At 33.7% G+C, this 105557-nt stretch overlaps 8 protein-coding genes, 1 long non-coding RNA gene and 1 pseudogene across 22 annotated transcripts in view; 4 read left to right on the top strand and 6 right to left on the bottom strand.

Annotated features, from left to right (window-relative positions):
* Positions 1-4516: 4516 nt before the first annotated feature.
* LOC115981832 lies at positions 4517-5115 on the bottom strand. The gene is made up of 3 exons (XR_004089463.1): positions 5053-5115; positions 4830-4944; positions 4517-4715 (listed from the first exon to the last, which is right to left on the bottom strand). It is a non-coding gene; the product is annotated as an uncharacterized LOC115981832 (long non-coding RNA).
* A 20678-nt stretch (positions 5116-25793) lies between these two features.
* Positions 25794-32164, top strand: LOC115981825 (disease resistance protein RGA2-like). 7 transcript variants are annotated; one of them, XM_031104208.1, is made up of 4 exons: positions 25794-26077; positions 27143-27216; positions 27392-30402; positions 32039-32164. In XM_031104208.1, exons 3-4 carry the CDS (start codon positions 27523-27525, stop codon positions 32051-32053), a joined length of 2895 nt encoding a protein of 964 aa, XP_030960068.1. In that variant the 5' UTR covers positions 25794-26077; positions 27143-27216; positions 27392-27522; the 3' UTR covers positions 32054-32164. The 7 variants fall into 7 exon arrangements, with proteins under 7 accessions (XP_030960068.1, XP_030960066.1, XP_030960065.1 ...); XM_031104202.1 differs by adding an exon at positions 26167-27031 and having other exon boundaries at positions 25797-26077; positions 27143-30402; XM_031104204.1 differs by having other exon boundaries at positions 25797-27031.
* A 2215-nt stretch (positions 32165-34379) lies between these two features.
* Positions 34380-39127, top strand: LOC115981829 (sugar transporter ERD6-like 17). 2 transcript variants are annotated; one of them, XM_031104213.1, is made up of 16 exons: positions 34380-34408; positions 34488-34547; positions 35300-35359; positions 36093-36223; positions 36351-36426; positions 36511-36575; positions 36813-36905; positions 37014-37100; positions 37180-37264; positions 37358-37401; positions 37484-37546; positions 37626-37685; positions 37768-37821; positions 38415-38474; positions 38583-38697; positions 38920-39127. In XM_031104213.1, exons 5-15 carry the CDS (start codon positions 36378-36380, stop codon positions 38628-38630), a joined length of 708 nt encoding a protein of 235 aa, XP_030960073.1. In that variant the 5' UTR covers positions 34380-34408; positions 34488-34547; positions 35300-35359; positions 36093-36223; positions 36351-36377; the 3' UTR covers positions 38631-38697; positions 38920-39127. The 2 variants fall into 2 exon arrangements, with proteins under 2 accessions (XP_030960073.1, XP_030960072.1); XM_031104212.1 differs by having other exon boundaries at positions 38854-39127.
* A 1728-nt stretch (positions 39128-40855) lies between these two features.
* LOC115981831 lies at positions 40856-49513 on the bottom strand (annotated as a pseudogene).
* Positions 49514-51471: 1958 nt separating this feature from the next.
* Positions 51472-60556, top strand: LOC115981828 (serine/threonine-protein phosphatase 7 long form homolog). The gene is made up of 5 exons (XM_031104211.1): positions 51472-51911; positions 57352-58329; positions 58808-58898; positions 59012-59404; positions 59617-60556. The coding sequence occupies exons 2-4, from the start codon at positions 57623-57625 to the stop codon at positions 59165-59167; spliced, it is 954 nt and encodes a 317-aa protein (XP_030960071.1). The 5' UTR covers positions 51472-51911; positions 57352-57622; the 3' UTR covers positions 59168-59404; positions 59617-60556.
* A 2291-nt stretch (positions 60557-62847) lies between these two features.
* Positions 62848-63747, top strand: LOC115981830 (26S proteasome regulatory subunit 7-like). The gene is made up of 4 exons (XM_031104214.1): positions 62848-63040; positions 63206-63280; positions 63410-63461; positions 63610-63747. The coding sequence occupies exons 1-4, from the start codon at positions 62909-62911 to the stop codon at positions 63648-63650; spliced, it is 300 nt and encodes a 99-aa protein (XP_030960074.1). The 5' UTR covers positions 62848-62908; the 3' UTR covers positions 63651-63747.
* A 24-nt stretch (positions 63748-63771) lies between these two features.
* On the bottom strand, positions 63772-69772 carry LOC115981827 (sugar transporter ERD6-like 5). The gene is made up of 18 exons (XM_031104210.1): positions 69463-69772; positions 68756-68818; positions 68028-68117; positions 67865-67924; positions 67040-67105; positions 66894-66959; positions 66741-66816; positions 66594-66658; positions 65960-66052; positions 65749-65829; positions 65584-65668; positions 65449-65492; positions 65304-65366; positions 65165-65224; positions 65016-65069; positions 64395-64454; positions 64174-64288; positions 63772-63996 (listed from the first exon to the last, which is right to left on the bottom strand). The coding sequence occupies exons 1-18, from the start codon at positions 69742-69744 to the stop codon at positions 63917-63919; spliced, it is 1503 nt and encodes a 500-aa protein (XP_030960070.1). The 5' UTR covers positions 69745-69772; the 3' UTR covers positions 63772-63916.
* Positions 69773-75915: 6143 nt separating this feature from the next.
* Positions 75916-84108, bottom strand: LOC115981823 (sugar transporter ERD6-like 5). 4 transcript variants are annotated; one of them, XM_031104198.1, is made up of 18 exons: positions 83828-84104; positions 81956-82018; positions 79663-79752; positions 79484-79543; positions 78960-79025; positions 78797-78862; positions 78645-78720; positions 78493-78557; positions 78178-78270; positions 77959-78039; positions 77770-77854; positions 77629-77672; positions 77484-77546; positions 77345-77404; positions 77188-77241; positions 76688-76747; positions 76456-76570; positions 75916-76372 (listed from the first exon to the last, which is right to left on the bottom strand). In XM_031104198.1, exons 1-18 carry the CDS (start codon positions 83975-83977, stop codon positions 76248-76250), a joined length of 1416 nt encoding a protein of 471 aa, XP_030960058.1. In that variant the 5' UTR covers positions 83978-84104; the 3' UTR covers positions 75916-76247. The 4 variants fall into 4 exon arrangements, with proteins under 4 accessions (XP_030960058.1, XP_030960059.1, XP_030960061.1 ...); XM_031104199.1 differs by lacking the exon at positions 81956-82018 and having other exon boundaries at positions 83828-84105; XM_031104201.1 differs by lacking the exon at positions 83828-84104 and having other exon boundaries at positions 79665-79752.
* A 1226-nt stretch (positions 84109-85334) lies between these two features.
* LOC115981822 (sugar transporter ERD6-like 5) lies at positions 85335-94106 on the bottom strand. Of its 4 annotated transcripts, none has more exons than XM_031104193.1 (18): positions 93932-94106; positions 93240-93302; positions 90800-90889; positions 90596-90655; positions 88685-88750; positions 88530-88595; positions 88376-88451; positions 88229-88293; positions 87896-87988; positions 87679-87759; positions 87486-87573; positions 87343-87386; positions 87200-87262; positions 87059-87118; positions 86902-86955; positions 86393-86452; positions 86156-86270; positions 85335-86069 (listed from the first exon to the last, which is right to left on the bottom strand). In XM_031104193.1, the coding sequence occupies exons 1-18, from the start codon at positions 94079-94081 to the stop codon at positions 85945-85947; spliced, it is 1419 nt and encodes a 472-aa protein (XP_030960053.1). In that variant the 5' UTR covers positions 94082-94106; the 3' UTR covers positions 85335-85944. The 4 variants fall into 4 exon arrangements, with proteins under 4 accessions (XP_030960053.1, XP_030960054.1, XP_030960057.1 ...); XM_031104194.1 differs by having other exon boundaries at positions 87486-87570; XM_031104197.1 differs by having other exon boundaries at positions 93240-93370; positions 93932-94018.
* A 7425-nt stretch (positions 94107-101531) lies between these two features.
* Positions 101532-105557, bottom strand: part of LOC115980131 — a 20587-nt gene continuing 16561 nt past the window's right edge. The window contains exons 22-37 of the mRNA XM_031102414.1: positions 104866-104955; positions 104697-104756; positions 104320-104385; positions 104171-104236; positions 104020-104095; positions 103882-103946; positions 103589-103681; positions 103372-103452; positions 103194-103278; positions 103061-103104; positions 102920-102982; positions 102782-102841; positions 102652-102705; positions 102336-102395; positions 102118-102232; positions 101532-102033 (exon numbers count right to left, since the gene is read on the bottom strand). Of these exons, the coding sequence (XP_030958274.1) occupies positions 101909-102033; positions 102118-102232; positions 102336-102395; positions 102652-102705; positions 102782-102841; positions 102920-102982; positions 103061-103104; positions 103194-103278; positions 103372-103452; positions 103589-103681; positions 103882-103946; positions 104020-104095; positions 104171-104236; positions 104320-104385; positions 104697-104756; positions 104866-104955 (1203 nt within the window). The 3' untranslated portion in view covers positions 101532-101908. The remainder of the gene's footprint in view (positions 102034-102117; positions 102233-102335; positions 102396-102651; positions 102706-102781; positions 102842-102919; positions 102983-103060; positions 103105-103193; positions 103279-103371; positions 103453-103588; positions 103682-103881; positions 103947-104019; positions 104096-104170; positions 104237-104319; positions 104386-104696; positions 104757-104865; positions 104956-105557) is intronic.

Below are 105557 nucleotides of genomic sequence, written 5' to 3'. Positions count from 1 at the left end.
TTTAAATGTAATATGAGTATTATAATATTTGAAGCATTCCAAGCACTCTTCTCTATGATGAAGGAATATTAAGAATGTGGAAATTTCGACTTGAATTCCACTTCACCTAACTAGAATGGGATAGAGAGATATCAAATAGGCATCATCATAACGTTGAATATGCAATAAAAGCATTTTGTTTCCTTAGAGTATGTTTGGTTGGAGATGAAATAGGGATGATGAAAAATAATTGAAAGAAAATAAGTTTTGATATTGTTTGGTAAGGAGAGAAATAATGGGAATTTTTTAGTGGAGCCTAGGTATTTTTTTTCCTGGCTCACCAAAAACACATTTCTCCAAATCAGAGAGAAAAAAGGAATATTGAAAACTCCAGCTCCAAAGCAACTATGTCACCAAATTTTAATGCTTCCTACGAGTCTCACCTACTCCACGTAACACGTCTAGATTACTGAATTTTTGCGGTTCAGTTTTGCCTAGTTTTCTATTCATTTAAAAATAAATTTAAAAAAAAAAAAGAAAAAAAGAACAACATGTCCAGACGAATGCAAAATGGTCTTTGAACCAGATTCTGTTTTGTTGCCAAGTTTTTTTTTTCCCCACCCAGCAGCATGTCCAGATTATATATATATATATTTATATAAATATATATAAGATTATATTATCTATAATAATAAAGAAAAATAATATAATTTTATATGTATGATGAGTTCATTTTTATATTATTTAATAAGTACATTTTAAATAAACAAAAGAGTTTTCAATCTCTTTTACTTTTTCACCCCTCCAACCAACATACAAGAGGGAAAATTAAATCTTTTCTATCCTCTTACTTTTTCATTCTTCTAACAATTTTCTATCCTCCTACTTTTTTACCTTCCAACTACATAAAATTATAAGCATACCTAGAATAATGCTCTCATCAATAAAAGTAAAGTAATTGAACAATTTGATTACTATTCATAGATATAAATATGTTATTGAAGTAGTAGTTTAGAATAAGAATGGGCGGAATAAAAAATCGAAGAAGACTCAATTATCAGCAAAACCCTTGTTGAGATTTCTATTAATTAATATGACAATTCCACACGAGTTAATATAAATGATAAAATGTCGATAAAATAATACCATCCGGATCGTGAAAATGAATGCATGAAATGAGTTGGAATAGTCTACACGTTAAAATTTCTTCGGTTAGATTTGGGTCATTCCTTGAGAGCAGGGACGGCGCCACGGGTGAACGAGGGGGGCAACCCCTAATTTTTTTTTTTTAATATTATTATATGTATGTACTAATTTTAGCAATTTTATTTTATAAAATTACATTTTACTCCCATTAAACAATAAAATTGATTCTTTTAAGAGTAATGTTATACTCACAAATTTTTTTCAAACTGTTTTGCTAGCAAATTTTTATTGGTTCGCATATAAGTCTACTACTTACATCATTTTTTTACCTACTAATAACCACTTAATACCTCAATGATTTATAAAAAAGTTTGTAATTCTAGCATTTTCCTCATTTTAGTGATTATAAAAAAAATTATAAATCTAAAATCTAAAACAAAATATACAAGTAAAAAAAAAAAAAAAAATTAGCTCAACAACAAAAATTACCAATAAAAAAACTAAAAAAAATTAAGCTCAATCAACCAATTTTATCAAAAATAAACAACCATACCCTTTAAAAATTCTAAAAAAATAATTTTTTTCCCCCCCCCCCCCCCCAACACAAAAAAAAAAAAACCTTAGCGGTTAAGTAGTAGTAGAATCTAAGGTTGAAACTGCCCTATATAGCCAACAATAAAACCACCTCTTAACTCAAAGTTTTGGCTCTGTCCCTACTTGAGAGAGACAAATTATTCATTTTTTTTTCATGATAAGATAATGTAATAAGTTAAAGAAATAGAACAATAAATACTGTAAAAAATAAAGTTAGTAAGATATGATGACAAAGAGTATATATCGGTTGAGTTTATGTTTGTCTTAATCGTTTGTTTCGACTTTAGCAATAAAATAACTAGTTCAGAAACATCCAAGGGGAAGTGGTTACTGATTGTGATCGTATAAAATGATGCACTTGTAAATTCAGCAAAAAAAATAAAATAAAAAGTGATGCACTTATGTTATTGCCGGATTATATAATTGGAAGTAATAATATTGAGTTTGTAAGTATTATATAATGACCTAATAGATCCAATTGTATTGGAAAACTCATATACATAGACATAACCATAGCTCATAGTCTCTTTATATAATTATATTCACTATTTAGGGTATACATTGTAAGACAATATGGCATATGGTAAAGATGTAGCCATTAGATTCCATGGACATAGATTATTAAGCTGAATCGCATAATTCTCCATATTCCCTCTCTTTCTCCTTTGCTTCCCGCTTTCTTTACAATACTTTTCTCCTTAATTTCAACATAGTATCAGAGCCACTTTCATGTGTGGTCTTCACTTAGCTTCCCAAATCCAATCACTCTTTTTGCTAGTGGCCTTAACTTGCTGCTTCCATGCTTAGTTTGAATAATCACTCCACATTTTCATGAGAACGGTGAAATTGGGATAGTTTTGAAAAATTAATAAACTTGAACTTAATGTAGTAGACTCTTGAATAAAATTCAAAATTGGTCTAATTTCTCATAGAATTTAAGGGGTGTTCAATGTTCATTTCATTCCATAATCCATGAAATTTAAGTCATGCATCATTTGTGTGTGAGAATGTCATGCATGTTCAAGGTTTTGTGTTCATTGACATGGCATGTAGTTTATTTGCTCTTATGATTGATGAGTCAGTTGATCTTCCCTGCCTCTTATGCAAAACCATTATTTCTGTCTATTTCTCTAATTATAAGAATTTTTTTTTTAAATTAAAATTCACTTAATTTTATCCCATCCTTTCACATTTCTTCTTTCTCTAAGCTAAATCTTCCTCCCCTTAAGTGCTGGAGATCAACGTTGATCTTCACCAGCCGCATGACCACAGATCTTTAATGGCACTTTCAGTGGTGTTTTGGGCCCACAAGGCTTACTGGCTGTGATTTGTTATAATCTGAGTGAACGGTTGTTGGATGGGCTTCATGATGTTATACCCGTGGGTAAACTAAACCCACCATGCCGCCCTGAGGATGAAAAGGGTGAAAATAGAAATAATAATAAAAATGTTAAATGATTTTTATTTTGTTTAGATTTATAATTTATTAAGAACTTATTTATCAACTTACATAATCCAATATCAAGTATATAATATATATAAATATAATTATATATCTAAAAACATATAATTTTATATATATTTTAATTGAGTCTCATATTTATAAACTTGTTTATGAATACATTCTTATATTTGAACTCAACTTGTTTAATATTTGAGTTTAAACTTGGACTCAAACTTGATTCATTTGTCAAATAAATGAATAAATAAGCTTGTTCTCAAACTGAGACCAACCTATTCATAAACAACTTGGTTCACTTACATTTCTAGATAAAATGAACAATTTTTTCCATTTTCGTAATGCTAGAAACTTTCGATTTCAAATTAAAAGAATAAAGGGTAGGTTTGATTTTGATACAAAAATTAAATACAAAAAGAACCAAAAAGTTGAACTATAGATTGTTAAATCAGACAGTGTCTCAATAATCAAAATGTTATGTGATGAATCTGCAATAATGTTATCAATAGCTACGGATTACGAAGTTGTAGTGATGAAAAATTCTGCCTCTGTAACTCTCATTTCAATTTAGAAGGTCATAATTTTTATAGTTTTGCATTCGATTATCTATGATTTAGTTTCTTTACATACCTTTTTTGAGATTTATAAGTTGGAAAATTGGAGATGATAGTTACAAATAGGAGAGAAAAAATTAGGTGAATAGACCATCTATATAATAACATGTAAAAACTTAAACGTAATATTCATTATTACTACGTTTTTATTAAGCCACATTAGCATGACATTTCTGTTTATTTTAGTCCACCTTGGCCTATTCAGTCCATTTTGATCCATTCAGTCCACTTTGATCCATTTAGTCCACTTTGGTTTATTTAGTCTATATTGGTCCACTTCGGTACATTCGGTCTATTCGGTCCACTTTGCTTCATTCTTTCTAATTCGGTCTAATCTGGTCTACTTCGGTCCACTTTGGTTCACTTCTGCCTAATTCAGTCCGTTCAGTCTATTTTCGTCCATTTCTGTCCACTTAGACTATTTTGGTCGACTTCGGTCCAGTAGGTCCATTTTGTCCAATTTGGTCCATTCAGTCTATTTTCATACATGTCGGTTTAGTCTATTATGGTCCACTTCTGTCCATTCGGTTCATTCAATCCAATTCGGTCTATTTTGATCCACTTAACAAGAGACATCATTGGAATATATCAACACAACTTGTTTATTTTATTAAGGTTGCAAATAAATTTCATAAATATTAAATGATAGAAAATGGACTAATATCTTCCCAAATCTTTCAAAACAATTTTTTTTTCTCACTTCCATTAGGAAAAAATACTCCAATTATGATACACTTCAACTGACTTGTTTACTACTTATTATAAGAATCATTTACTAGCATTACTTGGACCTTATCTTATTGTAGAAGAATGGGTAATTGATGCTTCTATTTCTTCCAGAGCTCACCCCTTTGTCTTTGGCACCAATTTTGCGACGAATAGAACAGTCAAACCACAAATGCTTGAGTATAAGAAAAATGTTCCTGATGTGTAGCATGGCCAAATTAATCATGAATAATTACAAAAGAGAGAACAGGTAACAGATTATCAAAATTGATAGTGGCTGTAGATATCCATTCCATCAAAAGTGTAATTACCTGCTTCACTCCATTTCATCATATAATTGAAAGTGTATGTAATAATCCAAGTACAGGACCATTTCACTGTAGTCACCAGGCTGCCACCCGCACCCTTGATGTTTATAGGGAATATCTGAAATTGATAATTCGTCGTTGAATTAAAGCTATAAAGCTGCTTGTAATGTAAAAGTACTCCTGTTAGATATTTGTAAATGGATTCAAAGTTCAATAAGTTTCATACCTCTGCCATTATAACCCATGGTAATCCTGCCACGCCAATTGATGAAGCCACAGTATTTGCCTGCGTGCATGGATTATTTGCCAGTCAATTTCATATATTGCAACTTGATCTACCACTTCGTCAACTTAATTCCAGATATGAATAATAAAAAAAATTAAAAAAAAGAACAATAAACATCAGTTCGTTGCCTTTAAGGATCAGAAAGGAAAAAATCATAAAAAGTGCGTAGTTTGCCATGTCAGTAATTGCGGCAATAGTTGATAAGAAGGCTTTTGAGTCCTAAAGATTACGGATCCATCAAAGTAATTTATGAACTTAAGCCCTTTAAATGTCCCGTTTTCTAACTTGTAATTGAAGTATAAATTAGATAATGTGATATATTTAACACAAATCTTTATTTTAGTTCTTGAGGGTGGAAAACGATTTCTTTTGGTAATTTGTACAACAAATATGCCATTTAGCACCAAAACTTAAAGATCTTAAGTATCAAATGTCCTTCAAAAACCCTGTAGACACCTAAATCTTAAGTGGTTACTGAAGCATAAATGAGATTGAAATTAACTTAGAAATATTGTATTGCCAAGATCCCAATTAGTGCCAAAATGGGAGTAAACCCCATCAACTGGTAAGTCTCCTGCTTATAACAAAAGATTTAAAAAAATGATCTTTCATATATGAAGAAAATAAAAATACAGACAAGAAAGCTCTGAATTTGTTTTTAAAAGAAACCTGAACGTAGAATGACAAGCCTACAAGGAAGCAACTCAAGCACAATCCAGCAGCAGAGACCTGAAAGAATTGGTAGAATAGAATTACTGCTATCAACTTATTAATGTACAGCATATACTTAAAGTTGAATCTTTGTCATCCTCACCATAAGAAGTGGCCGTCTTCCTGACTTATCTGTCAAGATAACACTCAGAAAAGTAGCTGGAATCTGCAAAAGAATGCTTATATGTTTGGGATATGTATAAAGTGAAATACTATAATCATTCACAGTTATAATAAGCCATGTACCTTCAACATAGCCATTGAAAATTGACCCAATTTTACTTGAAAAACCTACCATAACCCAGATTTCAGTATCTTACATACATATAAAGGTACATGAAAAAATTATTAAAGCCATTAATTTACCAGTTGCTACAAATATAGAGCTCGCATAATAACCAACCACGCTGCTCCCTGAAAATTGTTGCAGTATGATCAACCCAAGTCCAACCTAAACCAATTTATATAGAATATATAAAACAATTGGATAGGCCACAGAAAGCAAAAGAGGCACAATGAGTTAGGCTTACAATGAGTGGATGATGAATCTGAAACAAGTCCGAAATTCTTGTTTCTGATTGCTGTTGAAAGTTTTCTGTATGATTCTGTGAAAAGGCAGGATCACAGGTCATTATTTTGAAGTTGTGCTAAGAAAGTTAATAAATTATAAAATAAAATAAAAAATCCTCTAGTTAAGATTATAAAAGAAACTTATTGTGTTAATTAAACATCAAAAATTTTAAAAAATATATTTTTTCTCTAGTTCAGAACTTCAGATTACAAAATAGATGCATTATAATAAATGTGTGAAATCAGAAAGTTACTCTAATATCTGCTGCTTCTTGAGAGATATCAGCATTCTTTCCCCTAAGATGCTGTAGACTAGCTTCAAGCTCTCTTTCTTTACCAATTTTGGCCTGCATACAACTTGTACTCATCACTTTACATTAGACTGTATTGGATTACAAGTTGACCCCAATTCAATAAACCAATTATCCAAGTTGATTAATTAATTCAATTACATGCAAAGTCTGGTTAAAGGCATAATCACATCATCAATCTAGAGTTCAATGCAACAGAAAATAATTTGACATGACGATATGGTCATGATGGGGTAAACCTTCATAGGCAAAACCCCAATAGGTGTTTACTTAGGTCACCACTCTTGAAGAATCCACTAATCAAATTGCCGTTACAACTATAGAGATCTTACCTGATCCAAATACCTAATTAAAGTAGAACCCACTGATACTTGCTTAGTTCCAACCCATTTGGAATTTAATCTTAATGAACTTCATCTGTTAGCACAGTTATATCGATGTAGCTAACTGTTGCACACATCTCCATTTACGGGACTGACTCCCTATAGAAATCCTTGATTGATGCAATTGATTGGTGTAAATTTTTTCACAACAACATTCTCCAATATAAATTGGTAGCAGCTCAGTACAAAACCCTAGGTGCACAAAGTCGCAGCAGCTTCTCAATTTGCATGTCTCCTCTCTGTGTATGATGACAGCTATATCTTTGGGAACCCTAGTGCATCGATCCCAAGATGAGCCAAGTCATCATGGGCTGGAATAGACGTATCAGTTCTGAAATCCCTTAGTTTGATCGGGCGAGAGGTGTACAGCTAGGTATAGAGCTTCATTAAGTCTCGATTAGTTGACAAGTATCAAGAGGTAGTGTGTGTTTGGTACTGTGATTTTACTAGAAACTGCGTTCTTTCAAACACCATATATCACGTTTTGAAATGGAAGTATCAACCAACTTTTTGAAAAACGCCACTTAAAACACAAATTCGTAATACTTTTTAAGGTTTGAATACCTAAAACACCCTCAAGCATTTGCTAAATGACAAAATCATCAGCCAACAAATAAACTCAATTCCCTAACTTTCCAGCGACAGCGCTGCTTAAGGCCTCAGGCGGAATTTGTAGCAGCAGTGGAGAATGTTGTCATCACAAGAACGAGCTCAGCTGTATCACTATTGTAAATGGAAACAAAAAGGCACTACTTGTAGTAACAACTTGCATGTCCACTTGCTCCCTGTCCATGTTTATACAAGAAGAAGTTTGCATGCCCATGTGAGTGAAATCTCTGTTTCTCTTTCTCTATTATCTCTGCTATCTCTTTTTCACTTTATTTGAGGTTGATATAGCATTGGGAAGGGAAAGTAATTGGGGGTTATTTTAATTTGGTTTTTGCTTTTAATAATACTAGTCGCAGACCCGCGCGTTGTGCGTGATAATTTTTTAGATAAAATACAATTTTAGTCCCTAGACTTTATAAAGAGCTTTTTTTTATATATAAAAAAAAAAAGTTTTATCATATTTTTTATAATCTTGTCTATAACTTTTTTTTTTTTTTACCACTATCATATATTTATTGGTTGATAATTTGCATAACATAGACATTAAATAAGAGGTAAAACTATTCATTAAATTTTTTTAAGTCATGGTGTATGAAGATTATGGTTATATATATATATAATTTCTCTAGTTAGAGTTTGATTAGTTTTAAATTTAAATGTTGTATTATTATATTTAATTGTTGATTATTGATTTAATTAAGTGAACGTAATGGTTGATTTTATTGCACTATAAAATTTTCAATGTCCTCTGTATAACCATCTCTATTTTATTTCTTACTCCTCTTGACCACCTTTTTTTTTCCAAATAACAGTTATTAATTGACGTTTGATTTCATTTCCTTTTTTCTTCCTTCGTTTATTCTTTATTACTTTGTATGTTCCCTTGCTAGTTGTAAATTTTATGGTTATCAATAAGAAATAGATATCATGGATGACTTAAATAGTTATAGATGTAGTTATGTTAGTGGTATGTTAAAAGTTTTTTTTTTTTTTTTTTTTTTCCTTCTGAATTTTCAAGGAAATATGAAAGGCATTTCTCTAGTTTGGTCTCAATCAATTAAGATATTCATAATATATTAACGGATATCTTAATATATTACCTGGAGGAATTCGGTCTTCAAATACATTTGTGGTGACATCACCATTTTCATTTAAAGTAGTGCATATATAAATATTAGAATTTTTGTTCGCAGTCTCACTATTATAATCATGTCGTCTCTGTCTAGTGCTCCTCGCAAATGGATCATCCTCCATATCTCTTGAATGGCCTAAAGAGTAATCAAATATAAGTAAATCCATAATTTATACACACACACATATGTTAAATTGAAGACTTTAATAATATATATAAAAAAAAAATGTAACTTTATGAAAAACCTACCAACAATACGATGTGAAGGTGACACAATCGTAAATGAAGCAGATCCTCTTTCTACAGAAACCTCTCCTCTCAAAACATCAACATTGTTGAAGTTAGCATTTACTAAATGACTTCTATTAGCTGGCCAATAACTCATATTCATTTGTCTATCCAACACAGTACCCCTATTCAACTGTAAGTCAGTAGAAATATGTTGAGTTGCAAGAGCATGAATATTGGTTGGATAATTGCGATATCTCCTGGATGCAAGAATCATTCTTCTTCTCAATTGTGCATAATAAGAAGACTCCATAGTACCTACAAACCATCAGTTACTAATTGTCATTATAGTAAAAAATAATTTCAAATAATTGGTGGATAATATGAACAACCTACACAATTACAATATGAGGACAATTTTAGAAAAACATTTCATTTTAGTTACAATTGACATTTAGACATACTTGAAGAAAACTTCCAGCTTTTGAACTTGCAATTTGATAGATAATCCGCAATAATTTGGTAGACAATATGAACAGCCTACACAACCAAAAAATAATATAAAAATGATTTTAGCATACCGAAATAGAATATAAAAATATTTTACCATAGCCTTTTCATTATATTTATAATTGAGAGTTGGACATTCTTGATGAAACAATCCAACTTTTGAACTTGCAATTTAATAAAAAATCTATAATCAATTGGTAGAAAATATGAACAACTTACACAACCAAAAGATAATATAAAAAATATTTTATCCTTCTTTTTTGGGGTGCATTCATTTTGTTGTCATCTATTTATAGTGTCTTCCTAGTTGGTAAATAAGTTCACACATGTAACATGAAGAGCATTTTTCTAATACTATTTGGAGATTCTTGCCTTTATGCAATTGCATTCAAAATGAAAATATAAATAAAATATTAAGCATTGTGGTTGCAAAACATAAATGAAAATTATGTGATATTTTTGCACTAGTCATGTTTTTCAATAGAAAATATCTAATCTCTGAACATATTACAATCTCATCTGAAGGTTATCTCAAAATTTGAACATCATGTGGTTCTAAAAAATTTGGAATTTTTACTGAATTATTTTACAATCTCATCTGACGGTTATCTCAAAATTTGAATATCATGTGGTTTTAAAGTTTTTGGAAAATTTTTTATTTATAAAATTCCCCCATTTTCCCAACTTGTCTAGGTTTATATCTTTTGTACCGTGGGAATGTAATCCAGTAAAATTTCATGTTGAAAGATAGACACCCTAGCTGCTGATGTGACTCCATAGTGCCTACCAACCATCATTTACTAACCGTCATTATAGTCAAACATCATTTCAAATAACTGGTGGATAACATGAACACCCTACCAATAATATGAGGACTATTTTAGCGAAGCATTTCATTTTAGAGAGACCTGAAGAAATATTCCAGCTCGTGTGGACTTGCAATTTAATAGCTAATCGATTATAATTTGGTAGAAATCAAAAGATAATACAAAAATTATTTTAGCACACCAAAAGATAATATAATCTCAATTTTATAATAGTCTTTTCATTAATTGAGAGTTGGACATACTTTACAAAACAATCCAGCTGTTGAACTTGCAATTTAATAGATAATTCATAATCAACTGGTAGAAAATATGAGCCACCTACACTACCAAAAAAATATATAAAAAATATTTAGCATAGCCTTTTTATTTTATTTAGAATTAAAAGTTACAAATACTTGAAGAAACAATCTAGCTTAAAAACATGTACAGGTAACTTGTGAGTAACTGGTGGTTAAAATAGTAATCAAAACGATGACAGGTGTCCACATCATTGAACACCAAGACGTTTTATGTGATATTTTTGCACCAGTCATGTTTTTCAATAGAAAATATCTAATCTTTGAACATATTACAATCTCATTTGACAATTATCTCAAAACCTGAACATCATATGGTTCTAAAGAATTTGGAATTTTTATTGAATTATTTTACAATGTCATATGACGATTATCTCAAAATTTGGAAATCATGTGGTTCTAAAGTATTTGGAAAATTTTTTATTTATAAAATTCCCCCATTTTTCCAACTTGTCTGGGTTCTATATTTTTTTGTATTGTGGGAATGTAATTCAGTAAAATTTCATATTGAAAGATAAACACCCTAGCTGCTAACGTGACTCCATAGTACCTACCAACCATCATTTACTAACTGTCATTATAGTAAAACATCATTTCAAATAACTGGTGGATAACATGAACACCCTACCGATAATATGAGGACTATTTTAACAAAGCATTTCATTTTGGACAAACCCGAAGAAATATTCCAACTTGTGTGAACTTGCAATTTAATAGATAATCCATTATAATATGGTAGAAACCAAAAGATAATATAAAAAAGATTTTAGCACACCAAAAGATAACATATTCTCAATTTTATAATAGCCTTTTCATTAATTGAGATTTGGACATACTTACAAAACAATCCAGCTGTTGAACTTGCAATTTAATAGATAATCTATAATCAACTGGTAGAAAATATGAACAACCTACACAACCAAAAGAAAATATAAAAAATATTTTAGAATAGCCTTTTCATTTTATAGTTGTTGAACTTGCAATTTAATAAATATTCCATAATCAACTGGTAGAAAATATGAACAACCTATACAACCAAAAGAAAATATAAAAAATATGTTAGCATAGCCTTTTCATTTTGTAGTTGTTGAACTCGCAATTTAATAGATATTCCATAATCAACAGGTAGAAAATATGAACAATTTACACAACCAAATAAAAGATGTTCCAAAATATTTTAGCATAGCCTTTTCATTTTAATTATAATTAAAAGTTACAAATACTTGAAAAAAAAATCCAACTTAAAAACATGTAAATTAATAGGTAACTTGTGAGCAACTGGTGGTTAAAATAGTAATCAAAACGATGGCAGGTCTCCACATCATTCAACACCAAGACCTTTTATGTGATATTTTTGCACCAGTCATGTTTTTCAATAGAAAATATCTTATCTCTAAACATATTACAATCTCATCTGACGGTTATCTCAAAATTTGAACATTATGTGGTTCTAAAGAATTTGGAATTTTTACTGAATTATTTTATAATCTCATCTAACGGTTATCTCAAAATTTGAATATCATGTGGTTCTAAAGTATTTGGAAAATTTTTTATTTATAAAATTCCCCCAATATAATCCATTATAATTTGGTAGAAACCAAAAGATAATATAAAAATTATTTTAGCACACCAAAAGATAATATAATCTCAATTCTATAATAGCCTTTTCATTAATTGAGAGTTGGACATACTTTACGAAACAATCCAGCTGTTGAACTTGCAATTTAATAGATAATCCGTAATCTATTAGTAGAAAATATGAACAACTTACACGACCAAAAGAAAATATAAAAAATATTTCAGCATAGCTTTTTCATTTTATTTATAATAAAAAGTTACAAATAATTGGAGAAACAATCTAGCTTTTGAACTGAACAGTCTACACAACCAAAAGATAATATAAATTATTCAAGCATACCAAAAGATAATATAAAAATATTTTAGCATAGCCTTTTCATTTTTTTTATAATTGAGTGTTGGACATACTTGAAGAAACATTCCAGCTTTATTTATAATGGAATTTCCGAGCAAAGCAACTCATTCAACAATGTCCTTTTTTTTTTGGTTATTTTCTTTGGTTACACAAACTATTCGGGCAACAATGGAATTTCCCAGCATAGAAACTCATTAAACAATACACTGTAGAAAAGTAGAAGTCATATGTTCTGACAATGTGCAATTGTATCAAGCTTTGACTGCACACATATTTGTTTTTTATCTAGATAAACTGCTACCTCTGCCTCCATAGTGGTAATAGCTCTAAATCTATCTGTGACACTTGTGGACCAAGGAGGCACATGGTTGATGTACTTCGGTTATTTATTGTGCGTTACAAAAGAGAATCTGCAAAATCATATCCCAAAAGGCATATGGGATACTATGGAAGGTGATGATGTGGCTCTTGCATCACAGCTTGTGGCTAGAGACAATGGTTCGGATGAAAGTTTATAGGTATAAATGTTGTATTGGGAAATTTTCTTCAGCTGCTACAATATTACTTGATTTTGCACTACATGATTGTCACACTATTTTTGGCTTATCCCTATCTAGAACTTCCCCACACGTTAACCAAACCAAATTGAACCAAATCAACAAATTAAGCTACAACCCAACTCAAGTTAATAAAACCAACATCAAGTTACTTAAAGCGGCTATACAATTAACTCATAACAATAAACCATAATTAGTTCCAAAAAAGCTAGCTACCAAAGAAGGAAAATAGTGTGCAACATATTTTTACATGTACAAATTTACTTTAATGTCTTTGTAAATACATTATCATAAAAGTAAATATCTTTTGAGACATGGTCTAGGCATTACAATCCAGTCAAACATACTAAGCACCCAGCAAATATGGGAATCGATGGAACCACATCAATTAATTTTCTAATGCCCGCTACCACCAAGCTCTCTAAACAACTTGGATATCAAACAAACCTTGTCACCTTCTGGAAAACTTCAATTAGTACCACCACACTGAAAACTTAGTTTTCATAATCAATGAAGTTGCTCATCAAATGAGACAAATTGTGAGGGTAAGGGTAATTTAGAACTTACAAACCAATGTTAAGTAGCCTAGTTGTTTTCCTTGCAATTTCTAAAATAATTTGAATTATTTTTAACTAAGCGTCCTCTCCCTCCAATCACTTTTCAAGCATGTTGTTCTGTCCTTCAGAGTTGGGTTTCCAAGACGTTTATGACTGGATGGTAGGAAGCCTAGTCATTGCTTTTGAAGCACTTATTGCTTATTGTTTTCTTATCTCCAAGCCTAATGGTGCATTGAATTGTGAAATTCCAAAAGAACTTTAAAATATGAGCACCAGATGATGCAAAGAAGATTTTTTTTTTTTTTTTTGAAAAGATGCAATGGATCACTTAAAACTTGATATGCTTCCCCTAATACCTGCAAACATCATAAATAATGAATGAACTTGGACTTTTAAAAATAATCTCTTTTTGTGGTTTTAATATTGTGTACAATGTTATGAGAATGGGGAAAAAAAATGAAGTAATAGATGACAGTGTAGGACATTTTGCATCAAGCATATGAACTTTTAATTCTACTTTAAATAACATCTAAATTTGTAAGCAACTTTTGGAGTTCCATTGAAGCAAATTTATTATAAATTATCTATGAAGACAGTTGGTTGGCCAGTTGAATAAAAATCTAACAAAAGCATTGTTATGCTAAGTAAATGTTCAATTCCCCACTTCATTCTATAATAATATTAAATCAATCACAAGAACCAATCAATATAGGGGAAAATATAAGATCAATTAAGTAGAGGATAGAGTGGGAACCTGTAGGTAGATCACTTTCGGAAATATAAAACCACAAAGAAAATTCAAACAACAATGAGTAGCCCCTTTCTCATTAAAAAATAGTAATAGGCAATATACCAGTCAACATGAACTCAGCAATATACCAATGCTGAGTTATTGTTATCTATCAAATCATAAAAGAAAAAAAAAATTGAGAGGATCAAATCATAAAAGAAAAAAAAAAAACATTTGAGAGCAAATTAACATGGTCAAAATTACACAGGTTGTGAACATATTTATCACCTCCATATTTGTTCCTTCTTTTAATCAGTCGTGGATATAAGCAATCCGATTTCTTTTCTCCACCTTGCTTTCCTCTTCCAGCTTCCATTTTTTTACCAAAAACAGATGCACTTCATCTACCATGTACAATACCCAACATTAAGTAGAAAATTTTCACAAGATAAGGCCCAATAAAAAAACTCAAAATGAACAAACCCAAAAGAGGTAGAGCTCCAATTAAGAAACCCACTAATAAAAAATTTAACACCCTAAGAAAAACGATTTAGAAAGTAAAAAGGAAAAAAAAAATCAAGCAAAAGAACAAAGCACAAAAGAAACTGGGATTTAGAGATACCTCAACTCAATCATCCAGGTTCTGTCAATATTTATATACTGTGAGGAGAGTAAGACAGGAAGGAAGGGAGATAGAGAGGCTGCCGTTAGAAGGGAGAAAGGCTGGCGTGACATAAGTGTGAAACCATAGAACAGAAGGTGGGGAAGGGGAAGGAACAAAATATGAAACAATGAAACTGAAACAAAACGTGGGAGAGAGGAATGAAAGTTGTAACTGTGAAAACAGAGTTTCAGAAAGGGTTTTAGTTGAAATGGTGGAATTAAATTTATAAGAAGTGGGCTTTATGTGGAGAGAGGGCTGGAAAATATTTTATATTTATTAGTATTTTAAAATTGTCAAAAACTATTTTAAGATCTATATAAAAGATGATGGAAATGACATGACTGTTGATGTGACTCAACGTGAGTGTAGCAACATTAAATACTACGCTTCAGCTTTTAGTATTAATTAACTTGCAAGGTACTCGACCAGAAGAAAATTTTCTAAAATATCCAATAATTCTCCACTTTTATCTCACACCAAAAATCCACATATTCATATATATATATATATATATATATATATTCTTTACTTTCTGCCACAAATAGTTTCCTAGGGTTATAGACTATAGAATACCTATAGGGTCAAAAGTCAATTTATAAAAAAAAAACACCATGTGAACACAATTTATAATAACAATATTCACTAATCCCCACTAGCCTTTCTTAAAAAAAAAGGTAAATCTATATTTATATCTATATTGCGTATTTTAACTCCTAAAATTTGTTTATAGTTATTACTATTTTATTTTTATTGTATTACTGATTTCAAGTAAAGAATGATCACAAATATATCTGATTACTAAATATATGATGTATTTTATTTAATTGTTTTTAGCTATACTGATTCAAAGTAAAGAATAAAGAATTTTCACAAATACATATGAGCATTGAATATAAGATTTATTTTATTTAATTGAAATTTTTTAGCTATATTGAATTAAAGTAAAGAATATAGAAATATCACAAATAGATTTGAGTATTGAGTATATGATTATATATATATATGTATGTATTTGAATAAGATATATTTTGTCAAAAACTATGATTTCATATATATGATTATGGATAATTTGACTATGAATTGATTCTGATACCCAAACTAATGGGGGTTATTCATTGGTACTCTGGTACCCAAATCAATGTGGGTTATTCATTGGTACTCTAATACCTAGTCAATGAGGGTTATTCATTGGTACTTTGATGCCCAGTCACAGGGATATAGCGTGACCATAGTCATAAGATTGTTAAGAATATGAATTACGTTTGAATATCTGACTATTTTAAGTCCTTAAAACTACGTATGTGATTTTGGAAATGTTTGAGTATTTGGACAATTTTGAGTTACTAAAACTGTTTATGTGTATTTGGAACCTATTGTAAGTTATAGCTTTTGATATATAGAAAACTGACTATTTTCTAAGTCATCTATGATATATTTGTAAGATTAACGTATGTGACCTATGTGCAACTTATTATTTTAAAACTATGAAACTTCTTCAGTTATTTTGAAAACAAATAGTATAAACATCTTATACTTTACAGATCTATTGCTTAATAGAACTTATTAAGACTTTGGTTACTTATTGAGTTGTCAACTCACCCCCTTTTCCCCCTCTAGTTTCAGATTATGAAGAATATCAAGTTTTGAGAGTTTTGACGTTGTGTTGTGAGTGGAAAAAGAAGTTTAGTGATTTTGGGATTGGATGGTTTTCTAATAGTTTTATATTTATTGGCCAATTGGCATTATGTACATGAGGTTTGGATTTTGTTCCTATTAAATTATTGGAGATCTATTCATAAAGAAATTGTTAAGATACTTTGGATTTATTTGATTTTAATTTTTGAGGATAAATTTTAGTTGTTAAGAAAGTCTTGCACACTTGTAGGGTGCTTACTTTATAAGCGTGCGGCGATTGTCACGTGCCTATCTTTATAGTTGGGTTCGGGGCGTGACACTTTTTTTATTATTTTATTAGTTTATCTAACTTGTCTCTCTCTTTCCTCAACACATATATCTCTCTCTCTCTCCCTTGTTTGCTTTTCTTCTCTTCTCCTCTCTCTCTCTCTCTCTCTCTTAGCCACCCCCCGCCGATCTCACCTTGTTGCCCATAAACCCATGCCGCCAAGACTGCCTCATTGTCGACCTCTCCTTGCCGTCCACCACACACCTCCAATATTTTCCTCCATTCCACTACTAACCTCCCACCTTCGGATCTCTCTAAATTGGCCACTTTTTATTGCAATAGTTGTGGTGGTTTTTTGGTTGTTGCCTTGGGTTCTTTTTTTTTTTTTTTTGGTGGTTACTATGGGTTGTTTTTCATGGGTTGTGATGGGTAGATGTTGGTGGGTTATAGCAAAGGGTGTGGGTTGATTTTCATGGGTTGTGATGGGATGATGTTGGTGGGTTATGATGGTAGGTGTGGGCTAATTTTGTTGGTTAGGTTGATTTTGGGTTTTAGTTATTGTGGTTAGTGGTAGTGGTTTGGTTGGTTGATTTTGGATTTTGGTTATGGTTGACAGTGGTGGTGGTGGAGGATTGTGGTGGTTGTAGGGGTGGACTGTGGGTAGGGGTGGTGTTGGTGGTGTGCTATGAGCAGTGGTGGTGGTGGGCTGTATTGTATATATTATTGTTTGGAGTTTTTTTTTTTTTTTTTTTTTTTTAAATGTTATTTTAATATGTAGTATATATTATTTTAATGTGTTGTATCTATACTACTATTTAAGGGGTTTCCTCTATTTGGATTCCTCATTTTTTATGTCTAAAATACCTTCATCATACCCACTTACAAGTTTTTAACTACCGGAGATAAATATGTAAATTAAAACTCTTACCCACTTACAAGTTTTTAACTACCGGAGATAAATATGTAAATTAAAACTCTTACACTTTAAGACTCACAAACTCACGTACGTTTTGCAGTTTCTATCTCACTTTTCTATCTCTCATTCTTCTTCAGATTGAAGACATTTAATTTAGCTCTACATCCTCCTTTCTTTTTCTTTAGATTAAAGACATTTACTGTCAAAGGCTCCAACAAATTTTCAGGTTCAATCTTTTGCAAGTTCTTCTTTGTTTTGTTTTCTTTTGTTTATGATTGACTATCTTTGAGTTCTACTTTTTTTTTTTTTCTTTTCTTTTTTATATGTATCACGTTAACTCTCTTTTTTTTTTCTTTTTTTTTTAAATGTAATTTTGAAATGAATGGTTCCTTCATATACTCTACCACTGTACTTCTTAATAAATTGTAATTTCATGTTGTAGGTATTGTGATCCTCCTTTCTTTTTCTTTAGATTAAAGACATTTACTGTCAAAGGCTCCAACAAATTTTCAGGTTCAATCTTTTGCAAGTTCTTCTTTGTTTTCTTTTCTTTTGTTTATGATTGACTATCTTTGAGTTCTATTTTTTTTTCTTTTTTATGTGTATCACGTTAACTCTTTTTTTTTTTTTTAAATGTAATTTTGAAATGAATGGTTCCTTCATATACTCTACCACTGTACTTCTTAATGAATTGTAATTTCATGTTGTAGGTATTGTGATCCAAAAACAGGACTGCTTTATGCTACAAAAGAAACATTCAAAATCATTTGTGAAAAGTTAAACAGTATGGTTTCCCTTACCTCCTTTAGTAGTCTTTGTTTACGTTTTATTTAAATATTTTGAATTGAAATAAAAATAGTTACCATAATCTCAATAGCTGGTTTCAAATTTCAACATTCAGACTTCAAAGTACCCAATGTTCTGGGTTACTTTTTTTTTTTTTTTTTTTTTAACTCTCTCCTTTCTTTTTTATGTTTCACAAATTTCTATTCCTTCTTCGTATTTTTTTTTTCTTTTTAAGAATTTTTTTTACCATCATTGTATATGTTTTTGGCATTAAATTTTTTTAGTTCTTTTTACCATCACTGTATATGTTTTTGGCATTAAATTTTTTTATTTAGGTATGTAGCAACCTTGAATTCTACTTTTTTTTCTTTTTCTTTTTTTCTTTTTTTATGTATCACGTTAACTCCATTTTTTTTTAAGATCTCCATTACTTAATTTTAGGATCTTTCCAAGAGCATTTCCTTTGACAAAAATCATATTAATTTACTACTCTATAAAAAATGTTACGTACCTTATAAAATATTATAAAATACAATATAAGTATTGATAATGATAGTCTGAAAATTTAAAACTCATTGGATACTCACTAATGTAAAAAATTAGTAGAAGCATCCAAATCTCAATCCAAAAATGCAAGCCATGTATCAATATGTCCCACGTAATAAAAGGTGTGGGGCCAAAGAGCTCACAACCTGACCCACTTCCCATTAGGGCCCAGGGCCCGTGCCGAGGATAGGCGTTGCCGAGGACAAGCAGTGAAAGGCCAAATGGCCCATACACACAGCCGAGGATGTCCCTGTCCTCAGCTTCCCAAGACTTCAAAAGAAAGATCAGCCTATTGTCAAAGGCAACCTCCCGAGCGCCCTCAGAAGAGAAGGCGAGCAGAATGGGACTCATACGGGAATAGAGTGTGTAAAAGGCTCACGGAGAAGACGTCACCTCCGCATTAAATACGCCCGCAAACGTACTGACCATATTAATGGGAAAAGACTCTTGAACAGTGTAGCTTCGATCAGCGTAACTAACAAAAAGTAGGGTGAAGCGGCTAATGAGACAGGTACTCGAGTAGGTACCTGCCTGATCAACGGGTGCAAGGTCAGGATCAACTAGAAAAGCCTACATAACATAAAAGCTGATGCGCCAAAAAAGAGAGGGGGACAACCAGTCCTCCCAACCATGGTGTCCTAGAAACAAGGAGAAGAACAAGAGCATAAAGCTCCCCAGACTCCTTGGACGGAAGTCACTAATCGGAGCCAACGCAAACCACCGTCCGGTGACCAAGGCCTAGCCTTTCAAACCCACACTCTACAAATGATATTGTTTGGGCCCTCTTTACGTACGAACCCAATATTATCTTGGGATCGTCACAAATCGAGCCCCTATAATTGGCGCCGTCTATGGGAAAGACTTGTGCGTTGGCCCAGGCGAAGGAACGAGAAGTTCTCTCATCATTTCTAACAGACCGTTGTTGTGTCTTAACACAAAGTTCCACTAGGGGCTGCGCGTTGAAACATTAGCAACGCGGTTGGTTCTAGGGGCTTTCCATGGCAGATCAACGTCTCAGATCATGGTTTAGGGGCTAATCCCTCCCTTACTTAATAAAATCTAAGTTTTGGACAGAACCAAGGTATTGCATGGTCCTCGGACTCAAACCTATGGAGAAACCAACTACTTATTAAAATCTAAGTTTTGAACAGAACCAAGGTATTGCATGGTCCTCGGACTCAAACCTATGGGGAAACCAACTACTTAATAAAATCTAAGTTTTGGATAGAACCAAGGTATTGCATGGTCCTCGGACTCAAACCTATGGGGGAAACCAACTACTTAATAAATCTAAGTTTTGGACAGAACCAAGGTATTACATAGTCCTCGGACTCAAACCTATGGGGAAACCAACTACTTAATAAAGCTAAGTTTTGGACAAGACCAAGGTATTGTATGGTCCTCGGACTCAAACCTATGGGGAAACCAACTACTTAATAAAGCTAAGTTTTGGACAGAACCAAGGTATTGCATAGTCCTCGGACTTAAACCTATGGGGAAACCAACTACTTAATAAAATCTAAGTTTTGGACAGAACCAAGGTATTGCATGGTCCTCGGACTCAAACCTATAGGGAAACCAACTACTTAATAAAATCTAAGTTTTGGACAGAACCAAGGTATTGCATGGTCCTCGGACTCAAATTTATGGGGAAACCAACTACTCAAATGAGGTTCGGATACCAAGTTGGTCCCAGTGACGCACGGGACATCCCGGGCGATGCCTATATCTCCACAGAAGGAGGTTCAGACATGAGTTCAATGCCTAATGGGTGCAGGTGAGCTAGCACTCCGAAACATGGTTCCAAATATATCGTATGCATAACAATTTATACTTATTGAAATAGCTAGTTCAAAAATCATCAGATTCATAACAATAGTAAGTATCGACGAGGCAAATGGCATATAATCAAAAGGAAAGAGTAACAAAGGTATTTCATATGCGTGTCCAACAGGTTCAACTACAAACAAATTATAAAGTTTTTTAAACAAAAGAGAAACTATGCGATCATTAAACTAAAAATAGATGTGGAGGCTGGCTGAGGCTTCTACTCCTTCAATTCTGTGTCGGCCACTTCTGGGGAAGGTAGAACAGAACTATCTTCAATGCCCTGGAGGACAGTCCCCTCTGGAGGGGGCTGAGCGGGATCGGTGTCGAGGCTCTTAGAGACCTCAGCAAGGGGAATCGTCTGCAGGGGCTGGGCAAGGATGGCTGGCTCTTTGGTACCAGGAATCTGAGCACTAACAATTGGCTCGACACCTTCCTCGGGAATCTTGGAATTTAGGCCTCCAGGTGCTTTCGTCGCATCAAGAGGCTCTCCTCCATTGATCGACTCACTGGAGGGGACGACGATTTGAGCATCCTCTAATTGAGTAGCACTGGCTTCCTCTGGGTCGCGCACGGCCTCGGAGCTGGATGGGGTAGTCTTACGGATGGCTGGAGGGTAAAATATGCTCTCTGCCTTCCACAAGTCAGACGAAGCATCCACCCCAGCCCTTTTTAGGGCCTCTTCCCAAACTTGGGAGCAATATAGTCTGCATACCCTGGGAATTTGAGCCTTGAGGGAGGCCTGGGTGTCAGCCATACCTGCCTTGTAACCCACATCCTCGGCAGTGTTTTTGGCAGCTTCTGCCTCGTCTCTGGCAAACTCCGCCTCTTGCTTGGCCCTTACGGCTTTGTCTTGGGCATGCTCAGCCACGCCCTTAGCGTGCTCTGCCATGGATAGTTTTCTCTTCAAATCATTGATCTGACCCTTGGCTATCTGTAACTGATCCTTGGCTTCGAGTGCACATCTTGTCTGTTCCTTGGCCTGTCTCTGAGCGCCATCTAAACCCGCCAAGGCACTGTCCCTCTCTCGGATAGCCACCTTTAAGTCCTCCTTAGCCTTTGCAAGGTCGTCCTCAGAAGCCTTGAAGGTCCTCGCGGCGTCTATGCGTTTGGAGCGCTCATTCTCGGCGGCCTTACTCTGCTTGTTAACTTCCTCCTCCATCCTATATATGGCCTGAAGAGCCTGTAAAGTGAAATAAATACATTGTGAATGACAAACCGGCAATAAAAGTTAATAAAGTTTTAGGTTTCAAGAGTCTTACCATTCCCAAGTATCTCTTCGTACTAAGGAAAACCTCCTTCATCCTCATTTTCTTCAACTCATCCACGTTGGTGGGAAGCAGCATAGTTCTCCCTAATGCGTCGGCCACATAACCGCCTTCGCCATCTCTGAGGTCCCTCATGGACGCGGTTTCTAGCAGTAGCCCCCCGTGGAGCATTGGGGTGGGGAGCCAGGCGCTTGGCAAAGATTGGGCTTCAATCCCTTTCCCTTTGCTTTGGGTAGATTGGGCCTCGCTTTCTTTGCCCTTGCTCTGGTGCCCAATCTTTAATTGTTTCACACGCAAGGCCTCATCCCTCTCTTGAGAAGATTGGGATCTTCCCCCTTCCATAGGTTCCTTACCCTTGGGACTTATATTTCTCTTTGAATTTGTGGGTTCCGGCCGAGGAGGCAGAGCTGATTGAGGAGGAGCAGGAAGTTTGGTGCGGGGAGAGTGTGGCTGCGACTTGGTGGAGGATGACCTAGTCTGGATGGTCTGGGGCTGAGGTGGTGGAGACGGAGCGTTGGATTCTAGTGTTCCCTGCGCACCCTTCCCCGGTTGACCCTCAAGGAGCTCGAGTAAGCTGGTCGGGGGCTTCCTCTTAAGTCCCATCTCGGTTCGAGAAGATGTGCCCACTGATGACAATTTTGCCTCGGACAAGGCCGGGTCCCCTAGATCACCAGAAGGATCCTCAGACAGATCGGCTTGTTCAAAAACCCGAAATCCTTCCTCAGACGAATCGAACTCACCCTCACCTTCTAACGCTGGAGGAGAAGGAGAAAGATCTACCAATGGGATGCCTTCTGGGACAGGAGAACCCTCGGAGATCAAAAACCCTTGTTCAATTATAGTAATTTTCGGAAGCCGAGGATGGTTTGCGCTGATCACGTGCTTCGGGTCGGCAAATGACTTCTGAATGGGAGTGTACCTTAAGATTTCGTGGGCAGCTCTAACTTAACCGTCCTCCTCATTTACAAAATCTGCCGTATTGAGAACGATCTCTAAGTTGGCTCGGTTAACCAGATGAAAATGTTGATGAAAGGCGTTTGGATCTGCAAACAAAAATATATATATATATATATATATTTATATATATACATGGTTAGTAATTGAGTCACATCAAATCGAGATGGCGCAGGGATGGGCACCCTCCTACTCACTATCTCGCACCTGGCTCTCCTTCCACCACTGGGCATGGAACGCCATCATGCCATTTCCCAGATACGATAAGAAAGTCCTTGTTCAACCCCTTGTTAGAGTCGGGGAGGTACTGGATCAGCCGAACCCTTTCATCTCTTGTCTTCATGTAGTAGGTTTTGCCCCTCAATTTTTGGAGGTTGTAGCACTAGTTCACGTCATGATGGGTTAGTCTTAACCCCATTTTTTCGTTTAAGGTATCCACACAACCCAGAATCCTAAACATATTGGTGGCGCATTGAGTGGGAGCCAATCAGAAATGCCTAAGGTAATCCCTCATTATTGGTCCCATGGGGATTCTCATACCCCCTTCTACGAAGGTGAGAACAGGCATTACTACATCGCCGGTCCCTCTCAAAGCATGCCATTCCCCCATCTTACAGTGCTTCAAACTAACGCTAGGGGGATCCTATAATCGGCGATGAACTTTTCCATCGCCTCTTCAGTTTCAACCAACTTTCTCAATTTTCTCAATTTAACTATCTTTAAGAGCTACTAAACAATTCAGTGGATGGTGGGAGAAGGATAGGAACCAAAGAAAAATAAACCCAGAAAAGAAAAAGCACGAGTTAGTGAAGATAGAGAACTTATAGAAAAGAGGAAAGGTGCCTCAGATAGGCTTTTTGTGCTGGAGATAGACTCGGATTTGGATGAAAGTGGGGATGAACCCAAGAAATGTGCGCTAGAACTCTTAAGTGCGAAAGTGAAGAAACAAACCGGTTCTAAAAATCATTTATACCTCCTATCGAAAGTAACTGCCCAAATTTTCCCACCCATAAAGGCAAAAGGGTCTCCACTGTTCGATTATCATCGCACCGTTGAACGTGGGGAACACAGAGCCGCCTGCATTTAATGAAGACACGTTTCGCCTTCCAACGGCTCCCAGAACGTGTCTCGGGCAGGTGAAGATGTCTCGGGAGCCGATAGGTGATAAGGATTGACAAGCCTTGGCAGAGGCCTGATGTCATCTAAACCCTCCTATCCGTCCGAGGAGCCAGATAGCAGGATTTTGAGGGGCTATTGTGAAGCCAGAGAGCTCACAACCCGGCCCACTTCCCATTAGGACCTAGGGCCCGTGCCGAGGATAGGCATTGCCGAGGACAAGCAATGAAAGGCCAAATGGCCCATACACACAGCCGAGGATGTCCCTGTCCTCGGTTTCCCAAGACTTCAAAAGAAAGATCAGCCTATCGTCAAAGGAAACCTCTCGAGCGCCCTCAGAAGAGAAGGCGAGTAGAATGGGACTCATACGGGAATAGAGTGTGTAAAAGGCTCACAGAGAAGACGTCACCTCCGCATTAAATACGCCTGCAAACGTACTGAACGTATTAATGGGAAAAGACTCTTGAACAGTGTAGCTTCGATCAGCGTAACTAACAAAAAATAGGGTGAAGTGGCTAATGGGACAGGTACTCGAGTAGGTACCTGCCTGATCAACGGGTGGAATGTCAGGATCGACTAGAAAGACCTATATAACATAAAAGCTAATGCGCCAAAAAAAAGAGGGGGACAACCAGTCCTCCCAGCCATGGTGTCCTAAAAACAAGGAGAAGAACAAGAGCACAAAACTCCCTAGACTCCTTGGACGGGAGTCACTAACTGGAGCCAACCCAAACCACCGTTTGGTGACCAAGGCCTAGCATTTCAAACCTACGCTTTACAAATGATATTGTTTGGACCCTCTTTACGTACGAGCCCAATATTATTTTGGGATCGTCACGAATGGAGCCCCTACAAAGGGTATTTTTTTATGGATAATTAAGGGCACTATAGTAAAGAAGAGATTAAAAATTTTTAACGTAAAACAACAATATTTTCTTTTCAAATAATTTTCCAATCACAATAATTTTTCATCACAAAAAAATCTGGGGGTGTGATTGAAAAATTATTTCTCCACACATGACACTCATCACATCCTTAGGTTTTTTTTGTGATTGGAAAATGTAGTAATTCCAAATTATAATAAATGCTCTAAATTAACTTTTACCAAAAAAATAGAAGAGCCTCACGTGCTCAGAGGCTAGTAAAATAATAAAATATCTTATATTGGTGAATTGTAAAATGGTATGTTATTTTTTATTTTTTTTTTTTTTGTGGGAAAAAAAAGTAGTTTTTTGATATATCAAAATAGTTTTTTTTTTTTTTTTTAACTCTTAATATTAGTTTAATAACCCATTTTAAAAAACTTTTTGATAATTTTTGCACTTTTTATAAAAAAAATTTCTAAAATAAAAGATCAACATGTAATTATTTTCGGGGTTCCAGTGTGGCTTCGTCAGGCTCCCATCATGGAGGACATAGAAAAGGAAAAAGAATAAGAATCATAGTACAAAATAAAAATTCTGTGATAAGACCTTTGGGAATTTAGTAATAGCAACGAACATATGGGGAAGTTTCGAGACAAAGAAAGTAGAACGCAGAAATTGAGTTGGGTTCCGCTCCACGGCGATGACCGCCAATCAGTACTTAAACCTCCAGTTCGTTCCAGCTTCCGTCAACCATGGTGTTCCAGTGTAAAACCCACTTTTTATATTAAACCTCCTGAAGACATTTTTTTTTGCTAATCCTAACCTCTCTGCACTCTGTTCTTCTTTTCCCTCAGGCCTCTCTCTCCAACCTGACCCAGTCTCCTCTCTCTGACTCACCCTTTTCATTTATCTCTTTCTTCTCTCTGGCAACGGCAGTGGTGCATGGCTTTGGTGGTCTGGGTTGGTTGTGGATCGTGGTTATGGTGGTTGTTTGTGGTGGTTGTTGGTTGCCGGTGATGGGTTCTGGTTTGTTGTGGGTATTTTGGTGGTGGTGGATTCCGATCTGTGGTGCGTTTTGAGTTTCTTTATTTGGGTTTTGTGGTCGGTGGTTGTTTAAGGTGGTGGTGGTGGTGGGTCTGATTTGGGGTGGATTTGAAATGGAGGTGGTTATGGGTTTTGATCCAGGGTGGATTTGCAGTGAGGTGGTTGTGGGTTACGAAGTGGTGATTGGAATTTTTGGGTTTGAGTTTTATTGATGTGGGTTTGGTTGGGTTTTATTGCCGGTGGTGGTCACTGGGTTTTGTGGCCAGAGGTGGTTGCTGGGTTTAGTGGCCGGTGATGGTGGTGGTGGGTTCCAATATGGAATGAATTTGCAATGGGGGTGGTTTTGGGTTTTGATGTCGTGGTGAGTTTTCTATGTGTTGGAGGATTTGGATATTGTTGGAGCAGATTTGACTGGGTTTTGGTATGGGTAGTAAAATTGTGTTGTGGCTTTTGTTGTAGTTAATCTGAATGGTTGTGGCTAATTTGAGGAGTGGTTATGGCTGATCTGAGGAGAGAGAGTGAGGGAAGAGTAACAGGGAGGGACAGAGAAAAGAGAGAGAAACTAACGGAGGTTAACGTTGTTTAGTGTTTAGGGACAAAATAGTCTTTACGGACCAAATTTGTCAATTTTGGAGTGTCTTGGACCTGATTGGAATTAACCCAAACCTCAGGCTGGTTTGTGAAATTTACCCTATAGATATTTATTTAACAAACCTTAACTTTTGTTTCTTAACCACAGTTGAATGGCTATCTGGTTAAGTTATTGGCTTTTAAATGATGTGGCAGATTGGATCCAAATCTCCTTTCCACTCATTGGTTTGGCGGGCTTCAATTATTGGATTTGGATCCACCTTGCACTGGTGCAATTACTCTACTTCTTCTCACATAAATCATTCTTAATTTTTAACTTTAATTTTTTAACTTTGTCATTCTTAATTTTTCAACTTTCATTTTCAACCATTTAGTGTTATGGTATCACGTGCAATACCTACTTGCTATTTCACCTTATCTCAATTGGTTTTGACTTTTGCACAGCTAATCAGGAGGAAAAAAAAGGTTCATTGACGCTGCCTGCGAGTTTGTTATTTGCTTTGTGAATCACTTTTTAATAATCTATCTCCTCTTCCTGTTTCTTGTATTATCAATCGGAATTTCAGTTTCCAAGTATGGCTGAGGGACTTGTTACTGATCTCATTAAGCAGTTGGTTTCAGTTGCTGCTCTGGAGGCAGAACAAGAGATAAGGTTGGTCGTCGGCGTTGACGAAGAAGTTGAAAAGCTTAAAGGCAATCTACAAACAGTGACGGCGGTCCTCAATGATGCTGAGAAAAGACAAGTTACTGAGGAAACCGTGAAGCTTTGGTTAGAAAAGCTCAAGGATGCATGCTACAAGATGAATGATGTGATAGATGAGTGGAACACTGTAATGATCAAATCAACCATTAAGAAAGAAGAAGAAAATGTTGATAATGCTCATCCTGTTATGAAGAAGAAGGTACGTTCCTTCATTATCCCCTCTCCTTCATGTTGTTTCCATGAAGTTGATAAACTTGTTATGCGTCACGATATTGCTCAAAAGATAAAAGATTTGAATAGAAAATTAGATGAAATTGTCAAAGAGAAAGATAGGTACCAGTTTAAGTTAACTAATGACCCTGCCCCTGAAGTAGTTAATCGACCAACAACTACCTCCTTTGTTGATGTGTCCGAAATATTTGGTCGTGAAAACGTTAAGAATAATCTAGTGAGGATCCTATTGGGGAAAGGAGGTGAAGAAGAAAGAAGGCCCCGTGTCATCTCTTTAGTGGGCATGGGCGGACTTGGAAAAACTACTCTTGCCCAACTAGCCTACAATGATCCTAAGGTGCAAGACCATTTTGAGATAAAAGTTTGGGTTTGTGTTTCTGATCCTTTTGATAAATGCAAGGTGGCGAAAGAAATCCTTGAATCTATTGAGAGTCAATCCCCCAAATTGACTACATTGCAAAGTCTATTAGATAGAATTTGTGCTAACATTGCAAACAAGAAGTTCCTTCTTGTCTTAGATGATGTCTGGGCTGAAGACTATACGATGTGGGATCAATTCAAAGTTGCATTCAAATGTGTTGCCCTAAGCAGTAAAATTATAGTCACCACACGTAAAAGCAGAGTTGCGGAAATGATGGGAAGTGTGAGCATGATCAATTTGAGTGAATTGTCTAACTTAGACTGTTGGTTGATATTTAGTAAAATAGCATTTCTAGATAAGGATCCTGAGCAATGTGAACAACTTGAAGACATTGGTAGGCAAATAGCAAAGAGATGCAAAGGCTTGCCACTTGCTGCAAAGACTCTAGGGAGTCTCATGCGCTTCAAGAAAAGTAGAGAAGAATGGAAGACTGTCTTGAATAGCAATTTGTGGGAATTAGAAGATGTTGAAAAAGGTCTTTTTGCGTCATTGTTACTAAGTTATTATGATTTGTCCTCACCATTGAAACAATGTTTCTCATATTGTGCTATCTTGCCAAAAGGTTATCCCTTTTCTAGTGATGATTTGGTATTTATGTGGATGGCACAAGGATATATTCCTTCAAAATCAAATATGGAGATGGAAGTCATTGGAAGAGAATACTTTGAAAATCTATTCATACGCTCTTTCTTCCAAGCTTTTAAGGAATATCCGAATGATGACAAGATAAAAATATGCAAAATGCATGACATAGTGCATGACTTTGCGCAATTAATGTCAAAAAATGAATGCTTCACGATCAATAGTGACATAGAGTTGGATTCAGCCAAAAAAGAAGACATAGAGTTGGGATTAGATTTTAAAAATGCTCGCCATTTGTGGTTAGAAATTTCTGGTGAGGCCCAATTTTCTGTGTCCAATAATAGTGCAAAAAATATACGCACTCTCATTCTTGTCAATCACAATGATTATGACTTATCTAATTTATTCCAACATTTTAGATGTTTACGGACATTAACTTTAGATGGTATGTTAAAGGAACTTCCAGATGCAATGGAAAATTTCATACATTTAAGGTATCTCAATTTAGTTAATTATTGTGGGCTCCGATTGCCTGAAACTATTTGTAATCTTTGCAATTTACAAATTTTGAAGATCATGATTAGAGATGTTAGGTTCAATAAATTACCGCAGGGGATGAGTAAGCTAATTAACCTAAGGCATTTTATTTTGGATCACTCCTTTGGGGTAGATTTTCCAAGAGGGATTGGAAGATTGATTTCTTTGAGAACATTAAGTCATTTCTACGTAAGTAGTAAGGATGACAGTAAAGGATGTAAACTTGGAGAATTAAAAAATTTGAACCACCTTCAAGGGACTCTTCGAATAATCGGACTAGGGAATGAGGAAGATATAAGTGGGGCCAAGAATGCACAGCTCAAGAAGAAGATAGGCCTTCATACTTTGTCACTATGGTTTGTCGGATGGGATTTTGAGGATACAAGGAGGGAGTCCGATGCATTAGTTCTGAATGCCTTAGAGTCACCTCCAGACTTGGAATGTTTAAGCATTGAAATGTACCAGGCCACCACAATGTCTCTTAATTGGACGATGTCCTTGACCAAATTGAAAATGCTTGATATCCGATACACATTTTTAGAGCATATGCCTTCTCTAGGAAAACTTCCATTTCTCAAATCATTACACATAAAGGTTGCGAAATATTTGAAAAAGGTAGGAAATGAATTTTTGGGAATAGAATCCGGAAAGAAGAAAGACAATATAATTGTATTCCCAAATTTGAAAACTCTCACATTTGACGATTTAAGAGAGTGGGAAGAATGGATTGGGACTGGAGCAGAAGAAGATGAAGAAGACTATGTCGTTACCATAATGCCACATCTTCAACAGTTGGAAATTTGGAGTTGCCCAAAGCTAAAGTCATTGCCAAACTTCCTTCATACAACTCCATTACAAAATTTGGGGATCTATGACTGTCCAATTGTCAAAGAACGTTGTGAAGGAGGGATAGGAGAGGACTGGCACAAGATTTCACACGTCCCAAACATCAATTTTGATATAAAACACGCTTTCCTTAAGGTAACTTCTTCGTCTTTTCCTTGGGTTTCTTCTTTTATTTTGGCAAAAAAGAAAAAAAAAAAGAGAGAGAAGACATCGTTGATGAATTTATCCGGTTCTCAGCAATTTGAATTAGGTGATTTATATAATGTTGTTACACATAACTAGCCTGCTTAACATGTGGTTGCTTATATTTAGTTCTTTGATTTTGTCTACAATTGCATGATATCAGGTTCAATAAATATCCACATCGTTATCCTTAAAAATCTCAGTCATTTCCATATACACTGAGAAAAAAATTCCAAATTCCAAAGTCTAACTCTTTCTAATTCATTCACATTTTGATATTTATATTGGTCTTGCCCATTTTCTTGATTTCGGCTGTGTTCTCCGTGCCCAAAAGAGGGAACAGAGAAAAATGGCCCAAGATTTCCCAGACCTCACAAACGAGTTAGTTCGAGTTGGGCTAATCAAGCTCATGCCAAAACGGGTCATTCTAAATGGGGTGCAGGCAGTAGGGTCAAGTCAGGTTATGAGTCTATCATTATTTATTCACATGCAAAAAAAATACTAAATGAACAAAAAAGTACTAAATGTCAAATATAAGAAAATGTTAAAATAAAAGAGAAGTTAAATAATAAATAAATTCTAAAGAGATAAGTTCTATTCAAATCAATCAATAGATATATAAAAGTAGAGACCTCATGCGGGAGTGCGTGAGGTTCTGCCATGTAGTACTCTAATTTTGCATTTAACCATTTTTACCTCTTTTTATTAAGTTTTTTTTTTTTTTTTTTTAATACTGTTACCCAATAGATTATAGTAACTTATTTTTACTACTATATAAAATATGAGCTGCTCTTGACAATTAGACCCAATGTTATTCTGATTCTCAAAAAAAAAAAAAAAAAAAAAAAAAAAAATCAAATGTAATTCTCTACAAAATGAACTAACTTTTAAAAGTAGACCAAATATTATGAAAAGCCCAAATCCAGTTATTATCTTACATACTATCACCCCAGTCTAATCCTTCCCATGTGTAAATCAAAGCCCAAACTCTTACCCACTTACAAACTCTCTTCCTCCTTCCCCACGTATAGATGATATCTTTAGAAAATCACATTCTTATAGAATAATGTCTTCTTTTTTTTCCAATTTCAATTCAATATGCTTTTGTCTATTAATAATGTTTAATGCAATTCATGTTAGCAAATTATCTTTGTCATCAACCATTGCAACAAAAATTTATATAAATCATGAGATTCCTGAGATTGCTGAAATAATTGACAAGTGCATATTTCTAAAATTTATAATAACAAAAAAGTCCTAATAAATAGCATATACTATTTCACAAAATGCCATTTAGATAATATTTTTCTTTAAAAAAAAAAATCAATGATAGAAATGGTCAAAAACATGATCCTATACAAGAAATACCAAAAATACATTTAAAACAATTTTCATAGGAGGATTTATCTTTAAAGAATATGAAGACAATAACAGAGATAAAATGCATAGAATGGGATCCTACAAAACAGGTTTGTTAATTATTTCAAATTATACTCATCATTCACATGAAAAAATAATAATACATCATATTATTTGCATTAAAATATATATATATATATATATATATTAACTTCAAAGTTCATTGCAGGATGTGAACGGTTAGAGTATTACAACAATAAGCAACATTGATACAATGATGGGTTGGTATTACATTTCGTGCTTGCTTTGTAGAAGGAAGGTCAAACCACAATCAGGACCATTTTGGTGTGCAAAATGTGAAACAAAAACAAATCTCCATTTCCCAAGGTTAGAGGCACTCACATAAACTACATAATGCATAATCTCCAAATATTTATAATATATTCATCTCACTATAATTACAATACATACAATTGCAAACTACTTCAGATACTGGATTCAAATTGAAGTTTTTGATCCAACTAACAAAACAACTTTTGTGATATTTGATCGAGATACTAAGAAAATCCTAAATAAATTTGCGAGAGATCTTGCTAAAAAACAAACTGAGGTACAACTTATTTAAATTATTAAATTATTGTAAAATTATTGATCATAATATATATTAAATTTCTTATATACAGATTGATATTGGAGAAGGAATCCCACACGATTTGAAGAAAATTTTAGGAAAAAAATACATTTTCCTACTTCATTTGAATGGATTCAATCCAAATGATGGTTTTGAAAATTACACAGTTGTTAAGATTTTTTATGCACCTTCAAATGACAAAAGGTATGGAAGAAAAACAAAAATACACAATCCAATATGCTATATTAATTCTTTTGCTACACTATTCCTAAATTAACAAAAAATATAATAACATTTACAAAAAACTGTTTCATTACTAAAATTTAATATAGGTGCAAATACTTACAAAAAATCTTAGCTACAACAAATCTGCAAGTCCAAATTTTGTAAGATCCAATCAAGAATCTTCCAATGCCAATTCTTTAGTGATTAACACAAATGATGCAACAAAATGAAAAAGTAATGAAAGTTCAAAAATTGAACAAATAGAGACGAACCAAACTTCAAACGATGAAGATGAAGAAATAGATTATGATAACATACCCTTTAACAAACTTTACAAGCGTCGCCATACCACAATAACAAAGTATTGAAGAAACAAAAAAAAAACACAATTTCATAATGAAGCTCTTTATTACATCACATAATAAAGATCAATAATATGGAGCTTTTATCAAATTTTATTATACAATATTGCTCCAAAGTTGTTTTTTTTTTTTTTATTGCTCTTTACTTGAATTGAATAATTATAATGGATATGTATGTGCAATTTATAATTGTTGCTTCTTATGATGAACTCATTACTAACAAAGTTTTATAACAAATATGCTATAATATATATACAACATTCTCAAAAAAAAAATTACATAAAACATTACAATATTATCTGTGCATTGCACAGGCAACTTACTAGTTGGTTTTAATGTCAGGTGCCATTCTATCTCTAATACGACTTGTGGGATTGTTCTTTGTTCCCGAGTCTCCTAGTGAGAAAGGTTATAGGCTAAAGTGTTTTTCTTGTGTGATGAAATAGAATACAATGGATGCTTTAATGTGGTTTTCATGGCTTCTTCAAGCTGATAAGTGAATAAATTTATCCTTTCCTATTAGTTTAAGCTATTGGGATGCTTTTAGGATAAACATTTAAACTTCTACTTCTGTTCTTTAGTTAACTCTGTAAAAAGGAAAAGAAAAATAAGCAGGCATTAGAATTCCGAAATAATGAGCACAACTTCTCTGCAGGGAAAACTTGGTTAAGAAAAAGAGCTTCAAGCTTCTTTACAGCGTCTTAGGGGAAAGAATGCAGATATTTCTCAAGAAGCAGTAAAGATCATGGTAACCTTCCAACTACATGATTTTATGACACTGTGGCTATGTTATAACCTTAGCTAGGGGAAAATCTTTCTTATTTGTTATGTTTATCAACTTCTTTCCTTTCCATAAGATTATACAGAAAACTTTCAGCAGCACTCAAAATCTAGCATTCTAGACTTATTCGAGAAGAGATAAGTTCATCCCTCATTGTAAGCCCCACTCATCATGGAACCTTTACTTTTCATGGCTAGTCTAATCATTTTATATGTTTTATTTAAATTCGATTAGACTGGACTAGGGTTGATGGTATTGCAACAATTTTGAGAGGCAACCACAATTACATATTATGCAAGATCTATATTCGCAGAAGCTGGTAAATTAATAGTATTAAGAATTGTTCCATGTAAAAAAATGCTAATATTAACAAATGAATAATTCTTGAGTATTACCTCTGGTTTCTAGTAGGTTTTACAAGCAGCATTGGGACTTTATCAATGGCAATTATCCAGGTACTTGGCTCACCTTAAATTTTAGTGGATATAGAATTCAGCTTGATACATATAACAAACCATGTAAACTATCTTTTTACAGATTCTAGCTACTGCCTTAAATGTAATGTTGACAGATAAATCAGGAAGACGGCCACTTCTTATGGTGATGACTTCACAAAATCAACTTTAAGTCTATGGTGTATATTTAAGTTGATTGCAATAAAGTCTGCTAACTCTTGCAGGTCTCTGCTGTTGGAATGTGCTTAAGTAGCTTCCTTGAAGGCATGGCATTCTTCTTTCAGGTTTCTTTTTTAAAACAAATTCAAAGCTTCTCTGTCTGTCATTCTGTTTTCCACCTAAATGAATGATCATTGTCTTAAAAACTTCTGTTATGAACAATACATCTATTGGTTGAAGGAGCTCACTCCATCTTGGTGCTAATTGGGATCCTGGTAATAAAACATAACCTGAAAATATAAATTTTACCTTCTCTAGAAAAAAACTAGACGTTTCTAAACCTAATTTCTCATATTCTGTCTCATTTACACTTCAATGATCAAATAGAATGTTGGTGGTTGGGTTTCTGAAGGGTCTGCGGTAATTGGAAAATCATGTCTTAGATTTCAAGAAGCTCACAACAATATTACTACTAATTTTTAAATTGGCAGTGCTAATTGGTTTGTTGGCAATTACAAACTACCAAAAGACGTGGTTCCCCTTCTCTATAAAAGAACTAAAAATTTCCTAGTTGAATATTTCAGATTCAATTCAATCAATACTTCAACTACAAATTAGAGTTTGAAAGATTTAAGGGGCTTATGGTATTCTAAGCTTAAAAATTGCTCAAATCTTCAGGACTCAAAAAGCCTTTTTATCAGCTATTGTTGCAATTTATAACATGCTCAAACTATGCACTTTCCTATGTTTCTTGTCCTTTCAAATCCTTAAAAAGCAACAAAGGGGTGTTTAGTGTTCTTCTTCACTTCAATACTGGGCTGAGGTTTTGTATATCAAATTTAGGTGCATGTGATTGACTGGCTAATGATCCATGCAGGCTAATTGTGTGACTTACTCATTAGGCTTGGGAGGATTACCTTGTGATATAATGTCAGAGGTATGTCATTTACTGAATTGTGAATTGATTTATTAAAAGGAATTTTGCATAAACAGACAGGGTTTGGCATGTATATAACACTAATTTGAGGATGAATATTCCCCATAAATGTCAAGGGTCCTAAGAGATGGGAGGAAAAACTAAGCTTATTATAAATATTTGGAAGAAATCAGTTTAAAATTCTAGTTTGAGCAATTATATATCCATCATTTGGCATCTGTGAAATTTATAGAGAGGACAATTTTTGTTGTTGCAACTTTATAACCATCATAACAAATGCCATTGCTGACAATAGTACAATCCTCGCCAACTCATTGTCACATTTTTATGGATTTTGATTCTCACACATCAACTAATTCTCATCTCTTTTTTCACGTGTTAAAAAATGTAAACGTTCTTGCATCAATTGTGGATATGTGTGAAATAGTGGATGTGAAAAAGTATGAGAAAGAATTTGTACAACTTTGTAATGGTCCTTCCATACCATCTCTCTCCATTTCTCTTGGAAGATGATAAAACTATTTTTATGTGTCATGAGAGAGAGATAAAGCCTGGTTTGGGGTTTGCTTGTTTGCTTTTTTTTTTTTTTTTTTTTTTTTTTTTTTTGAGTGAAAGAGAAAGGCCTGGTTGGAGAATAACGGCTGAAACAGATGGCATTTATTAGTGTGAGACTTTCATATTATATTCATATGCTAATATGCTATGCTTGTGGTTGTGGCTTCTCTTGTACAAGTGCAAGTACTTGTTGAAGTGGTTAACAGGTTAGGGTTCTCTTTCAAAAGGAAAACAATGCCATCAGACCCAATAATTCAATTCAGAGGATGTTGATTTTCATTCCATGAAAAGCCTAGAGGCTAATCAAGGGTGAGTTGCTGCCTTGTATGACTTGTTTGTGACAACTTGTCATATACTTATCTTCTTCTTCTTTTTTTTTTTTTTTTTTTTTTTTTTTTAACAATTGTCATATACTTGTCTTTTGTTATGTGTGCAGTTGATTTTATGTTCCGGCCTTTCACTAATGTTTTTCATTGGAAATGCTGTTAACTGGCACACCTTGGCTTTAATTGGTATAAATCTTTCTTGGCATAACTTTACCATACAATAACTTCTTAAAAGATAAGTTCTATTCTAATTGAATTTGTTATTTTCAGGTGCCACTCCATCTCTGTTACAATTTGTGGGATTATTCTTTGTTCCAGAGTCTCCTAGATGGCTGGTGAGAAACATTATGCTTGTGTGAAGAAATAGAGAATGCATGCTTTTAAAATGGTTTTCATGGCTTCTTCAACTTGTTAGAACAATGTTAAGTGACTAAATTCACTCCTTCCTATCAGTTTCAGCTTTTGGGATGCTTTCAGGACAAAGCACATCAAAACTTTTATTTAGTTTTTTCTGTAAAGAAAAAGTGACCAGCCATTAGAGTGTTGAAGTGATGAGTACAACTTCTCTGCAGGCAAAACTTGGTAAAGAAAAAGAGCTTCAAGCTTCGTTACAGCTTCTTAGGGGAAAGAATGTGGATATTTCCCAAGAAGCAGCAGAGATCGTGGTAACCTTCCAACTACATGATTTTATGAATGTGTACCTATGTTATAATCTTAACTAGGGGAAAACATTTCTTATTTGTAATGTTTATCAACTTCTTGCCTTCCCATAGGATTATACAGAAAACTTTCAACTTCAACAGCACTCAAAATCTAGCATTCTAGACTTATTCCAGAAGAGATATGTTCATTCCCTCATTGTAAGCCTCACTCATTGTGGAACCTTTATGTTTCATAGCTTGTCCAATCTTTTTATTTGTTTTATTTAAATTTGTTTAGGTTGGACTTGGGTTGATGGCATTGCAACAATTTGGAGGGGCCACCACAATTGCATATTATGCAGGCTCTATATTTGTAAATGCTGGTAAATTAATAGAATTAAGAAATGTTTCATGTAAAAAAAATGCTAATATTAACAAATGAATAAATTATGACTATTACCTATGGTTTATGGTAGGTTTTTCAAGCAGCATTGGGACTATATCAATGGCAATTATCCAGGTACTTGGCTAACCTTAAGTTTGAGTGGATATAGGATTTTGCTTGATACATATAACAAACCATGTAAACAATCTTTTTACAGATTCCGGCTACTGCCTTTAGTGTAGTCTTGACAGATAAATTAGGAAGATGGCCACTTCTTATGGTGAGGACATCACAAAATCAACTTTAAGTTTATGGTATATAGTTTAGTCCATTGCATTAAAGTTTGCTAACTCTTGCAGGTCTCTGCTGCTGGAATGTGCTTAAGTAGCTTCCTTGTAGGCTTGGCATTCTTCTTTCAGGTTTCTTTCGAAAATAAATTCAAAGCTTCTCTGTCTGTGGTTCTGATTTCCACCTAAATGAAGGATCTTCTGTCATGAGCAGGACCTCCATTTGTTGAAGGAGCTCACTCCCATCTTGGTGCTGATTGGGATCTTGGTAATAAAACATAGCCTGAAATATGAATTTTGCCTTCTCCAGAGAAAACTAGACATTTCTAAATCTAATTTATCATATTACACTTCAATGATCAAATAGAATGTTGGTGGTGGTTGGATGTTTGAAGGGCCTTTAGTAATTGGAAATTCATGGCTTAGTTTTCAAGAAGCTCGCAACAATATTACTGCTAAATTTTTTATTGGTAATGCTAATTGGTTCATTGGCAATTACAAACTACCAAAAGTCGTGGTTCCCTTTCTCAAGGAAGGGAATAAAAACTTCTTTGTTGAATATCTCAGATTCTTTACAATCAATGCTTCAACTACAAATTAGAATTTGAAAGATTTTAAGGGCTTATGGTATTCTAAGCTTAAAACTTTGCTCTAATCTTTAGGACTCAAAAGGCCTTTTTATCAGCTATTGCTGCAATTTATAATATGCTCAAACTATGCACTTTCTTATGTTTCTTATCCTATCAAATCCTTTAAAAGCAACAAAGGGGTGTTTAGTGTTCTTTTTTACTTCAATATTGGGATGAGGTTTTGCATACCAAATTCAGATGCCTGTGATTAACTGGCTAATGATCCATGCAGGTTGATTGTGTGACTTACTCATTAGGCATGGGAGGGTTACCTTGTGTTATAATGTCAGAGGTATATCATTTATTGAATTATGAATTGATTTATTAATAGGAATTTTGCATAAATAGGCAGGGTTCGGCATGTATATAACTCTAATTCGAGGATGCATTTACATTTCAGATATTCCCCATAAATGTCAAGGGTACAGGTGGAAGCCTTGTGACTTGAGTCAATTGCTTCTCTGCTTGGATTGTTTCATATTCTTTTAATTTTATGGTGGAATGGAGTACAGCAGGTAATTGTTTATACACTCACTTTGTTATGGAAATGATTTTTATACACTTCATTTTAAAAAAAAAAAAATTTTGTTACAATCACTTCCAATTTTATTAAAACTTTCCTCCTCTCTTCTCTCTAATCATATGTAAATATTTTTGCTACGCTACACTGGGAACATTTTTCTTCTACTCTGCTATTTGTGGCTTGACTGTTCTATTCATTGCGAAACTGGTACCAGAGACAAAGGGGTACCAGAGACAAAGGGGCGAACTCTGGAAGAAATACAAGCATTAATGAACCATTTTCTCTAATTGGAAAAGTTGGGATGATAATGGTGAAGTAAATGTGGTTTAAAGTGTATCAAAATTGGAGAATTTCTTCCTAATAGATGGGAGGAAAAACTAAGCTTATTATAAATATTTGGTAGAAATTAGTTTAAAATTCTAGTTTGAGCAATTATTTTTCCATCATTTGGCATTTGTGAAATTTATAGAGAGGACAATTTTTGTAGTCACAACTTTATAACCATCATAACAAATGTCATTGCTGACAATAGTACAATTCTCGCCAACTCATTGTCACATTTTATGGGTTTTAATTCTCACACATCAACTAATTCTCATCTCTTTTTTCGCATGTTAAAAAATGAAGACATTCCTACATCAATTGTAGATATGTCTGTGAAATAGTGGATGTGAACAAGATAAAGAATTTGTACAACTTTGTGGATAGTCCTTCCATACCATCTCTCCATTTCTCTTGGAAGATGATAAAACTATTTTTAATGTGTCAAGAGAGAGAGATAAAGCCTGGTTTGGGGTTTTGTTAGTTTGCATTTTTTTTTTTTTTTTTTTTTTTTTGAGTGAAAGAGAAAGGCCTGGTTGGGGAATGACAGCTGAAGCAGATGGCATTTATGGCCTGGTTGGAGAATGACAGCTGAAACAGATGGCATTTATTAGTGTGAGACTTTCATATCATATTCATGTGCTAATATGCTATGCTTGTGCTTGTGCTTGTGGCTTCTCTTGTACAAGTACAAGTACTTGTTGAAGTGGTTAAAAGGTTAAGGTTCTCTTTCAAAAGGAAAACAATGCCATCGGACCCAATAATTCAATTCAGAGGATGTTGATTTTCATTCCATAAAAAGCCTTGAGGCTAATCAAGGGTGAGTTGCTGCCTTGTATAACTTGTCTGCGACAACTTTACTCAAAAGAAGCTTTGTCTTGTTGATAACTAAAAGCATTTCTGTTTTGTCTTGTCTATTTTTTCTTTTTATTTAGAAAAAGTTAGAGAAGGAATTATATCTAGTTTTATCGTTAGAACTTCGGACAAGAATTATATAAAATAATTCGAAGTAGGCTAATTAGGTTCTCTCATCTTATTTTCCTCAAAAAAGAAAAAAAAGGCCCTCTCACTTTATGTCATTGATTAAATTAAAGATTAAATTTCATTATTGTTTAGGCTTGTTTTTTGCTCAAGTCACATTGCACACTTTTATTAGGTTAACGGTTTACCCATGCCACATCAGTATTGCACTATTGCTTTACATAAGCAAAAATAATGGGTCTTGGATCAAATTCATATCAAGCCCAAAAGAGTCCCACAGTTTATACAACCACACGGAATGGGCCCATTGATCGGCATCCTCTCTATATCGCATAACAGGTCCACGGACCACATAATTTCTTGTTACTCCTTGACTTCACAGATTGGACCAATGACCTATATTTTCTCTTCAATATAAATTGGGCTCTCAGCATATTATTAATCTTGACTACACATAATGGACTTAAGGCCCAAGTCTTGCTAATTTGCAAAACGGGCTCATGACTCATGTTATTGTCAACATCACACAGTAGATTCATGATCCGCATCTCTCTGTGGCTGAGTAAAGCTCTTGATTCCTTCATTACTGTTAGAACTCTCGTATATTTTATATGCTTCGAAGAAATTTCTCCTAGGGTCCATAATTTGGCACAAGGAATCTATTACTTCTTGCATTCTCTTTGTCAATATTTTTAGATTCCAACCTTTTTATTCTATGACTACATGCTTGCATTCAGTTTATGGCACTAGTCCCCTAGGCCAATGTCACTGTATTCTTTATGCTTGCATTTTAATCCTTGTATCCTTTCACACATACCAAAAGGGAAAGGAGGGGGGGGGGGGGGGAATTGATCATTCAAAACAAAACTTTAAACTGGTATCTTCCAAAAGTTTCAAACATTTATTTTTCCCTCCCATCTGCTAGGAAGAACACACAAATTATAATACACTTTATGTGACAATGTGTTAATATGAGACTCATTTACTACTGTTACTTGGACCTTATCCTATTGCAAATGGGTAATTGATGCTTGTATTTCCTCCAGAGCTCTCCCTTGGTCTCTGGTACCAGTTTTGCAATGAACAAAAGAGTCAAACCGCAAATGACTGCGTACGCGAAAAATGTTCCTAATGTAGGGATGGCCAAAACATTCACGTATAGTTACAAGAGACAGAGAGCAGGAAACTGTTAAGTAAACTTGAAGGTGTCTTAAAATAATCCATTCCATCACAACATTGAAAGTGTAAAAATAATTACCTGGTTTACTCCATTCCATCATAAAATTGAATGTGTATGTAACAATCCAAGAAGAGCCCCATTTCGTAGTAGTCACAAGGCTTCCAGCTGTGCCCTTGACATTTATAGGGAATATCTAAAATGGAAATTCATCCTTGAATTAAAGCAATAAAGCAGCTTGTTTATGCAAAATTCCTGTCAAGAAAATTTCAATAGGATTGAGAGTTCAATAAGTTACACACCTCTGCCATTATAACCCATGGTAATCCTGACATGCCTAATGTGAAAAAGACACTTTCCCCCTGCATGGATTATTAGCCTAACCAGTCAAAATCGTGCATATCAATTTGATGTAGCGGTATGTAAACTGCAGTCCAGAATTTAAGTAAAATAGAACAGTTACACCCCTTTGTTGCTTTTAAGGATTGGGAAGGAAAAGAGACATAAACAATGCCAAGTTTGCGGTGATAATATATTTGGAGCAATTGGTGATAAGAAGGCTTTGAGTTCTAAAGATTTCAGAGTGTAGTGCGGCCTTCAATTTTGTCACACATTCTAAATTCTAGTTTCATCATAAAAAGGATAAAATGTGAGCAAGGAAACAGTGTCTTTTGTAGTTTGTACAGGGACTATGCCAATTAGCACCAAAAAACAATGGAGTGATCTCCTTCCAAACTAAACTCAGAACTACAAGTACCAATAACCCTTCAAACAACCTACAAACTCTGACATTCTAATTGATCATTGAAGCATAAATGAGATGGAATGTGTGAAATTAAATTTAGAAAACTTTTTTCTTTTTTTTTTTCCAATGAAAAGAAGGGGGAAAATCAAGATTTTGGTAAATTGTATTACCAGCATCCCAATTAGTGCCAAAATGGGAGTGAGCCCCTTCAACTGATTGAGGTCCTGCTCATAATAAAAGCTTCAAAACAATGATCATTCATATAAGCTGAAAACAGAACCGTGGATAGATAAGCTCTAAATTTATTTATTTTTGCTAGAAACCTGAAAGCAGAATGCCAAGCCTAAAAGCAAGCGACTCAAGAACATTCCACCAGCAGAGACCTGCAAGAATTGGTATTCTTCATTGTTATCAACTCATCAATGACAACTAAATAGAATTAAAAGCTGAATCTCTGTCATGCTCACCATAAGAAGTGGTCGTCTTCCTGATTTATCTATCAAGATTACACTCACAATACCTGCTGGAATCTGCAAAAGAATGGTTGCATATTTGGGAAATGTATTAAGAAGAATCCCGCATTTACTCACAATTATAATCAGCCAAGTACCTTCACAATGGCCAGCGATGTAGTCCCAATACTTTTTGAAAAACCTACAATAAACCAGATTTCAGAATACTTCTCCCACCCCCAAAGTCAAATATATATTATCATACAGGAAACAATTCTTGAAGCAGTAAGTTTACCAGCATCTACAAATATAGAGCCTGCATAATAACCAAGTGCATTGGGCCCTCCAAATTGTTGCAGTAACATCAACCCAAGTCCAACCTAAACTAAATTTAAATAAAATATGTTACTTAAATGATTGGACAAGCCACAAAAAGCGAAGTGACAATGATTGAGGCTTACAATCAGTGACTGAGAATATCTGCGCTGGAATAAGTCCAAAATTCTTGTTTTTGAGTGTTGTTCAAAGGTTTCTGTATAATGCTGTGAAAGGGGAGTACATGTGAAGTTTGAATTTTTCTCGTCATTGTGCCTTAAAGGTCAATAGCACATAAGAAAATTTTTCTTTAAGATGAGGTTACATAATAGAATCACTTTCATAAAGGCACAAAATTGAAAGGTTACTTTGATATCGGCCACTTCTTGAGATATATCAGAATTCTTCCCCCTAAGACGCTGTAGAGCTGCTTGAAGCTCTATTTCTTTGCCAATTTTTGCCTGCAGCAGAACTCATACTCATCATTTTGCATTCTAATGTAACACACTTTAAAGAATAAACCTCAAAAGAGAAAAAGAAATTAGTAGTCTTTTGATGTTTTCTCTTGAAAGTATACTTTGAAAAGCCCACAAAACATGTTTAAAGCATAAATCATCTTCTTTTTAGTCACAAAATTAAAACAACATATAAATTACATTCCCATCAAGATATTTGGACCCACCAGCCATCTAGGAGACTCTGGAACGAAGAATAATCCCATTAGTTGTACAAGACTTGGAGTAGTACTTGAAAATAAAACCAATTTTATTGTTTTAAGAGATTTCCCTTCAGATCAAATAGTGTAGTTACAATTGAAGGACCAAGAAACAAGTTACCAATTAATGCCAGGGCGCGCCAGGTAATGATATTTCTGATGAAATACATTAGTGAAACACCACAAGCTAGGAGCAACTGCGCTCTTGACAAAGCATTGGTATGTCAACAATGAGTTGGAGGTTGGTTTAAAGCCACAATGATTTCATTATACCTCGTTAGCTGATGCAGATGGTCCTCTAAGATTTTTAGGTGTTACTTCTGCAATGCATAAGAACTTGATCATTATTTTGTGTATTTTAAATAGATACATCAAATGTTAACACAGATAAAATTACCACATAGCAAAAAATTCCAATGCCAATTCCCAATGAAAGTCTCCCAAGATCGAGCCACCAAACGTTCTATATCAAACAGTGAACTCCATTAGTGATTGAAACCCAGCAGAGATAATGTAGAATGAGTGATTCTCTTGACCTGATTCATGTTGATTTTGAATAATATCTTGGCCCTTCCACAACTTCCATGAAAATAACAAATAGAAGTAACTTGAAAAAGAAAAAGAAAAGTAAGATATTAGGTATAATCAGAAGGTTTTCTTTTCAAAACTAGTTTGGAGTTGGAAGTCATTCTAAGAATAGTTCCTTCCATAACATCCTGATGCTTCGTGTGACTTCATTGAGTAAATGCAAGACAAGGTGAATTGGGAGTAAAAGTCAAGAATATTTAACTATCATCTTAGAAAATCAATTTAATTAATCTTCTATATGTCCAGTGTTTACTAAGTGTAGAATTGTTACCATAACTAAAGGGAGTTACTAGCCTTCAAGGCAAAGCTATCAATAATATATTCAGTTATTTAATACTCCCTAATTTTTTCTCAATTTGTTGATTGAAGGTTTTTTATTATAAATCCTGAGGCTCCTAAAAGATTCTAGGGTTATTACAAGTTATAGAAGTTGGTTAGAACTTACAACCCTTTCCACCACTTCCGTTTTGCCTTATTACTTGAACATATTGACAATCAAATGCAGCATAACTGGAATGAAGGACAAGAGAGAACACCTTTCCAAATGCAATGGCGAGCCACCCTACCAAGCTGAAGATTTCAGAGAACCACATTGCCTGCATTACAATAGTAACAAGAAACACACACACACAAAGTTTTTAGCTTTACAAGTTTACAGTGAGCCTTAAGATACAAAATGTGGCAAAATAAACTTACACCTTTCCGACCAAAAAGGTCTGCGATCCTTCCACTTACTAACCCACCAATCACTCCTCCAATAGTCAATGATGAACCAAAAACTGAATACTGCACAAGGCAGAAGAAATGTAAGATAAATGACAGAGTTGATTGGCAACAAAATGAATTCTACTGAAACAAAGAAATTTATCATTTCATTACAGTAAAGTTCAGCACAAAGAAAAAGTTTGGCCATACATACAATTCATCAAAGACGTAAAACCTAGAGGAAATTCAATATGAAGTTGTGAAGAACAAATACACGTGCATCTGTGCAGCACTATACATAACAATTTAAATTTGTTTTTCATTGGTCATATATGTGTAAATTTGTGAAAAATATACATAATATTCACATAAGAATGTTTAGAAACACTGATATTCTCATTATTATGTTTACATATACATATAGTAATGCCAAGAGTGTTGTAACTAGTAATGCCAAGAGTGTTGTAACGCTATTAGCACATCCTGATGTTTCCGACAAAAACATTTAGGATTCAAATCTCTCTTTTCTTAACTATCAAATTATCAAAACAAAATATATATGTATATTCACACTTGCAGAAAAGCTATGGTTTTAATAAATAAATAAAAAAACACACATTGAAAAATATATTCACACAACATATTTACTTTCCCTGTAATATATTGACAAATTAGGGTGCACTTAGTAAGTTGAAGTGAATGATGCCCCTCTGTTTTGGCTTGGGTGGTACTATTATTAGAATAAATGACAGGTTTAAGTTTTACCTTAGCTATAAAAATATATATACAAGTAAACAACATAACCAAGAAAATGTATGTACAAATAAAACATAAGTGAAAAAAGTAGGGTAATAAATTACTAGTACTTACTGCTGCCACAGATATGTCCAAATCTTCTAGGATTCCAGATTCAGCAGGTGATGAATATCCTATCTGTAAGTCAATGATCAAGTATTTGTCCAGACAAAATCAGCAAATCCTGTGGCTAAGGCCCCATGTAGGCCTATATTACCACAAAAGAGTACCTTATGCAATGAGTTTATATCACACTCCTCTTAATACACATGTTACATCAATATATTACTAAAAGCTGAAGCGTAGCATTTAATGTTGCTACGCTCCCATTAAGCCACGTCAGCAACTATGTCATTATCAATTTTTTTCCAATTTTTTTATACAATTTTTTAACATTTAAAGTGAATTAAAAACTCTATTATATTACAATCAAAATATCATATTTAATTTATCTTATTTTTAATTATTCTTAATTATTTTTAAATTTTCAATTCCATTTTAACCTTTCATATCCCCACTACTCTCTACCTTAACTTTTTTCAACCTTTCTCATTCCATTTCAACTTTTCATATCCCCACTACTCTCAATATTAATATTATTCTATCTTTTTATCTTCCTTTATTTTTTACTCTTCTTATTCTTATCCTCATGCTATAAGATGTCATTCTCCCTCTCATTCCATGCATAATTTCTATTTTTCCACACACACAAGCCGCCCCTCTCTCTCTCTCTCTCTCTCTCTCTATATATATATATATATATATATTTTCCTTCAATTTTTGGTATATATATATTTTTTAATTTTAGTGTAACAGGTTGACCATCAAAACATACTGATGCAGTATTGAAAACTCCACCAAATGCATCGCATAAATCAGTTTTAGACTACTAGAAGTCAGTTAGTTTGCTAAAATTGGAATTGACAAATAATCGAGCTTGATACGATTTAGTTTTATATTTTATGTTGTTATCTTTTTTATTCTCATTGGTTGTTAAATGTTATATTATTGCATTTTAAAGATAGTATATAAAAATATAATATTATTTTATTACCTAGCATAACTAAAATAATATGGTGTTTATTGCTATACATTTCATTTTTATTATTTTATTCTCATCTTATTTTATTTAACATTTAAATTTAGCAACATCCTCCATATCATAATTATTTATATTTTGACTCATTTTAAAAAAAAAAATTAAACATATAATATTTTATTCAATAAATAAAAATTGTTCTTATAAAGTCTTCCCATGAAATGTTACAATGCATCAATGGAAAAATGAAATACAAAACAAATATCAATTTAGAAACACTCAATTTAAAAAAAAAACAAAAGAATAAACAATTTTCTTATAAAGTATTCCCATAAAACGTTACAATATATTAATAGAAAAAGAGAATACAAAACACATGCTATTTTAGAAACACTAAATTTATAATAATAATAATATCAAACCAAACATATCATAAAATAATAAACTAATAGTTATGGATGTACTAACTTCATGGCAGCAAAATGGAGTAAAATAAAAATAAAAATAAACGTTACAATATGCGTATTTAGTACATTAGAATTATCATCAAATTTGGGAAAACAATAGGATGTTAACAAAGAGGGAGATAAAGAGATTAGTAAAAGAAATCAAACGTCAATTAAATAAATTAATTAGTAACCGTCAATTGGAAAACAAAGAGACCAACGGCTAAAGGAGTAAAAAATTAATTAAAGATGACCCTACGAATGTTATTATAAACTTTACAATGCAAATAAATAAATCGTTAAATTCACTTAATTAAATCATATAATCAACAATTAAATAAAATCATACAAAATTTTAACTTGAAACTAATCAAACTTTAATCTAGAAAATCATATTTTATTATCAAAACTAAAAGGAAAACGTTCTTTCAGTAATAATAGAAATATATAAGAAATAAAGATGAAAATTTTCAAAATTTTTTTTTTTTGATATTTCATTTAACATTATTTAAAAATAAAAAATAAAAAAAAGTCCTTAAATGCTTATATTCTTCACACACCATGACTTTTAAAATCTAATCAAAGGTTCGAAGAATTTAACTCTCATTTAATGCCTCTATTATGAAAATCAATAGCCAGTAAAATATGACAATAGTAAGAAACGTTATAAATGAGAACATGAAAAAAACTAATTAGCCACTATTATTATGGAATAGATGTCTTTTTTTTATGCATCTAAGAAAATGAAATGTATAGGGTTTACTTATTAAGGTATATGTAAAGATTCGCGTTAAAAAAATATGTAAAGGTTTTTTGAAAAAAAAAAAATTAGATGTAAGGTTTTTATTAACTTAAAAGACAATGAAAAACCAATTTTTAATTACTACAACCGTTACTACTCTATAAATCACACACAACACTATATTCAATATCCTAAATAACATAGTTAGACCCTTTTAGATATACACTACCATATTCAACTTATAAATTACAACCCAAATCAATCATACAATTACACAATCAAAGCATGAACATGTAACATGTATTACCTTCTGAATTATTGCTTGGAATTTTCACAATTATTGAAAGAGAATCTCCAAATTTAATTTTTAGAAAATATCAAGACAAGGTGAATTTTATTCTTTTTAACTTCCATAGAAAAAAAATATTACACACATTATTTCAACCCTTATGGAAAAGAAGATTTACATGTAGCATGCAAAACGTGTTTAATTGACTTAGAGATGTAAAAATTAGTCAACCAACTATGGTAGAATTAAGGTTTCAAATTTTAAATAAAACAATTCTACAATAATAAAAAATTATTTTGTGATAAATATGATTATGAAATACATTACTTTTCATTAAATTAGTTCAAATTACAAAATAATAATAATAATAATAATAATAATAATAATGAGATCACCATAAAAAATAATCGCGCGCAACGCGCGGGTCTGTGACTAGTGTATTTAAAACCCATATAGTTAGATTATCAAAAACCCATATAATTAGATTCCACGTATATGTGAGACATTTATTACTCAAGATTCTACCTCACCCTATAGACCTATTGATACCGTGCATCCCAAAGAAGCAAGATAGTCCCTTTGCTCATTACCAACCTTGCCCTGAGCCAATCTCTTTTACTTCAAAAACAGAAGTCTTGCAAGATGGTCCTCACGATTCCATGCCCCATGTTAATACAATGCACTCCCCCCCCCCCCCCCCCCCACAAAACACCACCCCCACCCCCCCAATCCCACCTCTACTTACCATAATTTTTCAAAACGTTTGGTATGAGTTGTGATTAAAATAACATCCTTGTCCTATTGACACTACTTTATTATTCACCTATCACAACTTGTTATATCAACAATTGTGAAAAGGGTAATGTCCCCAGAGGTATTGATACAAAAATAAGGGTAGGTCAATTGTGTGGTGTAATTAAAAAATCTTGAACTGTCAATTATTGTAAAAAGTAGTAAGGGTTGGAGTGTCGTTCAAAAAAAAAAAGTATCTGTAAAAGAACTCAAAGGTTTGAATTCAAAACCAACGTTCTCAGAACTTGGGACCATTACTGAACCTTATTTAAGACCAACACTGAAACCCACCATAGTAGATAGCAGTTAGCACTGGAGGTTGGTGACTTTGACAGTTGTACTGGACGTTGGTGACTCCCAAAAAAAAAAAAAACAATAGAAAAGTAGATGCTTAAGAAAATAGCAAAAAGTGGACTACATGAGGAAAAACAAAAAGTTTGTTCAACAACATGATGTATACTATAATTTTATGCTATGGTACTTACAGCACAGCCAGTACAGAATGAGCCACAAAGTGCGACCAGGGTGCTGAGTACAACAACAGGTGTGGCAGTGGCAGAGGCACCAGTTGGTGTTATATCTCCACCATCTGTATTGGACTGTGCTTCGAAATTTGTAGAACTTTGTAATAGTCCTTCTTCCATGCCATCTCTCTCCATTTCTCTTACAACGGAGAGATAGAGAGAATTACTGTTGGAGATTGTTAGATGAGATAGATTGTTATGTATGCTAGAGTGGATGCGGAATAGGAAGCATAGAAGAGGAATACTGAGAACACGAGGGTTACGTGGTTCAGCCTTGACGGCCTACATCCATGGAGGAATCCCTTAAGGGCTACATCTTTATTGTATGAGAGTGTAGTACAATAACCTCTTGTGTTACAATGAACCCTAACATGAGTATATATAGGCGACTAAACCCTAGACTACTAGTACAAGTAGGAATGGGCTTGGGCCTATTACATTGGGCTAGTATGTCTAATATATATCTCTAACACCCTCCCTCAAACTCAAGGCGGAATCTCGATGAAGGCTTGAGGTTGGATAAGCATGAGAAGATCACTTAGAGATGCCTTGAAGAATGCCTTTAAAGAAACCACAATGAAGAATGTGTCAATTGTCCAATTTCGGAGCTTCAAATGAAGAAACGAAGGCCAAAATCGGAATCTATGCGAAAAACTGAGTAAAATAGGCCTTTTTGGAAATTTTGACTTCTGGTCAAAAGTCAACGCAAAAAGTCAAAATCAACTGGTCCAGAGTCAAAGTCAACAGTCAAAGTTCTCACGGGTCAGATCCGGGTGGTCCGGGTCGGGTCGGTCCGGGTCAACGGTTAGCTAGGTGACGTGGTGCTGACGAGACGACACTGCTGACGTGGCTGATGACGTGTCGCTGATGACGTGGACTAGGCGTGCGTGGCGTGTGTAGCGTGGCTGCTGACGTGGATTAATGACGTCATCATATGACGTCAGATGACATCAGCAGAATTGTTGGTGCGTGGCAGGGGCGTGCACTGTTCACCGGCACGTGAAGGAGCAACTAGAAACCCAGGTGGCGCGTGTTGCGGCGTATGACCACCAGATTCTCAGGCCAAGTAGATCAGTGGATGAGGAGGCCTTCATGGTGGCGCGTGTACCAAGAAGACGATCTGAAAGTGATGAATCTGAGACGGCACGTGGGAATTTTCCGGAGGCTTTTGCGGCGCGTGGAGGCGCGTGGCAAGGCTTTGGGTGACCGAATTTTTGGGTTTTGGTCGCGAGAGGCCGAGGAGCACGTCTGTGGTGTCGGTTTCGACAGGCGAAGGCTTGATGTGCACAGATCTGAAAAGTTAAGTCACGGCTTTGCTTGAGTTTGTGGATCTTGGACTCAGCAGTGAGCTGTGGTGGCTGCGAGATGCCATGGAGTCTAGATCCAGCAGACAAGCATATGTGACTTCTGATGGTGATGTGCACGTGAGAATCTTCTTTGTTGTGTAGAGATGTTTGTTTGTTAGAGATATATACTAGTACAAGTAGGAATGGGCATGGGCCTATTACATTGGGCTAATATGTCTAATATATATCTCTAACATAGATCATAGGAATTATTAGGACCGAAAAATTATATTCAAAACGCTTTCGTATGCTTATTGGACCGACGCGGACATATGAACAATTTGGATAATGTGTATTCAATTCACAGAAGTAAGTTTCTTCAAAAAAAAAAAAAAAAAAAAATCATAGAAGTAATGGAGCCCACCAAAGCAAATTCCATGCTTGTGGGTGTGGTTTCTCCGGCTTCTTCACTTGCCTATTTCTTTCGAAAAGAAAGTTTATGCCATTGACCCACCATGAATAGGAGAAGACAATGATGCTTTTTGTATGGAATAAAAATCATGCAAAGTTGTTTGTAGAATTTGTAAACGGCGAAAATGGGTAATTACCCATAAAAATCTAACTATTCAGTTAGTTGGTCCGGTTTGAAAACAATTTGGAATTCTAGCAACTCGAGCCTCAGAGGCTCGATTTTGGACCTCTAAATCGAGCCTCTAAGGCTCGGTTTACGTGCTTTGACATGGCAAAAAACACGCTGGAGTATACGTGGAAATCGAGTGTCTGAGACTCGATTTCCACGTGGAGTAGACATGGAAATCGAGTCTCAGACACTCGATTTCTAATAGGAATTTTTTGAATTTAACGCTCTCTCCAATCTAACTCTCCCTCATCAGTCAAACCCCTCTCTCAGTCTCCGACCCACTCTCACTCACCCTCTCCTTCTCTCACTCTCTCAGCGTCACTGTCACCGTCACCGACGCCGACCCACTCACCCACTGACCCTCTCAGCCTCACCGGTCTGACCTCTCACTCTCTCAAACCCTTCTCTCAGTCTCAGCCTCACCGACCCACTCTCACTCACCCTCTCCTTCTCTCACTCTCTCAGCGTCACCGTCGCCGACGTCGGCCCCAACCCACTCACCCTCTCAGCCTCACCGCTCAGTCACCCTCTCACTCTCTCCCTCACCGACCCACTGTCGCACGTCCCTGTCACCCTCTCTACTCTCTCACTCGCCCTCTGTTGTAACTCAGTCTCCAGTCTACGCGGTATCTGAAAGAAAAAGAAGAAAAAAAGGTGAGTCCCTTATGCATTTTGCAATGTAATCAGTTCATTTTTTTTTTTTTTCTATTTTGGTTTCTGTACTGAATTTGTAATAGAGGTAAAATATTCTTGTTTTACCATTAGTTTTTAATGGTTGTTGTACTGATTACTTAATTAACTACATATCCAGCAAAATAAATAAAAACTGTGTACTCCACTTGCTATAAATTGGTATTTTAAGTTGTTGTTGTTTGTGGTATGATATCTTCAGTATGTGAGTACTCCCTTGTGAATTCCTCCTGTTGGATGGTGTTATAAACTTTAGGTGTTTTTTGATTTAGAATTTCCTTATACAATATGCTTTTCTTAAGCATGTTGTCATTCTTGCTGAATGTTTGATGGCAATTGATAGTTTGGTGGTTAATCCTGGCTGAATTTAACCATTTTCTAATTATTGCGAACATTTAAGAAGTCAACGAATTGTGGTTATTTTTACTTATGAAACCATTTTGGAATATCAAATTTTATTTTCAACATTTTCTTTTTTCATCAGTGAATGTTGTACGCAATTTTATTCTTTTTTCATCTGATTCGTCACTGTTTCTGCTATTGATCTCATAGAATTCCTACACATCCAGAGTCCATGTGTCTTTCTTAACTGATTATAACTAAGCAATAGTTTGCACATACCCATTTTGCTATATTGGAAGCTCCCTTGAAATCTGGATTGGGATATAATTTGCTAAGGATATGTTTGTGAAGGTAATGAATTACTCGTTTTAGTGAGTTTGTGTGCAAGTTTTTGTCCTAAAAGTTAGGTACATTGTTTGGCACTGAGTATTATTTTCATTATGTGACATAAGACTAAGAAGGCGGCAATAACTTTGTAATAATTCCTCTGTTGTTTGTATTGAAAAACTGAAACTTTTACAAGTAATTTCATGATGACTAGTTATACCACAATAAAATTATAAAGAATGTCAGAAACTATAACTTTGTAATTATTTCCTAAACCAAAAACATGATATTGCATTTTGCCTCTTATATATCATGCATAGGTGACTAGCATGCAGGTATCTAAACTGTATATTACTGTAATATACAGTACTTCACCTTCATGACTATGATTTTAGGACAATGATTACGTTCTATTAGTGATAGATATGTAATGGTGGTTGCATAGAGCTAGTGGCACTACCAATAGTTACTAGTCCTGAAAGTTACGGTCCAATATTTCTTGTATTATGGATACTGTACAAGGCAAGTACTGCAAAAATATATTGAAGATTGGAAGCACATTGCATGCAATCTTCTGGATTAAAGTTTAAAAATGTTCATGAGAACTGCTCCATAATTACAGAGCAAGCATGATTTGTCATCTATCTCGAATCTTGAGTTAACATAGCTCAACTAGGGAGCACATTCCATTCAATCTTCTAGATCAGCCTTTTCAAATGTCCATGAATCTAACTGCTTCATAATTTCTTCTATTCGAAATTGGATAAGAGTTTAGTATATCTAGGATGGTGTTGTTGGTTGAATCAGCAAGCCAATTTAGCTGTGAGACTCCGCCAATGTGTGTAGGGTCCAAATTACCTAATCTGGTTGCTGATCTTGTGACAAGTGGATTATGAGGATATTTGGTGCTTAATCTTCTTAAAAATCAGCCCTAATAAGTTCCTTATTACACTGGATTGGAATTGTAGTGATTAAGTCCAAGACCCTATTGATCTGGACAGGATTGGGGAATCGGGAATGCTTTGCTTGTAGATAGAGTTTGGGAAGGATTGGTATTGATGGGTTTTCCCACGCCTTACAGCCAAGGTGTAGGTCTTTACCTCTTGGAATTAATTTCCACTGCCATGAGCTCTTGGAGGCTACTTTAGTTGCTCTGAAGGATTTGCCTCTCAAGTATTTACATTAGAGCATTTTCACCCATGGTGTTTCTTCCCCATTATCTTCCATACGGCAAAACACCAAGTCTCCCACTTTAGATTTACACAAGGAAATCCCAAGGTTTGAGGTATAGAGGCCTACCCCACCAAAAATATCAAAGCAACCCATTCATTTTAGAGCAAACAGATTTTTGAAAAATTGAGAGAAGGCATAATATAAATTGGTGAGGCTACTACTATTGGCCTTGTTAAACAATCCCTTGATATTTGGGATAGCACTTGTCCTTCGATCTCTAGATTTGACACTTAATCTTTTCCTCAACTTCATTGAGAGTGTGGCTGCTTGACTTGTTGTGACATAGGGGAAGGCCAAGGTATTTTGAGTGGAAAGGTGCTTTTTTGGTGTTAAAGATGGGAGCAAATCTCTGTGGCTTTTGAGGAATTTACATTTTTGATAAAAATCACATTTGATTTCTTCGCATTAACAGAATGACTCGACCATAATTGAAATTTCTCTATGCAGTATTTGATAGCTATAGCTTGGTTTCTTTCAGCCTTAGCAAAGATTAGAAGATTTTCAGGGAATTTTAATGATTTACACTATTGCAAGACCCATCCTAGGGGGAAGAGGAGGGGGGGGGGGTGAGGACTAACATTAAAAGCTGGGTAATAGGGAAATAGGGTTTTATCATTTCAAGTGACTAGAAAGAGAGAGATAATGAGAGCTAGAGGCAGCCAACCAATGACCAGGCTTGGTTCTCAATTGGTATTCACTTTGTCTATATCTCTGTGCTCCCTATCTTGGGAGCCAATAATTTTGGGGAGGATCGTAATGGGATTTAAATGTGGTAAAATTGGCAGATAGTATTTCTCAAATGCATGTATTGAATGGCAGAAGTTGACATTTTGATTACAGGAAGAAATCTTTTTTAAGACCTAACTTCCAAATTCATTATGGATTAGAATAGTAACTAGGTAAGGCTGCCTACAATGACCTCTCCCAGACCCCACACAAGTGGGAGCTTTGTACATTGGGTATGGCATTTTAAAATTTGGGTCTTGGTGCGACGGCAAGGGCCTTCCACCAAACATCACAGGTCACGGGTTCAAATTCGAGAATCAGCCTCTCCAAAAACAAATGTGGGTATGATTGCCTAGCATGACCTCTCCTAGACCTTGCAAAAGTGGAAGTTTTGTGCACTTAGGTATGACTTTTTAAGAAAATAATTGTGCACATTTGGATTTGTTAGAAACTAAAAGGGATATAAAGGGCTGCCCAAAGTAGGCATGTCTCTCTGTGGAACTCCCTGGAGTAAGTCCTAGGCGTTACTCAAAGGAGTAATGCCTTGGGCTGTTACTCTATGCCTCTTTGCTCACTATTAATGAGATGGAGGCTATAGAAACCCCATGAGAGGTATCCCAGATCACAATTACAAAATCAGCATATCTCAGTGCGTTAGTGTTGGCGAGGCTCTTAGGCTGATGGTCTAGTTTGTTTCACTCTTGTAGTGTAAAACACCATAGGTAAACTGATTTGTCATGTATCACTCAAGCTGGAACGTGGCACAAGTTTGAGTTTCTGGTCTATGCGGAGGCTAGGACAGCATAGAACAACCTCAAAGCTCCTATGAGACCACTAGTTTAAGTCAAGAGAGGTATGTTGAAAATTTGGAAATAAAAATTCTGTTGCTTAGTCTATGTTTCTTTCAGAATTATGTTTCTTTAGGAATTAGAGCTTGCATAACTCAGCATTTGTACCAAATGAATGAATGAAATTTATAGTGTAGAAAGTTAAACCCCAAGAACTTAATTTCAGTGAAATCTCACTAGGTTTTCCTAACTAGGACTGACTTGCAGCAGAATACAGTGTGACAACACTGACTTGGATTCTCTATAACATGACTTAAGAGTCAAATATTGACACTGAATTTGTGGTATAGTTGGTCAATATATTGACGCTTAAATCTGGAAAATTATGGGATTTTTAGAATTCTTTTGGTATGTAAAATTTGGGTTGGAAATGGGCTGATATGCTGTGATAGTCACTTAGAATACAAGACCTTTGGACACTTTCTCAGTTGGTGAGAATTGCCTTGTCAGTATAGTGCATATGAGGTTTACAAAAGTAAATAAACTTGTAGAACAACATGTTTGAACTTGGGGCAGTGGATTGGAACAAATAATTAGAGTTGAAGTTATTATGTTAGATTTGAGTTCAATATATGTTAATTGATAAATAGGAGCATATAAGAAATTCTTCAAGCTCTTTAGACAAGGAAGTAAGGTCATTCTAGTGATTACCATTAGTTAATGCTGTATCTTAAGCTTTCGAGGTAAGTAACATATATTAAATGCTCTGAAATTTTTTGTTGTTGCTGTAAATCTTCTACTTCTCAACTTTCTTTTGAAAAAACTACAATTTAGTATTTTTGAGCTAATGAGTTTGTCAATTTACTTTTAGCAAATGTACTTCAATAGAAATCATTATTTGTGCCCTATTGTTCTAAAATGATATCTGGTCATACTTTCAGGGCCAAACACTTTGTTTTCTATATTTCATTTGCTAAAAAATTTCCTCAATGACATAAGTAATATAGTTTTTGGATAGATTATTAATGTTAAATTATGATATCTATTGTTAGAAAGAAAGTAGAGGAATTAATAAACCCAAAAGAACTCTTGAAAATTGGCTTGAATTCCTAATTTTGACTTGGTCAAGCATTTAGGTTTTCTTGGTGTGAAATTAAAGTTGATTTAATTACGTTTTTTTTTTTTTTTTTTGGTTGATATGGGAGGAAAGTTTGTTCCTTGTCAAAGAAGTAATGTTATAATTCTTGTTGATTGAAGAATAGAAGTTGGACCCTCATGTATAGAGAATATTGTAAATGGTTTGGTGGCTCTAGTCCAAGTGTTATAAAGGGAGAGGAGAAACTCTTAAAAGTTCATTCGATCCATGTTATAGTAATAAGTTCATTCGATTCATTTTCCTTGTTTCATTATGTATTATTATTGACAATATTTCTTTCGTTGGCGAAAATGGGTAATTACGCATAAAAAACTAACTATATAGTTAGTAGGGCCGGTTTAGAAAGTATTTGGATTTTTAGCAACTCGAGCCTCAAAGTATTTGGATTTTTAGTATTTGGATTCTTTCATTCAAAAATTAATTTATTTAGTTGTTGATATGAAATCAATCATATTTATTAATACATTAGTTTCTTTTTTCTTTTTCTTTTTTTATGTTCCTAAATTACCCTTTAATCTCATGTTTGATAGTAAGTTTATCAAAACCCTTCATTGTATTGTGGTATTTGTAACTAAGCATTATTCTGTGTGTGATCTTCTTCTAAAAAATAAAAATAAATACAAAAACTGCGTGTGTTCAAAACTGTAACCTTAAAAATAAAATCCTAAGTCTAAAAAGCTTTGTGTTCATATTGGCCTCTTTTGGTTTAGTCTTTCATCTTTTACTGAATTCTCATTGTACAAACTGGCTTTAGTTGCTCTAACTCATACCTATATATTTAAGCATATTGTGTGTTCAATTTTGAAACTAACTGCTTATCATTCTTCTTCAGTATGGCTGCTGCAAATGCTGGACGGATTGACTATACACAGCCTGGACCCATTGACGACTCAGTGTTGTCACAGCAGGCGACGCATCAGTCCGAAGCTATTTGGAATGGACGGATAAAACACTCAACTAAATATTTACTTGTGCACATGCATTTAATCCATACAATGTACACGTATTTGTTGTCATATATTAATCCATGATTTTGTTATGTGCAGGATCCAGGGTCCATTACCTGCCGTAGCCATAGTTCAGAGTTCTCCAAGCAACCTCCAATGGTGGACGACCGAGTGAGGAACATCATCAATGCAGTTGGTTTGAAGGGACTCCTCTGGGTCCCGAGTAGAGAGATTGACAATGGCCTGATAACGGCCTTAGTGGAGCGATGGCGGCCCGAGACTCACACCTTTCACATGCCACATGGTGAGGTCACCATCACATTGCAGGATGTGGAGGTTCTTCTCGGGCTTCCTGTTGATGGTGACGCTATAACAGGGAGCACACAAAAAACTTGGGTGGATGTGTGCCGGGACTTCCTTGGCTTTCGACCTGTAAATCAAAACAACCATAAGCAACTTGATGGGCAGAGGATTCTCATCAACCGGCTTTTGGAGGAAGTTGCTAACCCATTGCCACCTGATGCTGAAGAGGATCAGCTGCATAAGTACGCACGATGCTACATCCTAGCGCTATTGGGGGACACAATATTCATGGACAAATCTGGCGATAGGGTGCATTTAATGTGGGTGCAGCAGTTGGAAGACCTTCACAACCCACGGAGGTATAGTTGGGGAAGTGCTTGCCTTGCATGGTTGTATCGAGAGCTATGCAGGGCAAGCGAGGACACCAGTCAGATTGGTGGGTGCTTGCTGTTGCTCCAGTATTGGGCATGGGCCAGGTTCCCCTATTTGTGCCCGACAGTTGAGCAAGGCCCGCCAGTGGGTGCTTATGGTCCTCCAGTACGTGGTCCACTATCCCTGAAGTAAGTCTCTACCTCATACTGTTATAACATACTGTTATGTGATCATTACCAACCCCACAATCATGTAACTTGATTTTATTTATTGATTTTAAAGGCTTCTAGAAATTTTTTATGTCAACATAACAAAATTTTAAACCGAGGTTCAATGTATATGATTATGTTAATCTACTATAATTTTGTGACTCTCAATATAGCTAGTTTGTGCTTTGTCTTTTAAAAGGGCCGTTTCTTATTCCAGTGATATTATTAATTAGTTTAATATCTTTAAGATTATCTCAGTAGTTATATGTGATTACATTATCTTAGTTTTATATTGATATTGATATTATTAATTAGTTTAATATCTTAGTTTTAACATCCAATTAACATAAATTGCTACGTTTCAGTTTTTAGTATTATATTGATATTTAATATATGTGATTACATAATAGTTTTAAGATTATCTCAGTACTTATTGATCCCTTCTTCTTGATTGTAGGTGGTTGTGGGTCCCAAACAAGAAAAATAGGCCCGCCCACATCTTCAGGGGCAGGTATCACGAGCAACTAGCTTCCATGTTGCCAGACCAGGTATGAAAATGCCTTATTTTATGCTTTTACGAACGTCCATATAGGTTTCGTGAACTTTGAAATATAAACATTGTTCCCTAATGTATTGTGTACTTCTTTTTTGGCTATTGTAGGTGGTGTGGCAGCCATATGAAGCTCATTTTGACGACCTCCCGCCGTGGTGTATTGCAGGGAGGGCCGTATGGACGGCAACGGTGCCGCTTGTATGTTTCCACCTAGTAGAGAAACATACACCGGATCGTGTTGTTCATCAATTCGGGATGATCTAAGAAATTCCCCGCAATGTTAACACTGACAGAGTGCTTCATGGCATTGATTTGAGGGGGAAGATCGGTGTTAATTGGATGTTGAAACATGCTGTGCATATCCTTGAGTGGGGTAATCGCTTTTATCGGCGTTGTGAAGCAGTGCTTGGTGATATGCCTCCACAGCATGAGTACCACGACTGGTTCAAAAGGGTGACTCGGAGGTTCATCGATAGGCCTGGTGCTGTAGTGACTCTGCTGGTAACTTCTCAATGTCTTCTACATGTTACCGTATTTCTTACCATGAAACCACTGTTTAGAGAGCATGATGTTTGTTACTACATTTTTTGCTTAGCACTTCATCTCCCTTTAATTTTCAATTATTAGTAGCAGAGCCAACATTTATTTTATTATCAATTGGCATTGTTGATTTCGTATTGCATTACTAATATGTGTGGTTTTTCCATGTGCAGATTGAAGGATACGTTCGTTTGTTGAGGCGTTATCCAGTGGGCACGGAGGACTACAACGACATTACTGAGGTACTGACGGCAGTGCAGGCGATGACACGTGTCCAACCTCCTATCCCTGAGGCCCCGATTGAGGAGGCAGCTATGCCTACCGGCCCAAGCACGAGCACAGCTCCGGCCGGATGTCAATCTTGTCCGCCTGTTGCTACCCCTCAGCTTGTCCCTACCCCTGATCCCTCTGCATCCATCCCACATGCATCCGCCAGCCCCACCATCCCTTCATCCACCCCACATCCATCCCTTACCGTCACCATCCCTTCACCTAACCCACATTCAGCTCCTACGCCCACCATCCCTTCACCTAGCCCACATCCAGCCCCTACACCCACCATCCCTTCACCCACCCCCCATCCATCTCCTTGCCCCACCATCCCTCCACCCACCCCACTTCCTTGTATGTAGGTTAATGGCCGTAGAAGCTAAAGTGAAAGTAACGTCAAAGAAGTGCCCTCGAATAGATATTTCATCCTACCAAGCAACTATGCGCATATTAAGATAAATGACTGTTGTCTAGTTGTCTTTATTTCCTATATCCTTTGTAATATCTACATTCTGAGTTGGTCTAAATTATTTGGCCAATAAACCATAGGCTTGATGATGGGTTGTAGAAATTAAATGGAAAGCCCTTTTTTTAGGGGGGGGGGGGGGGGGGAGGAAGGTTTTGGTGTTTTCCTATGACATTGCTGTAATTGTAAGACAGGCAGTTTCAAAGGGGTGGCAAAATGTATCAAATAAGTACTGAAGAAAGGGACCCTTTAATGCACAATGTCCTTTCCAACCAATAAAGATGAGTAACCTAATTAGGTTTTTGTCTATTAGTGAGGGGAAGGAAATGTCTTTATCAAAGTACCATAGGATGAGATTATCAACCAAAAAAAAAAAAGTACTAGAGAATGAAAAAATCCACTCGTTTGTTAGTGGTCCACTTATCTATAATGAGCTTGCTCCATAGTTTGGGGGTCTGCCAAGTGCCAAAGATGGACATATTCTCTTTTCATTTGATGTGCCTCCCCTCCATCCACCATATCATGCTTTCATGCTTTTATAGGATTTTTAGGATATCTACGGTAGAATGTGAAATAGTTAACCAATTCTTCTTTTCAAAAAAAAAAAAAAAAAAAAAATTCCCTATGTATATGTGCATTCTCTGCTGATCAGTATTTGGGCTTTAGAGATTTAGAGGTTTGTGCATTCTCTTCAAATATCTTTCAAACTGTTGACTTGTATCTATTCATTCTTAAACAATCTGATTTGCAGGACTCTTGTAAAGATGGAATTCAAAGAGATGCTGCTTATTTTCCCCCACGTCCTACTGAACAGTCACATGTTATGGGGCCATCCTATCCTCTGATGGTTTGTACCCTTTAGTTGCCTAAGCTCTTGGTATATGATCTTAGCTAGGGAAGTAATTATGTATATATCTCACAGACTACTGTATGACTCTTTCTAGGTGGGGATTCAATCACATGCAGTGGATATTAGTGCGGCTACTTGAACATGAGAGGTAGGGTCCAAGGAAACTGATGAAAAGGCTGATGAGGTTCTAAAGTACGATATTTTGGATTGTTGGACGCCAGAAAATCACTACGGATGGACTGAATCTGAGTGTTAAACATGTTGGGTTTAGACCATCTATAATGATTTTCTGGAGTCCAACAATCCAGAATATCCAACTTTAGAACCTCATCAACCTTTTCATCAGTTTCCTTGGACCCTACCTCTCACATTCAAGTAGCTGCACTAATGTTGGAGCTAATTTGAATGAAGGTTTTGAAACCTTAATTGAATAAAAAGGTATGCTTGTTTCCCAAATATTGCAACCTTGAATTAGCATAACGAGATTTTTATCAGAAAAACAAACTCGATTTATATTTATACAGCCGTAGCTTCAAAATTTTTGTAGGCTTTTTATGTGGGTGGTTGATAAATGTACCTTGATTTTAACTGAAGGAGATTCAGCTAAGGCTCTTGCAGTAAGTTGTTGTGTCACTGTGCAGAGTATTTTAGCATTAAAGTTAGCTCTATTGGGTTTCACTTTGTATGATTTTTGACTTTATTCATTGTATTACAGTTGTCATGAAGCGTCATACGCTGCTTGAGTCACTTTGATTTCCCAATGTAATTATATTACATGTAAATTTATCACACCCTTTTTTTTACATAGAGTAAAAAAATTCCTATATCAGAAAGTTAAGTGCTTTATGGCGAGTCTGCAACTTCTATTTAGTTATCAGGATGTCATTTAATCAATGTTTTGGCTCAAATGTCATGGCATTGTAATGGGTGGATATGGTTGTCATGGGATGCTAAATACTAACTTATTTTTCATTTCTTTTGTTATTATTCTCTTCATTTAGGAATTAGGATGGGTGGCTAGTCATTAAGATTGATGGATTTATTTAAAGTTGATTGCATAACACACAAATATTGCATCTAATCAATTGCAGTAATTTTATTTTATGTTTCTAGATATATATTTTTTAGTTTCTTGAGTTTTGGTTAGGATTTGGTCAATGACGTTATCTAAAAAATTGACAGTGAGAATGCTTAGGGAAGAATTACAGCTACTCCAGGAGCCTAGATCATATGTTGGTGAAGTTGTCAAAGTAATGGGGAAGAATAAGATTTTAGTTAAGGTAAGTAATATTCCTAATTGAATGCACTCAATTGTAAATTTGCAGTTGTGCCTTAACTATTTCTTTTTTTGAAAAGTAATGATATTTTAGCAAGGGAATCGACTATTACATGCACAAGGAGTGCCTTAGGAGTGCCTTTTTGTTAATAAGAGATGGTTTGATAACAGTTTGAATACATTTTTATCTAATGTTTCATCTTGTTTCTCAGGTTCATCCTGAACGGAAATATGTTGTTGACATTGATAAAAATATCGATATCACCAAGATAACTCCATCAACAAGAGTTGCTCTACGTAATGACAGTTATGTGCTTCATTTAATCTTGCCAAGCAAAGTTGATCCATTGGTCAACCTCATGAAAGTTGAAAAGGTTCCAGATTCCACATATGACATGATTGGCGGTCTTGACCAGCAAATTAAAGAGATAAAGGAGGTTTGCCTCGTGTACCCTTTTACTTTCTGCATTTAAACTCCAATGCTTATTGTGTCTCCATATTACTTCCTTGATTAGGGAGGCATATTCGGTTGTAAATCATACACTCTTTGGATATCAACTTCTCTTTTTCTTTGGCAGGGAACATGCTCCATCAATCATATTTATGGATGAAATAGACAGTATTGGATCTGCTCGAATGGAATCTGGTAGTGGCAATGGTGACAGTGAAGTGCAGCGGACTATGCTGGAGCTTCTCAACCAGCTGGATGGATTTGAAGCATCAAATAAAATAAAGGTATCGTGTGTGTTTTCATTATGCAAATTGGGTTGTTTAGTTTTTGGTACTTTTCTTTATTGTGACCTCAACTATTTAAACAGATTCATCTCTTATTGTAAGTATTTGGCAAGCATGTCAAAATGAGATGTTAAATGCTTTTATTTTTCTTCATTCATCATGTAGCTAGATGGATATATGGCTAGGAAGATGAGAATTAATTCTGTAGTGGGTTCCTACCTTGATCCCCTTGCTGACAAGGTAAAAGTTCAAGCCCTTTCTTCCTTCTGAGCTCATTATAATTGGCCAGTTGCTCGTTGCAGGTTGTATTTGGCTCATTTAGTCTTCCCTGTAGCTGAATTATGCTTTTGTTCCCTCTTCTTGATACAGGTTCTTATTGGATCTGTTGCTTTGGCAATGGTACATATGGATCTTCTGCACCGTAAGTGGTCATAGTCCCTCCCCCTCAATTTTTTGGTAGTGAAATAGTAGTGGTGTAAGCACATAGTCTTGCTTTTGCATTTGAACATATTATATTAGGCTATGACAAGTTGCTCAATATCAACATCACAATATCCTTTTTATTGTAGGACATATTGATGGCTCGTCTCTTGGATCATGTCCCCTTTAAGTCTTAAGTTTTTTTTACTTTTACTCCGAGTAAAAGTACTTCATAGTTGCAATAACAAAAAGTGTCATCTCTATCAATTTTACAAATACTAAAAGATGGAAATATAATTGCTCACACTAAAATTTTTAACTGATTTCTTCCAAATTTTTGTAATAACATTACTCCAATTATAATACACTATGAATGACATGAACTTTAACTATCATTACTTTGACTTTGTTTGTTTAGAGAAAATGATTAATTGATGCTTGTAATTCTTCTAGAGCTCACCCCTTGGTCTCTGGTACGACTTTCGCGACGAATAGAACAGTCAAACCACAAATGCCCGTGTAGATGAAAAATGTTCCTGATGTAGTATGTCAAAAATATCCATGTATGATTATGGAAGAGAGAGCAAAGAAACTTATACTAAAAATGAAAGTGTTTTTAATCAGGAAACAAAAAAAGTGAAAGTGAAAGTGAAAGTGTCAATACTCAATACTAATCCATTCCATAACATAATTAATAGGGTAGAATCAATTACCTGCAGTACTCCATTCGGTCATGTAATTATAAGAGTATGAAATAATCCAAGAACAAGACCAATTCACCAAAGTCAGAAGGCTTCCACCAGTACCCTTGACATTTATAGGGAATATCTGAAATAGAAATTCATCCTTGAATTAGAGCAATATACTTGCTTTTTTATGCAAAGTTCCTGTTAACAAATTTTTAAATCAATTTGGAATTCAATTATTGACATACCTCTGACATTATAACCCAGGGTAATCCTGCCATGCCTAATGAATAAGCTACGCTAAAACCCTGCATGGATTATTAGCCAGTCAATCACAAGCATCTCAATGTCTAAAACCTCAGTCCAGAGGTGAAGTAAAATAGAATAATAAACACCCCTTTATTGCTTTTTAAGGATATAAAAGAAACACAAGCATAATAATGCTCATAGTATGAACATTGCAGTAATTGCAGCTTTAGCTGATAAAAAGGCTTGTTTTAGTCCTGAAAGTTATAGAATGTAGAGCAACCTTTTAATCTTTGAATAACTTAATTGCTTTAAATCGTCTGCATTCTAATTCGTGGTTGAAGCATAGATTATATAAAATCTGGGAAATTCAACTAAGATGTTTTTAGTTCTTTTCTTGTAAAAGGGTACCATGTTTAGTTTGTATTATCAATGTGCCAATTAGCAGTAACATTGCAGTGAGTTTCTTCCAAAATAAGCTCAGAAACTCCCATTCCCACAGGCCCCAACTTTCTAATTGATCAATAAAGTGTAGATGAGGCAGAATGTGAGAAATTATATTTAGAAATCTCTAGCTTTTTCTAGAGAAGGGAAAGGTCATCTTTCAGGTTATGCCTTATTACCAGGATCCCAATGAACACCAAGATTGGAGAGAGCTCCTTCAACTGGGTGTTCTCCTGCTCGGAACAAAAACGTTTAAACAATGATCATTCATATATGTGGAAAACAGAACAATAGACAGAGAAGCTTTGAATTTGTTTTCAATAGAAACCTGAAAGGCAAATGCCAAGCCTACAAGGAAGGTACTTAAGCACATTCCAGCGGCAGAGACCTGCAAGAGTTAGCAGACTTTAATGCAGTCAACTAAACTACACACCATAGGCTTAAAGTTGATTTTGCCATGTCCTCACCATAAGAAGTGGCCGTCTTCCTGATTTATCTGTCAAGAATACACTTAAGGCAGTAGCTGGAATCTGTTGAAAGATTGTTTATGTGGTTTGTCATATGTATCAAGCAGAATCCTATATCCAATCAAAGTTATGGTGAGCCAAGTACCTGGATAATTGCCATTGAGATAGTCCCAATGCTGCTTGAAAAACCTACCATAAACCAGAGGTAATAATCATCATTCCTTCATTTCTTAATATTATCATCAGTTATATGAAACAAATTTTAAAGCTGTTAATTTACCAGCTTCTTCAAATATAGAACTAGCATAAAATGCAATTGCATTGACTCCAGCAAACTGTTGCAGTAACATCAACCCAAGTCCAACCTAAATGAATTTAAATAAAACATGTAAAAAGGTTGTACAAGCCCTGAAAAGTAAAAATGCCACATATAAGTGAGGCTTACGATCAGGGAATGGGTGTATCTCTGCTGGAACAAGTCTAGAATTCTAGATTTCGAGTGCTGTTGAAAGGTTTCTGTATAATCCTATGAAAAGACAGGAGCACATCTCATTTTTTGTGGTTGTGCCAAAGAAGTTTTTAAAACATAACAAATTAGAAATGTTAAGGGTATGACACTGATACACTGTCATAAAATCATGTAGTTGGAAAATTACAATGATATATGCTGCTTCTTGAGAAATATCAACATTCTTCCCTCTAAGACGTTGTAGAACAGTTTCAAGCTCTTTCTCTTTTCCAATTTTCGCCTGCAGAGAAATTGTACCCTGTTAGAAGTATTGGTTAAATGATTAAATTTACCGTATCCTAATAGCTTAATCTTTTGGGACAATTGGTAATTTAACTTGGTATTAGAGCATGAGATCCTGATTTCGATTCTTGTCTCCTCCACCTACCTCCCATTTAAATTTTCACATATTGGACCTCACCTATTAAAAGGTAGTTTTGACCCACATGTAAGGGGAGTGTTAGAAATATTAGTTAAATGATTAAATTTATCATATCTTAATAGTTTAAACTTTTAGGACAATCGGTAATTAAACACTCTATCATTTTTTGCATTTTAATGGCTGCTCATATTTTCTTTACAAAATAAACCAAAGAAAACAAGTAGTTTAGATGTTTCTCCTGAAAGCATCCCAAAAGCTTAAGCTGATAGAGTGAACATAATGACTTGATATTATTTTTAACAAGTTGAACAAGCCACAAAAAACATATTAAAGCATGTATTGTATTCTATATTTCTATTTCATCACACAATCCAAACATCATACAAATAATATTTCTCACCAACCATCTGGGAGACTCCGGAATAAAGAATAATCCCACAAGTTGTACTAGAGATGGAATGGCACCTGAAAATAAAATTTATTTGAATATAATTTATCTTTTAAGAATTTAATTTCTGATTAAATTTATGCAGAGAAAAATTAATACCAAATAAAGCCAGGGTGCGCCAGGTAACAGCATTTCCAATGAAATATATTAGTGAAAGCCCAGAACATAAAATCAACTGCACAAGTAACAAAAGGTAAGTAAGTGAACAATGAATTGGATGTTCATTTTAAAGCCATAATAATTTAGATAAACCTGATTAGCTGATGTAAATTGTCCCCTAAGATTCTTGGGTGTTATTTCTGCAATGTATACTGGTACCTGTTTGGTTATAAGAATCACTATTTTTTATCTTTTAAATAGGTAAATCAATTATAAAATGTCAAACTTACAAAACTTACTACGTAGCAAATAATTCCAATGCCAAAACCCACCAACAGTCTTCCAAAATCCAGCCAAAAAGCAGTCTATGCCAAGCACAGAACTCTATTAGTAGTTGGAAGCCCAGTAGAGAAAAATGTAGAAGCAGTAATTTCCTTCAGTCGGTTCATGCTAATTTTGAATAAATTTTTTCACTGATCTGATCCTTTAACAACATTTAATAAAGAACCAATGGAAGCAACTGCAAAGAATAATCACCATAAATATTACCACAATCATTTCCAATGTCCCTACTTCTGGCATTTTATTGACATTTTTCATGGAATGGACATGTAGCTGAAGAAAATTGGAATTTGTTAAAGATAATATGTATTGGTATTATATATGGCCTACGAGGCCCAACTTAATGTAAAGTCCATCTACAGCTAACATTAGTTGTGTTAGTCTCTATATATACCCTATTAGGGTTCTTTATATTATTCACCACATCACGTATAAAAATTTTAACCGTCTAAGGCTTTACAATGTAGACATAGGTTGTTATGCTGAATCACGTAACCCTTGTGTCTTCTCTTTCTTTCTCTCGCTATGCTTCCACTCTCACCTCTCTACAATGTCTTCTCTTTGATATTAACAGATTAATTATTAACTAAACTAAGAAGACATTCCTCCTAAATTTTGGTTGGGATTTGGAACTCATTCTATGTGAAGTGGTTTCAATAGGGTGCTCCATTTGGCTTCAAATAGAGGAAATTTGAAGACAAAATGAATTGGTTGCATTAATTGAACATATTTCATCAAGTGCAGCATTGTTTAGGGGAAAGAAAGAATGGAAATAGAAAAACCTTTGCAAATGCAATGGCAAGCCAACCAGCAAAGATGAATAATTCAGAGAACCACATTGCCTGCATTAAAATATCAACAAAAAATGATAGAAATTAAAAATATAATAATAAAAAAAATTAAAAAAAAATCATATTTCTAGTAAATGTGACAAAAGAAACTTACACCTCTCCGACCAATGAGGTCTGCTATCTTTCCACTTATTAATCCACCTATCACTCCTCCAATAGTCAATATTGAACCAAAAACTGAATACTGCACAAGGCAGAAACAATCTAAGATAAGTAAAGGTAAAGAATTGATTGGCAACAAAACCATCTCTACCCAAACCGATAAATGTAACATTTCATTCTACTGAACTTCTCCAATGTTCAGTCTCATGTACAATTTTCTTTTGCCCTTACAACAAATTGGTGGAAAGGGGGGGGGGGGGGGGGGTTCCAACTTAGGTTTTCTCCATTGAGAGAACCAGATGCATTATTAAACTATTGGACTCTTGGCAATACAATTCATCAAAAGGGTAAGGTCTTAAAAAAGAAAATTCAATATAAATATGTGAAGAACAATTACATGTCTGCATATTGTGCAAAACTATACATATTAGTGTAAAGTTATTATGCTTTTTTGGCCAGTGTAAATTGATATGTGAATTTGTGAAATTCGTATATACATACACATGTTTGTCTAGAAACACTGATAACCTAATAGGCGCAATGATTATTTGTATATATGTTTATTAATTGTTTGGCTCATGTATCTATCAGTTGGACATGTGCATTTACTCTTGCACAGACTCTGTCACATGTTTAAAGTGGTACCTTATCAATAAAAATAAATTTATACATAAAAGACAACTGAAAAATTAAGAAATAAAGAAATAATTTAGTACTTACAGATGCCGTAGAGAGATCCAAATCTTCCATGATTCCTGATTCAGCTGGTGATGAATATCCTGACTACAAACCAATCATAATTTAACTGGTTAGACCAAGTTTGCTGGTCCTATGGATCATGCATTAATTCATGCTCCATGGAGTAGTGATTTTTTTATATGATTTTTTAAAAATAGTAATCTTTATATAAAGGATTTAGGTTTGAATCCCAACCACACCAAATTATTTGGTGTCTTACTCATATAATAAAAAGTAATTATCACGAAACAAGCACTATAGGTGTCCAAATCCCATCGTATCTAAAGAAAAAAAAAAGGGTTTTTAACTTTTATACAACTACAAGAGGAGTTAAAGTCACACTGTTATAATAACTAGGTACTAAAAGTCTAAAACAAACTTAAAAAATAAATATAAATAATTGAGCTTTGAGATACCTAAAACAATTTTTTGACAGGGATATATATATATATATATATATTTTTTTTTTTCAATTATGATTGTTACATAATAAAAGCGGTGTTAATGGTATGTCCGTATAAGAACAATGTTGTTCCAGTACAATTTACAACTCTAATCTATTGTAAAAGATGATGAAAAAGGTTTGTCCCTAACAGGGTAATGTTTATAAACAAAATGAAATAAAAGCATTGCTAATAATATATATAACATTATTAGTGATGCTTTTTGAAAATGTAATGGGTACTTACAGCACAGCCAGTGCTCATAGAACCGCAGAGGGCGACTATGGTGCTGAGTAAAAGAACAGGCGTGGCTGAAGAACCAGCAACACTTGATGGTATGTCTTCTGCATTAATTGTAGACCTTGGCAACAGGTCTTCTTCCATGCTTTCTCTGCCAAGATTTCTTGCAAGAAAGAAAGAGAAAATATGAATACCAAGACTGACAGTCCAGGATTCATTTCTGTGTGTGTATATGAGTGTGAGAGAGAGAGAGAGGTGTTGGAGAATGTCTGGTGAGACCAAACGCATGAAATGGTGTTAAGACTTTTAGATGGCGGTTATTTTGCAGTTTTAAATTAAGGTCGTGGACCATGATGATCACATGCTCACAGTTTCTATATTATATAAGTTACTTTTTTTCAAAGGGCCCATATTTTTTGTCAAGCTCGACCCAAGTGAAAATTGAAGGGCAAATTAATATCACAAGCTAAAGGCCCATTATTTGTATCTTCCCCACCTTCAATCTTCATGTGGCCCAAAACTACATGGGAAGCCCTTCAGGGAATTTGGAGAGGTATGGTTTGAACTTTGGAGGGCAATGGACGATTATTTGTGTCCTTCTCTGCCTTCACAATTTTTTTTTAATCCTTATATTTTGAAGTTGTTGTTAATTTGGTCCATATCTTCTAGCAGTAGTTAATTTAGTCAATTTGGTCTAGACGATAACAACTAAATTGATTGCAATTTGAAAATAACAAAAACTAAATTGACCGCTAATAAAATATAGGGATCAAATTGATTAAATTTACTAAATTAATAAGTAAATAACCAAATTTGGGCATTATTTATTTATTTATTTTAGGCTGACATGCCTTCTAAGTGGTATTTTGTGGGTCTAAAAAGATATTTTATTTTGAATATTAGTCACGTTAATATTTTTTATCAACCACTTAATAATAGGAGCTATTTTAATACAATATCAAAAGGTTAAAAACCAAATTGACATTCAATCTAAAAATTAGGGATCAAAATATATAGTTTACCAAAAATTAAAACATGTTGGGCGGCGCTCATATTTGGATTGAAAGTAAGACCCAAAAAATAAAAATAAAAAATCCTTTTCTTTCTCTTCTTTCTCTTTTTAGCCTTCGGCTAATTGTGTTTTGCTAGACATATTTTTTTAGGAAGATTCTCCATTGGATAAAAGAAATGAAAAAAAATAGAAAGAATCTAAATGGTAGAAAATCACTGAACCCATTTACAACAAACAGGTATTCTCAAATCAAATTAAAAAAAAAAAAAAAAAAATGCTACCCCTAAATCTAATACGAGAAACATGCACATGTATATAGCCTTTTAACTAGATGTGCACCTATATATTGTTTTAATTAACAAAATTCGAAACCTAGTGTGGTCTGGTTTTGATAATGGGTTTGTTTTCATTCATTGAGTTAAAGTTAATCCAGGGTACCTTTCCTGTTGTTTTAGTAACAGGAGAGTGTTTCGTGGACTGTTGGAATGGGTGTGGAATTGTAAAATGGGTTTGGGGGAGAAAGATTGAGAAAGTGGAAAGAGGAGAGGGATGATAAAGAAAAGGAAAGAGAGGATAGATCGGTGGTGATGGTGCTTAGATTTCGAGTTTGGGAAGGCAACGATAATTTTAGAAGTGTTTGGTGGCCGAGAAAGTGAAAGAAAATAAAAATTATAGGTTTGAGATTTTTTTTTTAATTATTTTTTTCAATAAAATTAGGAATTAATATTTTTCAAAAAAAATTTCTGTAATAAAATATATATTCCGATGTGAATTTTATAAGATATTGAGTTGGTATTTTTAAATACAAATTAAAAATTAAAAGCTAACATAAACAGTGACACATATTTGTAAAATAATTTATATATGTAGCATTAATATTCACAAAGTTGTACACCAAATAAAAAACTAATCTATATATAAAATAATAGGTGAAGCAGAGGGAGTGTGAAATTGAATTCCAAATTAGAACTCTAATTTTGTGCCATGTGTTTAGAATCTGAAATTGAAGTTGAATTTTGTATCATGTGGCTAAATGTATGTGAGCTCATTCTTATTAAAACCACTTCTATGTATCAGGTCAAGTGAGTTACTGTGCTAATTAAGTTTTTTCTTGATATTGTAGTTAAACGTGAAAACCAAAGAGATTAATATCGGTGATAAGAACCTGGTTTGGGTACATTGCATAATTTCCAAAAAGATAGCAAAGCTAGAGTTTGCATCTTTATTATAAATTACTTACAAAGTTTGCATCTTTACATTTGCACTGAGTTTCAGATTAAAGTGCTTTCTTCTTGGTTCTGACATTGAGTTTTGTTTACTATTCACTTACATAGTTTGCATCTTTACATTTGTTATAAATTGCTAATATGTGATTAGATGCACATTATGCCTAAAATTCACTATCCTTATATTTGACTTTTTGTTCAGATTTGGCACCTATAACAATGAAGAAAGCACTGCTGTGGACCGATGGATGATACTTTTTGCAGGCTGCAAAGGAACTTAGTGATCAATAGAATCTTATGCAAATTGAAGATGACCTAGCTGTAGATGTCTGGATGGCAGATGTGAGTCACTATGACCCAGCTGTAGATGTTTGGATGGCAGATGTGAGTCACTATGTTTTTAAAATGTTCAGTGAAGATAAATGTTATAAACAATGTAAATTTTCCGGAGAGAGATTTATTATTCTATATTTACACAAGTTTGGTTGCCTTCTTGGAGTGGATCACTCCACCTTGTCTTTCTATTGGAATTTTTTATTTAGATTGTTACAATTTAATTCGAAATTTTATTTGAATTTTCCTATTGTTGTTACTATCATATATTATCATTCCAATTGTTCAATTAGAATCTGAAATTGGAGTCCAATTTTACTATTCACATGTACAATCTAATTATTTTTAATTTTGCTATCATGTGCAGAAGCCAATGAGATGAAATTAATAATACATTAAACACTCATGTTTTGAGAATTGGTAGTACCAATCTAAATCCATTGGACCTACTTCGTGATAATACAACTATGAAGGATGTATAAAAACACGCACAAACCCCTCTCTCTATAAAAAGAGATTGGAGAGAATTTCTTTTATCAGCCATGGAACTTTAGAGGTTTTTTCTTCACACAAATGCCCATCATGTTACAAAATGACCCATCGTAAAACTACAAAATGAGTACAATTCTGAGGGGTTTTTTTTTTTTTTTTTTTTAATTTTAAATTTTTTAAGATGCGAAAATTTCAATCACCAATAGAGATTGAAGATTCAAAAGCGTGAATGGATCTTTTGGATAAACATTGTCACCAAGGTTCATCTTTCTGTGTAAATTATATATACTGCTAAGTTTTGTTAATAAAATTTTCTGGTTAATAATATGAATTTAAACTTAACTGAGTCTTTTAAACATGAATAAACTCATATTTAATAATATATCCATTCCTGTGCTAATTAAAACCTATTGCTTTTAGAATTTACTGCCATGTATTTCTATTTCAATTTCAATTCATTAATTATAAAGTAAATTGGACAGCTGCCTTGATATTAATATTATTGACAGTGTGACATAGATTCTGGGTGATTTTCAATTGGTTTTACAATTAATACGCTCCTTTGGCAGCTAAAACAAATTTAGTTTTAATGGCTATCAGTGTGAAAAGGAACAACCTTTGCCTGAAGGAAACAATATGATTAGTGTGCAGTTTTAATGGGTCCTCCACATTCAAATTTTGCTCCTTCATATTTGATATTGTAGTTATTTTTCTTTTTTCGGATATTAATTGTTGCAATATTTTAACTATATGGAGTGGGTTTCTCATAACTTATGCGCTTTTTAGATGCATGAGACCCACTAGCTAGTACATGAATAATAATAGAGTCCTCCAAAACCACTCAAATCAATTAAGAAAATAAAATAATTATAAATATAAATATATCATCAACAATATAATTACATACTATGGCGGCAAAGATTTCAGCTTCTTTTAAATAGTCTTTTTTAGACTCACACACTCTCTCTCTCTCATATATATTTAGTGATTTTTAGTCCAATTTTTTAGCTCCTGAATCCAACCAAAAAAAAAAAAAATCAGATATATTATTTACGAGTTGCTTCACGTACGTATAAGATTAAAAAAAGCTAAATGTTTTTCTTATCTTAATTAATTAAAATATTTATTTCCTTTTCCGAGTAGGAATAGTGTTATAATTCTATTCCTTGATGGAGCAGGATTCCTTATTCCTTTAAGGAGTAGGATTCTCTTCCTATAAATCAATCTCTGTTTCTCTAGTTGTTTTCATTCCACATTCTAGTGTTCTGCTCTCACTGCTACTGCTTCTGCTTTCTCTCTCTGTTTCTGTGTTTCCGCTCTGTTTTCTCTCTCTGGTTCTGTGAAGTCATGACCGACAGTCTGATAAGTTGGGTTGAAAGCGAATGGATGGAAGGGAAATACGAGCAAGCATACGAATATGCAAAGATGGCGAAACAATATGATCCGTATTTTGAAGGAGTGGAGCGTTACTACATTGCGATGTGTATCATTCACGCCGGCAAGTCCAAGAAGAACAAGCTTGGTTACACCGACCTCTATGCACTCCTGGGCTTCCCGACCGGTAATCATCCATTAATCAATCATAACTTCATCAAACAAAGGTATTGTAACTTGGCGAAGTGGGTGCATCCCAGCAAGTTTTCCTCTCCAATGGCGCACGAGGCTCTCGGGTTCATGGACAAGGCGTGGGCGGTCCTGGGTAACGAGCAGCATAGAGAAGACTATGACGTTTGTGTTGGTCTACGTCAACCAAAGCAAAAGAATATTGAAAAACCAGAGACGACGACTGAGACCTCTATTGCTGCTGTTGCTACTGCCCAAAGTGATGATCAGAAGCCGAAGGAGGTTGTTCGGGTTGGGATGAAAAGATGTGCTCCTCTTACGGCTACGTCTGACGAATCACATGGATCGGATGGTGCGTCACAGAAGGGTTTAGTCCACTCTATTATTCATTCTTTTATGCCTAAGAAGCCATTAGGATTTGTCTATACCACATGGTGGAAAAACATGTTTCTTGTATGTATATGAAAGATGTGAATATTTTTGTAAATTCATTTTTAAGTCAAATGAAATTCTACGGTGTTTCTTGTTTCGTTTCGTTTATATTTCTTATTGAATATATTCTCCATGATTTTAATTGCATCATCATTAAAGGGCTGCAATGAGAAATACAAAGATGGAGTTTATGTAGATCATATATTGTGATGCTCTAATTTAATTGATTATGTGATATGTGTGGGTGTGTGATGAGTTCTACATCGGGTATTTACTGTGTAGATTTGGGTTTTATTAACAATTACAAGAAACCTCAATTGTGATTAGTTCTTTTGAGGTATAGCGTAGATGTAGCTACTATTTTTCCTTAGATCGTTACAAGAATAACAATATAGCTTTTTCTTAGCTTGGGTTGTTACAAGAATAACAGTGTAATTAAGTAATACAATAAGTATAATTTCTTTAGGAACTAATACTACAAAATAATGAAAATTAAAGTAATTAAAATTTTCCAATCACCTAATTAATATTCATCGGGAATTGGTTAGTGTTGTTTAGGGAATGGATTTGGGTAAATAAAAAAATATATAATTTTCAAGTTATTTATCTTAAAATCAGTTTAAAGTTTTATTGTTACGGCAATTAGATGTTAGTGGGGCTCCAGTCAATTAGATTTCTGAAACGTCTATGGAATCTTCTATAATGCTAAGCAAGCTCCTACAAAAGTATTAAGCACAGACCATCTGACTTGAGAGTCTGATTTTTTCTGTGTGAAGCCCAAACTTTGAAGTAGCATGTCCAACTGTTCCATGATTGACAAAGAAGTTCAGTTAGTAAAATGGATAGTTGCTTCACTTCTTCCTCTCTTTGCACACAAAACCTTGTCATGGCAGAATTATTAGGATGTAAATTAAGTAGGCAATATTACACACTTTGCAGTATCTAAAAGTTGAATTATAGCATTTATTGTTGCTACGCTCTTACTGAGTTATATCAGCGTAGCATTTCAATCCAAATCTGAAGCGTAGCAAAATTTGGATAATTTTGGTCAAATTTGGTCTATTAGGTCAAGTTTGGTCCATTACATCTATTTTGGTCCACTTCGTTCCATTCAATCCACTTCGGATCACACTATACATACATCAAGAGGCATTCCGTCACCAAGAAATTCAACATTTTGGTGATCTACCTGTGGCTAGTCTTGACGATAACAGTCATTCTCTCTCTCTTTTATATATATATATATGATCCTTGCATGTATAAAGGAAACAAGAAATGTTACTCAAAGATTGTTTTTGTTTAAGTTAGTAACTTAAACAAAATATTGAAGATGAATAAACAACAAACACACACATAGAGGATCAGAAGAATATCACATAGGTCGGAAATATGACTGCTAGATTATTAATTAAATGATTAAATTTTTCATTTTCTAATAACTTAAACTTTTAGATAAATTAGTAATTATAATGCTATCAAAGTAGGTGATCCTAATTTGTACAAATGCCAAAAGGGAACTTTGTTCCTCATTAGAGGCCCTTGGTTTCTTTGTTTCTATTGCATTCTATCTCATTGTACCACATTACCCTAGACCCCAAACCTCTAGTATAACAAAGTCCATATAGGCTCAACAGACCTCCAACTCCAAGTATATATACAGAAAATAAAGGACACCTTCTAACATTTTATGATAAATGTACTTGTTTCCTTGATGTACAGAATGGAAAGTCATCTTATTGGAGAGAATGGGTAATTGATGCTTGTATTTCTTCTAGCACTCGCCCCTTTGTTTCTGGTACTAACTTTGCAACAAATAAAACAGCTGAACCGCAAATGCCCATGTATATGAAAAATGTTCCTGAAATTGTATGGGCCAAACATTCCTTTTAAGTATAAGCAAGAAGAAGAGAACAGGGCACAAACAATGCCTGGGAAAGTTACCTGCTGAGCTCCATTCCATCATAAAATTGAAACTGTATGTTATAATCCAAGAACATGACCAGTTTACTAAAGACACTAGGCTTCCAGCTGAACCCTTAACATGAATGGGAAATACCTGTAACACAAATCTGATCCTTCAATCTAAGTTAAAATGTAAACTTCTTGTCATGCAAACTGAGTTAAAATTTTCATTAAAAGACTCTTGTTGTTACTAACCAGAAAAATTACATACCTCTGAGACAATGACCCATGGTATTCCAGCCATCCCTATTGAGTAAGCTACAGAATATCCCTGAGTGTGGTGTGGTATCAAGTAGTAAACATATTAGTCACTTAATTTGATCAACTAATTCCAAACATCTTGGCACAAAATTAGTGTAAATATTTAATGATTAGCAGATGTTAAGGTCCTTTCTCCTTTCGAGAATCAAGTTATGGTACCATGGAAACAAAGTAGAAGATATCGCATACTTTGACATGCCAATGATTACAGCTATACACATTCAAAATGCATGAGATATTGAATATTTACTATGCCAGAGATTTTGGCCACAGGCAAAGTCAATAAAAGGGCTTCAACTCTTAGAAGACTGAAGGATGTAAAATCTTTAGGCCTAAGTGTTGAAAATAAGAACATAGGTAACTTAAACTTCTTTCGATTGCCATATTTTAAATGTCATTTTAAGCATATAAGGAAAATATACAAAAGCTGAGACACAGAAATTGTGTTACCATTATGCCAATATAAACCAAAATGGGAGTGAGCTCCTTCCACTGGTGGAGGTCCTGCTCATAACAAACTTACTATTTTGAAGGATGATCTTTTTACCAAAAAGAGAAAAAAAGAAAAAGAAAAATGAGGATATCTAATATTGGATTTGGGAGAAACCTGAAACCAGAATGAGAAGCCTATAAGGAAGCAACTCAAGCACATTCCAGCAGCAGATATCTACAAGAAATTGTGACTTCATTTACAATTAATTGATGAAGTAAATTTTACTTTAAAATATATCCTTTGCCATCATTACCAATAAAAGTGGTCGTCTTCCTAATTTATCTGTTAAGAGTACACTTGCAACAGTTGCTGGGATCTACAAACAAACATATACACTTCTTTAAAAATGCATCAACCAAGAGACTTGATTCATTCTGCAGTTATTAAGTGTCAAGTACCTGGATGATAGCCATTGATATAGTCCCAATACTAGTTGAAAAACCTGTCATAAGCCAGTGATCCATATCACCCTTTCTGCAATTTTTTTTTATGTTATTATTAACTATGGAAGCAATTCTGAAATCCCTTGATTTAATTACCAGCTTCATTGAATATAGAGCTTGAATAAGCAGCAATGGCATTGTTCCCTCCAAACTGTAAGAGTAACATCAGCCCAACTCCAACCTAAACCATTTTAATTGGTATAGTAGAGAGATTAAACGAGTTTTTAAAGGAAAAGGTGCTACAACTAGAAAAGCTATATTTTTTTCATTTCTGGTTAGGCTCACGATAAGTGAATGAACGTATCTGCTCTGGAACAAGTCCAGAAATCTAGAATTTGAATGTTGTTTGAAGGCTTCTGTATAATCCTGCAAAATGGAAGGATCATATATCATATCTTATTTAGTACCTAAAAATATTAGAAAACATAAGAAACTAAAGATTTATATTCTGGCTGAGGTTGTGAAATAACTGTTCTTTCTGATGAATATGAAGTTAGAATTTACTCTGATGTCAGCTGCTTCTTCAGTTATATCAGCATTCCTGCCTCTAAGGCGTTGTAGGGAACTTTCAAACTCTTTCTCTTTACCGATTTTAGCCTGCATGCAATTAGATGCTCACTTTTCCTTTACTGTGTATGCTAAGACTATCTAAAAGTGTTGCTAACTTACAAAAAGATACAAAAGTTTTAAGATGTTCTTGTTCGAAGCATCCATTTTAAAGGCCGCATATGTAAAAATAGAACAATTAATCTTTCCCTTATTATACAATGGTGCATCACAAACATTACATCTTAAACAGAATCTTCAAATTGGACTCACCAGCCATCTAGGAGATTCTGGAATCAAGAATAAGCCTATAAGTTCGAGTACACATGGAATGGCACCTGGAAATTTTAGATAAAAAAAATTTAACACAGAGAAAATTTGTTTATATAAATAACTATGATGATGAAAAGCTTAAAACAAGTTACCAATTAAGGCTAAAATGCGCCAAGTAGTGACATTTCCAATGAAATACATCAGTGAAATGCCGCAACATATCATCAGCTGTAATGAAATATACCTCCATAAGTAATGAGTTAGCCCTTCAATCCAAACACCATAAGTATAAGAGTTACTCCACCTGATTAGCAGACGTAAATCGTCCTCGAAAGTTCTTAGGGGTTATTTCTGCAATGTATATGGGAACCTGTCTTGGAAACAAGAATCTGAGTAACGTTACTATCACTATTATGTGTTTCACATATAGCTAAATTAGTTGTGAAGGAATATCTTATAACAATTACCACGTAGCCAATAAGCCCATTGCCAAATCCCAGTGACAGTCTTCCAAGGTCTAGCCACCAAGCATTCTATAAGAAGCATTCAACTGGTTTACTATAAAGATCTTACTCAATGCACAAAGCTACCACTTTTGTGGAGTCTAGGAGAGGTGATTCATATAGACAGCTTCAACCCTTTTTTTTTTATCATTTTTATTTTAAGAGGCAGATTTACTATTGAGGTGTGAAAAGAAAAGATCCAACTGACTTGCTCCATAGTGATTTTAAAAGATTTTCCATGACATGGCCCTTTGTAAATATCCAAGGTATACAACCATTTTGATTTAAATGTTGGCAGAAACTTCAATGTAAGGTTATTATCAATGTTATTGATACTAAAATGATTCCAATTTCATATTTAGTCATATTGAGTACAAATTAGACAATGGCCATATAACTCGACCAAATAGACATTAGAGGTAAAGTTTTTTTCACATATTGAAGACATGCAGCAATATTGAAGGGAAGGAAAGAAGGAGAAGATAAACCTTTGCAAATGCTATAGCAAGCCACCCTGCAATACTAAATATCTCAGAGAACCACAATGTCTGCATTACAATATCAAGAAAACAGTCATGAGTATTTGATAAAGTGATAATGCTTTTTGGTTATGAAAAGCAGTATGGCTACTTAAAAGATATTAAAAAGGGTGACCAAAGAATCTTACACCTCTTCTACCAATAACATCTGCTAATTTTCCATTAACAAGTGCACCTACTATTCCTCCTGCTGTCAATATTGAACCGAAAACTGAATACTGCACAGTGAGGTTGGTAAAAAAGGCAGGGAAATAAATAAGAGAGCTGATTGGAAAAATCAAGATAACAAAGTTATACATTAAAATTACAAATGCCACTTTTCACTACATTGAAGTTAATTGTTCAACAAACCAAGCATGTAAAACTTGAGAAACATGATACAAAAATTAAGTTCAATAAGATAACTAAAAATATAAATGCCATTTTTCACTAGATTGAAATTAACTGTACAACTAAACAAACGTGTAAAATTTGATAAACGTTATCACAAATAGTTCAAGAACATATGATTCTCAAAAAAAAAAAAAAATTCAAGAACATATGCATGTACATGGCAGTAATAATAAAATTGCTAGTAATTTCTCTTTTCTGGTAGGAGTTTGGTCGTACTCTCGGTTTCTACAAGCTTGCATTCTCCCTAGGCAACTAGGGAGAAGAACTGATCCATTGAGGGTCTCGACACGATGGATATGGAACAGGAACTGATAAATGGTTAATTTGAAGAGCATCATGGTGACTTGGTGAGACAAGATGAGGAGAACATTATAATCATTTTATTTTGTTTTGATGTTACTTTTTTTTTTTTTCCCTCAATACATTGATAGTTGGGAGTGTCGAAATTCAACCCTAAATGATTTGTTAAAGACACCAAGAGTACCGGTTGAACTATAAGACTTTAGTGTTAGTTGTTTTTAGCCATCAATTATGTTTTTATTTTAGGCCCCGGTATTTAATTAGTCAATTAATACTTTTTATTTAAAATCATATTCTTTATTATTTTTCTAATTGAGAATTTTGTTTTCTCAAAGGACAAGAATAACAACGCTCTCAAGAAATGCATCGTCATGGGAAATACCATTGCTATAGTACGTTGCAATGTTCTTTAATATTTTTTACTCTTCCGTATTACAGTATAAGAATATAAATGATTTTTTTTTTTTTTTTTTTTTGAGGAAAGAATATAAATGATTAAATCCACAATCTTTGTAAGTTTAAAGTTTTTAGATAAGTTCTTATCATATTTCATAGTGTCAGAACTCAGAACTTTATTACATGGGACTGTTGCTTTGGTATTTGGTTGGGTTGGGTCCGTTTCTTTACTGGACCTTTTCTCAGCTCTTGTTGGGCTATTCGTAAGAGGGGTATAGGAGAAGTTCCTAAAAATAAGTTGGGTTTGAATCTTATAATTGGATCTTGACCCAAAAAATGTTAATTGGATCAAGACCCAAATCTTCCAAATGGATTTATATAACAATTGGACCTGTCCATGTTTTAGAATTTGATGGTTTAAAAGGCAGAGCAACTGCGAGCAGGAGGGTTTCTTTTTTTTTTTTTTTTTTTTTTTTTTTTTTTGATGGGAAATACTTCAAAAACTTTATTAATCAACAGAGATAACAACTACATCTTGGTTGAGAGCTTGTTCAAGAAAACAAGGAATCTCTTCAACCCAAACAGACAAGTCTGCAATGCCTAAAGCATGTTTTGCAAGTAAGTGGGCTGGCCTATTGCCATCACGACCAACATGTGAAAAATCTACACGTCTGAAAGAATGGGACATGGCAACTGAACTGAAGACCAGCGCGCGAGCAGGGGGTTTCTATTTACGTTTATATTTTTTTCATGACCATATCATTAGTATCACTTTTATAAACACCTATCATGCTATCACAACATGTTACCTCAACCTATTATGAAAAAAAAATTTGTGTTCTTAAATTTTTATTATTTTAACTTCAAAATCCATGTATAATTTTTCCACATACTTCCATGCTTACTTTATAGTCTACTACATATCTTTGGTTTTTATCTACCAAAATTCATTTATTTATACTAAAAACAATTTTTGATGAAAAAAAACAATTATTTTAAACCTAATCTATATATATATATATATATATATATAACCATATCGTAATGAATATGTATTGCAAATATTGTCTATTTATTCTTTTATCTTCTTTTTTTTTAATTTTTAATTTTTTTTGCATATATGTATGTGTAGTTGTGTACTCTTCACATTATATCTGTACCTGCACATAAATATCTTTTTAACTCTAACTTAAAGTAATTATCTTAGTATATTATAGATAAATTGAATATACATTTTGTTGAAAAAGCACTGAGACCTTGACTTAGGTGATAAAGGGATGAACAAGTTTTAGTACTAATTTATTTATTAACAAAGAACTTTTAGGTACTTACAGCTGCAACAGAGAGACCCAATTCTTCCATAATTCCAGATTCAGCTGGGGATGAAAATCCTGACTGCAAAGCAATTATAATACACTTGTTCAGGCAAAGCTTGGCTTATTCCTCTTTCACTTTATTTTATTATAAAGGAATTTATAGTCTCTAACATTTTTAATTGGTGGGGAGTGCATTAAAGAACAAACAAATGAAATAAAAAACAAAACCATGAGGAGGCATGTATCTAAAGTCAAATGTAATAATCCAAATGCAGGCTGGCACAAACTCAGCACGGATGGCTCCTCTTAGGGCAATCTTGGATTAGCGAAAGGAGGAGTGATCTGTGACCACAGAGGCTTATGGATGAAGGAATTTACCGGATTTATAGGGGTAACTTCTAGTGTCAATATAGAGGTTTGGGCTCTAAGGGATGGCTTATTAATGTGAATTAGTTTCAATTTATTGATGGTTGAAATTGATATTGATGCAACAGTAATTTTTGATTTGGTTGCTAAAACTTATAGTAGCAATTTACAATATTTAGCTCTTATCATGGATTGCAAGAGTCTTCTCAATCAAATCCCACAAGTGAAGATGAAGCATTGTTTTCATGAGGCAAATTAGTGTGCAAATAATGCTTTAGCTAGCTTCAACCACTTTGCCTAACCTTCAAATGTCATTGGCCTATCAAGTAGAGGTAGCATTGAACCGATCTTAAACTCAGAGAAGTCAAGACTGGAAGAGAAATGGGGGAGGTGATGTGACAGTTGATACACTATTATATTTATAATATTTAATTAGAAGTGTGAAATTAATGAATCCATGTTAAACAATAGCAAATCATAATATACCAAATATTGAACCATAATGAGAGGTAGTGGCGGAGCTAATTCGGGGGGAGTTTTTAAGACAATATTAAATAAAAAAATAAACTAGAAAAAAAATTTATATTAAAAAAAAAAAGCAATAACAACTATAAGTGTCATACAAAAACTAATTAAACGTAAGCTATAGTTAGACATTTAAGTTAATACTATAAAATAAATTGCGGAAATAAATTAATTTGAAAATATAAAAAGTATAGCAATTTACTTGCAAAGTTATATATATGTCTCACTATCTTTTCTTGATTGTTTTTGAAACTATAGGTAAAATTCAACTTTCTATTTATTTTTCAAAATAATTAAAATTTTTGTTCATAACATAAACCAAAAATTTAAAATTGAAATGTCAAGAAATTGATGACAATAAAAAAATTGTGTAAAATATAGGACTATCAATTGAAATTTCATAAGAAAGACACTAAAATGCATGATTATTATTATTATGCTAAGCTTAAGTGCATAATAATTAAAAGCTAACAACTTGACAAGTCAAAGCTCTTGGTGTGTGTTATTGTGTCTAAGGGAAATTCTTCCATTTATTTTTGCTTGTGTCAGAAAACTTTTTCCCTGTTTTTTGTTTTTTGTTTTTTTTTTTCCTTTCATGGTGTCATTGACTTATTGGGCATTAGGTAAGCTTGTCATTTTCCCTTTATTTCAACAAGGCCAAGAAGCTTTTTTCCTGATTTGTGTTTAATTTCTGCATCGAGGGTAAAGCATTTAAAAAAATTCCTATTAGTATTACATATGGAATATTTTATGAGAGGCACACTTAAGGCCATAATGTGCAAAAAGGACCCTTGGAGTTTGGGTTGATTGAAAAGTGATAATTTGTACTTCAATTTTATCTTATGACGATAGAAGTTTAAGAATTGTCCAAATTGACCCATCTATCTTAATTCCATTTAATGGTCATATGCTAATGCTATGCACATAAAATTTAAATAATTTTTTTATTTTATTTTATTTTTTTTATAGTAAAGCCATGGAAATTAGTGGTACTTACAGAACACCCGATTGTAAGTGAACCACATAAGGCGACCATGGAGCTGAGCACAACAGTAGGCGTTGCTTTGGAATCACTCGGTGTCACGTCCTTCAGTTCTACACTAGACTTTGCTGCTAAAAGTCCGTCTTCCGGGCTTTCTGTTTCCATATTATGTTTCGAAGTATGGGGCTAAGAATGAGTGGAAGGATAAAGGATTGATATAGATCGTAGAATTGTTTATATAAAGCAAGAAAAAGTAGGTGCCTCATGCTTTGGGGGGGTTTGGTGACTTTAAAGTGTGAACATACATGGGGATCAGTGTGAGACTACTAGATATGCAGATAAAATCCACTCTATTTAGTTCACTTGTGAAATTGGCATATATTATTTTACTGGGAAAAAGTTAATTTTCACAAATTTTATATTGTACAAGTATGATACAACGATATTGTTAGAAACATGCATATAAGAGCATTGAATGTGCAAAGCATCTCAATAGGCTATTCATCCAAACGAATAGAGCACCGATGTGGTACTGGGCTAAAATTCTCCGATATTTAAGTCAAAACTTATTGAAATCCAATATAGAAAAAAAAAAAAAAAAAAAAATTTGTGTGAAGTAGTATTCCTTTGTTATATTAAAGTATTAATTGGAGTCTCTTTAAAGTAACAAATTGTTATCGACCATGGTGATGCAGATACATTTAAAATCAATAATTAAAATTATAATAAATCTTTATTTAATGGAATATTGGGATTTAAAATCATGTAGCACAGTATAAAGTTTTTTATTTTGTTGAAATTACATCTTAATCAGGAAATTATTTGTCTTTTTTAAAGCAAAAATTAGATCTCATTTTGCCCTGATAAAATTATATTTCATTTGATACTATATACTTGCAAGTTTATTTCGGGTGTAGACATGTGAATTAAAGTCCTAGATGAAAAGTAAAGTTGAAAATATGTGCTTAGGTATTATTATATTTTAAAACCTTACTTCTTTTAAGTACAACTTGTAATATTGAGCCTAAATATATATATATATATATATATAAATATACCTATGCCTTTTATATTATATTTTTTAAAAAAAAAATCAATGAAATTAAATTCATCTAAACACACGCTTGATCATCAGGAAAATCAATTTAATGATAATCCAAAATCATTGGGTGATAGAGATTTTCATCTACCCCTTTGTCGTGTTGACCTTCCGCTGGGCCAACCACCGAAAAAGGATTGTTGGAGAACGTGCTACATTTCATTTGGTAAGACAACAAAGAGAGGGCTGTGGCAGCTATTGGGGACTATCGAGTCTTGAGAGAACGTGGTCAGGTCCATTCCATAGCAGAACACACTCTTTATTGTCTTGCCTCATGCCATGTAGTCACTAGAGTTGAAGTTTCACAAAGAGGTTGGGGGTTCTAATAAGCTCAATTAGTAAAAAAATTTATTGTCGAACAAGAAATCTGAGTTTCAAATCTTGCCTACACCGAAAATTCATGGAATGAACGCAGTAGGTGGGTCTAACAAAATCAAAACAAAATAAATTTAATAAGAATTTAGTGTACAAGCCCTCTTTTATGGCCTCTGGGACCAATATGCCATATCATACTTTTACAAGTACCAAAAATAGGGATGCATGCACACAATTGCAAGTTACAAGTGCTCTTTTCTTGTACCTTTCTCCTCATTGATTAACTCAAGACTTTCATTACCTATAAAAGTCTCCCAAGTAGGATTCCAACTGCTGCAATCACACATATTTGAAAAAGAGAATGGTAAACTGAATAAAAAACAAAGCAATATGCCCACAAATGAGAGAACATAACAAATACATAGTTTGGAAATACACATGTTAAAATATTAATTAATTGATTAAATTCATCATTTCTTAATAGATTAAACTTTTGAAATAATTAGTAATTTATCATGCTATCAAAGTAAGTGGACTTGAGTTGTCCGAATGCCAAAAGGGGACTTTGTTCCTCATTAGCTAGGGGCCCCTTGACCCCAAAACCTTCTATAACTAAGCCATATAGGCTGAATACACCTCCAACTCCAGTATATAAGCAGAGCTCATCAATCCTCTTGAGTAAACAGAAATTCTAGACACCTTATACAGAAAGTCCATCTTATTGTAGAGAATGGGTCACTGAAACTTGTATTTCTTCTAGCACTCGCCCCTTTGTTTCTGGAACTAACTTTGCAACAAATAAAACAGCTGAACCGCAAACGCCCATGTATATGAAAAATGTTCCTGAAATAGTATATAGGCCAAACATTTTTTTTTAAGCATAAGCAAAAAGAAGAGAATGGGGCACAAAGAATACAAGAAAGAGTTACCTGCTGAGCTCCATTCCATCATAAAATTGAAACTGTATGTTACAATCCAAGAACATGACCAGTTTGCTAAAGACACTAGGCTTATAGCTGAACCCTTTACGTTAATGGGAAATACCTGTCACACAAATCTGATCCTTCAATCTAATTTAAAATGTAAAAACCTTCTTGTTATGAAAACTGACATTAGAATTTCATTAAAAGACTCTCTTACTGTTACTAACAAGAAAAGCTACATACCTCTGAGGCAATGAGCCATGGTATTCCGCCCATGCCTATTGAGTAGGCTACAGAATACCCCTGAGTGTGGTGTGGTGTTAAATAGTAAACATATTAGTCACTTAATTTGAACTACTACTTCCTAACATCTTGGCACAAAATTAGTGGGAATTTTTAATGAACAGCAAGTATTAAGGTCCTTTCTTCTTTTAAGAATCAAGTTATGATATAAAGGAAAAGAGGCACAGGAAATTGCATACTTTGGCATGCCAATGATTACAGCCATAGGCATACCCCAAAGGCACAAGAAATTGAAGCTATGCCAGTGATTTTGGCCATAGACAAAGTCAATAAAAGGGTTTTGAGTCTAAGAAGACTGCCGGATGTCTTGTAAGGTACTAATATTTAGGCCATAAGCGTTGAAAATAAGAACACAGGAAACTTAAACCCCTAGAGATTTCCATATTTTAAGTGGAATTTTAAGAATGTAAGGAAATGATACAAAATCTGAGACACAGAAATTGTGTTACCACTATGCCAATATACGCCAAAATGGGAGTGAGCTCCTTCCACTGGTGCAGGTTCTGCTCATAACAAACATACTTTTTTCAAGGATGATTCTTTTACTAACAGCAATAGAAAAGAGTTGAAAATTAAGGATATTGAAAATTTGGATTTGGGAGAAACCTGAAACAAGAATGACAAGCCTAAAAGGAAGCAACTGAAGCACATTCCAGTAGCAGATGCCTATAAGAAATCTTGACTTCATTAACAATTAATTGATGATGTAAATTATTGTCTTAAAAATATATCCTTTGCCATCCTTACCAATAAAAGTGGTCGTCTTCCTAATTTATCCGTTAAGAGTACACTTGCAACAGTGGCTGGAATCTACAAACAAACATTTACACTTCTTAAAAATGTAACAACCAAAAGTCTTGATTCATTCTGCAGTTATAAGTGTCAAGAACCTGGATGATAGCAACTGATATAGTCCCAATACTAGTTGAAAAACCTGTCATAAGCCAGTGATCCATATCACCCTTTCTGCATGTCTTTTATGTTATCATCAACTACATACGGAAGCAATTCTAAAATCCCTTAATTTAATTACCAGCTTTGTTGAATATAGAGCTTGAATAAGAAACAATGACATTGTTCCCTCCAAATTGTACCAGTACCATCAGCCCAACTCCAACCTTCTTAACAAATTTAATTCATTATAGTAGAGAATTTAGAGAAGCTTCGAAAAGGAAAAGGTGCAACAGCTAAATTTGTTTACAGTTTTTCAGTCTAGTTAAGCTTACAATAAGTGAATGAGCATATCTTCTTTGGAACAAGTCCATAAATCTTGTTTTTGAATGCTGTTTGAAGGCTTCTGTATACTCCTGCAAAACCAAAGTATCACATCTCATTTCTAATTGCGTACCTCAAAGTATTAAAACATAAAAAACCAAAGATTTATGTTATACTTGAGGTTGTGAATTAGCAGTTCTTTCAGAAGAATAAGAAGTTAGAATTTACTCTGATCTCAGCTGCTTCTTGAGAAATATCAGCATTCCTTCCCCTAAGGTATTGTAGAGAAGTTTCAAACTCTTTATCTTTACCTATTTTAGCCTGCAGGCAATTGTATTATCATTTGAACATTCGAATGGATGCTCACTTTTCCTTTATTGTGTATGCTAAGGCTATCTATATATGTTACATACTTAAAATAAACTACGAAAGTTTTGAGATATTCTCAAGCATCCATTTTAACAGCCATGAAAGTAAAAATAGAACAGTTAATCTTTCCGTTTTATACAATGGCACATCACAAACATAACATCTTAACTAGGATCTTTGAATTGGACTCACTAGCCATCTTGGAGATTCTGGAATCAACAACAAGCCTAGAAGTTCTAGTATACATGGAATAGTTCCTGAAAAAATTTCAGATCAAAACAAATGAAATTGACACAGAAGTTTAATTCATTAAGATAATGAAAAGCTTAAAATAATTACCAATTAAGGCCAAGATGCGCCAAGTAATGACATTTCCAATGAGAAACATCAGAGAAAGGCCGCAACATGCCATCAACTGTACACTCGATGAAATTACATCTCCATAAAAAATGAGTTTAGCCATTCAATCTAAACACCTAAAGTGTTACTATACCTGACTAGCATTAGAAAAACCTCCCCTCAAGTTCTTAGGGGTTATTTCTGCTATGTATACGGGAACCTGTCTTGAAAACAAGAATTTGAGTATTAGTACTACCACTATTATGAGTTTCACAGATAGCTAATGAATGAAGAACTTATTATAATTACCGCAAAGCAAAGAAGCCCATTGCCAATTCCCAGAGACAGTCTTCCAAGGTCCAGCCACCAAGCATTCTATAAGATGCATTCAATTGGTTTATTAATGAGATCGTACTCAGTGCACAAAATTCTCACTTTTGTGGGGTCTAGGAGAGGTGATTGGTAGACTGCTTTTATAGGCAGATTTACTATTGAGGGGTGAAAAGAAAAAGGGGGAAACAAAAGATCCAACTGACTTGCTCCATAATGATTTTAATAGATCTTTCCATGATATGGATCTTTGTAAATATCCAAGGTATACAACCATTTTGATTTAAATGTTGGCAGAAACTTCTATGTAAGGTAATTATAAATGTTATTGTTACTACAATGATTCCCATTTCATATTTTGAGAACAAATTAGATAATGGCCATGTAACTCAACCAAATAGACATTAGAGGTAGAGTTGTTTTCATAAATTGAAGACATACATCATTATTGAAGGGAAGGAAAGAAGGAGAAGATTAAACATTTATTTCCAAGGGAAGCAAACTCTTTATTTGAATTGAATAATTTTCTGAACAACTTGAATTTTTGGAATAATTCATAGCCTTTCATAAAAGGGTTATCTTTTAAAAATTAATTATTTTAAATAACATGCCGTACTTGCACATGCCAAGTGTGCCACAAGTCACACGTGCATGTTCTAGAGCCTAGTTCTGTCAATTATTTTATTTGTAGATTTTTGTGTTGCTATATATACCCAGCAAAAGCTTTGTAAACTTTCAATGTAGGACAAGCCCAAATGCACAAAACCATTTCCTTCCATACTACAATCTACAAAATATTTTTTTACCAATCCCCCACTTAGATTGTAATATTAAGTATCTATATCTATGTATATCTAAGTCTATTATTTATTGTTGCTATACTTCTTTTAAGCCACATAAGTGAAGCATTTCGGTCTAATTGGTTCATATCGGTCTATTTGGTCTACTTAGGTCCATTTTGGTCCATTTGATCCACTACTGTCCATTCAGTCTATTTTTGAACTAATTGGACATTAACGTAGTTTTTTTTTTTTTTTTTTTTTTTCTTCGTAGGTTGCCTTTTCAGTTTGGGCTCAAAATTCTTTTTTCTCCTTAATTTTTGAGTTGAAAAATATGAAATTTTATCCTTTTTGGACTATACTCTCTATTTTTTTGGGTAAAAAATACAAACAAAATAGTCATTTAAATTAAGATATGAGCCATAAAAAGCAATAAAAATGATAAATATTTGAAAGATTATCTTAAAATAAAGGTTTCAATACTTGAAAAGAAAAATAAAGCTACAATTCTAAACTTATATAATAATTAAAACTTAATGTAATATTTTACATGTGTTCCATAAAATGAGGGTGTAAATTTTATTTTTAATATTCTTGGATGTGTTCAAATTAGTTAAACAATTATAGTATATTTAAAAAATGTTCTTTTTGATAACATCTTCTCCATTTATATAAAAAAAGATTATAATTATGTATTAAAAAAAAAAAAGCAAAATACATTATATGTTCCATTAAATAAAACTTATAAAAATAGAAAATATTTTTAAAAAGCACATACACTATTTAAATTACAAATTTTTCACGCATTGCATGATGTTTTCTAGAGACATATGTTCATAGATTCCCTCAATTATTTGATTTGTTTAAGTTTGTGTTACTTTATATACCTGCCATAAACACTGTAAAATTCTAATGTGGGACAACCGGACAAGCCTATTAGAGGAAACCCACTTTTTTAGTTTCTTCCTTCAAAATATCTATCTACAATTAATATATATTTTTAACCCAAAAAAAAAAAAAAAAGTTGGACCTCATCTTATTCAAATTTATTTTCATAAATTCAAGACGTGCATGCAACATCTTTGAGGGGAAGAAAAGGAGTAAGACACACCTTTGCGAATGCTATAGCAAGCCACCCTGCAATGCTGAATATCTCAGAGATCCACAATGTCTGCATTACAACATCAAGAGTAAGATTCATGAAAATTTTGAGAAAGCAGTAAATCTTTTTTGTTATGAAAGGCAGTCTGACTGCTTAAAGATACACACACATATATATATATATATATATAAAAGGGTGACCAAAGAATCTTACACCCCTCCTTCCAATAACATCAGCTAATTTTCCATTAACAAATGAACCTGCTATTCCTCCTGCCGTTGCCATTGCACCGAAAACTGAATACTGCACAGTGAGTTTGGAGTGAAGGCAAGAATGTAATTGAATAAAAACACAGAAAAATGTGAAATAAATATTACAGTACGTTGGAAAAATCAAGATTACAAGTTGTAAATTAAAACAAGATAGATGCCATACTTGTGCTCTGGCAGTTGGGACTTTTAGGTAAGCCCAAACATGGGCCCATATAGGCAGCCCATTGACTTCAAAACCCTTGCCTGAGGGATTTTTAGTGCAACAATTCTAGATCTACAGCTTTTTTTTGTCAATTGTTAGTGACTGTATATCACTTTTATATAGGCTTACTATTTTTTGTCTACCACTTATAATCTATCACGTCATAATTGTGAAAAAGTTGTGGTCCTAGATTTTGTTTTTTTATTTTTTTTTATTTTTTTATTTTTTAAATGTGGCCTATTTAAGCTAATAGTTCTAAACAAGGATATGGAGTTGGAAATATTTCTTTAGAAAGGTTGACCTTTGAAAGTAAAATGAAATTGTCCAAAAGTCAAGTCACAAATATATATATAGACACATATATACACACACTCGTACGTGGTTATAAAAACTAATCATATTAAACACATATTTCAAAAAGTGTATTGTTGGAACTAGGTTGACAAAAAATAAAACTCATAACATTTCTTTAGCGACATGCCTTAAATCTTCATTTCTCATATAATTGACATGGATTGAGACTTGGTGCAATGCCGTTAACTTTTTTCTTATGTTATTGGATTCAATTGCACCCGGTACAATTTTCGGATCTCAAATTCTAATGGGTACAACATCTTTAGTATTGCATTTCGAATGCTAGATGACAACATTGCTATAGGATGTGACAATATGCCCTTTAGGATGAGATCCTCTCTCAATATTGAATCCTCTAATTTCATCCAATTTTTATTTAATGTGATATTTTAAAATTAAATAAATAACACCTGTCATCCAGTTAAAAGTGGGAGAGAATTGAAGGATTCAATTAGAGAAAATCTTTTTCCACCCTTATAATATTTTTCTTTATACATTTGGTTGGGTGGATTTTAGGAAATATGAAAAAAAGTAGAAAGAAAAGTGGAGAAAAAATGATAATTTTTTTGTATTTGGTTAGGAGAGAAAACTGGTGGGGCTTAAGAGTTTTCTCTCCTGACCCACCAACAAATAATTTCCCCAAAATGGAGATAAAATGAGAGACTATCATTTTCGATAAATTTGTCCCCACATTGCCTTGTCTGTTTTGATTTCTTCTTCTTTTTTTCTTTGTCTGCTTTTATTTCGTCCCCATGCTTTTTTCCGTTTCATTTTTTTCTTCTCTTCTCTTTCCTTTTTTTTTTCCCCGTTTTTTCAATATATGTTTTGGGTTTATTTATTTATATTTTTTTTATCCTTTTATTTTTCCTCATTTGTTTGTTTGTTTGTTTGTTTTTTCCCTCACTTTCTTGTACTTTAAAAAAGAAGAAGAAGAAGAAGAAGAAGAAGAATTGCCATCAATACACAATTTTTTAATAAAAAAATAATATATTTTTTTTAATTTATCTAATAGGGTTATTTGAGTAAATTTTACAAACTCTATGTTCTATCTTTCCAATTTTTTCTCAACCAATTTTTTTTCTTATCCTTTTACTTTTCCACACATCCAACTAAACACAAAATTAAATCTTTTCTATTTTTCTACTTTTTCATCTTCTCAATTAAACTGAACTTTATTGTGTTAAAATTTTAATAATAAGTAATAACTTATCATGAGTCATAGTGTTGGTACCTAAAACTTTATTTACATATGTAAATTCCTTGACTCCACATATGGACTATTGCTTTGAATGGGCCCTCTTTTTTTTGGGTCATTTTCTACTTATATTAGGCCTACAGTTAGGGTTTCCAAAAGCTATACCTGTCGGATTTGAATCTTTTTTGAATCTTGTGCCAATAAATAATCTTAATTAGACCATCATTCAAATAAAAAAATAAATTATTTTTTAGAATCAAATGAATAAATAGTTAGTGCACAGTTGTAAATAATTAATATAGGGATTTATTCCATTATTATATGTTATTAATTAATATTTTGACATAAATGTTAAACTTTGTTAAAACGTGAGTTTATAGGTTAAATATTAAATAAAAATTAGTTAACACGAAATTTGGTGTAAGTATTAAGAAGAATAAGAATTTATGATCTAATGGTAGAATAGTTAAAATGTTAATAAAATAAAAAAGTATTGAATATTATAACATGAACAAAATATCAGACCATGGGCAACTTTTCCTGTTTGTATGTGTGTCTATATATATATATATATATATATATATATCACTTGTTTATATTACAAAAAATAAAACTTATATTGATACTTACAGCTGCAATAGAGAGACCCAAGTCTTCCATAATTCCAGATTCAGCTGGTGATGAATATGCTGACTGCAAAGCAATTAACTTCTTCAGACAAAGTTCAGCGAAATCATTCTCCTCCATGGAATGAGCTGCTTCTAAAAATATAAATATATTTTTAGAAAAACCCTTTTTACTTTATTAATATTATTATTATTTTGATCGAATCCCACTTTATTTTAATTTTTAATATTATAAAGGCATCTATATTATAGTCTTAAACATGTTTGATTGGTAGGAAACTCACCAGAGAACAAACAAATAAAATGAAAAAAAGTAACCAAGAAAAGAAAACATTGAGGTTTTTTTTTTTTTTTTTTTCTTCTTTTTACAGTGGTAAGGTCACATTATTTTTTTTTTTTTGAAAAAAAAAAATTAAATGTACTATATTGGATAAATGATACTGAAAAATTCAACATTATTCATAATAATAATAATTTTTTAAAATTTGATGTTACTAAAAAAAAAAAAAATGAAACAAAGAGATAGAGTAGGAAGTCTAAAACATAATGAGAGACAACTTGATTACTTAACGAAAAAAGGAGGCAGTTTCTTTTTCATTTATTTTTTGGGAAGAAAACGTTAATTATAAGAAGACCAAATGAAATGAGACAAATCAATCATTGTTCCAAATGCCATGATAATCTAGTTGTACTTACAGAACACCCCACAGTTATTGAGCCACAGTAGGCGACCATGCAGCTGAGTATAACAATAGGTGTGGCTTTGGAATCACTCTCTGATACGTCCCTGCAATTCACTCTAGGATTTGTTGTTAAAAGTCCATCTTCCAGGTTTTCTGTATCCATATTTTCTTGGAAGTGCAAGAAGAGAATGAGTCAAAATATATAGACAAAGTCTTTTATGAGAGAGAGAGAGAGAAAGTCGGTGCCTTTATGTGTATCCATTTAATATAAAGTTTGATAAAATTATAATCTATTGCGCTTGTTCAAGATAATTTCTTTTTATTATTACTAAAATATCAATCAGTTTTTAGTGTAAATTTTTTTTATTAATTGAGCTAAATGAATCTCACAATGTGTATTTGTTTGAAACAATTATTTACGTGTATGGATAACATTATCTCTAAATTAATAGAGATTATTTTACAGAAATTAACATTTTAGTTTTCACAAATTAACATTTTACAGAAATTAACATTTTACAGAAATTAACATTATCTCTGTTTGTATTCAGCTTCTGCGTTTGGAGCTGCGTTGCGTTCCTCTTTTTTTTTTTTTTTTTTTTTTTTTTTTTTTTCACGCGTTTTGCGGTTACTGTTCAATGAACAGTAACCGCAAATGTTGACTTTCTGCCGTGAACAGTGCATATATGCACTGTTCACGGACCCACAAATTTCATTTTTTATCAATTTTTTCATTAAAAATGGGTCCCACAGCACTATTTACACATTTAAAAATTATTTTGCTACAGTATTTTCAGTTTTCAGTTTTCAGTTTCAGCAAAATAAGTTCTATCCAAACACACACAAAATATACTCCTAATTTGGTAGAATATGAGGATTTGAGATTTCAAACGATGTGACACCACAACGGAAAAAAGAAAAAACGATGTGACTACATAATTAAACCTTTTAAATTTGACTTTTAGCAAATAGAAAAACTTTAAAATTTGTCCAAACTCTGACTTTCATCTTAATCATAAACTTATATATTATTATTATTATTTTCTATTTCAAAGCAAAAAAGAGGGATCCTATTATTGCTTTGTAAAACACTAGTACTTTTACTTTATTCTGACTTGTTACTAGAAAGAGGGGACTGTGTACGTTGCTCGACGGCTAGTCGGTTGCTCAAAAATATAGTAAAATGACAAATAAGAAGAAGAAGAAGAAAAAAAAAGGCATACATGGGCACACTCCTTAATGATTTCCTATGTTTTGATATATTTTAACTAATGTTTTACCTTGATATAGTTTATCCCTACTTTGTGTATAATATCTTCTTTTTTTTCTTTTTTTCTTTTTTTTCACCAACAATATGAAGTGAATACAACATCCCTCCTCATTTTTTCTAGACCACATCTCTTTTTTCTTTTTCTTTTTTCTTAATTTCAAGACTAGATCATTTTGGCATATGATAAAATTAGTTATCTCATTTGATACCATATACTTCTAAGTTTTGAAAAGTGAGGGTTTATTTGGTTAAGCGTATTATTATTATTATTTTTATTTGGTTAGGCATAGTTTTTGAAAGACTCACTTTTTTTTTTTTTTTCTTTTTCTTTTTCTTTTTCAACTATACTCATAGATAGCTTATTTTTTAAACAAGATAAATCAATAAAATAAACTCATCTATCCCTTGTAGTTCTGTTGGGGTACAACGAGTCAATATCGGTTGTTGAAAATTGAAAACGTTTGTTACGTTTCATTTGGTAAGACAACGAGAGGGCGGTGGTAGCTTTTGGAGGCCCTTGACAAAATGTGGTTAGCTTTTGGAAGAAGAAATGGGTTATGCGTGATAGTCTTCCAAAACCATCGAGAGAAGATATTGAAATCTATTGGTTAGGGATGCATGAGTCGAAGAAAAAAAAGAAGTCGTACCATGTGCTCAAGTTTCCCATTTTTATGAAATCTAAGAGAAGTCATGCATGTGTGAAAGACAAGGAAAAAAAAAAAAAAAAAACTTGAGGAATTGGGTCAAATTTTGTTGGTCTAAATAGTGTCCTTAATCCTTATATGTTGTAGGACAAAACTTAGGTATAATTCTTTAGGTTGCATTGACTAATATAACACAAAATATGTGTTATCATCTCTCATGGTTAATTAAATTTACTTTGTGGCTCACTAGCCAATGCAGTCACGTGGTTAAATCTAATTGAAATACTTAAGGTATAATATCCATTGAATTAATTGTACATAAGTTTTGTCCTATGCTATATTATATCCCTTGCACCTGCCCATGTTATGTATAATAGTGTTGGCAAATCCATGACAATAAAAGTCTTGATTGAATTATAATGTTTTATTTCAAGTTCAAGACTAAGTCATCCAAGATTCAGCTCAAATTAAAGGAAGTGATAGATTTCTTGACTATATCTCGATCGATCGAGAATTAAGAATCTTAATTCTCATTAGGCTAATTAAGTTGGTTGTTTAAGTTTTTGGAGAACTTGTGTTGTACGACATAAAAAGAAGCCCCAAGCCTCTATATTCACTACAACTGAGAGTTCAACAAGGGAGAAGAATTTTCAAGGCGGTCTTTGAAGTGATCACGAATGTCATTCATGCAAGAAATTCTAAATTAGATGAGTCTAAGTGGATTGGAGCAACATAGGGTCACATCTCTAAATACTACTAGAGGTAGTAATTAGAAAAAAAATTATATATATATATATATTAATTTTATAAACTTCAATTCTAAAATAGAATTTTCTTTAGAATTAGTGATAACACTCACAGTGTTTTTTTTTTCCTTTTGGATTTATCCATTGATTTTTCGCTTTGTCAACAAATCTATAGTAGGGACGAAAGAGAGGTAAAGTGAGAAATGAAGGAAGGACATGGGGTATTCCTAACATCATGACCCCACACGTGTCAAATGGACTGTAGCCAATTAGTGCCTTAAGCACCACAAGTTCACTGATAGTTGAACAGCCAATTGCCCCCATTGCAATCTTTTTTTACAGAAATCGAGATAAAATTTTGTCAGGGTTGTAAAATAAAGGTGTAATTCTAGTCCATATAAAATATTATAATTTTTGTTATAATAATCTTACGTGATAGATTGTAATTAGTTACATGTTACTTACATATAGTCTCACAAATTTTTATCCATCATTCACAATTTGCCATGTAAATAATTGTGATTTAAGTAGTAGAATTTTTGACAATAAAAAAAAAGCATAATGGACTCACCGAGCTGCTATACAGTACCGGTGAGTTACCTAACTTCACCAACGAAGCCAAAAACTATAGTTGGTTTATTAGTTTTCGCTTTTAATTCCTCAACTGACAAAGTGAAAGCTAAGGGCAGTTAATAGGGTTGACTCTCTCAAGCCCGAGCAGTAGGCCCTAAGGGTCCACGAACAAAGAAAATCAGTATAAATGGCGTGTTTGAGACGAAAGATTTCGTTGCATGTTCAATTGGTCACTCCCATATTTATTGTCACATTTGTAGTTTTGTACCAACCTTTGACTTGCATATGCAATACTGGATGGTGTTAAATTATTAATCTATATCTATGTTTATATAATACTAAAAGCTGAAACGAAGTATTTAATGTTGCTACACTCCTGTTAAGCCACCTCATCCTCTACCTTGTACTTTTTCTTAAATACTTTATTCCTTTATAATTTCTCTCTATTTTTATAAAATAATATATACAGATTATGTTCATCAAAAGATTAAATATAGATCATGGACAAATTAACATGTTGATGCACTCTATTAAGATGATTATACAACTCCTCCTCCAAAAAAAAAAAAAAAAAGAAAAAAAAAAGAAAAAGAAAAAGAAAAACAGATGACTATTCATCTACTAGTAAGTACTAAATCTTCTCAATTGTTATCCATACAACATGAGTTATTATCTTCAGTTACGACTATTCACATCCTTCCATCCAAAATTGGAATTTGGAAGTAAAACAGTTTCTTTGTAACTTAAATATGGAGTTAAGAGTCTTCTATCTAAATCACCCGTCCACTTTCAATTGATAATCCAAATCTTATATATTCTACTCGTAAGTTCTCTCTCTCTACACTTTAGTTTATTTCTCCCCAAATTTTCGTACTTAGCCAATGCCCAGCAAAAATGCAAGACAAAGGTTTGTAAACTATCAAGAATTTAATTCCACTGTTGATTATTGCTTACAATCCTGGAGGAATTTTTCGATTCTTTTACATATCACTATTGATTTTTGTTTAGGTGTGTTTCACAATGCTGAATTATCACTATATTTGTAACTTCTGATGAATTTTTGAATGGTTAGTATTTTTTGTTTAACGTTAAGACTAGATGCTAAATTGCTCACAATGTGTATGCTGTTTTGTTTCTAGAAGGTAGGCAACCAATCAATGTAACTCATGTCTCATTTTTTTAATGTGTTGTGGCTTATTAGAGAAGAGCCAGGAGAAGTTTGTTGATTCTATGTTAAAGAAAGTGAAGGTAATAATTCCTTAATGATTGTCTTCTGCATGATTTGTCATACTTATTGGTTATCAATCATAAAGTTCAAATACTACCACCTGAGTTGTTATTAGGCTTTCAATTTTTGGGTTTTGTTTTATAGTTCTCAAGTTTCCTTTGTGGCAAGAGGAAAAAGGTGGCTGAACATCAAAGAGATTCTTGGTATTCTTTTGTGGACTGACAAATTGATTGATTTTGATAGCAACCCAGATTCCAAAATCCTATCTTTTTTGGGTTAACAACATCCATACAGAAGAGGCTACCAGTAGATGCAGTGGCTCTCCGCATTTGCTCTCTTCTGTTTTATTTATCTTTGGTTTGATTGTGTTTTGTTGTGTTAAATCATTTACAATTTATATATTTATGATCACATCACATGTTACATGTATCATATATTTTTGGATCTAATTCCTTTGATCTAAAAGACTGAAAATTTATCTAAATTTTGTAGAGGCTTAAAAAGTAATTAAAAACTCATTGCTCATAGACTTTTGTCAATTTGTCTAATTTGCTAGAGTTTGGTGTTGGTTTGGGACCCTAATAGACTTTTATATTTGATTATAGATTATTTTTTGTTTTATAGATGAAAGCATACACCCAAAAATCTTCTAGCAATCAATAAGAAAAATTAATGTGAGAGAAGAAATGGTGGTGATAGAGTTGCCTCCCTGTCCAAAAATATTTTTGGTACTATATTTTATATGATCCTATCTTCATATGTTGCTTCCATTCTTTTGTTTTACTAGCTGATAATTAGGGAGTTGCCACTCATGGTATTTCTTCTTAATTTGTTGCTGATCGAGTATTTCAAATTTTGAACCCCTCTCTTAGAATCTCTATGCACCCAATATGTGGAGAGGTACCATCCCGCCTAAAAAGGCATTGATTTTTTAAGATATAATATTTTCTTCTAGATAATTAGTGTATTTTCTATTCAAACTAATAGAATTTGTGTTACTCTATTACTAAATATTAAATTTGATGTTTGCTTCTTCCCTCTTAGCTCCTGTCCTAATCTCTTTGTCTCATTGGCAGACTTCCAGTGTAGGAATGGTGCACACAATCTTTGGTTAATAACTATGCAAGTTTGTTTTAGTTTCATGTGATTTTTTAAAAAATTTTTTAATGACAGTTAGATATCTATTTGCTTTAATTCAGATTATGTTTGATATCTATTTGCTTATGAATGATATCAGATCTGACCCTCACTTTCACTAAGAATAAGGTATCACATTCACAAAAATCAATGTAAGGTATTCTACGCTTTCTTTCTTTTTGAGAAAATTTCAGATCCATTCCATGTGTTTGTTTCATGTTTTTGTTTTGTGCATCTTTGGGACTAATAAGGAAGCAACACTAAAGTTTTTAAGACTATCTGGCATTGTCAACAACATTGCATAATTGGTAGCTTAAATTCTTCTTTCATTGTTGGATTTTTTTTCATTTGCTTTGATTTGTGAATAATGACTTTTTTTTTTTTTTTTTAATGGAGTGAATAATGACTCTAAGTTCGTTACTTTTCATATTGATGGTTGACTCCATTGGGTGCTTATCCTTTTTATTGCATTTCACTAATATGAAATATTATATATATATATATATATATATATATATAAAACTGTCATACATTTGGTTCACTCTACTCATTTGATAAATAGTGATTAGCTTTGAGGTTTCAAAATTGAAAATGGGCTACATTTTAACAGAGATGGTGAAGGCTAAGCGTGCTGAGATGATGCCTTTGGGATAAGGTGAGACATTAAGATGAGAAGTCAATAGTTTACAGATCTGTCGTCTTTGCTCCCAAAAAAAAACAGTTTACATGAAGCGATATGGCATTTGAAATTGGAGTTAGATGCCAAAATCTGCTGGTAGGAAATGTGTAAATAAATAAATAAATATATATATATATATATCTATATATATATATATATATAAAGTTGTATTCATATGAAAATTATTTTATTAAATTTAGTCGGTGGAATTCTAATTCAGACGAATGGATATATTTTTCCGTTTGCTCCCCTTAGATGTTGTTACACATTGTACTTATATATTGGTTGCTGCATCATTATGTCATAGAAATCTTTCCAATTGAAGACAGTACTCCCTTTATCACAGAACCAAAAAAAAAAAAAAAAAAAAAATGCAAGTTCTTTATGATATAAATGTGAGATATCTTCTTCTCAAAGTTTTAGGTGAAACATTATCATGTGGTGTCATAGCTATCATGTAAATAATTAAATTCAAGTGCAAATAATACAAAGAATAATTTGACATATTCAAAGGAATAATGTTGCTGAAATCAAAATTTGTTTTAGACATCATTTTCAATTTCTTTCCTGTATGAGCTTGTGACTTTTTAATCAAATTGTTTTATACTAAAAGCCAGTGCTATTACCCCAATCCATTAAAAATCATTACCATGTTTTCACTTTTCATACTAAAAGTTTGTTTTTTTGATTGATTTATATTATTTTTGTGGGGAGTTTATTACTGAAAAGAAACTTCATAAGCATTGAGTTGAAAGAAAATTTTTCTGTTAATAATCCTTGAAGTAATTGTTACTTTTTATGTATTACACCCCATTACATAATATTTATATATTCTCACTCTTCGCGTGGATTTGCAACTAGTTTTTCTTAAAGCTTAAACTATTAGAAAATAATTATTTTAATAATTTAATCACATAATTCTAACACAAGATAAATGGACATCTACCTATAGCTTCAGGGACAGCACTCTAGGGTCATGTTTCCTTAATCGATCTGAGACGATGATGGGTAGTTAGAACTTTCCCACTTTATGGGGGGAAGTGTTCACCAAACTCCTCCCATAAGAATATTGTCACTTTGCAAATTTACTTTTCGGAAGTACTTCCAAACTTTTCCCCCTATCAAAAAAAAGAAAAAAAAAAGAAAAAAAAAAAAGCACTTCACAACTTTTAAGCTAATTTAACCTTGAGGGCTTTTGAGTTTTGACCAACCCCAATGGTTGGTCCTTGGCCTAGTAATTAGGTTGCTTTCTCCTTCACAACTTCTATTTGTAGATTTTGAAACATTGCTTGAAATTAAAAAAAGAAAGAAAAAAAAATCCTCCAACAGAATTGAAAACGAAATTATGAAGGTATCCTCACACATAGATGAGACATGTAAGACATAACTATCCATGTCTATTAGGTAAACTCTGGAAAATAGCATGAGGCTGGCTCCCATTGGAAAAGCAGTTTGGCTGTGTTGCATTTCCTCTAGAATACAACTGCAATATTGCTGACTGATAAGTGTGATCAATTCATAGCAGAGAGCCCAACTGAGGGTTCACATGGAGTTAGTATTGCCTAAATGTCATTTAATCCTTGGAAATAAACCAAAACTTGATTCTTAAAATCTTAATATTTGATTAAGATCACTGATGCTGAATTGCTAATGCATTGCATCTAGCACATGTTACTGCAATAATTGGCAGACCTTTTAGTGTTTTTATGTTATTCATTGCAGAATATGAGTCAGTGATTCGTGTATTTCTTCCAATGTTCGCCCTTTAGTCTCCGGTACTAGTTTTGCAACGAAAAGAACACCAAAACCACAAATGCTTGAATATATGAAAAATGTTCCTGAAAAGGCATGCATTGGTCAGTCACCACTAGGCCTAAGAACACTGGAAAACATAGAGGAAGTCAGAAGTGAGGAGGGATCACCTGCTGAGCTCCACTCAAATAAGAAGTTAAAAGTGTATGAAACAACCCAAGAACAAAACCAACTGACCAAATTGCAAAGGGTTCCAGCTGAGCCCTTCACATTTATGGGAAATATCTGAAGAAAGAGAACCATAACTTGATATGAACTATAATTTTACGGTTATTTTGGATTTTTCATTGCAGTGAAGAAGAAATCAAGCTCAATAATTTTAACTAACCTCTGATACTATAATCCATGGTATTCCTCCCATGCCAAATGAGTAAGATCCCAGATATACCTGATTGCAGGATCAAACAGTTTAACTCTATAACCAAACCAGCAGGAAATAGGCGGAAAAGCTTATACAAACAAAAACAATCATTAGACTCCAATGCTTTCTAAAAATAGACAAGTTAAGTCAATTACAATATGTATCAAATTATCTATCAGTTTGTACACCAAAGTAGTGGTGGTAGTCATGTGCGAAGGATAAAATAGCTTTTTATTTATTTAATTATGTAAATAGAGAAAGTGGAAAACCAAAATTGCATTACCAATACACCTATGAGCGCCAATATGGGACTGACTTCTTTCCACCAGTTATGGTCCTGTTCATGTTAAATTCAAAATTACTATAGTAATTGATCATCGATACAGATGTGTTTGAATTTTATGATAAGGAACCTGCAAAAGGAATGATAATCCTGCAAGGAAGCAACCTAAGCATTCCCCAAATGCAGAAGCCTGCAAACATTGCAGATTTTAATAGTAAATATTTGGCCAACTGCTTTCTAAACTTGAGAGACATATTTATAGTCTAACCATCAAAAGTGTTCTTCTTCCAAATTTATCTATCAATGATGCACCCAAAACAGTTGCGGGAATCTGCAGAGGAAATCTCATTTTCTGAGAAGTTCACCAAACAGAATCACAATATTTAAACTATAAAGATTCAAGATTTACCTGAAAAATAGCCACTACTAAATAACCAACAGTACTAGAGATACCTGTCACAAAAGAAACATATTTTTATATGTAAACATTAGTTTTGTGCATTATTTCTCTGTATGAAGTATAGTAGTTGTCTACAATTTACCAGCTGAATCAAAAATTTCGCTCATATAAAACGTAAACACATAGGGCCCTGCCAGTCCTTGCACTACCATCAGCCCAACTCCAACCTATACAAAGTAGGAGTCATATCCATGGATTAAAACAAATAGAAATCATGTAGCACAAGATGGAGAATATAGGAGAAAAATTACATGGCTTACAATGACTAAATGAACATATTTTCGCTGAAACAAATTCAGAATTTTGTCATCCGAGATTTTTTGAAGATTTTCTGTATAATCCTGTAAAACAATAAAATCCTGCTTTAATTTTGTGTAGATGCCAAAAATATGGTAATAATGGATAAGAAATTTTTGCTTAAGTGAAGAATGAAAATTGAGTACTGTCTCCAAAGCGTTAAGTTACTAGACGTGTTACTTTGATTTCAGATGCCTCATGAGAAGTATCAGCATTCTGTCCCTTAAGCCGCTGTAGAGCAGCTTCAAATTCTCTTTCCTTGCCAATTTTTGCCTGCAGAAATTTGCACTGATCTTGAGAATGTTGATGCATTCTTGCACTACTTTAAATGTGAAGCAGTGGTCCGGTACCATCTATTTAGAACTTCATTGATAAATTTGTCTTTAACATGGTTTTAACTCTGTCCCTAGATATTAAAAATAATGAGAATTTTATAAACAACTAGATGATGAATTTAACAAGATTTAACTCACCAACCATCTAGGAGACTCAGGAATGAAAAATAGACAAAGGAGCAGTAACAGACATGGAATACAACCTGATGATGAAAATGTGTAGAAACCATTAGGAAGTACCATTGGTTTTGTAAGTATGAAATGAAACAAATCTACCTATAATGGCCAACATGCGCCAGCTGATGAAAGAACCAATGAGAAAGGAGAAAGAAGCGCCATAACTTGCCATCGACTGTAAAATGAACGATATGATGGGACAAAAGAAAGATTTCATTCAAATGCAGGAATTTATAATGGCACAACTTACCAGGGCGATTGACATAAATCCTCCTCTTAGATTCTTTGGTGTTATTTCTGCAAGGTACACTGGTCCCTGTTGGCAGTGGGATGATAATACTATCAACCATTGCATTCATAAATGTGTGAATTTCAAAATCTAAACCTTACAACATTTACCACAAAACAGGTAAGCCCAAATCCAAGTCCCAGTGATAGTCTTCCGAAGTCGAGCAACCATACACCCTTTCAGCAAGAACAGAACATTTAATACCATGAAATAAAAGCATGCAAATAATGGACAATTAAAACTAACAGTCCAAGACCCTAACTCAATTCAATATGCATGTTTCAATATTGTTTTTACTATTTTGGAACTCTTTATCTAATAACATCAGACCTTCTATAGAATCAATATATATATATATATACACACACACAAAGAAACAATTTGCTTTCAGTATTATTTTTTATGGCTCTAACATTTACTTCCAATGTCTTATATCAGAAATCTTGTAGAAGCCTTGGAGGGTGATGAGAAAGACAAGACATGAAACCTTGGAGAAAATTATTGCCAGCCACCCCATGATGTAGAATATATCCACAATCCAGAATGTCTGCTTCAGAATATCAAAACATTAAAAAGATCCATGGAATTATTTGAGATTTAAAAGTACAAACTCATCACTATATATAGAGATGTTTATTTGGTCTTGAAAAACATACACATCTACGACCAATGAGATCTGTTGTCCTCCCACTTACTAGTGCCCCTATCAATGCTCCAATTGTCATTATTGATCCAAACACTGAGTACTGCACATTTGAGTGGAAGGGGAAGAAGTCAATTATATCAGCAGAAGTATCCGGAAACAAGAGATTTCACTGAGAATTATAGAATAATTTATTAAACCAATTTAAGTGATGGTTGAATACACTTAAAATTATTTTTAACTTTCCCACTGCTAAGAAGTTTTCTTCCAACTTGTTAAAAGTGAAGTGACATAGTCCTTTATTTGACGGAGCTATGAAGTGAAGACTAAACTTTAGCTTTGCTCCACATTCTACAATTAGTGCGAGCAGAGTATTCATGGCCTATTATGCATGTTTACTACGATCCTTAAGACCATTTTTCTGATATAGTTGAGCATGATTATTGAGTCCCTTAATTCTTTTCTACTTACTAGAAATGCCATCATTATTGCTACCTTTTCCTATCACTAATTCCATAATTTCCTTGCCCGCATGTTTGCAAAATATAGGGAAAACTACATGTACTAAAATGAAGCATGAGCTTGAGTACCTAGCATTTAGCAGTTGTAAATCAAGTCAGTTGCAAAAGTTGTAGCCAACGTTTTTCAAGATAAATTCTGAAAAAAAAATGTAATAATTTTGTTCAACTTTCCTGGGTGTGTGTA

Source organism: Quercus lobata, chromosome 3 (genome assembly GCF_001633185.2).
Source record: "Quercus lobata isolate SW786 chromosome 3, ValleyOak3.0 Primary Assembly, whole genome shotgun sequence".
Taxonomy (NCBI): domain Eukaryota; kingdom Viridiplantae; phylum Streptophyta; class Magnoliopsida; order Fagales; family Fagaceae; genus Quercus; species Quercus lobata.
The sequence above is the reverse complement of the archived record's forward strand: the minus strand, read 5'-3'. Positions and strand labels throughout refer to the sequence as shown.

Excerpts from the sequence above, each read along its gene's own strand:
- LOC115981825 (XM_031104208.1), top strand. The coding sequence starts at position 27,523 with ATGGCTGAGGGACTTGTTACTGATCTCATTAAGCAGTTGGTTTCAGTT.
- LOC115981829 (XM_031104213.1), top strand. The coding sequence starts at position 36,378 with ATGTTTTTCATTGGAAATGCTGTTAACTGGCACACCTTGGCTTTAATT. Across the intron at positions 37,101-37,179 it reads GATATGTTCATTCCCTCATT|GTTGGACTTGGGTTGATGGC; the intron begins GTAAGCCTCACT and ends AAATTTGTTTAG. Across the intron at positions 37,547-37,625 it reads GAAGATGGCCACTTCTTATG|GTCTCTGCTGCTGGAATGTG; the intron begins GTGAGGACATCA and ends TAACTCTTGCAG.
- LOC115981828 (XM_031104211.1), top strand. The coding sequence starts at position 57,623 with ATGGTGGACGACCGAGTGAGGAACATCATCAATGCAGTTGGTTTGAAG. Across the intron at positions 58,330-58,807 it reads CGTGGTCCACTATCCCTGAA|GTGGTTGTGGGTCCCAAACA; the intron begins GTAAGTCTCTAC and ends TCTTGATTGTAG. Across the intron at positions 58,899-59,011 it reads CTTCCATGTTGCCAGACCAG|GTGGTGTGGCAGCCATATGA; the intron begins GTATGAAAATGC and ends TGGCTATTGTAG.
- LOC115981830 (XM_031104214.1), top strand. The coding sequence starts at position 62,909 with ATGGATGAAATAGACAGTATTGGATCTGCTCGAATGGAATCTGGTAGT. Across the intron at positions 63,281-63,409 it reads TTGATCCCCTTGCTGACAAG|GTTCTTATTGGATCTGTTGC; the intron begins GTAAAAGTTCAA and ends TTCTTGATACAG. Across the intron at positions 63,462-63,609 it reads ACATATGGATCTTCTGCACC|GACATATTGATGGCTCGTCT; the intron begins GTAAGTGGTCAT and ends TTTTTATTGTAG.
- LOC115981827 (XM_031104210.1), bottom strand. The coding sequence starts at position 69,744 with ATGCGTTTGGTCTCACCAGACATTCTCCAACACCTCTCTCTCTCTCTC. Across the intron at positions 65,669-65,748 it reads GATACACCCATTCCCTGATC|GTTGGACTTGGGTTGATGTT; the intron begins GTAAGCCTCACT and ends AAATTCATTTAG. Across the intron at positions 65,367-65,448 it reads TCTCAATGGCAATTATCCAG|ATTCCAGCTACTGCCTTAAG; the intron begins GTACTTGGCTCA and ends ATCTTTCAACAG.
- LOC115981823 (XM_031104198.1), bottom strand. The coding sequence starts at position 83,977 with ATGGAAACAGAAAGCCCGGAAGACGGACTTTTAGCAGCAAAGTCTAGT. Across the intron at positions 78,271-78,492 it reads CAGAATCTCCTAGATGGCTG|GCTAAAATCGGTAAAGAGAA; the intron begins GTGAGTCCAATT and ends AATTGCATGCAG. Across the intron at positions 77,547-77,628 it reads TATCAATGGCTATCATCCAG|ATCCCAGCAACTGTTGCAAG; the intron begins GTACTTGACACT and ends GTTTGTTTGTAG.
- LOC115981822 (XM_031104193.1), bottom strand. The coding sequence starts at position 94,081 with ATGGATACAGAAAACCTGGAAGATGGACTTTTAACAACAAATCCTAGA. Across the intron at positions 90,890-93,239 it reads TGGGTCTCTCTATTGCAGCT|TATTCAGTTTTCGGTGCAAT; the intron begins GTAAGTATCAAT and ends CTCACTGTGCAG. Across the intron at positions 87,760-87,895 it reads AAGAAGCAGCTGAGATCAGA|GAGTATACAGAAGCCTTCAA; the intron begins GTAAATTCTAAC and ends TTGGTTTTGCAG.